General features: G+C 40.0%; 8 protein-coding genes across 15 annotated transcripts in view; 4 read left to right on the top strand and 4 right to left on the bottom strand.

Annotated features, from left to right (window-relative positions):
- The first annotated feature begins 13,859 nt into the window (after positions 1-13,859).
- On the top strand, positions 13,860-15,009 carry LOC123767522 (ctenidin-1-like). Its single transcript, XM_045757209.2, has 3 exons — positions 13,860-13,979; positions 14,142-14,490; positions 14,999-15,009. The coding sequence occupies exons 1-3, from the start codon at positions 13,860-13,862 to the stop codon at positions 15,007-15,009; spliced, it is 480 nt and encodes a 159-aa protein (XP_045613165.2).
- A 16,921-nt stretch (positions 15,010-31,930) lies between these two features.
- imd (immune deficiency) lies at positions 31,931-35,029 on the top strand. Its single transcript, XM_045757534.2, has 3 exons — positions 31,931-33,234; positions 34,185-34,321; positions 34,616-35,029. Exons 1-3 carry the CDS (start codon positions 33,145-33,147, stop codon positions 34,878-34,880), a joined length of 492 nt encoding a protein of 163 aa, XP_045613490.1. The 5' UTR covers positions 31,931-33,144; the 3' UTR covers positions 34,881-35,029.
- Positions 35,030-35,573: 544 nt separating this feature from the next.
- Positions 35,574-49,880, top strand: LOC123767670 (ataxin-2 homolog). 3 transcript variants are annotated; one of them, XM_045757529.2, is made up of 3 exons: positions 41,329-42,389; positions 42,606-44,162; positions 45,337-49,880. In XM_045757529.2, the coding sequence occupies exons 2-3, from the start codon at positions 43,577-43,579 to the stop codon at positions 46,482-46,484; spliced, it is 1,734 nt and encodes a 577-aa protein (XP_045613485.2). In that variant the 5' UTR covers positions 41,329-42,389; positions 42,606-43,576; the 3' UTR covers positions 46,485-49,880. The 3 variants fall into 3 exon arrangements, 2 of the variants coding, with proteins under 2 accessions (XP_045613485.2, XP_069166573.1); XR_006773995.2 differs by lacking the exons at positions 41,329-42,389; positions 42,606-44,162 and adding an exon at positions 35,574-38,411 and having other exon boundaries at positions 45,337-45,474; XM_069310472.1 differs by having other exon boundaries at positions 41,329-44,162.
- Positions 48,882-65,017, bottom strand: LOC123767671 (dehydrogenase/reductase SDR family member 11). Of its 5 annotated transcripts, none has more exons than XM_069310474.1 (8): positions 64,880-65,017; positions 61,843-61,907; positions 60,510-60,658; positions 56,771-56,939; positions 56,390-56,519; positions 53,565-53,694; positions 53,152-53,295; positions 48,882-50,098 (listed from the first exon to the last, which is right to left on the bottom strand). In XM_069310474.1, the coding sequence occupies exons 3-8, from the start codon at positions 60,639-60,641 to the stop codon at positions 50,057-50,059; spliced, it is 747 nt and encodes a 248-aa protein (XP_069166575.1). In that variant the 5' UTR covers positions 60,642-60,658; positions 61,843-61,907; positions 64,880-65,017; the 3' UTR covers positions 48,882-50,056. The 5 variants fall into 5 exon arrangements, with proteins under 5 accessions (XP_069166575.1, XP_045613486.1, XP_069166576.1 ...); XM_045757530.2 differs by having other exon boundaries at positions 60,510-60,642; XM_069310475.1 differs by lacking the exon at positions 64,880-65,017 and adding an exon at positions 64,534-64,696.
- Positions 65,018-66,678: 1,661 nt separating this feature from the next.
- LOC123767674 (dehydrogenase/reductase SDR family member 11) lies at positions 66,679-74,204 on the bottom strand. The gene is made up of 6 exons (XM_069310473.1): positions 74,071-74,204; positions 73,395-73,563; positions 72,993-73,122; positions 72,369-72,498; positions 69,705-69,860; positions 66,679-68,629 (listed from the first exon to the last, which is right to left on the bottom strand). Exons 1-6 carry the CDS (start codon positions 74,200-74,202, stop codon positions 68,591-68,593), a joined length of 756 nt encoding a protein of 251 aa, XP_069166574.1. The 5' UTR covers positions 74,203-74,204; the 3' UTR covers positions 66,679-68,590.
- Positions 74,205-79,155: 4,951 nt separating this feature from the next.
- Positions 79,156-88,206, bottom strand: LOC123767673 (dehydrogenase/reductase SDR family member 11). Its single transcript, XM_045757537.2, has 7 exons — positions 88,043-88,206; positions 85,826-85,977; positions 84,640-84,808; positions 84,238-84,367; positions 83,457-83,586; positions 80,855-81,010; positions 79,156-80,001 (listed from the first exon to the last, which is right to left on the bottom strand). Exons 2-7 carry the CDS (start codon positions 85,955-85,957, stop codon positions 79,960-79,962), a joined length of 759 nt encoding a protein of 252 aa, XP_045613493.1. The 5' UTR covers positions 85,958-85,977; positions 88,043-88,206; the 3' UTR covers positions 79,156-79,959.
- A 2,956-nt stretch (positions 88,207-91,162) lies between these two features.
- LOC123767675 (dehydrogenase/reductase SDR family member 11) lies at positions 91,163-104,293 on the bottom strand. The gene is made up of 7 exons (XM_045757544.2): positions 104,074-104,293; positions 101,216-101,367; positions 99,747-99,915; positions 99,349-99,478; positions 98,145-98,274; positions 94,337-94,492; positions 91,163-93,727 (listed from the first exon to the last, which is right to left on the bottom strand). Exons 2-7 carry the CDS (start codon positions 101,345-101,347, stop codon positions 93,686-93,688), a joined length of 759 nt encoding a protein of 252 aa, XP_045613500.1. The 5' UTR covers positions 101,348-101,367; positions 104,074-104,293; the 3' UTR covers positions 91,163-93,685.
- A 1,254-nt stretch (positions 104,294-105,547) lies between these two features.
- The window catches only part of mRpS21 (mitochondrial ribosomal protein S21), an 11,220-nt gene continuing 8,027 nt past the window's right edge, over positions 105,548-108,740 (top strand). The window contains exons 1-2 of one of the 2 annotated variants that reach the window (XM_045757545.2): positions 105,548-105,874; positions 107,549-107,615. In XM_045757545.2, coding sequence (XP_045613501.2) covers positions 105,783-105,874; positions 107,549-107,615 — 159 coding nt within the window. In that variant the 5' untranslated portion in view covers positions 105,548-105,782. The remainder of the gene's footprint in view (positions 105,875-107,548; positions 107,616-108,740) is intronic. The other variant, XM_045757546.2, reaches the window with a different exon arrangement.

Below are 108,740 nucleotides of genomic sequence, written 5' to 3'. Positions count from 1 at the left end.
CGGGCATATATCTACGTTAATTTTTACTCCAATAAAAAAAAATTTAACTTATACATAAGGAAATGGGTAGATTTATCATTTCATAAGAAAAAAATTAGAGAAAATATATTAATTCGGGAAAACTTGGCTTATTAGGCACATCGGGCCTTGCATAGTAGGCTGAGAAGTGCGTTCTGGCTACTAGGTACGACATATATATATATATATATATATATATATATATATATATATATATATATATATATATATATATATATATATATATATATTATATATATATACATATGACTGAAAACTCACACCCCAGAAGAGACTCGAACCCATACTCCCAGGAGCAACGCAACTGGTAACTACAGGGCGCCTTAATCCGCTTGACCATCACGGCCGGACAAAAGGAAGTGGTAGCCGAAGCTATTTGAACCACTTCCCCGCCGGCAACTCGGATGGTAATCTTGGGCATAGCATTTCACCAAATTACCTCATTCTTTGGGGCACACGTGAGGAACACAAATGCAAACAAGCCTGAATGGTCCCCAGGACTATATGCGACTGAAAACTCACACCCCAGAAGTGACTCGAACCCATACTCCCAGGAGCAACGCAACTGGTAACTACAGGGCGCCTTAATCCGCTTGACCATCACGGCCGGACAAAAGGAAGTGGTAGCCGAAGCTATTTGAACCACTTCCCCGCCGGCAACTCGGATGGTAATCTTGGGCATAGCATTTCACCAAATCACCTCATTCTTTGGGGCACACGTGAGGAACACAAATGCAAACAAGCCTGAATGGTCCCCAGGACTATATGCGACTGAAAACTCACACCCCAGAAGTGACTCGAACCCATACTCCCAGGAGCAACGCAACTGGTAACTACAGGGCGCCTTAATCCGCTCGACCCTCACGGCCGGACAAAAGGAAGTGGTAGCCGAAGCTATTTGAACCACTTCCCCGCCGGCAACTCGGATGGTAATCTTGGGCATAGCATTTCACCAAATCACCTCATTCTTTGGGGCACACGTGAGGAACACAAATGCAAACAAGCCTGAATGGTCCCCAGGACTATATGCGACTGAAAACTCATATACAAACAAACTCATATACAAACATATGAAAACTCACAAACTCATTTGAGTCGCATATAGTCCTGGAGACCATTCAGGCTTGTTTGCATTTGTGTTCCTCACGTGTGCCCCATAGAATGAGGTGATTTGGTGAAATGCTATGCCCAAGATTACCATCCGAGTTGCCGGCGGGGAAGTGGTTCAAATAGCTTCGGCTACCACTTCCTTTTGTCCGGCCGTGATGGTCAAGCGGATTAAGGCGCCCTGTAGTTACCAGTTGCGTTGCTCCTGGGAGTATGGGTTCGAGTCACTTCTGGGGTGTGAGTTTTCAGTCGCATATAGTCCTGGGGACCATTCAGGCTTGTTTGCATTTGTGTTCCTCACGTGTGCCCCAAAGAATGAGGTGATTTGGTGAAATGCTATGCCCAAGATTACCATCCGAGTTGCCGGCGGGGAAGTGGTTCAAATAGCTTCGGCTACCACTTCCTTTTGTCCGGCCGTGATGGTCAAGCGGATTAAGGCGCCCTGTAGTTACCAGTTGCATTGCTCCTGGGAGTATGGGTTCGAGTCACTTCTGGGGTGTGAGTTTTCAGTCGCATATAGTCCTGGGGACCATTCAGGCTTGTTTGCATATATACATATATACATATATATATATATATATATATATATATATATATATATATATATATATATATATATATATATATATATATACATATATATATAAGTCAACACTTTGCACTTAAAAAACTGCAGGACAAGAGAGCAGATGCATAACTTGTATTAAAACTCACTAGTAATGTTGGTTTGGTGTCACTACATTAGATGACTAGCAATTGGGAAGGCAGGGTCTAAGATCTGAATCCACACACACAGAGGATGTATAGATAGCTGAGGGAAGGTACTTGACACTACAGTAATACTCAAACTACTGAGTTGTCATCATGTATAGTCGAGCTCCGTAGACGGCTCACAAGACTTACATATACACATACAGCCAATCGGAGAACCTGGTGCCTATGGGAGAACCTGGTGACTGTGGGAGAACTGTGATAGTTGTAGATGGTGTTATACTGAAAATTGTCCTCGAAACTGAAATGCGGAAGGGTATACTACACCTGTATACTGGACTTTGTACTGAGAGAGACTGTGGTGTGTACGTTCCAGTTTAAAAGTATGTTGAAGGCTTTTGTTGGGACGTCAAGTGAAGGCTGCTTCCAGGCCGCTTTCCAGATGACTTGAAGAATCCTTCTGTGTGATATCCTGAAGCACCTTGTAGACTAACGCTCCCTTGAGCTCCCTGCGCTGGCAAACTCTTGTTGCAGACGTCTGTGAAGACAACTATCAACGGAAACGACATGCAACTCCTTGCAATCCTCGCGTCACTACTGGCAACAGTTCATTCACTCAGTAAATTCACAGTTCATTCACAGTTCCTGCTGTCTCGGCTTTATTGTTCTGTAGTAATAAAACATCTTCAGAAATTCTGTATTTAGATTCTAAATATTTATTTAGATTTAACGCATGGACAGTATAATTTAAAATAATATGTAGCGAAAGATATAGAGAAAAAAAGTGGAAGTATGGGTGAGGGGCGGGATGAGAGGTGAGAGAGAGAGAGAGAGAGAGAGAGAGAGTAAAATGACCGGTGAAAGAGAGAAGGGGGGAAGTTACAGCCCCGCTCCTGTGCCAGGTAAGTCCACTATGGGCTCACCATAGCCCGTGCTACTTGGAACTTTTTGTTCCCAGTAGCTGAATGTTAAACAACAACAAGGAGAGAAGGGGTTACGGGCTCACCATAGCCCGTGCTACATGGAAGTTTTTTTCCGAGTAGCTGAATCTAAAATAAATTTAGTTTTATTATGTGCTTTGTTAATAACTTTTTGTTCAATAGATTACTTGATGTTTTATTTAAGGTTTGAGAGTTCTGTAATTCCTACAACAACAAAGAGGAGAAGGGGGAACTATCAGGAGATAGCGCCAATTAAACCATTACGACTATATAGCACTTGGAAGGGGTCAGGATAAGGATCTAGGATAGGTCTGGGTGAAAGAATGGTGCCCAACCCCTTAAACAGTCGGGGATTGAACGCAAAGTTCCAGTACGTTTATTGAGAAAATAAAATACATCTCAAAAGGATAGAGACTGAACGCCGACCTGCATGAAGCGAGACCGTCACTCTACCGTCCAGCCCACACAGTGAGCTGGACGGTAGAGAGAAGACAAGGGTGTCTGAGAGTGAAGAAAAGTTTGTCTGAGAGTGAAAAGAAGGGTGTCTGTGAGTGAAGAGAAAGGTAAACAAAAATCACAAGTTCTTCGCCTTTAACATTCCTCACAGAATACGCCATCGAGGTCGTCAAGCAAGACTTCAACTTGACCAGGTACTTCTTCAGCATGTACCGCGGCTGGTTCCTCCCTCAAGATGCCCAGACCCAGCTCCTCCTCCAGTTTATCATGCAAGGAGGAAACATTTCCTGGACAGTGTTCTCCCCCATCCTTTCCAAACCCTTTGGACATCAAAGCTAAAGGACAGTGACTCAGAGGCTGACCTCGGCAAGTGGAGACGGCTGGAGGTGACCAAGGTATGTATGTGGGAGTCCTCCTTCAACCTTGTCGACGAGCGGACGTCTGGACACCTGCTTTACCTACGGGGCCGCCGGAACACAACGTTAATTTACTCTTTGGTTCGCCATTTTTTCCGTCAGGCATTCCCCTTCAACGGCCCAGATGGATAAGACGCTTAGCGCACCTGTCGCCTGGAGTCACAGCGATGTTGGAAGATATACCGTAGATGGGAGTGCCCCGTTCACATCAGGGCACTCCCTGATGTGCTCTCTGGGCGTGGTGGGCTCCTGATGTGCCCTCAGAACGTGGTGGGCTCCTGATGTGCCCTCAGGGCGTAGTGGACGGCTAGCTGGCTCCTGCTCAGCCAGAAGTCTCTGGAAGACATGTTTTTGCTCGACTGGATTCTAGTTCAAGAGGTGCCATCGCGATTCTTCAGATCGACTGCGACTTTGCACGACAATCCAGAGTTTAAAGAATGCCTGACACCTTATCGTCTGGCGTCTCTTGGTGTCGACAGTCTTTCTCTTGGTTTCTTATGGGGTTTGTTTCCGGCGCTTGCCTTCCCGGGGGACCTCAGGGGTCACAAGTATCGGCCTAACGGTGCGTTTCTGCTGCAAGATACACTTGTTTTCCATAGACAGGCGGATATAGCCACAAGGTTTTTGCGTGTTTTCCTCCACTGGAGCGCCGGGGCACATTCGGCTCTTGTGGCGTCGTGGCCCCCCCCAAAGTCAACAACAATGAGTGTTTATGTGTAAGTCATGGAAGTATACTAGGAATATAAATGTCGTATATGTACTTCATTTATATATATATATATATATATATATATATATATATATATATATATATATATATATATATATATATATATATATATATATATATATATATATATTAGTTAAGTAGTATGAAGAAAATACATTACTTTTTAAATCTATGTATTTTTTTTGTGTGACAGCCCCTTTATAGCTTGCATTTTGTTTCCTGTTAAGACGATACATTTTAATCAATCTAGCTATTATAATTATATAAGTAAAAAATGTGTACAATTTTCGTTTGCTTAATATATATTATTAACACTCTTTTTTCCTGTACCCTTTACTTAGAGTAGATCGAATAGCCCACAGTCGATTTACAACAAATTCGTTCCGGTTTTGAGTCCCAGACTGGTCGAAACGTTTGGGCATATTAGCTGAACTTAACAACAAGTAGTGAACCCTCATATATGACACGAGTGACGACGTTTCGGTCCATCCTAGAACCCTATCAGGCCACTGCTTGATAAGGGTCCAAAACGGATCGAAACATCGACACTCAGCATTATATATGTGGGTGGTTTATAAGACATCGCTGAGGCCAGAGGAACGTTCCACACGCACAATAATATTGAGTATTACTACGCTTGCTAGTCCCTCGTCTCAGTGCGTTGAGCCTTGCGTAACGCAGAGCCGTGGTTACGCAGCAGGCCACCTTCACCCTAGCGCAAGACAGGGAGCGTAGCGCCAGCCACAATGAGGTATAACTCATTCCATGTAGATCGTTGCCACAGACTCCCGACCTGCGCTAAGTGAAACGCAGGCACGTCACTTTGACTTACAGACAACACACAATCGCTGGGGGGTCACCCGTGCGTGACACGGCCCGGGTGAGGCCTCCCGGGACCTCTGAAGCCCCCCTAGAGTCAACCCTCAAGTGACCTAACCACCTTGAACGTTCTAAGCCACCTCAGGAGGTCAACCCTCACCTATAGGCTGACCCATGGGGGGTCAACGCGCCTCAAACCCTTTGTTTGAAGACCGGGTATGTTAAACAGAATTGTCCCATGACCCAACTCCAATCTACGCCCTCCCCACCCCCTCACTGTGTTAGGATTCTCCCACTCTTGTGTCACTGCCTCACCTATTTCCCCCCCCCCCCCATCCCCCCGTGTCACCTGTGTAACGCATGTGTAACCAACCCCCCCCCCGGGTCCCCTGTCACTGTCACTTGGAAGTGAGAGGTATATATATAAGTGGCGAATGACCAGACCTGACATGCATTGCCTCTCTGGCTCCTTCCCAGGCAACATGGCACTCCCGGTGGTAAGTTTATTCTCTCCGTTGCCCCTCACCTACAAGTTGCCCTCATCTCACATTTTTTGAGCATTTGTACTAGTTTTGTTCATCTATTATGCACCCTATACCCATCCCGTGGGTGATGGTGAACACTATACCCATCCCGTGGGTGATGGTGAACACTATACCCATCCCGTGGGTGATGGTGAACCCTATACCCATCCCGTGGGTGATGGTGAACACTATACCCATCCAGTGGGCGGGGGGAATGGAAAACGTGACAGAGGTACACAATGGGTTCAGAAACTGAGCCCCAAAGCATATTTAGCTTTGTATCTTATGAAACTAGTTAAACAATTTATATATATTGTGACGAGACTCTGGAATAGAGCAGTGGTTATTCTGGCAGGTCTTGTGCCTATCGCGCATTAATAAAAAAATTAAAACAAAGAAAAAACTGCTTATGTCCTCTACATTGTGAGAGCTGCAGGTAAAAATCAAAGAGAATAAAAACTCCAAACATTTAATATAACAAAAATGACATTAATAACACACAAAATAAAATAATAGGTAATAATTAATGAAAAACAAAACCCCTTAGACACTTGGCTTTACGTTAGATCAAAAAACAGAAATATATACAAGTGAAATTTACGTTAATATCAAGGGTGCAAGTAATTCTTTATACAAAACTGCACACGTCTACCGTCACCCAAGGGAGCGAGAGTAGATGTTACAGCTGAGAGCATGAAGGGTAATCTAATGTCTGGACGCCGGCGAGCCCTATTTATATGGGGCATGACGTCAGAGCTGGCACAAATTCTATAGGTAACTATCGGCCGGTTGAAGAACGGTCATTAGCGGGTGGCGTCTGGTCTCGTGCCGAGACAGCAGGTGTGGCAGTATCTTGGATTCTGGAGGGTGGAGGTGTGTCTAGACATTGCTTGTGGGCACGTATTGTTGTTGTCGTTGATGTTGAATTTTGCAGATACGTTGGTAAATAGGTTGTAAAGGGAATATGCGGGAAAAGGAGCAGGCAATCTCTACTGCTAGGCAGGAGATTGCTGTAACAATATTCAATATATTATATATATATATGTCGTACCTAGTAGCCAGAACGCACTTCTCGGCCTACTATACAAGGCCTGATTTGCCTAATAAGCCAAGTTTTCCTGAATTAACATATTTTCTCTAATTTTTTTCTTATGAAATGATAAAGCTACCCATTTCATTATGTATGAGGTCAATTTTTTGTTATTGGAGTTAAAATTAACGTAGATATATGACCGAACCTAACCAACCCTACCTAACCTAACCTAACCTATATTTATAGGTAAGGTTAGGTTAGGTAGCCAAAAAAAGCTAGGTTAGGTTAGGTTAGGTAGGTTAGGTAGACGAAAAAACATTAATTCATGAAAACTTGGCTTATTAGGCAAATCGGGCCTTGAATAGTAGGCTGAGAAGTGCGTTCTGGCTATTAGGTACGACATATATATATATATATATATATATATATATATATATATATATATATATATATATGTCGTACCTAGTAGCCAGAACTCACTTCTCAGCCTACTATTCAAGGCCCGATTTGCCTAATAAGCCAAGTTTTCCTGAATTAATATATTTACTATAATTTTTTTCTTATGAAATGATAAAGCAACCCTTTTCTCTATGTATGAGGTTAATTTTTTTTATTGGAATTAAAATTAACGTAGATATATGACTGAACCTAACCAACCCTACCTAACCTAACCTAACCTATATTTATAGGTAAGGTTAGGTTAGGTAGCCAAAAAAAGCTAGGTTAGGTTAGGTTAGGTAGGTTAGGTAGACGAAAAAACATTAATTCATGAAAACTTGGCTTTTTAGGCAAATTGGGCCTTTAATAGTAGGCTGAGAAGTGCGTTCTGGCTATTAGGTACGACATATATATATATATATATATATATATATATATATATATATATATATATGTCGTACCTAGTAGCCAGAACGCACTTCTCAGCCTACTATTCAAGGCCCGATTTGCCTAATAAGCTAAGTTTTCCTGAATTAATATATTTTCTCTAATTTTTTTCTTATGAAATGATAAAGCTACCCATTTCATTATGTATAAGGTTAATTTTTTTTTATTTTAGTTAAAATTAACGTAGATATATGACCGAACCTAACCAACCCTACCTAACCTAACCTAACCTATCTTTATAGGTTAGGTTAGGTTAGGTAGCCGAAAAAGTTAGGTTAGGTTAGGTTAGGTAGGTTAGGTAGTCGAAAAACAATTAATTCATGAAAACTTGGCTTATTAGGCAAATCGGGCCTTGCATAGTAGGCTGAGAAGTGAGTTCTGGCTATTAGGTACGACATATATATATATATATATATATATATATATATATATATATATATATATATATATATATATATATATATATATATATATATATATATATATGTGCGGTGAGCGAGCCACATACCCATCTAATGGGTGACACCTGTAGAAAATTGTGCCATATGCTTGCACTACCTTACTTACCTGTTGATGAACGCCTATGTTAACTTACCTGTTGATGAACGCCTATGTTAACTTACCTGTTGATGAACGCCTATGTTAACTAACCTGTTAATGAACACTTGTGTTATGACTGTTACTAACTGCTTCCTCCATCTCCCTACAGCGTGTGGCCCTCCTGGCACTGTTGGTGATGTTCGTGGTGACCCTGGCACTCTGTGCCCCTGAGCCAGAGGGTGGCAAGGGCCATGGTGGCGGGGGCGGCCACGGTGGCGGCTATGGCCATAGTGGTGGCGGCTATGGCCATGGTGGCGGTGGAGGTGGCGGCTACGGCAAGGGTGGTGGCGGCTATGGCCATGGCGGCGGGGGCGGCCATGGTGGAGGTGGCGGCTATGGCCACGGCGGTGGTGGTGGAGGAGGCTACGGCAAGGGTGGTGGCGGTTATGGCCATAGTGGTGGCGGCTATGGCCATGGTGGTGGTGGTGGCGGCGGTTACGGCAAGGGTGGTGGCGGCTATGGCCATGGCGGCGGGGGCGGCCATGGTGGAGGTGGCGGCTATGGCCACGGCGGTGGTGGTGGCGGAGGCTACGGCAAGGGTGGTGGCGGTTATGGCCATAGTGGTGGCGGCTATGGCCATGGTGGTGGTGGCTACGGCAAAGGTGGTGGTGGCGGCTATGGCCATGGTGGTGGTGGCTACGGCAAAGGTGGTGGTGGCGGCTATGGCCACGGCGGTGGTGGTGGTGGCGGCTATGGCCACGGCGGTGGTGGTGGTGGCGGCTATGGCCATGGTGGTGGTGGCTACGGCAAGGGTGGTGGCGGCTATGGCCATGGTGGTGGTGGCTACGGCAAGGGTGGTGGCGGCTATGGCCACGGCGGTGGTGGTGGCGGCTATGGCGGAGGTGGCGGCTACGGCAAAGGTGGAGGCGGTTATGGCCATAGTGGTGGCGGCTATGGCCATGGAGGTGGCGGCTATGGCGGTGGAGGTGGCGGCTACGGCAAGGGTGGAGGCGGTTATGGATATGGTAAGGAAGCCACAGTTACTAAAGTAATCTGTTTATGAAATATATACACCATCAGCTGTAGTAATTACTGATAACAATTTGTTGAATAATACTGTGATCCACTGTGAGTGACTGTCATGTTCTCAGTGGTGTACTCCCGACCCACTGTGACTGTTAATGTATCTACAATTTTCTGTTTTTCTTTTTGTATTCACAGGTTACCACTGATCTCCAGACGCAGCATTTACACTGTTACATTGTAAATAAACGTTTTCTATGGATATTACATTTTTTTTAAATTCCTTATATCATGGTACGAACAATATACGCTAATTTAGGCATATATGTTGTGCCATTAAAAGTCTATTTGCTAATGAGAAAATCATTTTAGGGTAATGGGGTGACTTGTTTATACTGTACATATTTGACTAAAGGAAATGCGTGCTGTATCTTGGGCACGCACCCAACCTCCGAAGAACTGGATGAGGTCTACGAACAGTGATTGTTATATATATATATATATATATATATATATATATATATATATATATATATATATATATATATGTTGTACCTAGTAGCCAGAACGCACTTCTCAGCCTACTATGCAAGGCCCGATTTGCCTAATAAGCCAAGTTTTCATGAATTAATTGTTTTTCGGCAACCTAACCTACCTAACCTAACCTAACCTAACTTTTTCGGCTACCTAACCTAACCTAACCTATAAAGATAGGTTAGGTTAGGTTAGGTAGGGTTGATTAGGTTCGGTCTTATGTCTACGTTAATTTTAACTCCAATAAAATAAAATTGAAATCATACGTAATGAAATGGGTAGCTTTATCATTTCATAAGAAAAAAATTAGAGAAAATATATTAATTCAGGAAAACTTGGCTTATTAGGCAAATCGGGCCTTGCATAGTAGGCCGAGAAGTGCTTTCTGGCTACTAGGTACAACATATATATATATATATATATATATATATATATATATATATATATATATATATATATATATATATATATATATATATATATATTGGCTCTACCTTGTCCTTTACCCGCCCGTAATTATATTTACTTAAACTTAATTCCAAGGGACCCCAAAGCTAACTCTAGCAGAGTCCCACGTCACGTGGCCTTAGCCGCTCGATCGGCTAAGATTCTACAGTCCCCGTGACGTCGTACTAGACTTCTAGCAAACTCAAGGATCTCTTTCTGCTGTCACCACCAGACCATTAACCAAAAACGTCAATTAATCGGGGTCTGGACCAATTAATCAATCATTAACCTTGTGGCTTAATCCCCAAATTACTTGGAAAAGGAGGGATGAATCTACGTTAAGTGTGGGAATTACAGAAAACAAGGGGATATATATAGTTCTTAACTTTGCTAGGCTTGTAACCCAAATAAACTCAGACTCGTGGAGACCACATGACAAGGACATGCAAAAACATTCATGGAAATAATAAAATACAGAGAACAATCTAATCATTTATTTATGCAAAATCTAAACAACAACTAATAAATATCACTCCCAGACTGAACACTCCCTAACATGACTTTCTAAAACTTTTAATATTCCCCATTGAGGCACGAAATGAACTGTTTACCTATAACAACTCTCAGCAACTTTACCTTGTTTATTAAACCAGCTGATGGAATGCTGATCTCGAGAGAGGTGAGAGTGGATCGACCTCTCCAGTTGCTGACCGAGCCCGCACTCTGTCCCGCCTAGCCCTCCTCACAGCTAGTGAGAGCTAGGGAGTATCATTCCGCCAGGTATACTAAGTTTACTAAGCAGGGTTTAAATTGAACAACTAATCTCTGTTGTACTGAACAACCCAGATGACATGGTGACGTGGTCTCTCGATGTAATGTCAAGGATGCATCTCAGGTTCCGCATGTGAAAGGTATTGAGCAATCTCTCCTGGCGAGAGCGCAAGGTTCAGGATTCCGAGGCGAAAAGAAGAGTACTCACCACACATGCATGTAGATCTGTGCCTTGGTGTGTACTGTCAGTTTGACATGTTCCCAAATGCGCTTTGTAAGCCTGGCCAGTGTTGTTGCGGCCTTCCCGATACGCCTGTTGAGCTCAGTGTCCAGGGAGAGTGTCTGAGATTGTGGAGCCCAGGTACACAAACTTGTAGACCGCCTCCAGCACGCAGTCTGTGATGTTTATACAGGGGGTAACTCATTGATGTCTTATCCCATCACCAGTGTCTTCTTTAGGCTGATTGTCAAGCCGAGTACGAAATAGGCTGCGGCAAAGCGGTTGAGTAGCTGCTGCAGGCCTTCTGCTGTGTATATGGTGATCGCTGAGTCGTCAGCGAAGAGGAAGTCCCTGAGGATTCTCATCTGTACTTTCGTCTTTGCTCGGAGTCTGGATAGATTGAAGAGCTTTCCATCAGATCTTGTACGGAGATTGATGCCCTCTGTGGTTGTTCCAAAGGTATGTTTGACGAGGATCGCAAAGCGGCCGAACGGGGTTGGAGCAAGGATCCATCCCTGTTTAACACCACTGTTGATGGTGAAGGGTTCAGACGTTGAGCCATCGTGTGCGACGGCTCAAGTTGCCCTTGCTCTCCATGCCCTCGTGGAACGATTATATCATGCTGAGTAGGTTGGGTAGACAGCCAATTTTGGCCAAGATCTTAAAGAATTCGTCCCTGTTCACGAGGTTGAAAGCCTTTGTAAGATCAATGAAGACGATGTTCAGGGCTTTTCTCTGCTCCCTGCACTTTTCTTGAAGCTGTCTTAGGGAGAACACCATGTCAGTAATCGACCTTTCGGCTCTGAAACCGCACTGTGACTCTGGGTACACTTTCAGTAAGAATCTGGAGCCTGACCAAGACGACCCTGGCGAAGAGTTTTCCAGCGACGCTAAGAAGGGAGATGCCGCGATAGTTGTTGTAACCGCTTCTCTCACCTTTATTTTTGTAGAGTGATGATGTTCGCATCTCTCATGTTTTGTGGCACCGAGCCCTACCTCCAGCACTGGTACAAAAGTTCATGAAGCTCCGTTTTAAGTGTTCCTCGAGCGCACTTGAAAACTTCAGGCGGAATCGCGGCGTCTCCTGGGGCCTTCTCTGAGGCCCCAGGAGACGAATCCAGTGCTTTCTGAGGTGAATCCAGTGCTTTCTCAACTTCTTTCACATTCTGTTCAATGACAAGTTCTTCCATGATGGGCAGGCACTCGATTGCATCCAAGGCCTCTACGCTGACCAAGTTCTCTCTGGAGTAGAGTTTGGAGTAATGTTCCACTCGGCGATTCATCTGTTGATCACAGTCTTCAATGATCTCTCTGGTGGCTGACATCAGAGGAGCTGTCGTGTTTTGTGTAGGGCCAGTTGCCTGTTTGATCCCTTCGTACATGCCTCTTATGTTTCTAACTGCGACCCAACGAGGGGCGGTAGCGTGGTGGTTAGCGCAGTCGGATCGCACTCAAACACTTCTGGGTTCTTTTCCCGGACTGGGCGAGGGAATTTGGGGCACTGTTTTGTTGTTTATCTAGAAGTATATTGGTACCCGGGAAATAAAGGCAACTGTTTGCATCCTGGGGAAGGGTCAACTTAAGTCTCAGTCAGTCTATCTTACGGAGGTGTCTCTGCAAATGCACAAATGCGTTTTGCAGAGAAGTGTTGGAGGTGGAACTCCTTGACTATGACCAGAGAGCATGTGCGAGTGGGGAGGGGGCATTGTGTGAGACCATGTTTAGGCTTCAGTTGGAAGCCTCAGGACCCCCCCCTAGAGGATAAAGCGATTTATCTGCACATTGTTACTGATTGAATCATTGAAACACAGAGCTCTTTCCTGTCGGCAGGAAACTGTGGTTGAGAGGATGGTGGCGCCGGCCGAGCGGTGGGGCTGAGGGAGACAGACCGCTGCGCACGCCTTCTGACTGATGAGTGATATGCTTGTCAATATTTACATAGTTCGTCTCTGCTGCCGTAGCGGCATAAACATCATTCCCCAATCCTGTGGCCATATAAGAGCCGCCAGAGACACTGTGAGCACCAGTTCCTCGCTGGCGGTCCTGAGAACCACATGGCTTCCAATATGGTGAGTCCGCCGCCCTTCCTTACTTTTCCCAGATGCTGGTTGACAGTGATGGCCGAGAACTGCCTGCAGGTGTGGCACTGCTCGCCCTCTGGGACGGTGATGCCTGCAGGTGTGGCACTGCTCGCCCTCTGGGACGGTCATGCCTGCAGGTGTGGCACTGCTCGCCCTCTGGGACGGTGATGCCTGCTGGAATGTTACTGCTCGCCTTCTGAGATGGTGAGACCTGCAGGTGTGGCACTGCTCGCCCTCTGGAACCCTGACGCCTTCTGGTGTGGCACTGCTCGCCCTCTGGAACGGTGATGCCTGCAGGTGTGGCACTGCTCGCCCTTTGGGACGGTGATGCCTGCAGGTGTGGCACTGCTCGCCCACTGGGACGATGATAACTGCAGGTGTGGCACTGCTCGCCCTCTGGGACGGTGATGGTTATCTTGAGGTTATCGTGATGCCTGCAGGTGTGGCACTGCTCGCCCTCTGGGACGGCGATGCCTGCAGGTGTGGCACTGCTCGCCCTCTGGGACGGTGATGTCTGCAGTTGTGGCACTGCTCGCCCGTCAGTGACAGCGACAGAAATACCACTGGACGGGATCTATAATCATGTTCAAAACAGACACACCTATAACAGGGCCGGAGTTAGAAGCCTTACACATGATCTATGATGATCTTGGTGACATACGCAACAGTTTAATGTTATCTCATAACTCAGACATTTTAGCGGTCTGTTTACTTAAAAACACTAGACAAATACTACCGTCTGAGTGTGAGAGTGTTGAACTAGCCAGGCAATCCTTATAGTTCCTTGGACTAGTTCCAGCTAGCCAGTAATTATATTCTTCATTTGCTAGCTCTAATTAGTATACTTATCTTCCCCCTCCACAGAGACTCATACTAGCAGTCGCCACAGTGCTGCTGTTGCTAGTGGTGGTGCTAGTTGATGGAGAGCCTTACCCCTTCTTTATCGAGGAGCTTGGTGGATATGGAGGCGGATATGGCGGCGGATATGGAAAGGGTAAAGGCAAAGGTAAAGGCAAGGGAAAAGGCAAAGGAAAGGGCCATGGTGGATGCGTATGTGGATATGGTGGTGGACACGGCGGCGGATATGGCGGTGGATATGGTGGCGGCCACGGTGGCGGCTATGGCGGTGGATATGGTGGCGGCCACGGCGGTGGATATGGTGGCGGCGGCTACGAGAGCGGATATGGTGGATACGGCGGTGGTGAAAGCTATGGTGAGGAGCCCAATCTGGACACCCATATCCATAATGTATATATATATATATATATATATATATATATATATATATATATATATATATATATATATATATATATATATATATATATATATATATATATATATATATATATATATATATATATATATATATATTAATGCTTCAAATACTTGCTATTCTCCCATAATGTGCTCCGTCTAGAGATGCTACTTTCCTATAATTATCAGTTGCTTGAAATATTGATGTCATTAGTATAGTAATCATTCATGCCAACTACTACTACTACCTTTACTATTACTACTGCTGTTACTGCTTCTACTACAACCATATCTACTACTATTGCTACTACTACTACTACTACGACCATATTTGGTACGATTACTACAACTATTGTTACAAATATTACTACTAGTAATAATAATTGTTGTAATCGCAGAACTATTACCACTTCTGCTGTAACCACCATTACTGTTTTGATCAACTTAACTATTTTGATTTACAGGTTACCACTAGCTGCAGGATGTAGCCTCATAGAATATTTCTTTAATAAAACGTTAAGATTACAACTTTGTTTACTTCCCTGACTAAAATAACAAGTATCATGTTATCGCCCCGAGTTGATTCCCAAACACACGAACGTGCAGCACGTGTGTGTGTGTGTGTGTGTGTGTGTGTGTGTGTGTGTGTGTGTGTGTGTGTGTGTGTGTGTGTAATGGTCTGTTTCACAGACCAAGCTTCTCTCCTTCCCCTCATTCGTCTTCCCCTTACTTCTTTCTCCCCCCCCCTTTCCCTCCATTGCCTCAGCTTTCCTTCTCCCTCCCCGTCTTGCCCCCTGCCCCTCACCAGTCATAAAACTCCAGTCAAGAGTCCTTAGGCAAGGCACACTGCCCTTCCGTCGCCGGCCAATCCTATTCCCTAATCCTCCTCCCAATCCTCTTTCCCCAATACTCCTTCCAATCCTCCTTCCCAACTATTTCCCCTCTCTCTCCAGTCTCCTCTATAGCTGTTGACAAATTGAGGGGCAATAAACTCAGCCAGTGCCATATACCTCCTGCTCTGGTTTCCTGGATGAAGCGCGGGAACGGGCGAGTACTCTGTCGAGGGAAACAGACCCTTCAGGACATGCCTACAACCTAGCCTGGAACTGATTGGTGGAAGCCAAGGAGGCCCAGGGGGCAGGGCTAAGTTCTGGCACTAGTTGGCTGGACCAAGGCCTAGAGCCGGACCTATGAAATCATTGCCTCTAGACTTGAAGAGGCGGGGTTTATTGGGCCTAAGAATCTAGAGTGGGCGAAGTTTCCTTGACTAGTTAGCTTGTGAATAAAATTTGAGTCAGTGTGTCCTGAGAGTGTTTTGGGTAGGAACTCGGTCAGGCATCAAGGGCCTGAGGGAGAGAGCCATTCAACATCTGTGGCCGGTGATTGCAGGAGTAAGGTAATGTGAGTCTGAGTTTTGGTACATCATATTTGTACTCCGTTTATATTCCCTCTTAGGGATATATTTACAGCTAGGATATAAATAAATGTGCCTTTTGTTAAATAAAGTGAATATTGACTTAGTGGTATTTAGTTAACCCCTTTTATTATGCTGAGTTGTTTTTATATGTTATGTTCATGTACTGAATTGGAAGTCCCTGTCTTCTCAATAGGTAAAGATTTCTATAAATAATTCCTAAGCAATTATCAAGATTCCTATGCCTCTGAGTTCATGATTATCGATTTCTGTCCTTCCTGGGAGATCAGTAATACAGGCACATTCATATTTCAGGAATTTGGTGGCAGCCGTAAAGTTTAAGTTCTTATTAATTATAATAAATTCTTAACCCTTCATATGTAGCTTCCTCCCTCATTTAATGGTTCAGTTTAACAGTTAGCTGGGAGATCAGTGAGGGTCACAGGGAGCTTGCAAGCATAGTTAATCTGGGGTTTTAAGTGAGAAGGTGGAGTAGCAATGTGGAGGTGTTACATGTGTATGTGTGTGTAATTACCTAAGTGTTGTTACACGATGAGAGCTACGCTCGTGGTGTCCCGTCTTCCCAGTACTCTTTGTCGTATAACACTTTGAAACTACTGACGGTTTTGGCCTCCACCATCACCTTCTCACTTAGTTTGTTCCATAGGTCTATCATTCTGTTTACAAAAGAACATTTTCTAATATTTTGTCAACACCTTTGTTTCCTTAGCTTGAATATGTGTCCTCTTGTTCGTGAAGTTGATGGTTTCAGGAATTCCTCTTTGTCAAATTGGTCTATCCCTGTTAATATTTTGTAAGTGATCATATCACCTCTCTTCTATCTTCTAGTTTAATGCTTCTAATCTCTCATGGTAACTCTTGCTTTTCAGTTCTGGAAGTCATTTTCTAGCATGCCGTTGCACCTTTTCCAGTTTATTTATGTGTTCCTTGAGATTTGGGCCCATAGGCCCAATTTCAGGCCCAACGACCTGAAATTGGAATATGCACACAACTGCTGCATATTCCAAATTTGGATTCACTAAAATCATGAACAGTTTCTTTAGTATTTCACCATCTATATAATTAAAAGTAAGTCTGAAGTTGGAAAGCGACGCATAAGCTCCTCTCACAATGTTCTTTATATGTTCCTCTGGCGACAGCTTACTATCCAAAACCACCCGTAGGTCTCTTTCCTTAGTAGAGTTCTGTAATTCCATTCCACATAATTTGTAAGTTGCGTGTGTGGTCTATTTTTCTCCACTCCACATTCCATAACTCATTCCATAACATGGCATCATTCTGTACTACATCTAAGCCTAAACAATTACAAGGCCCAGATGTAGTATAGAATGATGCCATGCACATCATCCTGGGTTGTACTAGAACTGTCAGAATTGTTAACATGAGAAAAAAACTAAAATTACCTTCCATTTACGAAAGAATAGTTCTACTTAGTATTATGTTTTGCGCTAAAACATTAAAAAATAATGGTCCCCCAGCTCTATTCAAATTAAATTGAGATCCATTCTAAAAAATTCTGACTGTTCCCTCAATCCGCCGCAAAAAGCTCCTTACAGTGTGTGGCTCAGTTGTTGTGCCTATAATCTTATGAAACTGATTGTGTCTCTTAATCCTGATAAAACTGTTCACTATATTCCCCCTTGGAAAGATGTGCAGATCTCTTTACATTATATCCCCATCAGTGTAAAACACTGAAACTATGAGATGTATAACATTAGAAGCTATTGAGTCATCTTCAAAATCTCAAACCAACTGAATCCTATGCCTTTACTGATGGCTCTGTGCAGTTAGGCACTGGTAGAAGAGGTTGTGCATGTGCAGTATATAAAGGGAATGAAATGATAATGTCTAGTACACAGAGATTGAACAACTAGGCAAGCACGACAAAGACTGAGCTCTTGGGTATTTATCTAGCCACTGATTACCTTAAGCTCAATGGTGGTGGAGTGACTAAAATTATTTCAGTGACTAAAAGTGCTCAGCAGTCCTTAATAACCCATCACAGTGTGTCTGAAGTAGATCGTAATATTAAATGGAATGTAATTTTTGCCTCTGATAATAACTATTGTATAAAATTCGAGTGGATCCCATCCCATGTTGGAGTTGGAAAACATGACTTTGTAGATCGATTGGCCAACGAGGTTTGCAGGAAAAAAAACACTGATTATGACTTTGGACTATCTAATGCAATTATTAGAGATATACAAATTAAAGAAATTAATTCAGATTTAGATGAAATAAAAATGCCCAAAAACTTGAAAGCTGGAGTAATGAAAGTTATGACAACTTTTGTAATAATAGGTATTTGTATGGTTAGCACAGTAACCGGACCAGGCAACGTGATGTAGTCATTGCGCGAATTCGCCTTGGCTATAGACACATCTGGCAGGTTAGTGAGGCTGAGCCACTACCAGAATATTCAAATTGTAAACTCTGTGATAAATCTTTAATGCATTCACTGGAAGACTATATTGTTGAATGTGAAAACGTAAAGATTTTAGACCTCCTGGCCTAGTGTACCACCAACTGTGTAACTATTTCATTCACTCAGGTGTTCTGGACGACATCCTAACAATTTATCCAAACTCTGCGTGTCCATTTTAAAGAATGAAAAACAATTTTATTTATATTAATTCTAAGCTGCATCACTTATGAACCAATCCCTGCCCTGGTGTGGCAATGCACAATAGAAAGTTGTTTTTACATTTTCATACATTAAAACATTGATTGTAACCATGATATATATGTGCTTCCACCTACTGTTTAGACTTATTGTCTTGTGTATAACCCTCTGTCCTGGGTGACAGTAAATACCAGCATTATCCTCACTTTAATAAGACTTAATTGAAATCCTCAGATTAGACAAAATTATCATTAATTTTCTCAATAAAGATGTTAATAATAAAAATAATAAACATCATTCCCCATTCCGGTGGCCATATAAGAGGCGCCAGAGACACTGCGAGCACCAGTCCCTCGCAGGCGGTTCTGAGAATCACATGGCTTCCAATATGGTGAGTCCGCCGCCCTCCTTTACTTTCCCCTGATGCTGGTTGAGAGTGATGGCCGAGAACTGCCTGCAGGTGTGGCACTGCTCGTCCTCTAGGATGGTGATACCTGCAGGTGTGGCACTGCTCGCCCGTCAGAGACAGCGACAGGAATGCCAGTGGACGGGATCTATAATCATGTTCAAAACAGACACACTTATAACAGGGCCGGAGTTAGAAGCCTTACACATGATCTATGATGATCTTGGTAACATACGCAACAGTTTAATGTTATCTCATAACTCAGATATTTTAGCGGTCTGTTTACTTAAAAACACTAGACAAATACTACCGTCTGAGTGTGAGAGTGTTGAACTAGCCAGGCAATCCTTATAGTTTCAGCTTGGACTAGCTCCAGCTAGCCAGTAGTTATATTCTTCATTTGCTAGCTCGAATTAGTATACTTATCTTCCCCTCCGCAGAGACTCATACTAGCAGTCGCCACAGTGCTGCTGTTGCTAGTGGTGGTGCTAGTTGATGGAGAGCCTTACCCCTTCTTTATCGAGACGCTTGGTGGATATGGAGGCGGATATGGCGGTGGATATGGAAAGGGTAAAGGCAAAGGTAAAGGCAAGGGTAAAGGCAAAGGAAAGGGCCATGGTGGATGCGTATGTGGATATGGTGGTGGACACGGCGGCGGATATGGCGGTGGATATGGTGGCGGCCACGGCGGCGGCTATGGCGGTGGATATGGTGGCGGCCACAGCGGCGGATATGGTGGCGGCCACAGCGGCGGATATGGTGGCAGCGGCTACGAGAGCGGATATGGTGGCGGCCACGGCGGCAGCTACGAGAGCGGATATGGTGGCGGCGGCTACGATAGCGGATATGGTGGATACGGCGGTGGTGAAAGCTATGGTGAGGAGCCCAATCTGGACACCCATATCCATAATGTATATATATATATATATATATATTAATGCTTCAAATACTTGCTATTCTCCCATAATGTGCTCCGTCTAAAGATGCTACTTTCCTATAATTATCAGTTGCTTGAAATATTGTTGAAATATTGATGTAATTAGTATAGTAATCATTCATACCAGCTACTACTACTACCTTTACTATTACTACTGTTGTTACTGCTTCTACTACAACCATATGTACTACTATTGCTACTACTACTACTACTACTACCATATTTAGTACGATTACTACAACTATTGTTACAAATATTACTACTAGTAATAATAATTGTTGTAATTGCAGAACTATTACCACTTCTGCTGTAACCACCATTACTGTTTTGATTAACTTAACTATTTTGATTTGCAGGTTACCACTAGCCGGAGGATGTAGCCTCATAGGTGTTTTTCTTTAATAAAACGTTGAGATTACAACTTTGTTTACTTCCCTGACTAATATAACAAGTATCATGTTATCGCCCCGAGTTGATTCCCAAACACACGAACATGCAGCACATGTGTGTGTGTGTGTGTGTGTGTAATGGTCTGTTTCACAGACCAAGCTTCTCTCCTTCCCCTCATTCGTCTTCCCCTTACTTCTTTCACCCCCCCCCCCTACCCCTCCCTCCGTTGCCTCAGCTTTCCTTTTCCCTCCCCTTCCAACCTGTTCTCTCACTTTCTTACAGTCAATATTGACTTATTAAATAAGTGCATATGTGACATACTATTTTTTGTGAATATTTTAGTTTACCTTGAAAAGATTCATAGAAAACACCGACCTTAACCTATACCTATAATAGGTTAAGTAATAATTGTAATTACGAAGCAATAAGATGCTTATCTTAACATACTAAGAAGGTTAGGTAAGGTCGGTGTTTTCTATGAAGCTTTTCAAGGTAAACTAAAATATTCGCAATAAATTAGTATGTCACATATGCACGTATTTAATAAGTCAATATTGACTATACGAAAGTGCGAGAACGGGTTACCCCTTCAGACCGCCGGCCCTCACCGGTCATAAAACTCGAGTCAAGAGTCCTTAGGCAAGGTACACTGCCCTTCCGTCGCCGGCCAATCCTATTCCCTAATCCTCCTCCCAATCCTCTTTCCCCAATTCTCCTTCCAATCCTCTTACCCAACCATTCCTCTCTCTCTCTCTCTCCAGTCTCCTCTATAGCCTTTGACAAATTGAGGGGCAATAACCTCAGTCGGTGCCATATACCTCCTGCTCTGGTTTCCTGGATGTAGCATGGGAACGGGCGAGTACTCTGTCGAGGGAAACAGACCCTTCAGGACATGCCTACAACCTAGCCTGGAACTGATTGGTGGAAGCCAAGGAGGCCTAGGAGGTGGGGCTAAGTTCTGGCACTGGTTGGCTGGACCAAGGCCTAGAGCCGAACCTTTGAAATCATTGCCTCTAGACTTGAAGAGGCGGGGTTTATTGGGCCTAAGAATCTAGAGTGGGCGAAGTTTCCTTGACTAGTTAGCTTGTGAGTAAAATTTGAGTCAGTGTGTCCTGGGAGTGTTTTGGGTTAGGAACTCGGTCAGGCATCAAGGGCCTGAGGGAGAGAGCCATTCAACATCTGTGGCCGGTGATTGCAGGAGTAAGGTAATGTGAGTCTGAGTTTTGGTACATCATATTTGTACTCCGTTTATATTCCCTCTTAGGGATATATTTACAGCTAGGATATAAATAAATGTGCCTTTTGTTAAATAAAGTGAATATTGACTTAGTGGTATTTAGTTAACCCCTTTTATTATGCTGAGTTGTTTTTATATGTTATGTTCATGTACTGAATTGGAAGTCCCTGTCTTCTCAATAGGTAAAGATTTCTATAAATAATTCCTAAGCAATTATCAAGATTCCTATGCCTCTGAGTTCATGATTATCGATTTCTGTCCTTCCTGGGAGATCAGTAATACAGGCACATTCATATTTCAGGAATTTGGTGGCAGCCGTAAAGTTTAAGTTCTTATTAATTATAATAAATTCTTAACCCTTCATATGTAGCTTCCTCCCTCATTTAATGGTTCAGTTTAACAGTTAGCTGAGAGTTCAGTGAGGGTCACAGGGAGCTTGCAAGCATAGTTAATCTGGGGTTTTAAGTGAGAAGGTGGAGTAGCAATGTGGAGGTGTTACATGTGTATGTGTGTGTAACTACCTAAGTGTTGTTACACGATGAGAGCTACGCTCTTGGTGTCCCGTCTTCCCAGTACTCTTTGTTGTATAACACTTTGAAACTACTGACGGTTTTGGCCTCCACCATCACCTTCTCACTTAGTTTAGTTCCAACCGTCTCCCACTCTGTTTGCAAAAGAACATTTTCTAATATTTTGTCTGCACCTTTGTTTCCTTAGCTTGAATATGTGTCCTCTTGTTCGTGAAGTTGCTGGTTTCAAGAATTCCCCTTTGTCAATTTGGTCTATCCCTGTTAATATTTTGTAAGTGGTGATCATATCACCTCCCTTCTATCTTCTAGTTTAATGCCTCTAATCTCTCATGGTAACTCTTGCTTTTCAGTTCTGGAAGTCATTTTTTAGCATGACGTTGCACCTTTTCCAGTTTATTTATGTGCTTCTTGAAATTTGGGCCCATAGGCCCAATTTCAGGCCCAACGACCTGAAATTGGAATATGCACACAACTGATACATATTCCAATTTTTGATTCGCTAAAATCATGAACAGTTTCTTTAGCATTTCATCATCTATATAATTAAAAGAAAGTCTGAAGTTGGAAAGCGACGCATAAGCTCCTCTCACAATGTTCTTTATGTGTTCCTCTGGCGACAGCTTACTATCCAAAACCACCCGTAGGTCTCGTTCCTTGGTAGAGTTCTGTAATTCCATTCCACATAATTTGTAAGTTGCGTGTGTGGTCTATTTTCCTCCACTCCACATTCCATAACTCATTCCATAACATGGCATCATTCTGTACTACATCTAGGCCTAAACAATTACAAGGCCCAGATGTAGTATAGAATGATGCCATCCACATCATCCTGGGTTGTACTAGAACTGTCAGAATTGTTAACATGAGAAAAAAACTAAAATTACCTTCCATTTACGAAAGAATAGTTCTACTTAGTATTATGTTTTGCGCTAAAACATTAAAAAATAATGGTCCCCCAGCTCTATTCAAATTAAATTGAGATCCATTCTAAAAATTCTGACTGTTCCCTCAATCCACCGCAAAAAGCTCCTTACAGTGTGTGGCTCAGTTGTTGTGCCTATAATCTTATGAAACTGATTGTGTCTCTTAATCCTGATAAAACTGTTCACTATATTCCCCCTTGGAAAGATGTGCAGATCTCTTTACATTATACCCCCATCAGTGTAAAACAAATGTATAACACTGAAACTATAAGATGTATAACATTAGAAGCTACTGACAGTCATCTTCAAAGTCTCAAACCAAATGAATCCTATGCCTTTATTAATGACTCAGTGCAATTAGGCACTGATAGAACAGGTTGTGCATGTGCAGTATATAAAGAGAATGAAATGATAATGTCTAGTACACAGAGATTGAACAACTAGGCAAGCACGACAAAGACTGAGCTCTTGGGTATTTATCTAGCCACTGATTACCTTAAGCTCAATGGTGGTGGAGTGACTAAAAATTATTTCAGTGACTAAAAGTGCTCAGCAGTCCTTAATAACCCATCACAGTGTATGTCTGAAGTAGATCGTAATATTAAATGGAATGTAATTTTTGCCTCTGATAATAACTATTGTATAAAATTCGAGTGGATCCCATCCCATGTTGGAGTTGGAAAACATGACTTTGTAGATCGATTGGCCAACGAGGTTTGCAAGAAAGAAAACACTGATTATGACTTTGGACTATCTAATGCACTTATTAGATATATACAAATTAAAGAAATGAATTAAGATTTAGAAGAACTAAGAAATGTCCAGAGACCCGAAAGCTGCAGTAATAAAAGCTATGACAACTTTCGTAATAGTAATTATTTGTATGGTTAGCACAGTAACCGGACCAGGCAATGTGATGTAGTCATTGCGCGAATTCCCCTTGGCTATAGACACATCTGGCAGGTTAGTGAGGCTGAGCCACTACCAGAATATTCATATTGTAAATTCTGTGATAAACCTTTAATGCATTCACTAGAACACTATATTGATGAATGTGAAAACGTAAAGATTTTAGACCTCCTGGTCTCTTGTACCACCAACTGTGTAACTATTTCATTGACTGAGGTGTTCTGGACGACATCCTAACAATTTATCCAAAATTTGCTTGTCCATTTTAAAGAATGAAAAACAATTTTATTTATATTAATTCTAAGCTGCATCACTTGTGAACCCATCTCTGCCCTTGTGCGGCAGTGTACAATTGAAAGTTGTTATTACATTTTTATAGAATAAACAATGAATGTAACCATAATATATATGTGCTTCCGCCTACAGTTTAGACATATTGTCTTATGTATGACCCTCTGTCCTGCGTGACAGTGAATACCAGCATTATCCTCACTTTAATAAGACTTAATTGAAATCCTCAGATTAGGCAAAATTGTAATTAATTTTGTCAATAAAGATGTTAATAATAATCATCATTCCCCATTCCTGTGGCCATATAAGAGGCGCCAGAGACACTCCGAGCACCAGTCCCTCGCTGGCGGTCCTGAGAACCACATGGCTTCCAATATGGTGAGTCCGCCGCCCTCCCTTACTTTCCCCTGATGCTGGTTGACAGTGATGGCCGAGAACTGCCTGCAGGTGTGCCACTGCTCGCCCTCTGGGACGGTGATGCCTGCAGGTGTGGCACTGCTCGCCCTCTGGGACGGTGTTGCCTGCAGGTGTGGCACTGCTCGCCCTCTGGGACGATGATGCCTGCAGGTGTGGCACTTCTCGCCCTCCGGGACGGTGATGCCTGCAGGTGTGGCACTGTTCGCCCTCTGGGACGGTGAAGCCTGCAGGTGTGGCACTGCTCGCCCTCTGGAACGGTGATGCCTGCAGGTGTGGCACTGCTTTCCCGTCAGAGACAGCAACAGGAATGCCAGTGGACGGGATCTATAATCATGTTCAAAACAGACACACTTATAACAGGGCCGGAGTTAGAAGCCTTACACATGATCTATGATGATCTTGGTAGCATACGCAACAGTTTAATGGTATCTCATAACTCAGATATTTTAGCGGTCTGTTTACTTAAAAACACTAGACAAATACTACCGTCTGAGTGTGAGAGTGTTGAACTAGCCAGGCAATCCTTATAGTTTCAGCTTGGACTAGCTCCAGCTAGCCAGTAGTTATATTCTTCATTTGCTAGCTCGAATTAGTATACTTATCTTCCCCTCCGCAGAGACTCATACTAGCAGTCGCCACAGTGCTGCTGTTGCTAGTGGTGGTGCTAGTTGATGGAGAGCCTTACCCCTTCTTTATCGAGACGCTTGGTGGATATGGAGGCGGATATGGCGGTGGATATGGAAAGGGTAAAGGCAAAGGTAAAGGCAAGGGTAAAGGCAAAGGAAAGGGCCATGGTGGATGCGTATGTGGATATGGTGGTGGACACGGCGGCGGATATGGCGGTGGATATGGTGGTGGACACGGCGGCGGATATGGTGGAGGCCACAGCGGTGGATATGGTGGCGGCCACGGCGGGGGATATGGTGGCGGCCACAGCGGTGGATATGGTGGCGGCAGCTTCGAAAGCGGATATGGTGGATACGGCGGTGGTGAAAGCTACGGTGAGGCGCCCAATCTGAACACCCATATCCATAACATATATATATATATATATATATATATATATATATATATATATATATATATATATATATATATATATATATATATATATATATATATTAATGCTTCAAATACTTGCTATTCTCCCATAATGTGCTCCGTCTAAAGATGCTACTTTCCTATAATTATCAGTTGCTTGAAATATTGTTGAAATATTGATGTAATTAGTATAGTAATCATTCATACCAGCTACTATTACTACCTTTACTATTACTACTGCTGTTACTGCTTCTACTACAACCATATCTACTACTATTGCTACTACTACTACTACTACTACCATATTTAGTACGATTACTACAACTATTGTTACAAATATTACTACTAGTAATAATAATTGTTGTAATCGCAGAACTATTACCACTTCTGCTGTAACCACCATTACTGTTTTGATCAACTTAACTATTTTGATTTACAGGTTACCACTAGCTGCAGGATGTAGCCTCATAGAATATTTCTTTAATAAAACGTTGAGATTACAACTTTGTTTACTTCCCTGACTAATATAACAAGTATCATGTTATCGCCCTAAGTTGATTCCCAAACACACGAACGTGCAGCACGTGTGTGTGTGTGTGTGTGTACTTAGCTAGTTGTGCTTGCGGGGGTTATGTTCTGACTCTTTGGTCCCGCCTTTCAACAGTCAACCAACTGGTGTACAGGTTCCTGAGCCTATTGGGCTCTATCATATCTACACTTGAAACTGTGTATGGAGTCAGCCTCCACCACATCACTGCCTAATGCATTCCATTTGTCTACTACTCGACACTGAAAAAAAAATCTTTCTAACGTCTCTATGGCTCATTTGTGCACTCAATTTCCACCTGTGTGTGTGTGTAAAATAGAATGTCTTTGTACGTGTGTCTGTCAGGGGTAGGACAAACACCTAGGGCTAGCCGCACCCAATTATGCATAGTGGGAAAAGGGGGGGGGGAATAGGTGGTGCCCAGCATGGGTCAGATTCTTCCCATTAAGAAGCGGCCGCCACCCATAGCGAACCCCATGAAATTAGTGGCGAGTCTAAAACCAGGTCGACCATCTCAAAAATAATAATTCAATAAATTATTTTTCTTACTATATAGGAAAACTTCGTGCAATGATGCTGTAAAATTGTGATAAAATTCTATTCATCATAGCTTGCCTATAATTTACCAAAGATCCCTTCAAACGTGTGCTCGCGAGGAAGCTATGAAATGGATCCTGGACCCAATGCAGAAGTCCTTTGTATTTTCCAAGCTGAATGGGAAAAAATAGATATTGATAGCACCAATAAAAAATATTCACTCTAGGAGATAAGAGAGTACCTAAGCAACGGAAGGCAGAGAGTCATAGAGAGAGACTTCAGAAATTTTTTTACCAGCGGTGACCCAACATCTCGGCACAAGGTTATAACTTATTCTTTGTAAATGATCTCCTAGAAGAGATGCCCTTTAAATGTTTCCTGATATTGAGGACAAGTATGTCGGACGATTGTAAGAAATTGCAAGATAACCTGAAGAAACTGAAAGGTTGGCCCAATGTGTGTTTACTAGAGCTAATAATCACGCAAGTTCAAAGTATCAACTGGATGAGGCAACCCTCCTGAAATCAGATATCGAAAAAAGACCTGAAGGTCGATATCACACCAATTTTGTCCCACAAAGCCCACATCAAACAGATATCATCATCTGCAGAGACAAGGTTGACCAACACTTGAACTGCATTTAGAAATCTGAAAATATTTATATATTCATGGTCATGTATACCACACATGTCTGACCAAGTCTGAAAGTATGCAACCCCAGCGTGGAGTCCTTACGTTGCTAAACACAAAACGAGACTTCACGAAAAGAAAGGAATACCATAAAACTAACACCAGTGTTAAGATGTCTAAGTTAAGATGGAAGGAGAGTTAAAGGGAGACATTATTACAACAAATAATATTCCCATGGGGGAATAGACAGGGGTAGACGAGGAACATTACTTCTAATGGATATTACACTAGCAAGGGGATACAGGTGGAAACTAAGTTCTAAATTAAGCCACAGAGATATTTGTGAAGGAAAGGAACACACCAAAATGTGAAAATGTAGATAGAGGTTGAGAGGCTGCAGGACACTACCCACTCACACATACACCACCCCCTCCCCCCTAAGCACACCCACATACACCCCCACAAACATACAATCCCACACACACATACACCCTCCAACACACACACACACACACACACACACACACACACACACACAGGAAGACCAAGATACGCTTATCAGGCTCTCTGGGGCCGACTATGGGGACCATATACAAGTACCGGAGATTAGAGAGGCAACATATGAACACAGTCTCAGAGAACTAAATGATATCGTTCAAGATATTGAGGTAAATAAACTAAATGTTGAAGCAGTCATGTTCAGGTGAGGACCGAGAGGTCGAGTAAGGGCTGGTGGAAGCTGGAGAAACAGATTAGATAGAAAAAATATTAGTAAATACTAGTATACAGTGAGACTGGTAAAGAATCGGAGTGAATTTGAACAACAGGCGGTTCAATGACCATAGCTTCAAGAACCAGAGGTGGTGGAAGCGACCACCTGCCACAGTTCCTAGAGCACCTATAATGACACCAGTGCGTCGGGCGGCACAAATGCACAAATTTCAACAGCTAGGAGGCGGGGCTCTAGAGCTAGATATCACTATCTTATCACAACAATATAATATAAACATTAAATCAAATTAAAAAATTATTTGACTCATTAGTACAAAATCTCATCCTTTACGTTAAATATCGTGAACTAATTAAAAATATATTATATTAATCGATGTTTTCCCTTATGACTGCACGGTTGAACAAGAAGCAAACATGAGAATTTCACCCAATGGTTTCCCCCTAACCTGTTGATCTCCTTCTCAAATGGCCTGCTGCGAGTCCTAATAATACATTATCATGCATCGTTACCCATGCAGCTAGGCTGTCTGCTTGCTCGCTCGACGATGCCTAGCCGACCAACTTATGTGTTCAGAGAGAGAATGTAATATGTACACATCTCATTATTCTGTGGTCAGTGGCTACAGATTAAACAACAAACAACAAACACACACACACACACACACACACACACACACACACACACACACACACACACACACACACACACACACACACTCACACTCTCTCACGTGGAGTGTCAGCACGAGGACCTGTGATATACCTGGCATATGTGAATGATTTAAAGGAGGAATTCACACCAATGTCGCGGATTTTGCAGAGAAAGTCAAAAGATGCAAGATGATTTGGATAAGCATTAAAGATGGACAAGAAAATGGCTTCTAGACTTTAACCAACATAAAGGCAAGATAATAAGAAATAACGATTAATAACGATTCTTCGCGGCAGGGGATCGTATTCCAGGGACCATAGGATTAAGGACTTGCCCGAAACGCTACGCGTACTAGTGGCTGTACAAGAATGTAACAACTCTTGTATATATCTCAAAAAAAAAAAAAAAAAAAAGAAAGGTGGTAGGGAACAAGAAGCTGACTAGTGACAAGTCGTCAGCTTCCTGTCCCTTGCCAAGGCTGCCGAAGATGGTGACCCCTCAAGTAAATTCTGGTATTTATGACCACGTGAGCTTGCATATTCTGTACAGTAACTGTGGCAGTGGATGATATGCGCGGAACTCACCACCATTGGGCCTGGCCAGTATGTGGATGGGTGACTAGACAACAATAGAATATGTAATGCCCGAAACGCTTTGCGTAATAGTGGCTTTAGGCATTGTATGTACTAGCTCTACCTATAAGTCAACCAATCTTTGTAAAAATTTCTTGTATGTATGTACCTTACCTAAATAAACATTTATTTATTATTTATTTAATGTTCATTTAAATATTATTAGATATGCCTACCATTTCGTTTTCTATGAAGAATTATTATTGAAGAAAATTTTAATCCATCAGAATATAATGGGTAACTTTAATATTTTATAACTAATTATTTAATTCAAATCAAATCTAAGCAGGAGTTATTATGCATTCCATACTCATCCTGTGATAGATTATTTTGCAACCCATACTTCTTCTGAGAGTATTAGTCTATTTGCACCACATTAATGCAGTTACTGACAACTGGCGTATGTAATTTAAGTGATATAATATGTGTCGAGGAGTATTAATCAAATTTAAAAGACAGATGTAAAAAATAATTGATACTGTATATTTATGAACTCCACCAATTAATGTACCACTTAATCACCAACAAATGTACTTTCACTGTACTTTTTTGTATATATATAAATAAATAAAATATATTATATTACACACACATATATATATATATATATATATATATATATATATATATATATATATATATATATATATATATATATATATATATATATAACAAAACATACAAAAAAATAATAGGGATGGTAGGAGAGGAAAAAAGATTAAAGTTTTCAGTGAGAATCCACAAAGTCTTCTCTGAATGCTTTTTGTTTTCTTCTTCGAGGATGTGGGTCCCTGCAATTGCACCAGAGGTGGTACCCCTTATTTTATATTATATATATATATATATATATATATATATATATATATATATATATATATATATATATATATATATATATATATATATATATAAATATATATATAAATATATATATATATATATATATATATATATATATATATATATATATATATATATATATATATATATATATATATATACATGTGTAGTACCACCTCTGGTACTCCCAGAGGTGGTACTCTGAACAGAGATGTCTGTTCATCTGAGGAAGGAAGCCAGACGTTTGGGGGCTTGCCTCTCTCAACTTGGTAGGGGTTGGATAGGAGGACTGTCATAGACAAATCGGGATTCGCCCCATTGACCTCCTTTAGAAGAGGTCGGATCCCATTGCAACCTCCAGTTTTTCTACAGGCTTTTCGTGTTGTTTATAAAGACATGGCAGATTTTCATTAACAAATGTTGCATAGTATATGATGATCTTGGATGGTTTTGTATGTGCATGTGCCTTGGAAGAGATGGCATCGTGCTCAATGATCTCAATATATAGGTAAGATTTAACACATCCAATAGGGGTAATGATATCACTATGTGATGTGCACCGTTTACATTAATTTCTTGCTTAGATTTCTGATGTTTCATTTTCAGAATTTGCCAGCATTACATGTACCACTTACTTTCTCTGTACGGGAGAAAGGTCTGCATGGTGTGGTGGCCGGCCTTACTTCCGTGCGGTGTTCTGGTGCTGGCAGCCTCACCCGGCCACAGCGGCCACTGCCGCCATCATCAACTTTCTCCCATCCTCGTGACCTTGCATTTATTTGGGCCAAACTTCAGGTACAGTTATTTGCAATCATGTATATTTTAATGTTTTACTTCATAAATAATTTAGATCACCTACAGATAACGACAAGGAAGGAATTAGGCTGTATAGCAGTCGTTCAAGGTTATCAAGAGAAGGATGGGGTGTCTCGGTTGGGTTCCTTCTCTACTCACAATCATCGGAAATCATTGGTTTGAATCCCGGTCTTAACAGAAATGTTGGGCACGTTTTCTTTCAACTAATGCATCTGCTCAGCTAGCAGTAAATAGGTACCTGGGATTTAATCAACTTTGGAGGACTCAGTTTGCAATTTCGCCTTCCCGTCCTGCAGGCATCGTATCCCTCCCTCTCAGGTGTGGGTCAGGTGTGGCTTGTTCCACTGGTGTAGCCTCGGGAGAGTTTCTCTCCCATGACATGAAGTCCAACCACCACTTGTACGCTCCTCATACCTGTCATCCCTATCAACCTCAGTCATCGTCTACCCTTGTCTGAGTCCATCTTCTTTTTCTGTCACAGTCCAGGCGGTCTAGTAATCTATGCATTCCTAACGGTTTATAAGTTATATGTATTTATATAATGGTCCCCTTCTCTAGTTTAATGGTGTATGAATATGTATTCACCTAGTTATGCTTGCGGGGGGTTGAGCTTTGACAGTTGAGAGGCGGGCCGAAAGAGCAATCTATTGTTACTAACTACTAACTAATTTTTGTTTTTCCACACACACCCAGAAAGCAGCCCGTAACAACTGTCTAACTCCCAGGTACCTATTTACTACTAGGTAACAGGGGCATCAGGGGTGAAAGAAACTCTGCCTATTGTTTCTCGCCGGCGCCGGGAATCGAACCCCGGACCACAGGATTACGTATCCAGTGTACACTATGTGTGGTAGTGTACGTATGTGGACGGCCGCCTCTAGTGCCCTTCCCTCGCCTGAGGTGACAACACCTAGTGCTGTCAGTGCCCGTTTTGCCGCCTCCTCCACCTCCAGTCTCACAGTTTGGCGTCGTTGTTGCCTACCCTGGCGTGCGTGTGTAGTGAGCGGGTGTTATGGCGCACATGCCTGGCGCCACGGCACTCAGTAAACATCACCAAGACAAGTGTAGAGGCAGGAATCATGATTGTTTATATTCAGAGTAAATCGTAATCTTGCCCCGTGCTCTATGATGCCCAATATCAACGCGTGCCTAGGGATTTCCTGTACCAATTTTAAGTATTAAAGCCATTATTTTAACACTGAATATAAAGCGTTAGAAATTATACGCATATATATATATATATATGTATATGTATGTAATATAGGAATAGCGTGTGATTATATTGGCAACATGGCAACATTGAATCCGGATATGACACAGTTGCCAGTTTGTAAATTGCAAACACTTACATTACAGCGATATATTGCATTGTCTCGTGTTAGAACGTTGACCCCCCACACTTAAATATCTGAAGTGAAAAATATAAGATAAACATAATAACATAAAAGTACTTGGAACAAATAAAAAGACTTAGGTGTAATATGGGCCTAAGCAACAGGTGCATTGAGTAAGAAGGTCTTCATACCTGTGTACATGCGAGAGGGGGAGGAAGCCTATTAGACTTAATTTATTTTATTTAATATTACTATTGTTAGTTAATACTACGATTGGCTGTATATAGACAGATATGCTAGAGTCTCCAAGGGTATACATATATCAGACTGTGAACGGCTGCAAATGCCTATAAAAAGTATACAAGATATGAACGCTGGTCACCGCCTGACCTTGGCCACCCGAGGGGCAACTCTCCTATAACGTTCCCATCCGGACACGCTGTACACAACTAGGTCATGTTGAAGCAACAGTACGATAGTAGACCCCCTAACAACCCGTGTTTTCTTTACCTTCCAGGTTACTTAATGATACAAGTCATATTGCACCTAAGACAACGGATTTTGAAACCTTTTACCCATCTTAATCTAACAATATATACGGTTTTAAAAAAACAGAAAACGAGCTCTGTCGAATCGTCTTGGTTACGATTTGAGCATACTCCGTTATACAGCACTCTGCGGATAAAGTCTTTATCGTAACACCTCCACTGCTTACCGGTATTACACGGACGACGCCCTCACACACTACACTATGGGGGACCTGACCACCGATGCTGTTCCCATGGGCAGCCAACCCAATCATAGATCCGATGAACTGAGAGGAAGTAGAAACCTGCAACGGGTGAGTGTAGTTCATTGATTCAGTGCTCATGAGAGGTGTGCTTCACTGGTTTAGTGGATCATGAGTGGGGTTCACTGGTTCAGTAGTCATGACGGGTGGGGTTCACTGGTTCAGTAGTTATGAGAGGTGGGGTTCACTGGTTAATTGTATCATTCACCAGCACGTCCTTTAAACAAAGACCCAAAGTCCATTCCATGCACCCGCCAACCCCCCCCCCCCCCTCATTTATGGATGAAAAACGGTTTACACACGACTCACAACTAATGAGGTCCGAACAATTCCGGAACAAGTGCTTCACTGACGAATTTTGTTCGAACCACAACGCTGTAAATGCTTCACCCACGTACTACAAATAAAAATAATCGCCAACAGAACTTAAACACCTAACCTAACCTGTGCCTATATATGCACAATATGCAAATATATTATTATATTAAATAATATTTGAGAAAATTCCCGTTTTGAATGAACAGCATGTAAAAATTTATGAATGCGTCTGTGGGGTCGACCGCTGGATGCAATGGACTTGAGTCGAGGACGGGTTGCCTGAATCGCAACTTTCACCCACTTATTAAAATCACAAGTACTCGCAAAAAAAACTTAAAACACCTAACCTAACTCTACCTACGCCCAACTATACATAGAACGATAATATATATATATATATATATATATATATATATATATATATATATATATATATATATATATATATATATATATATATATATATAATATGTGTGTGTGTGTCATTGCAGTCTATGAGGAAGGTAAGTCACGTAAATATTCTCATTGTGTAAATCACGTGAATATCCTCAATGTGTAAATCACATAACTGCACATTCATAGTATAAATCCTGTGAATAGCATAATGTAAATGTAACTGCTCATTCATAGTGTAAATGATATTACTATGACTGGGTTGAGTGGTAAATGATAGCCTCATTCAGGAGCCGCTGGTGTACAACATCACCGGTAGCACGGGTGTCCACATTGGCCCCGTCATCCACCACACCGTGTCCCAGCAGCGTCCCCGGCTCAGCCCTCAGGACATGCCTCTACAGAAAGACGTGGACGCCCTACGGAGGTAAGCCGTTGTGGTGCTCTCGTAGACGAATGTGTGGTTTATTGCCTATGTTCTGATTTAAACGTAACAGTACTTTCATTCATTTTAAAAGTGTTCATCAACTTTGTCGCAGTATACCCTAAAGCCCATTTTTCTTAATTTGCTTCCTGAGTTCAACACACGATGCAGACGATCTCTTATTACTTCTATGTAAACGCTGTTTCTTTATCCTATTCTGATTCTTCATTTTGACGAAGGATGTGCTCCTGCTGGAGTTGTCTTCATGTGTGTGACAGCGTGTGGTGTGTACCCCAGGTGCAGGCGGGAGATCGAGGAGCGCGACAAGTTTGTGGTTAGCGAACACCTAGGATCGACCTGGAAGTCCCTGGGCCGCTTGATGGGGTTCTCCCCGGGTCAGATCGACAACCTCGAGGCTGACAACACCCGCAGCGTCGACCGTGCCTACGAGCTCCTCAACTCCTGGCATGACAGAGAGGCTCAGGACGCCACATTAGACAAGTTGACCAACCTTCTCCTCGTCGTCAAGGCCTACCCTGTTGTCAAGAGGCTCAAGCCTTGATGCACAAGCCCAACCTAGTCGGACGATAATAGACCAATAGACTTAAGGGAGGAATACACACTGTTAACACTTTTTAAGTTTCCAATATACTTCAACCGTAAAGCCCCACATTAGTGCTAAAACGGTCATATGTCATATATATATATATATATATATATATATATATATATATATATATATGTCGTACCTAATAGCCAGAACGCACTTCTATGCCTACTATTCAAGGCCCGATTTGCCTAATAAGCCAAGTTTTCATGAATTAATTGTTTTTCGACTACCTAACCTACCTAACGTAACCTAACCTAACTTTTTCGGCTACCTAACCTAACCTAACCTATAAAGATAGGTTAGGTTAGGTTAGGTAGGGTTGGTTAGGTTCGGTCATATATCTACGTTATTTTTAACTCCAATAAAAAAAAATTGACCTCATACATAATGAAATGGGTAGCTTTATCATTTCATAAGAAAAAAATTAGAGAAAATATATTAATTCATGAAAACTTGGCTTATTAGGCAAATCGGGCCTTGAATAGTAGGCATAGAAGTGCGTTCTGGCTATTAGGTACGACATATATATATATATATATATATATATATATATATATATATATATATATATATATATATATATATATATAATAGAACCTAGTAGCCAGAACGCACTTCTCGGCCTACTATGCAAGGCCCGATTTGCCTAATAGGCCGAGTGATTTTTACTTTCAACAAAATGTTTCCAATTGGTTTATTTGAATTATTATTATTATATTATATTAAGAACATAAATTATTGACTTAGTTATGTTAGTTGAGGTTAGGTTAAGATAGGTTAGGTTAGGTAGGGTTGGTTAGGTTCGGTCATATATCTACGTTAGCTTAACGCAAATTTTAAAAAATAAAAGTCATACATAATGAAATGAAAAGCTTTATCATTCATAAGAAAAAAATAGAAAAATATATAAATTATGTAAAATCTGGCTTATTAGACAAATCGGGCCTTGCATAGTAGGCCGAGTACTGCGTTCTGGCTACTAGGTACAATATATATATATATATATATATATATATATATATAACTTTAGAACACTTTCCCACCAGGAGACTCGAACCCTAGCCAGCACAGAAGCCTTCCAGCAACTGGCATAACAGGTACGCCTTAACCCTCTCCACCACCTGCTCAGACCCTTAAAAGAGATGGTAATTTTGGAGTATTTAAATACACCAAAGCTCACCACCTCCCAAGAGCACTAGAGCAAGTGAGGGGTCATTTAGACGTTAATTTCATCAAGTCCCTGTTAATATGGGAAGACACAGTGTCTATGCTTAAGGCACAACTCTCCTAAACACGAGAGTGAAGTATACAACTTTAGAACACTTTCCCACCAGGAGACTCGAACCCTAGCCAGCACAGAAGCCTTCCAGCAACTGGCATAACAGGTACGCCTTAACCCTCTCCACCACCTGCTCAGACCCTTAAAAGAGATGGTAATTTTGGAGTATTTAAATACACCAAAGCTCACCACCTCCCAAGAGCACTAGAGCAAGTGAGGGGTCATTTAGACGTTAATTTCATCAAGTCCCTGTTAATATGGGAAGACACAGTGTCTATGCTTAAGGCACAACTCTCCTAAACACGAGAGTGAAGTATACAACTTTAGAACACTTTCCCACCAGGAGACTCGAACCCTAGCCAGCACAGAAGCCTTCCAGCAACTGGCATAACAGGTACGCCTTAACCCTCTCCACCACCTGCTCAGACCCTTAAAAGAGATGGTAATTTTGGAGTATTTAAATACACCAAAGCTCACCACCTCCCAAGAGCACTAGAGCAAGTGAGGGGTCATTTAGACGTTAATTTCATCAAGTCCCTGTTAATATGGGAAATATATATATATATATATATATATATATATATATATATATATATATATATATATATATATATATATATATATATATATATATAATGTGTGTGTGTGTGTGTAAATCATGAAAATTAACACGTGATGAAAAATGTGACAGTGTCAGACCACGGAGGAAGAATTGAAACAGGAATTTCTTTAAGTACTTTCGTATATTAATACATCTTCAGAAGGAATATATATATATATCAGACGGGTATTCGAGCACACGGTTGAATACAGTGAGACGGTACAAATATGCTGATTTTGGTGTCGGTCACTCCAGCGTCGGGAGGTGATGGTGTAGTGACCGTGAAGTTCGAGGTGGAGGTGGGGAACATGATTGGGATGGACGGATCAGCTGGAGGTCTGATTGGACGCTTCACAGCTGAAGGCGAAGGCCGAGGTGTCGTTGGAATAACAATCTTCTCTGAGCCAGAAATTAAAGGCTTCTGAGGGTATACGATGTTGGTTTTGGAGGATTTTATCTTTGTCCGGACAGGTGCAACAGGTTTGCCAGGGTATAGTATGGCCCCTGAACTGTACAGATTCGTCAGAAGGCATGAAGGACTCTAAGAACACTGGAGACAATGAAGACTTCTCCATCTGTGTCTCCTGTACTACTTCCAGTTCATCCGGTTGTGCCTGCAATGTGTCCTGTGCCTCCTGATGTGCTTCCTCCAATGTTTTCCATGGTAAGCCCTGCAGTCGCTCCAACGATGCTTGACGTGGTACTTCTAGGAGTTTCTTCTGCAGTGACCCCTGCATGGCCTCCTGCGTGATGCTGAAGGACGAACTGGCCGAGGACTGAAGTTTCTGAGGCGCGAGGTCAACGAGAGGTTGGATTCCTTGAGTCATGTGATTCGCCGGAAGTTTATCACGAAGGAAAAGGTAATGGGAAGAACTGGGAACAGCTGTTAGTTCTTCCTGCATATCATCAACATTAAGCGGAGCCCAGGAAGAAGCGGGAATTGTTTGTGGTTGAAGTAATGCATGCTGAAAAGTGGACGTGGGAGAGAGCAGTGTAGAGCTTGGCAGAGGGAAGCCCACACTGGCGTAGGGAAGTGGAACCTGTGACATGTACAGGTTGGCGTGCCAGGTGTGTATAACCTGACCTGGCACTTGACTCTGCGAGGTGTGTGGGGGCGGCGCGGACCACTCAGATGACCTCCGTGCGCCTGGGTTGACGATGAGAGTGTTGCTGCCACCTGTGGAGAAAAAGAGGTCCCAGAGTTACTATAACGAAGGTAATTTTTGCACATATGCAGGATTTTTCATATATGTGTTTATTAACTACAATATACGGAAACACCTGCAAAGTCTTTCAAGGCAGACGATAATTCCGAGATAGACAATATAACAGAAAATATTTACAACCCACATTATCTACAGAGATCGCGCCGAAGCATTCAAATTGTACTCTCTGGAAAATACTGGAAAATCAGGTTTCAAACCTGCACAATAATATTACAACATACTAGAAGATATGTTATGACAAGTCGAGGTGTCATAAGCACAATTAGAGAATACTGCATAACAGACGAGGCCAGTTCGTCTTCAACCTCCCGCCAGCAAATATAAGAAACATCACTGAAACAACATGTAGGAGTGACGTGGTCAACCGGATTTACCAGGTAAGCAACATAGAAAACGAGCCTCAGGCTCAGATAAAATGTTTCTGCATCACGTGGCCATTTTTTTATGTGCGTGTGGGGTGGCCGAGCAGTTCTGGCCCGGACCCAAGAATCCAGTGGTCTCAGAGTTTACCTGAGCGTCATCGAACCTTTCTAACGATGTTATAATCAGTCTGTGGAGTACCCCTATATCCCCCGCTGGCTTGGCATGAGGACTCCACTGCTCACAAATAGCCAGTCATGTTATGGATATATATACTTTCCTGTCTCCTTCGGTCTGGAGTACTGACTCAAGACCCAAGAAATGGTCCATTCACACGTATATGCTGGTCTTTGTTGGGACCAATAAGAATGGGCACCGTTGTCCTCGTTAGGACCAAGAAGAGTAAGCAGTTGTTATGCAATTTTATGCTTACTTGTGGAGTTTCTAGGGACAGGCTTCAAATGAGCTGATGTAGCAGCACTTAGGTTGCAATTTCATGAAGAACTGTAGCACAATTCCTAATGAACCCTAGCCAGTTAAAAAAATGAGCTAATAAAAACGATGCACACATGCTTGTGAAGTATATTTTTTGTCTTTGAGTCTGTCTACTTAAATGTATACACGTGTTCATGTATTTATATATATTTAGAAGCAACGCCACGGTCGTCAGTGCCTGGAGGTGATGGTGCTCTGCCACCGACCAGGTGCTCTGCCACCGACCAGGTGCTCTGCCACCGACCAGGTGCTCTGCCACCGACCAGGTGCTCTGCCACCAACCAGGTGCTCTGCCACCGACCAGGTGCACCTGTAAGCAGAAGCAGCAACAAGGTGCCCGGTAAACTGCTTTAATTTGAGATTTGCTGCTTGAAGTTACAGTCACATCTCTTGATTAACAGGTCCAAATGTCGACTAAAAACGACATGTCCCAAGAATAACTAGGTTATGTCGTCAAATTAATGCCTTGTATTACTTGGGGATATATATCTAGATTAGCTATAGTATCATTTATTTGTTTTTAATTAGGGTTAATTTGATTAAAATAATGTATTAACATGAACAAAATTGGTCTGCCCGGTGTACTGATTCAGATTATGATACAATGTCCATTTCGGTTCTGAAAAAAAACGTAATCGTGTCTTTTAACAAGACCAAGTCCCAAGGTTACCAATGTAATTTTCCTCAATTAATAATTAACATTTACCTGAATTTACAATGTAATTTCCGAGAAATAACGATGTAATTTCCCTACATAAACAATTAAAACTTCCCTAAATTAGCAGGATCGGGTCCCACGTCAAGACAAAATAGTTCAAACACTATACTCTCACTTTTCTATCATTCTCACCTGTCGTGCCGTCCTGATGGTCGTTGTGGCCATCATCGAGGTGTAGCGACGTTCCTGAGGAGAATGACAGACCGCCTTTCTGTTCAACCTGGAGGCCTGCAGCAGCAGCGGCGGTGTCCCCCTCGGGTCCTTGCTCGTCCTGGAGGCCTGCAGCAGCAGCGGCGGTGTCCCCCTCGGGTCCTTGCTCGTCCTGGAGGCCTGCAGCAGCAGCGACGGTGTCCCCCTCGGGTCCTTGCTCGTCCTGGAGGCCTGTAGCAGCAGCGGCGGTGTCCCCCTCGGGTCCTTGCTCGTCCTGGAGGCCTGCAGCAGCAGCGGCGGTGTTTCCCTCGGGTCCTTGCTCGTCCTGGAGGCCTGTAGCAGCAGCGGCGGTGTTTCCGTCGGGTCCTTGCTCGTCCTGGAGGCCTGCAGCAGCAGCGGCGGTGTCCCCCTCGGGGCCGTGAAGTAGGACCAACAGCACGATGGTGATTAGTTCGGACCTCATCGTTTCACGCGTCAAGATACAAGTTTATGAGATGATGGCCGGATCAGACTCTAGTTCTCCTTCTACTTGAGTTCATCTCTATATATGTTTTCTTCTTATAGACCTGCACACAGTCTTAAGAGTGAATAACTTACTTTACATACACTTGTAGATTATATTATTTGGAGAATATCAATGTATATACGCATACTTAAAAGCAAGGAGACGTGTGTAGTCCATATCCTTTTGTTGTCGTTATGGGAAATCACATCACAAGGTGTAACAGAACACTGTCGATAAACCCCACGAGAATTGTATCAACAGTAGAGACCCCTGCTGTTGTTGTTTTAGATTCAGCTACTCAGAACATGAAGTTCCAAGTAGCACGGGCTATGGTGAACCCGTCAGAGACTTCCTGTTGTTGTTGTTATAGATTTAGCTACTCAGAACGAAATGCCCATGTAGCACGGGGCTATGGTGAGCCCGGAATTCCTGTGACTTCCGTTGTTGTTGTTGTTGTTCTAGATTCAGCTACTGGGAACAAAAAGTTCCAAGTAGCACGGGCTATGGTGAGCCCGTAGTGGACTTACCTGGCACAGGAACGGGGGCTGTAACTGCTGTGACTTCCTGTGTGCTGAGCTTTTATATAACTGAAGGGAGATGTCGGAGGCGTGCGGGGAGCTTGTTCCTCTGATGCAGTCCCTCGCCTGACCAGGTGACCCAGGTGCGTGAGTTTCTCTGGACCCGGAAAAGGAGAGAAATTTTGTCTAGCTCCCCAATAATATTTGGGTCTCTTAAGACTCTACACGTGCTGTTTCGCTGCCATTGTTGAGGGTCACTCTTTAATGTGAGAATTGAAGGTCTTAAAGCACGGAGTTTACATTTGATATTGTTATTGTCTTGTATAGGTTGGAAATTATGCTTAATAATGTATATGGAACATTTCAAATCAATTCTACACTTGTATATCAGCTAGCATATTTATTCCCCCCCCCCTCTCTCTCTCTCTCTCTCTCTCTCTCTCTCTCTCTCTCTCTCTCTCTCTCTCTCTCTCTCTCTCTCTCTCTCTCTCTCTCTCTCTCTCTCTCTCTCTCTCTCTACCTCTTTCTCTATCTCTTTATCTATCTCTTTCTCTCTCTCTCTCTCTCTATCTCTTTCTCTATCTCTTTGTCTCTCTATCTCTTTGTCTCTCTATCTCTTTCTCTCTCTATCTCTTTCTCTCTCTATCTCTTTCTCTCTCTCTCTCTCTCTCTCTCTCTCTCTCTCTCTCTCTCTCTCTCTCTCTCTCTCTCTCTCTCTCTCTCTCTCAGTAGCAGCAGCAGCAGAGAGCCGACACCCTGGAGGTGTCAGTTTGACCCTGTGCTTTCTCAAGAGCAACTAGTCAGTCAGGTTCACGGTTATGTTATCTTCGTGTTGGTTGGTGTGCTTGCGCATGTTTCCGTACACTGAATACAAATTTAAGAAACTAAATCTGCAATATTCGAGATTATTTAAGTTTATGAATAACAACTTTCTTTGAATTTAACTTTATTTTGTTTTAATGGTGAAATGATTCTTATTGAACAGAATAAAATTCGGCGCAATCCTCATATTCATATATCATAGAATCTTCCAGTGGATATCATCTGTTTTTCCTGCCTTCGTTGTCATGTGTTCGATTTCCCTGTACTACAAGGAGCCCTGTGTAAGCTCGAGTTCAGCTGAAAGAGAGTGAGTGAGAGGGAGAAGAGAGTGGAGAGGGATAGGATAGGGAGAGAGGCGTGGCTGGTCAGAGAGGGCATGGTTGATCTTAAGAGAGAGGTAATATCAAATTTATATGTTATATAATAAATAACTCCTATGTTATGTAACATATAATTATGTTATATAACATTATTTAAGTTTGTGAAAATATACGAGCATCCTGAGTGAAATAATTTATCCATATGCACACATGTTTATCTTAGTCATTCACCCACTTCAAACATATTTGTGCAATATAATATTAATAATAATAATAATAATAATAATAATAATTTTATTTAGGTAAGGTACATACATAAAGAGATTTTACAAAGTTTGTTGGCTTTATAGATAGAGCTAGTACATACAATGCCTAAAGCCACTATTACGCAAAGCGTTTCGGGCAGTACAATACAGTACATTGTTGTGTCTGTAGTAAGAGCCAAGATATATATTAAGTCAGAACTTGTATATTGCCGGAACAACCGTGGACATCTTCAAGAGGAAACTAGATTTATTCCTGCAAAGAGTGCCGGACCAACCGGGCTGTGGTGGGTATGTGGGCCTGCGGGCCGCTCCAAGCAACAGCCTAGTGGACCAAACTCTCATAAGTCAAGCCTGGCCTCGGGCCGGGCTTGGGGAGTAGAAGAACTCCCAGAACCCCATCAACCAGGTATCAACCAGGTATACTTCCTCTCCCAGATACGTTGAACACTGCCGAGGCAGACAGGGAGGGCGGGACGAGCCCAGGCCACTTGTCACGGGTTGATCCTGTGAACACAGTGGCAAGCAAACATGTCCAAAGGCAGAAGGTTAAGCTAAACACACAGTCAGACGAACAGGCGTAATTTAAAGTATTCGTTCAAGGACAACAGCTGCTCCTTTTGTCAAAACCGAGACAAATACTTTTTTTTTAGAATTGGACGTATTTGTTTCATATTTATACTTTTCGAATCTTTTTCTAGCATGTTGCTAGAAAATGCTGTGCTCGGATGGTCCGCATGAGGTCATTCCAGTGACCATAATATTCAGAGAAGACATTGCAACCACATGCTGGGGACGTCGACCTTCCCTGCTTCAGTGGACAGAGCTCGCCAGTCGTCCCTTCCAACTCCTACCGTTCACCTTACTCCTGAGGGGACTCTTCTGGATCCAATATGCCGTAGAGGATCTCGCAACTGTGCGGTTAGATACTACTCAACTGTAGTATACGACACTAAGAACGGCTTCCCATTTTCAATCTAACAAAATTCTGGCTTCGAGTGAGAGCTGATTTCTCAAAACGACAACAAAAGTACTTACTAGGCAACAAACGTGTCACTTCTGTTACGTGTGCATTAATAAAATACACACTTAAATGCCCAGATAAAATAATCCACAAGTCTACGTGAAAAATAAGTTATTCGCTCTAATAATGTGACCAGGTCTTTGTGGGAAAAAAAAAAGTAGAAGTGAAAGTAGAAGTACTAAATGGAGAACTAGGGTCTGATCTGGCATAATCACAGGCCCTCGGCCTGCGGGCCGTTCCAAGCAACAGTCTGGTGAACCAAACTCTCACAAGTCAAGCCTGGCCTTGGGCCGGGCTTGGGGAGTAGAAGAACTCCCAGAGGCCCATCAAGCAGGTATCTCATAAACTTGTATCGACGCGTGAAATTATGCGGCCCGATCGACTGATCACCATTGTTTTGTTGGTCTTACTTCACGGCCCCGAAGGGGACACCGCCGCTGCTACTGCAGGCCTCCATGATGAGCGAGGCCCCAAGAGGGACACCGTCGCTGCTGCTGCAGGCCTCCAGGACGAGGAAGGCCCCGAGGGGGACACCGCCGCTGCTACTGCAGGCCTCCAGGATGAGCGAGGCCCCAAGGGAAGCACAGTCGCTGCTGCTGCAGGCCTCCAGGACGAGGAAGGCTCCAAGAGGGACACCGTCGCTGCTGCTGCAGGCCTCCAGGACGAGGAAGGCCCCGAGGGGGACACCGCCGCTGCTGCTGCAGGCCTCCAGGATGAGCGAGGCCCCAAGGGAAGCACAGTCGCTGCTGCTGCAGGCCTCCAGGACGAGGAAGGCTCCAAGAGGGACACCGTCGCTGCTGCTGCAGACCTCCAGGACGAGCAAGGCCCCAAGGGGGGCACCGTCGCTGCTGCTGCAGGCCTCCAGGATGAACAGAAAGGCGGTCTGTCATTCTCCTCGGGAACGTCGCTACACCTCGATGATGGCCACAACGACCAGCAGGACGGTACGACAGGTGAGAATCACGGGAAAATGAGAGTATAGTGACTGGACTATTTTGTCTTGACGTGGGACCCGACCCTGCTAATTCAGCGAAAATTTTCATTATTTATTTAAGGAACTTACATTGTTAATTCTGAAAAAAATATTGTTTATTTAAGAAAATTGCATTGTTAATTCACGAAAATTACACTGATACTTTTGGGATGTGGTCTTGTAAACACAAAAACACGACTTTCGTGTTTTCGGAACCAAGATGGGCATCAATCTGGATCAGTTCAACGGACGATTCGATTTTGTTCAGGTCAACGCATAATCAAGTTTATCCTAATTAATAAATATATGTAGCTAAATATACGCCCCAAGTAACACAAGTTATTAATTTAAGGATATGTCCTAGTTATTCTTGTGACGTATCGTTTATAATCGACTTATGGAAGTGTTAATCCAGCAGCCCGTTCTCGCAAACCTTCCCATCATCAAGAAACTGTCGTACTAAAGTGCCTTATCCTAATCTACCAGAAACCCCCCCCCCCCCCGAACAGAAAGTTAGTTTAGTTCATTTATTATGCACCCCATACCCATCTTGTGGGCGGTAGTGGAAAGGGTTACAGAGGTACATAATGGGCTCAGGGACTGAACCCCACAATTCATTTAGCTAAGCAAGTTAAATCTTGATGAGCTAATTACAAAATTCAATACACATCGTTACATTATCCCACTGGATGGGGGGCGGTGTGCAAGAGAAACATATCAATTGTGACATTAGCTCTCAACATATGTCAGTTGCTTAATTTAGAAACTGTACTTGTGATCGATCTCGAACCGAATAAAAACTGGGGCCGTTATGTCAATTTCGTGAGCCGCTACCATTTTCTAGTACGACAGTTTTTGGCCTTGGGCAAAGTATACGTCAAAATACGTCAAAATACGACGTGATAATTCCAAATGAAGGCAGTTTACCGGACACTTTGTTGCTGCCTCTGCTAACAGGAGCACCTGAAGCACTCACACCCCCTGAGGATCAATTCTATAAAGGGGAAGATAACTTGACAAGTACCCACGAAAAAAATTGCATATATTACCTACCATATATTGTAGTTAATAAACAAATATTACTGATGAATGCATGCAAAATTATTTTCATTATAGTAACTCTGAGAATGACTGTCTTCTCTCTCTCTCCACAGTCGCCAGCAACACTCTTGCCCACAGCTTAGACAATCAGAGGACACCCACGTGGTCCGCACCATTCCCACACACCTCGCAAAGCCAAGTAACAGTGCAGCCTATACACATTTGGAACAACAACTTATATGTGTCGCAGATTCCGCTTCCCTATGCCAGTTTTCTACTCCCTCACGCAAGCACTTCACTGTTCTTTACAACGTCCAATCTTCCCCATGCATCACTTCAACCACAGACAATTCCCACTACTTCCTCATCCCTGCTTAATGTTGATGGTATGCAGAGGAAGCTAATTCTCATTCCAGATTCTTTCCGCTCCCCTTTCTTTCATGAACAACGTCCACTGCAAGACAACTCTCAAGGAAACCAACCTCTTGTAGGCCTCGTGCCTCAGAGACTTCAGTCCTCAGGTGAATCAAAGGTGGCCAAATCATCCTTCAGCATCACGAAGGAGGCTCTGTCAGGGGCAATGAAGAATAAACTGCAGAAGGCACCACATGAAGTATCATTGATGGAGCTGCAAGATGTACCACAGGAAGCACAAGAATCACAACAAGAGGCACTGCAAGAGTCACAACAAGAGGCACTGCAAGAGTCGCAACAAGAGGCACTGCAAGAGTCACAACAAGAGGCACTGCAAGAGTCACAAGAGGCACTGCAAGAGTCACAACAAGAGGCACTGCAAGAGTCACAAGAGGCACTGCAAGAGTCACAACAAAAAGCACTGCAAGAGTCACACCAAGAGGCACTGCAAGAGTCACACCAAGAGGCACTGCAAGAGTCACAACAAGAGGCACTGCAAGAGTCACAACAGAAAGCACCGGACACACAACAGGAGGCACTGGAGGTATTACAGGAGACACAGGAGGAGGTTTCATTGTTGCCTGCAATCTTGGAGTCATTTGAACCAATTGACAACCCTGGACTGCTCAAGACTATACTATTTCCCGGCAGACCTACTGAACCTGCAAGGTTCAGCAGTTCTACTTCTGGTTTAGAGGCAATTATTTTTCCTTCAGCAATTCCACCTGCAGCTGAAAAGGCTCCAACAACACCTTATTTATTTATTTATTTATTTATTTATTTATGCATATACAAGAATGTACATAAGGAATGTGAGGATACAATTATGGTAATTACAGTCTTGTAAAGCCACTAGCACGCGCAGCGTTTCGGGCAGGTCCTTAATCTAAGACAATTTTAAGGAGGTAAATACTTGCAAAATTTATAGACAAAAAAATGATAACAGATTACATGGAATGAAAAAAGAAAAAAGATGAGAGAAAATTATAGGTACAGTATATTAAAGCACATAGGTAGCTATGATTGATTGCAATGACAGCTTAAAATGGTAGTTGACAACAAATTGGTAGGCACAATACAGCAGAAACAATATAAGATTGATTGCAATGACAGCTTGAATGGTAGTTGACAAAAATTGGTAGTCACAAAACAGCATATGGCTAGCACATAAAAGAAGACAGCAATGAACACAATGATAAGGTTGTTTGATATTACATAAAAATTATGAGATTGGGTACCACTAGGTACAGAGCAAATTTAAAGCTCAGTGTAGGAAACTAAATAGATGAAGTTAGGTACTTTTTGGTTTTGCTTTTAAATAAGGCAAAAGTTTTACAGTTTTTCAATTCACTAGGGAGTGAGTTCCATAGACTAGGTCCCTTAATTTGCATAGAGTGTTTACACAGATTAAGTTTGACCCTGGGGATATCAAAGAGATATTTATTTCTGGTGTGGTGATAATGGGTCCTATTACATCTGTCCAGGGAGAGTTTCAGAGCATGGTTTGCATTTAAGAACAGGGTTTTGTAAATGTAGTTGACACAAGAGAATGTGTGGAGGGAGTTAATATTTAGCAAGTTTAGGGATTTAAACAAGGGAGCTGAGTGTTGTCTGAAAGCAGAGTTAGTTATTATTCTGATAGCAGATTTTTGCTGTGTGATGATGGGCTTAAGGTGGTTTGCAGTGGTAGACCCCCATGCACAGATACCATAATTAAGATAGGGGTAGATTAGTGCATAATATAGTGAGAGGAGAGCAGAGTTAGGAACATAATATCTGATTTTGGAGAGTATACCAACTGTCTTAGAGACTTTCTTAGTTATGTGTTGAATGTGGGTGCTGAAGTTGAGTCTCTTGTCTAGGAATAGGCCAAGAAACTTGCCATCATTTTTATTACAGATGTTAATGTTGTCTATCTGTAGCTGAATTGCATTTGATGATTTGCTTCCAAATAAGATGTAGTAAGTCTTTTCGATGTTTAATGTTAGTTTGTTCGTTGACATCCATAAGTGGACTTTTTTTAATTCATTATTCACAACATTATTTAGTGTATGTGGGTTGAGGTTTGAGTAGATAAGGGTAGTATCGTCAGCAAACAATATAGGTTTGAGAATATTAGAGACATTAGGCAGATCGTTTATATATATAAGAAATAGAAGAGGTCCTAAGATGCTGCCCTGTGGCACTCCAACGGTAATTGGTAGAGTGGAAGAAGTTGTATCATTGATGGTTACATATTGGTGTCTGTCACTAACTGTCTGTCACTCACTGTCACCTTCAGCTACCTCGACACTTCCCATCGTGTACCCCACCTCTACCCCACACTCCACTGTCACAATAGCTTCACCTCCCGATGCTGGAGTAACAGACATCAAAATCAGCATATTTATACCGCGATTTCCCTGTACTACAAGGAGCCCTGTGTAAACTCGAGTTCAGCTGAAAGAGAGAGTGGGAGGGAGAAGAGAGTGGAGAGGGATAAGGAGGGAGAGATTGAAAATTGAGTTTTCTACTCAAGCTTCTTTAACTAGAAGTTGTTGTGCTTTTGTGCAATTTATACTAGACATTTTGACCTTTTAAAGAAGTGATGTCTAGATGCCTTCTAATTTGTTTAGTATTTTAAAGGCTTCAATGAGATCAAGCCAGTTGTGGTATGTTTGTAGTTGCTTGTCCTAGAGCCCTTAACCAAGATTATTTTTGCCACTGCAAAGAACATTTTCCAGTGTGGTTGTATTTTTTTCCAGATATCTCTATACTTTTATGCAGTAGTCCAGGTGAGAGCACATAATAATAATAATAATAATAATAATAATAATAATAATAATAATAATAATAATAATTGAGAAGAAGTATAGGTCAAGAATTGTCTCTACAGAATTTTCAAAGATTTACTCATCAATGCTGTCTAAAATACACAATTTATTAAAAAAAAAATTAAATTAAATTTTTTTTTTAATTAATTAAAATTAATTTTAATTAATTAATTAAAATTAATTTTAATTCATTACAATTAAAAAAACATAATTTATTCCAATGGATACCCACTTTTATTTCCTAGAAAGCAATGGTTGGTTGCTTTATTCCTAAGCCACTCTCACTCTCGAGCTTAATTGCCATTAGAGGAAGTCCAGGTGGAAGTGATTCAGAGAAAAAATTTCCAAGTGCTCAAATTATGATGAACATTATCAATCAGTTTAAAAGTGTTTCAATAAGATAAGGATAATCTCTAGAAAAACAAATACAGTAGTGTTTATTATATTTTTATTTTTAAATTTCAATTAATTGTTTAGCTGTGTAAAATAAATAGATTAAGATATATTCTATCCTTTGTGCTAAGAAAACACCCAAATAATTTGTGATAAATGGCAAAGAAACTGAAAAATCCTTGACAGAATAGAACAACAATATCGGGAATATTTCCAGTCATCAGTTAATCCAGTCTATCAGGGTTACACTGTAAACCGTACATGATATGTTTTTACTATCTTTCCACTGAGCAATCTCGAAGAGGATGTCTCTTAAAGTCATTTGAGTTCATCACATATAGCTTGTAAGTTTATACCTGATGAATGATCTACCTGCTTTGTAAATGCAAAGTGATTAAAGTGATTAAATCATTTTAAAGTTCAAGCAAGTGTATAACAGAATGAATATTTAGGCATTGTTAATTTGTACTGTCACTGAGCAGAAATAGCTGTACTGTACTTGAACCAAGCTCATAATAGGTGTAGAGGTAGAAATTTTTAAAGTCATGTTTTGGTAAGTAAATTATAGAATTCCTTTTAAACATCCTTCTCCAATGTTAAGGGATAAGGTTTCAAGCACCCTAAATAAACACTTTATTAATGTACTATGTATGTGGCATGTGTCTTGCTGCTAGCTATGATCTCAATAAATAGGCATGCAATACACCAATTATAAATTCAATGGTATTTCTATCACAAATCATACCTTACAAGCAAAAAATCTGACATTCAACTGTCTATCAAAGCAAAAAACAAAAAATAGTGTTTTCACGACAAGTTAAGAAATTGTTAACGATTATAAAAAAAAAAAAGAGATTAGCAGAAAAGAAAAAGACTAATCATATTAGTGTTTATAAATTCAATGCTAGTTACTGTATATCACAAATCATACCTCATAATTAAACAATCTGACTTTCAACCATATATCCAAGCAGAAAACATAGGAACAAAATTTTGAATTCCTTTATTACTGTATTGTCATTAAAAGTACAAATATGTTTTTCTTTTTTACACAATCCTGAATTACCCGGTACAGTATATGACAAAAGTTTTTAATGTTCCGCCCAACAGTTTCATGTTTTCATAGGTTATGAATATTCCAAAAGTCATCTTGAGAGTTTGTGGAAAAAACAGTACCGTAAGTACTATGGTCACAGTCTGTGTCACATGCAACTTATAACACCTGGTCAGTTGGCCGAATGAGGATGTCATGAATCTGTGGGAAAAAAAAGGTCATCAATACATACAAACATAAATGCATATAAACCTTTCTAAATGCAAGCATTCAAGAATGCATTTATTATCTATTGATAGTTGTGGAAGTAGAGGATAACCTCATGGTGTCCTGTCTGTTTGTAATTACCTCTGTAGTCAAACAAATAATGCTGTGCTTATCATTTCCTATTTTTCCTTGTATATTTTATCAAATATATGTAAAATTACAAGTGGTCTTGTAAATACAATACCTTCTGAAGTTTATTCCAGCAAACTGCCACTATTTGTCAAGAAAAGTTTCTATGCCATTTTTCTGAACCATATTGTTTTCTTGTGTCATCTCACGTTGTTGATGTACAGCTTCATAAACCCTCCTTTGTCTGTCTTCTCATGTACTTAAACAGACTTGCAGGTAGTTATCATGTCTCCCTTTTATTTTGTTGTCCTCCATTGGTGATATCCAGCAACAGTTATATTGGTTATATTATAGCAATGAAATTCATTTCAAGTCTATGGACCTTTTCTATGTATCTTTTATGTTTCTTCAAGTGTAAGTACCATAACCCAGCTGCACATTCCAGTTTAGGTCTGATGTATGTGCAGCAAATAACTTATAAACATTTTTCAAAAGTAAGTAATTATCAAAAGAAGGCACCAAGCTGGGAAGACTTACATAAAATGCAAAGATATAATTCACCAGCATTGAACAGTCATACTTAACAGCATGTAAGTGATCTTCTAGTTATAAATATGACATACAATAACTTCCAGGGATAGTATCTTTATCAAAAACTTATTAAAACATCCTTCCCACATGTCGGTTCAAATTACAGTACTAGTACTATAAAAGTATTTTCCTGATCAAGACTTCCATAGGCAGTGAAGATGAAATATTATATGATGGCTTTTTGTGAAAAAAGTAAAGATAAATAAGTAGTCGAGAGCAAAAAAGTGTAATGTGCAAAAGTGCATCCTGGTCAAGACGACTCTTTCTGATATTTTAAAGGCTAGATTAAAGATCTTTATTATGAGCATATTTCAATTTGTGTAAACAATATAATTACCTGCAGATTTTATACTTATTTTGCAACAATTTCAATATTCCTGAAGACCTTAACAGAAACAGACATTAGTAAATTTTCAGAAAAATCTATGTTCATATACTATGACCATTGGCAATATTCAAATGAACAACTGTAAAAACTTGAATGCAATTATGTACAAATGCCTGGTGGCTACATTGCTAAATCCTGTTCATCCCATGCTGTCACCATCCACTCTATCACAAATACACCTCATTATGATTAAAATTTACACTATTTTGATTAGTGCTTAGCTTTTGATCATGCTTAGCATGATTAGTAAACCTGCTTTATTGGTAAAACATTAAGATTAATATTTTACTGTATTTACCTTTTACCTGAATTTACCCAAAGGGGCACCATCTCTCAATAGGGACAGGAAACTGGCAGCTTGTCAAAGATCTCCCCTACCCTGCTGTGTTAGAGGATTTTTTCCAACTGGATTTTAAATTGAAATAATGTCTTGTCATTTATGGCTTCAGTGGGTAAATGGGTTCCATAAGTTTATAACACAATGGGTGAAAATCGTACACTACAGCTTGTTGAGGTTTAAAGCTATTGCCCCTTGTATGTGCTACATCTGCCCAAGTATTATGGCTAGTTGGGCCATTTTTTTCTATTATAAAATAATAGACACAACAAATTTGGTATAATATGGTGATCCTAATGCTTAAAATTATTATTTCTTCTGTTATCTCAATTCATAAGAAAAGAGCAAGAATAGGGTAATAAAATTCATATGCAGGAGTTAGTCAACGGTTGTTTATTGAATCCTGGAGAATGGCGAATCATTGGCTAGGAGAATCTCAATAAGCCTAAAGCTCCATGTCCACAACAGCAAAATACAATACTCTTGTTGCCAGTGTTCATTTATGCAACTGTTATAAATGACAGATTTCCAAGAAAGTCTTGGAAAACTAACCAGATATGCCATATCTTCTTTGTGACGGCATTGTGCTTGCACACGAATGCATGATAGAGCTGATAAGTTAGCCAAAGAATCTGCCTTTAAAAGAGACGTTGAGTGTAACCTTGGATTGTCAATGAGCAATCTGAGAGCAGCAGTACACCAAGAACTTCAATAAAATCTTGTAGATCTGAGGCAAAAGTGAAATCGACACCAGTAATTCCCTCTATCATCATACTATCATGCAAGAGGAGCCACACATCTATGGTTCATCCAATAAAATCAGCAGATTTCTAGATGTTACTACTGCTCGGCTTAGACTCAGTTACAGGTATTTCTGGGAATTCTCATTATCTGCTGATGTAGACCTGACTAAATGTAAACTTTGTCAACAAAATTATTCTCACACCCTCCATCACTATGTGATGGAGTGCGAAAAGATACGTGAATTCAGAGACAATTCTATAACCAATGTTCCAGCAATGTGTAAATATTTCATTCAAAATGATCTGCTACCAGAAATTTTAGCCAAATATCCTCAGTTTGCAAACTGTAGGTAGTAACTAAATGACTGTAACCTATCCACTACTGCCCACTGGATGGGAGAGGTGTGCAGGACAAACATATCAATTGTGACACTAGCTCTCCACATATGTCAGCTGCTTAATTTAGAAACTGTACTTGTGGTTGATCTCAAACCCATTTATGATGTGACGACGTATACTGAATTTTGTAACTAGCTCATCAAGATTGTAACTTGCTTAGCTAAATGAATTGTGGGGTTCAGTCCCTGAGCCCAATATGTGCCTCTGTAACCCTTTCCACTACCGCCCACAAGATGGGTATTGGGTGCATAATAAATGAACTAAATTAAAAACACAGTCATGTTAAATACATGCATACTAAAATAAGTCACATGTAGTATGTTTCTTATTTTTGACAATGTAAAAAATTAAAAGGTATGAATTTTGACAAATTGAGTTATTTTAAACCAAGTAAAATTATCAATCCCGGTACAGTATGTCTGAACACACAATAAATATTTTGAACACACAATAAACTTACTTGGACATGTGGTGGAGCAGACAAGACATGAATCACCGAAGCAGCAACATCATCTGCATTCAGGGACTTCATGTTCATTTTCTTTACCTCGTCCTCATACAGTCTCAAGGATTTTTCGGTCTCCACAAGACCAGGGCTAACAGCCTATAAATGAATATACTGTACAGATTCTGTATAAATGTCTCCTGTACAATTGTTCTACTATTTTCATATTTTTCAACACTCCATCAATGTTACCATATCTTATATATATAACATTTAAGTACTACCCCTTAACACATGTTCATTTTCTCCTTTTCTTTTTTAAGTTATGCCCTCCTTAAACAACTTATCAAATAATCACTTTTAACTGAAGCATCAAACCCATCAAGCATTAAATTACATTATCAGTTATGGTTCTAGTAAATCCTTACCGCAATTCGAATGTGTGACTTTAAATCTCGGAGTTCCAGCCTCATCCCTTCAAGAAGGGCTCTCACAGCAAACTTGGTGGCAGAGTAGAAGTGGACTGCAGAATTGGATATGACACGATGACCCGACATACTGCCAGAGTTTGAAGAAATAATAAGCTTTCAGTAGTCAAATTCTGCTGAGAAATCTTTAGGGTTTGTAGCATGTAATGTTTTGTCTTCATTACTATAAATTTGTTCAACTTGGAGCAAACTGTCAAGTTCTTCTCTAGTATAGACCAAGATAAAAACCACAATTTTAAATGCCACCCCATTTTCAATGTCCTAATCCTCTCTTATACCTTAGTTTTGATTTATTTATTTATATATACAAGAGTTCTTACATTCTTGAACAGCCACTAGCACGCTTAACCATTCGGGCAAGTCCTTAATCCCGATTTTTCCCAGAATTCAACCCGCCAAATAATTTAACAACCAGGTACCCATTCACTGCTGGGTGAACAGAGGCTATAGTTAAGGATTGGCACCTGGTCAATCCTTCCCGGCCAGGATACGAACTCAGACCAAAGCACTTGCAAAGAGCCGGGTGAGAGTTTTACCACTGCACCACAGTGACTTAGTGTAAAATATAAATATGGAAGAAACCTTTGTGATCTGACTTTGCTTACACTACCATTCACCCTTTATAATTTATTATCATATTCCTTTTTTAAAATGTCTTGTTTTTGATGAAGGTTTTTCATACCATAAGGGAGATGAAATTGTGAGTTTTTACTTTATTTTTGGCATGTTAAGAAGAGAGATATTTATAATTAGTTAGGAAGTGAGCTATTTATAGCTTCTTAAGAAGAAAGTTATTTATGGCTTAAGAAGATAGCTATTTGTGACTTATTAATAAGAAAGCTATATGACTTGCTAAGAGTAAAACTATTTATGCCTCATTAGGAAGAAAACTGTTTATAGCTTGTTAAGAAGTAATTTATGTTTCTTATTAAGACAACTATGTATGGCTAGTTAAGAATAAAACACCTGTATATTTAGACTACAGACTTAAGTTGTCTAAACTCTTTTACATACAGCTGTCAATGTAGCTGTCAATGTAATCAATCAGAGCTTTAATATAACAATGTGCTTTAATATACTTACTAAGCTCTCTCATCTCATTTTTCTCTTGCAATGTATCTTTATCATTTATCAATTCTGATAGAAATTACCTACTTAAAATTATCTGCTAGATTAAGGACCTGCCCGAAACGCTGCGCGTACTAGTGGCTTTACAAGAATGTAAATACTGTACTATCCAATGTATTCTCACAAACCCAATGTACCCTCTTGTATATATATATAAATAAATAAATAAATAAATACCCCCAACAGGTTAAACAGTAAGAATACAATATGGTAGATAGATACATATTTGATGTAAATGGTTACAATGGTGGTTGTTATATGATATGACAGTAATGTGACAGGGCAAGTTGTAAGGTGGAATTATAGAGTGCAGATGGCAGCACAGATGGTGACAGCTGCTCCACCTATGACAGTTGCTTAATTTAGAAACTGTACTTGTGGTCGATCTCGAACCCATTGTTGATGTGACGATGTGTATTGACTTTTGTAACCAGCTCATCAAGATTGTAACTTGCTTAGTTAAATGAATTGTGGGGTTCAGTCCCTGAGCCCATTATGTGCATCTGTAACCCTTTCCACTACAGCCCACAAGATGGGTATGGGGTGCATAATAAAAGAACTAAACTAACTGGTGGCTGTAACTAAGTCCATTTGTGGGATGACTAGGTTGAGGCAGATCAGAGGTGGTATTGCTATTTGAGTTGTGGTGAGAATGCTCCCAATGCTGTGGTCAGGTGGCCTTATATCGCCCCATACATAAATAGATAAATACTCAGATTAACGTCTGCCCTACATAAACAATGTTCAATGAGTCTTTTTACATAATGTCATTAATTTCACCTTTGTAAATGCACATTAATGACATTATGTAAAAAAGAAACATTGAACACTGTTTACGTAGGGCAAACTTAAATCTGTGTATTTTATTTATTTATTTATTTATTTATTTATTTATTTATTTATTTATTTATTTATGTAGGTTAGATTAGCATTTTATAAGCACTACAATCACCTTTTATGGTTGATTGCTCAATAAATCGCTGAACTATATGTCTAACAGATCCCTAACCTTGTCCATGGAGGACAGAACAAAACGTATATGTGCTGGTTAGCATTGTAAATGTGTGGCCACGTCTGTGGTAGAAAATAATAATAATAATAATAATAATAATAATAATAATAATAATAATAAATCCCCCATCCACCTGACTTAGTTTGAACTAATACTGCTTGTTGATTGGTTGAGAAGAAACTGCTTGATCCATAGAAATATGTGGATGCCATTTGTAACTGCTACTGAATTCTGATTTAGTTGCTACAGATCTTTACCCTCATCTCTAGTACACGTATTATGCAAACTTTCTCAGGCACATTCTTTTAATTATATATATACTGTGCCTGTATTGAATTTTTCTTGCTTATAAATTCTTCCAAATTCCTTCAATGATTACTCAATCTTTTCTATACTGTACACTGTATTACATACTTTTGATTTATGTTCACTAAGAAAATTGAGGATACAAATGAATGGGACGAAAAAAAAGTTACATTGTGACTTGAACTAAATCTTAAGCCATCAGGGTTAAAGGTATTAGACATGAAAAAATATATACATAAATACTCCATAGCCTTATTTGATTTATTCTACCGAGCTATGTTCATGTTGCAAATATTTAAGCATTAAAATATATTTTTACCTGTTGATATGAATGATTTGGCCATCGTTGACATTACGTTCACGCATGGATGACACAGCCTCACGTGTGCACAAAGAGAGGCCCACAACATTGATATTCAGCATCTCACGCCAGTCCTCTGGTGATCCTTCTGTTGACAAAAGAGGAAATAATGTTTCTATGCAAGTAATATCAAATACAGGCTTATCATAATCATAACTTTCTTAAATGATTATTTAATCAATTAAATCAAGAAAAGGCCTTCTTCATCACTATGGCAACTGTGGGACCAACAATGGGAGAAAGGGCACTCCCTTCACTTCTTCCACAGTTGTATTTTTCATGAATTAGGCCAATATCAGTACAAAAGGAAAAATATATTTTGCTATATGAAATACAGACCCAAAAGAGAACGGTTGTGAGACATGCCAGCATTGTTGATGCACACATCAACACCTCCAAATTCCTTCTTAATGATGGAAAATACATTGAGAACTTCATCATCATCGGTGATATCACATTTCATTGTGATCAATTCCCCTGAGCTGTCAGCCAATTTACTTTGAAGAGCCTGCAAAAGAATATACGTACTGCAAAGACCTTGCACACATATCAAGTCAAATGCAGATTAAAGATATTTTTTAATTCAAGCATAACACCTTGCCGGAAATGCTGTGCATATTAGTGGCTTTGGGCATAGTATATACAGTACTAGCTCTATCTAGAAATCCAACATTCTGTTTGTAACTCATTTTGTATGTGTGTACTTTTACCTGAATACAAATTATTAGTATTATTATATAACATATCTTTACAATATTCTTCCATTTATTTAATATTTTTAATTGTGTTGTTCAAAACTATTTGTAATATCATATTAGCATGTAAAGAAATAAGTATTAAAAACATTAGTTATTTATAAATTTACTTGTCAGGGTATGATAAATACATTAGTACAGTATGTATATCTTATCTAAGGCCTAGCATGCACGGATATGTAATAACCATCACTTTTAAAATTGCAGAACGAAGCCTTGAGGATAATCCTTGGGTGCTCTCGTACCACAAAGATACTTTATATGAGAAAGGAACTTAATTTTCTGAGCGTTGTTGATCGTGTTACTGAAATTAACTGTCAAATTGGTATAAAAATGCTTAGGCTAACTCATCCTAATCCTTGCACAGAAGCCCTCCAGAATTTCTTTATTGAAGATCAGCATTGTTCCAAATGGATAACAAAAACTGGAACTCAACTCAGAATGTATCAGGTTCATGATTTGTACCAAGAGAAACAACAACGGCACTTTCCTGCACCGTGGGAGGTTACACCCTTTCCAGTTTTAATCCCTCCCTTTCCACCCAAGAAGCAAATTAGAGATCAGCCCAAGCTTCGTCTTGAAGCAAAGCTCAACGCCTTAAGCCATATTGATGCTCTGTCCACAGAGCATTCTTTCTCTCAAATCATATATACTGATGGTTCCCTACACCGCACCATGGGTGCAGCTGGAAGTACAGTTGTTCTGACAATGGGCGATGGCTTGTATTTTGAGTGGGGAGTTCGTATAAACAACTGGGCCTCTACCCTTCAGACCGAACTATTTGCCTTGATCCTTGCACTGAAATGTGTACAAGTCTCCAAACTTGATACATTAATTGTAAGTGACTCCTTATCATCCTTAAATGCTCTCAACTCTTTAAGACATAACTGTAACATGCTCGTGTCCGAAGCTAGACACAAATACAACAAAATTATTAAGGATGGTAACAGAGTCCATTTCATGTGGTCTCCATCTCATGTTGGCCTCCGAATGCATGATAGAGCTGATAAGTTAGCCAAAGAATCTGCCTTTAAAGGAGCCGTTGAGAGTAACCTTGGATTGTCAATGAGCAATCTGAGAGCAACAGTACACCGAGAACTTCAACAAGATCTTGTAGATCTGAGGCAAAGTGAAATTGACACCAGTAATTCCATCTATCATCATACTATCATGCAAGAGGAGCCATACATCTATGGATCATCCAATAAAATTAGCAGACTTCTAGATGTTACTACTGCTCGGCTTAGACTCGGTTACAAGTATCTCTGGGAATTCTCATTATCTGCTGATGTAGACCTGATCAAATGTAAACTGTGTCAACAAAATTATTTGCACACCCTCCGTCACTATGTGATGGAGTGCAAAAAGATACGTGAATTTAGAGACAATTCTATAACCAATGTTCCAGCGATGTGTAAATATTTCATTCAAAATGATCTGCTACCAGAAATTTTAGCCAAATATCCCCAGTTTGCTAACTGTTGGTAGTAACTGAGTGATTGTAACCTATCCACCGCTGCCCACTGGATGGGGGGTGGTGTGCAGGACAAGCATATAAATTTTGACACTAGCTATTCGCATATGTCAGTTGCTTAATTTAGAACCTGTACTTGAGGTCGATCTCGAACCCATTGTTGATGTGACGACTTATATTGAATTTTGTAACTAGCTCATCAAGATTGTAACTTGCTTAGCTAAATGAATTGTGGGGTTCAGTCCCTGAGCCCATTATGTGCCTCTGTAACCCTTTCCACTACCGCCCACAAGATGGGTATGGGGTGCATAATAAATGAACTAAACTAACTAACTAACTTTAACACATATGTTACTGCATCAGGTAAATCCTTTCAAGCTATTTTCTTATAAACAAGAAATAAAAGAAATGCAAAGTATATCATACAAAAACAATAAATATAGGGATATTTTAAAAGCTAAACCAAAAATGAGAAACTAACTCAAAATTCTTTAAATGCCTTGAATAATCCATTAATAACACTTTTCAAAAACAGTTCTTTATATCATTTCTAAAATTCTATGTGCAATCTTCTGTTTATTGTCTTGGACCATAATAATACAGTAATAATAATTTTTTTTCAAGAAGGTACAATGGTTTGGTGAGATTACATAAGACAGGTATTTTTACATTCATGCAAAGCCACTAACACGGATAGTATTTCAGGCAGGTCCTTAATCTAAACATATCAGGTAAAATGAGAGGGTACATTATAGCAAGGTTTTTATATCAACAAATAACTACAACATAAGTTGACAGAGGTGATTACACTGGTAAGGATATACAGTATGTCTTAAGTACTAATATTGGGGGAAGTGGGTAGTACAAGATACAGTGTGAGTTTGAAACGTAAGGTAAGAAACTATGAGGATGAAATTAGATATCTTTTGATTTTACTTTTGAACAGGACATTGGTTAGACAATTTTTTTAATTCATCAGGGAGTGAGTTCCAAAGACTGGGCCCTTCTATTTGCATGGAGTGTTTGCACAGATTTAGTATGACTGGGGATATCAAAGAGATAATTTATTTCTGGTGTGGTGCTCATGGGTTCTATTACATCTATCAAGGAAAAGTTTCAGATCAAGATTAGCATTTAGGAACAAGGTTTTGTACATATAGATAGCGCATGCGAATGTGTGGAGTGAGTGTATGATTAGCATGATAAGGGACTTAAATAGAGGAGTTGCGTGTTGTTTAAAGACAGAGTTTGTTATAGTTCTGATAGCAGATTTTTGCTGAGTGATGATACACTTGAGGTAATTTGCAATGGTTGAGCCCCATGTACAGATACTGTATGTAAGAAAGGGATAGATTTGTGTGAAGTTTAATGAGAGGAGAGCAGAGTGGGGAATATAATATTTGATTTTAGAAAGTGTACCGACCGTTTTTGAGACTTTTTTGGCTATGTGATGTATGTGGGTGCTGAAATTCAGTCTCTTGTCTATGTATAGGCCAAGGAACTTCCCCTCATTTTTATTGGTAATGTTAACATTGCTTATCTGAAGTTGAATCTGATTTGATGATTTACAACCAAATAAAATCTAGAAAGTCTTTTCTATGTTTAGAGCAACTTTGTTGGTTAACATCCACAAGTGTGCTTTTTTTTTAATTCACCGTTGACAATATTATTTAGTGTGTGGGGGTTGGGGTCAGAATAGACAAAGGTAGTATCGTCTGCAAATAGTAACCATAATTTCAATCAAATGTACATTAAATAAAATTGATTTACTATACAAAAACCTGTACAGGTATTTAAGAGGCATAGTGAGTACCCAAAGTTAAATAATCACATTAATTAATCAACATACCAAAAGCTTCTCCTCATTTCGTGCAGCTGCAACAACTTTCATGTCCGCCTCAACAAGCCTCTTGCAGACAGCTGCCCCAATACCCGAGCTTGCTCCTGTCACCAGAGCAACACGACCAGCCCAACGTTCCATACTGCAAAATAATAGGACTAGACTGAATATATTAAACCCGTAAGTCACAACTTGTTCAAACTGTATATAGTATATCCTCACAAATTCATGTACACATATACTGCACACTCTTCATATGATGTAGCTCTGATATGGAACCTTACCCATAAAGCTAGATAAATATATTTCCATTTATGATTGCAGGTGAGGAATTAACACGAAAAAATACAAAGATTAAATTCACTTTGCATATTAGTGGCCTTATTAAGTATACGTACTTGTATCAATTATTAAACCACTGTATTCAGTATTACTTTTTTGTATATTTTTGTAATAAAAATTATTTTTATTATTACATAGAAATTATACTAGTGATAGTGAAATAGAAGCTTATATGGCACAAATACTGGTAAATACAAGATGAATGTACAACAGATTTCTATTAAAATCCTGCATTTTAAAGCATTTAAACTGCCATAATTAATATTTGTGATAACAAGTGTGTATATTATCCCACATAATATGTTATATTATAATATGTGTATGATCTTCTGTTTATCTCTAATCTATAGCAAGTCACTGATATACAGGCAATCAGTTATTTAATACTTTGTCTGAAAGAGATAAAAGTACCGTTTTAGTCTTAATGTAAATTTTGCATTGCATATCTAGGTGGGAATAGTTTGTACTAGGTATCATTATATTTAAATCTATGCTGAAAAATTTTAATCCTTTTGCACTACTGCTCATGGAGTGAAGATGGGGTGCACAATAAATTAGCTGCCATTAGCAGCTAATTTATTGTGCACCAGTATCAAATCATTATGCTGGATAGTGTTGGGGAGACCAAGGGGCTATTTTAGACTTGCACGGTTGGTCTATGAAGTGCTAGAGGCCACGATGATCTCAGACCAATGAACAGGAGATACAACTAATAACATACTTCAGCTATATTAATTGTTTTCATGACAGGCAATGCTTCTCCAACTTACTCCTGAAAGAAACTAACCTATGTAAATGTAATCGAACACAATGTAACCTTATTTAGCCTTACTAGTCTTGGTAGTTTAGAAAAGCATTGCTAGTGGCAAGAAGGAAGTTAGAAATAGGGAAATTTGTTCTAGTACTGTAGTGCAATCAGATTTTGACAATAAGTACAGTACACTGTTGTAAATACAATAACCACTTTTACTGTGTTATGCTTGATGCTTATGCTTGATACCTGATTTCTTTCTGCAGAGAACTTAGTTGCAGTCACTTCGGTAAGGTTACGTTGATTTAGAAAATCTGCAATAAAAATTAGAAACATTATAGCTGAATTGAGAACTCAGTAATACATATACTGTACACAACACTGTACTCACCTAACTACTGTATACTTCATTACAGTGAGAGCTCTACTTCTTGCAAGGTCAGCATTTGATCTTTTATGATCCAAGAGGGTGGGAACCATTCCTTCATTCCATCCTCAATATACCAGCACTTGCCCTGTCCTTACATCCTTTTCATGTGCTATATAGTATTATAAAGTCATACAGTACTGGCGTAAAGCTTTTTCCTGAGAATTATTAATTATGTGTACTATATAATTTACTGTGTCGGGGGACAGAAAGCCAGAGTGTATTCATACAAATTAGGCTTTTATCGAGGGTCCCCCCCCCAAGGCCGAATTACTGACCCTACCCAGGATGCAGCCTCACAACACGCTGTCTAACTCTTTGAGTACCTACTTGCTGCTAGGTGAACAGATGCATTAGGTGAAAGGAAATGTGCCCAACCGTTTCTGTCCTGCCCGGGATTCGAACCCGAAATTCTCAATTGTGCATCGAGAACGAACCCGAGTGTACTACCGGAACCCTTTATAGGTACTAAATTAATTATATATTAAATGGGTACTGTATAATAATAATAATAATAATAATAATAATAATAATAATAATAATAATAATAATAATATTAATAATACTAATAATACCATATTAATAATAATAATAATAATAATATTAATAATACTAATAATACCATATTAATAATAATAATAATAATAATAATAATAATAATAATAATAAATATTATAATTATTAATTTTATTTATAAAATATACATAAGAACATATGTTACAATGGTTAATTAATAGATACAGAAATTGCATACAGTATTATATAAAGTCACTAATATGCAAAGTATTTTGGCCATAACCTGAGATAATTTAGTTAATTTATTTATGAATTTAATGGGGTAACACAATACTGTACGAAATGTAAAGTATGCTAAAGAATATGAATTGTTCAAGAAATTTAGCAAATTATATAAAATTTGCAATGCTTAATGATAAAAGGAATAAACTAATTTATTCTAGAATCTGTAACTTTAGCAATGACACAGATACACAATAGTATTTAATATTTACAATAGCAGTAAAATACAAATTAAATTATTTAGGATAAGGAAATGTAAGTGAAATTTGTTAGATGATGTTAATTAGGTATTTCTTAGTTTCTCTTCTAAACTGGTTTAGAGAAGAACATCTTTTAATCTTCCTTGAGAGGTCATGCGCAATTTAGATTCATTTATTTGCATGGTATTTCTGCTTTGGTTATGTTGCAGTCAACCAAATATCTGTATGATATCCAAATATCACAGATATTTGGATACTATTACAAGAAATATGTTAGGCTCAACAAAGTCATCCTAGCCAGGGGCTAGACTGTTATCACCCATCCAGCTAATGCACAAGCTTTACCTAATTGATATAGAGCATGCATTGTACAAAAAAAAAAAATACTTTTAAATTTAGGTTTTAGAGTGTCACTGGCAAGACAATAATTTATGAAACAGTCACTGTAAATGAAGATTTTTCATGGGCCCAGAGTTAAATTAACCCCATCAGCTTTTTCAGAAACTCTCTGGACCAAGGAATAGTTCCCCTAGATTGGAAATATGCAAATGTCACCCATATTTAAAAAAAAAGGCAGAAAAATGTTAGCAGGAAACTACCATCCAGTCAGCTTGACTTCACACATCTGCCTGCAAGCTCATGGAGAGAATTGTAAGGGAGGGAATCATTCCCCATCTCACAGTGAACAATCTATTAAAATCAATGTACCATGGGAAAGAATGGGGTCGTCCTTAACGAAAATAAATCTGACATGGAGAAATATGGTGAGTGGGGTACTGCATGGGTCCATTTTGAGGCCAACCCTTTTTGTCATATACTGTACATCAATGACAGATGAGAATATAACAAACCACATCATCAAATTTGCAGATAACAAAGATTTATAGTAAAGATGAAAGTGAAAATGAGCTTGAGGCCTTACAAAGAGATCTACATGAACTCCACAAATGGCCGCAAGACTAGCAAATGCTTTTTAATATAGAAAAATGCAAGCCACTGTTTGTGGGGGACGTACTAATCTTCCTCACAACTAATAAATTAGCAACATTACCTTACAGCACAGTAAGGAAGGAAAAAGAAATTTGATTCAGAATTCACTATTCACTGAAAGTTGCACAGTATATGGGAGCTGCAGTAAAAAAAACGTCTAACCAGACCCTAGGAATAATAAAGATAACATTCCTATCTTATCTTTATTCTAAAAGAGCAAAGTCACCCTTAGCTTGGGCAACCGCCCTATTTTAGAATAGGATAGGATAAAATAAGATAGGTTAGGTTAGGATACGATAGGATAGGATTGGTTAGGTTTGATTTGTTTAAAGTGTAGCAATGATAGAGACTGATTTCTGGACCTACAGTAATGTAAGCTGCATAAGGCCTATTACTGGCATCAGCCTCGTGTCAGGTATTCTATCCCCCAAAAATGGGAACCGCATTATATAGCATCACAGATCATGCACTATATGAGCAAGGCTGTTATAACTGTTTGACCTGCATCCAAATAACCCAACACACCATAGGTCTAATGTAGTTAGCTGGGTATTACGGTGCCTGGGCACTCCAGTAGGCAGTATGAGATCAATGAGCCCTGCTGCAGTAGTTTGAGAACTATCCGAAGTAAAGCCTTCTATGTCATCGCTACATCATACTACTACTACTTAATGATACTAATTTATTCGTCTGAAATAATGAGAACCAGATTACAGTGATTACTTAGAATAGGTATATCATTTGTATATTTTTATCAATACATTACTTACGCACAGCCGTTTGGATGGATATGTATTAACATATAATGACCTCAAGGTAATGAATATAATGAGTTTGACATTGTTAGCGTAATAATACTCTTTAAACCAACCTGTTAAGCGAGGGGAGAGCTGAGCACGGCAGCCCGAGGGGACGTGAGGCGCGCGAGTGACCCGACCTAGCTGACCTCCGGCCGGGGACCAGGAGCTAGGACCCGGCCCCGGCCTAGCAGTCTTATACATATTGTGACTATGGGTAAATTAGGTCTATTTATTCCTTTCCCCTTTACTAATCTTGTTGTATCTGCTTTGATATTTAACTATCTTGAAATTCGAAATGTTTGTCGTGTCTGGCCTTAAAATTACGGACGGAACGGCTGTCAAATTCAAATTCAAAATTCAAATCTTTATTCAGGTAAAAGTACATACATAGAAGATGAATTACAAACATATTGTTGGATTTATAGATAGAGCTAGTACATACAATACCTAAAGCCACTAACATAGCGTTTCGGGCAAGGTGTAGGAAAAAACACTTAGACTTAAACTTAATACTAATTGAGATTAAAGTATAAATTGTGTTGAAAGAGAGGCGCGATGACATGCCAGAAATCAGCAATTTATTTATTTATTTATTTATTTATAGACAAGAAGGTACATTGGGTTTGTGAGGATACATAGCATAGTAATTACATTCTTGTAAAGCCACTAGTACCCGCAGCGTTTCGGGCAGGTCCTAATTAATTAAATTAATTAAAATTAAATTAATTAAATTAATTAAATTAGTTAAACAAGTTGGTCAACAAACAGTATTGTTTGAAAATAGCAAGACATGGGTTGACATCTAGTCCTACCCATCGTGACTCCGGGTAAGTTAGGTCTATTTATTCCTCCCCTTTACTAATTTTGTTTATATTATATATATAGCAATAATGTCAATGTGTAATATTGTATAGTTTAGCGTGAGGGACCATTTTCTGTAGTGTAAGATGTGGTGCGGCCGCCTGGTGGCAGCACCAGGGAGAGCGTCACAACACAGTGGTCCGAGTGTCGGCTCTGGCTCTTCACTCCTCCACACCACAACAAACTTTGCGGCGGGAAGTCTGTATATCTGGCACTGGCTTGGCTTAGAGTTGGCGGATCATTACTGGGTCCTAGTGTGACTTTGGGAAGGTCTGGCTCCTGCCCCGCCAGAGGTTACTGGAAGTCAGACGAGTTTGCCGTTTGGGTAAGATATATATTATTGTTTAGGTAATCATTAGCTCACAACATTTCCAATATACTGGGCCGACCAAAGAGCCAAAGCTCAACCCCCGCAAGCACAATTAGGTGAGTACTGGGGTCACTGGATAGCATTAGTCTTCCAGCCCCTTCTCTGATGTGTGACTGGGGGGGGGGGCACACGAGGGGTTGGCAGGCATTTGCCTAACAGTGTGCTAAATTTGATTTGGTTAATGTTTGGTTCACCAAAGTGACTGATACATCTTGGCCATCAACATTTGACCTCTTAAAGACCGAGCCTTAATTTGTTTCCAGATTTGCTTAGTACAGTATTTTAAAATTCTCATTTAGTTCAGCCATATCAGTGTCTTGTTTGTAGAGTTGCTAGCCCCTAGGACTTTAACCTTCCCTGGTATAAAAGTCAACTTAGTTTTGGGATAATTTTCATCACTGCAATAAACCTATTCTGGTGCAGTTGTATGTACAGTATTCATATTCATCAGTGAAGTCTTGTGCCTGGATGCAGGAGCCCAGATGAAGGCACACATCTGTCATTTGTTCTGATAGATGACTACTTACCTTTTTTCTAGATTTTATTCCCACAATTGAGTTAATTACATAAATTAAAATTAAGTAAATTAAATTGATCACTTTAGGTGATTTACCAAGATAAGGATAATCTCTAGAAAGGTGACAAAGTATTTTTTATTGTTTATATTGAAAATGCATTTACAGTATTTTGTAATGTGATGTAAATGGAAGCACTTGTATACAGTAATGGAAAAGGAGGGAAATTAGTTTTATGATATTAATTAATTTTGTTAGGGACAGGTAGTTTGTGTATATTTATATCAGACCTATATCGAGGGCCCCTCTAAGGTCAAACTACTGACCCTCCTCCAGATTCAACACCACAACAAGCTGACTAACTCCTGGGTACCTATTTACTGCTAGGTGAACAGGACATTAGGTGGATAGGAAACATGCTCAACCATATCTGTCCTGCCCAGAATTTCCGAATGAGCCAAAAACAAACCCAAATGTACTACAGAGACCCATGGGGTAGGGATTCAAATAATGATGCAATAAATTTAGTAGATTCAATTAAAATAAATAATATTCAATACACAGGAAAAACTGACACACAAAATAAAAATGTTAACCATTAGACTACACAATCATTTTGAAATGAGGATACAAACTACAGTTTTAAGGATGTGTATTACATACTTTTTTTTTAATGTATGAGAGAAAACAATAATGCCAGAATAGGTACATTTATCACTTGCCTAAAATTATTACCAACTAGAGAACTAAACCACTCACCAGAAAATGAGGAGACGACGATGTTTCGGCCATCCTGGATCATTATAAGTCGATTATGGACCATTATCACAATCGACTCGATAATGGTCCAAGACTGACCGAAACATCATCATCTCTTTATCCTCTGGTGTGTGATTTAGTTCTCATATCTTCAAGTCACATTATTGTGACTCATCATCTACTTATTGCTGACTTCTGTGGTAAGAAGAGAAAACTGAGGTAAATGCCACACAACTGAGTTGGGCTCTCCCCTCACTAGCACCATCCACACTACTACTTTCAGCAACTAGGCCAGTTCCACATATTGGAGAGCGAAGGTAACACAAGGGGAGGACTATAGTTCAGTTCTGTATCTTACTAGTATAATATTGTAAACTTGTGCTGGTCACAGCAGCACTTACTCTCTCTCTCTAATGCACATCTTGAAGCACACAGTCATAAATTTAGAACACTGTACTGTACTTGAAAGTGTATATCTTACCAGAATGAATATTTTAGAATTTAAAATTTTTAAGTCGTTGAACAGTGTTATATTTGAGCTAATCCCGTAATGGCATAAAGATTAAATTGTTTGAAATTTGCTTTTTGATCAAGAAAATAAAGAACATTTTAAAGAAACTTCTAATGTTAAATGGAAAAGTTTCAAGAATCGTAAATGCACAATTTATTAGTACAGTATGTGGCATGTACATTCCAGCTAGCTATGTATCAAATAATTAGGTATATTTATTGGTATATACCAGGTAATTAGGTATTATGTATATAGGTACCCAAATTTTTCTACTGCTATCAACTTTTGCTTTACAATCATATAGGAATTGATAATTGTACAAAACAATATAAGAAATGATAAAGCCCCCTTTTGCAAGTGCTCATAAATTCAATACTACAGTATTTCCATCACAAATCATAACTGACAATTTGACAATTTAACAAGTTTAAAATTATTTTTATTGTTGTCATTTAAAAATGTATATTCTGTATGACTTCAGTTTTAAATCCTGAATATTATAACTTTCTAATTGTTCTACCCAACAGTTTTATGTGCCTTGTGTACAAGATGAGCTTTATTCAGGTAAACCCTGTACAGAATAATATACAATATAAGTGCAGACTAGCTTGAGAGCTACAAAATGTATAAAAGTTATGATTGAGTATAAGAATCTATATTTCCAAATTGGCCAATTTTGCTTGACTGGCTCCCAAAAGTCATTTTGAGAGCTTGTGAAAAAAATACAGTGGGTGCTGTGTTCACAGTTTGAATCTCACAAGACTTGCTAAACCTGTTCCGTTGGCTGGATAAGGATGTCATGAATCTGGAGAAAAATTAAACATGCAGTGTTAGCCAACTGCTTGTTAGCCTGAATGCAAAAATTCAAAAATGCTCTAATTGTCTATTGATAGTTGTGCGAGTTGAGCTGTACTCATATTCTGTATGTACATGTGATTTCCTCTGTAGCTAAAAGAATAGTGCTATGCTTATGCTCCATTTTATATATATATACTGTGTATATATATATATATATATATATATATATATATATATATATATATATATATATATATATATATATATATATATATACAGTATTATCAAATATTTATAAAGCTTATATTTATATAAGCAGCTTAAGCCTTACAATACCTAAAGTTTATTCCAAGCCCCTTTTTATTTTCTTATCCTCCAATTTATTCACACATTCAACACATTATCTTTCCTAGCAACTCTTAATATCAATGTATATATATATATATGATGCAGTGCCATACTGACTCAATAGTGGCAGGGCCAGTGCCAGCCAGCTGTCACAATCTCCACTCTTCCTTCATTTTTTACACACATGACATAATTTTGCTATATGACAGCTGAGTGGACAGCGCTTTGGACTCGTAGTCCTGAGGTTCCGGGTTCGATCCCCGGTGGAGGCAGAGACAAATGGGCAAAATGTTTCTTTCACCCTGATGCCCCTGTTATCTAGTAGTAAATAGGTACCTGGGAGTTACAGCTGCTACGGGCTGCTTCTTGGGGAGTGTGTAACAAAAAGGAAGCCTGGTCGAGGACTGGGCCGCAGGGACGCTAAGCCCCGAAATCATCTCGAGATAACCTCAAGATTAGAATTTTCACACCCTCAAATTGTATATATGGTGCCCACTGATCACATTTGTACATCGCTAAATTACAGCAACTCACAAAGTTACCAAATATTATCTCCATGACTACATTGTACTTACACAAGGCCATATTAAATATCTTCACATTAAACAGTCAATGTACTCTATTTTCTCTTTTAGAAATGTAAAGCATTGATAAGTATGAGTTATGACAATTATAATTTAATCTTATTTTGATTAAGTTATGAATAAAGGTATGTTTAAACACACAAAACTTACTTGGACATGTGGTGGAGCAGACAACACATGAATCACTGAGGAAGCAATGTCGTCTGCTTTTAGGCACATACGGTTCATGTAAATTTTCTTTCCTGCTTCCTCACTCTTAAGCATTCTTGGGGCAAATTCAGTCTCCACAATGCCCGGGCTAATGGCCTAAAAAATTAAGAGTACTGTACAGTATATACTTTGCAATAAAAATTATTCAATATACTGTATATAAATATAAAAGGTTTTTGTTTAATAAGAACATAAGAAGGGAACTGCAGAAGGCCTATTGTCCCATATGAGGCATATGTTTCTGACCACCCATGGCCATTCATATGTGCATATGTCTAAAATATGCTTGAAACAATCCATCGGTCACCTATCTATCATGTGACCTAGGAATTTGTTCCATAATTCAACAACCTTGTTTCCAAAATATGCACAGAATCGGGCTTCTGTGTTATATGAAAGTGGCTGTGCCCTTAAGACATGAGCATACATTGTCAGGCAGGTCAACATGTTGCCACAAAAAACTTTTAAATTTGTGTGTGCATGGTGACAACCTGTCCTCAGGCTAGGCTCGTCCAGCCAGTGGTCGACCCCAAAGATGCAATTATTAATTTTAACATACAGCATATTCAAAATATATATTTTCTCTGTTAATATTATTACTATATAACACAATAGTTAGGCCTAACTTTAGTGACTGGGCTCTGATGGCAATTATTGGTATATGCAGTGCACAGATGAAGCATTTAGAGGTGTGATTCAAGCTGAGAATACTAATAAAGTACTATCAAGAAAATTATGTCATCAGTTGTCATTTGTAAAGTATTTTTCATTCATAAACAGGGTTTGGTGGGTGTATTAATGAGCATTTGTGAATAATGAGCTGCGGCATCACCTGAGCATAAACCAATCCAGCCCAGAATGACAAGTTGAGGGTCATTCATAAAACTCAAAGCCATACAGAACCTTGGACATCACACCAGGTAATATTTTTCCATATGAAGTCTGTTAAGATATCATTCTGCCTGACTGTGCATGATCCTTTTGGAAAGTTCCAAAGAACCACCAAGCCAGTCTCATTGACGGCTTGGTGGTTCTTTGGCTCAGGCCAAAATGTATATGATAACTCGGGAAACAAGACGTCTGTCTCTTAAAAAACTACCAAAGTACTAGTAAAGAAAATGGAAGTGATTTTGAACCTGTGGCATGAACACACAGGACAAGAGACCTAGCAAAACTCTAGTCACTTTGTTACTCGACAATAGCTACCAAGAATGGATCACTAAACAATGTTTTTCAAGACAGATAAGGATGGTCATCAGTCTGTAAATGCCACTTAGTAGGATATTGCAGGTTGTGTGTACTTCACTGTACAGTATATGCCAAATACCAAGGCACATTGTAAGATTTACAAGACTTGTGCCAGATCATCTGGTCTGCAGTGCCTTAATATAGTGTGAGGAAGAAGCCTAATACACTTATGGCTCAAGAGCCTAAAGATACCCTAACTAAATCATGTCAGCACACACAGAGATCACACTAACGTGATGCATCAAATGAACAAATCCACAAGGGCAGTGACGAGGATTCGAACCTGCATCTGGGAGCATCCCAGACGTAGCTTAGTCGATTAAGGCAGTGTCTGGGATGCTCCCAGACGCAGGTTCGAATCCTCGTCACTGCCCTTGTGGATTTGTTAAATCATGTCAGCCTATGGATAGGAAATGACCAGTGACCTACAGTAAACAAAAATATCCAACTTTACCAAGGCTTAATCTGTATAGTATTGATGAAAGAAAAGAGTAGGAGGAAAATCAAGGACATACAATAACCTGGAAATAAACACTAGGTATCATTTTTAAGCTTAGCACTGAGAAAAATATTCAAAGATCCAGAATAGTGAAAAGTTTCCTAAATTGTTTGCTACTGATACAGTGCCCTTCAATATCAAATGAGTTGCAGCATTGTCTGTATGTACTTACCTATTGCCACACTATCACGTTCTCACCATTACAGATGCATCTGTCCAGGTACCGTATACCATACCAATCCCTAGCACCATTTGTCCACACCACAGAAGCTCTAGCAAGGCAGAGAAGCTGTGATGCCAAATGAAAATCAACAAAATGCATTAAATTTGTTAGGAACAGTTCTGACAGTTCTTGCAATGGTGCTGGAATTAATCATATTGGTGTTTGCCGTTCTATTTGAGATTTTCGGGCTGTGGAGAGGTTGGCACCGGCTGCATGGGTGTCAGCTTCCACCCTGTATTAACCTACCCTGGCTTTGTGCCATGGAGAGGCCACTCACCAGACCGACAACCAGAATGCAACTCATAGTCGCCTGAGACTGATGGATGCCTACTACTAGGATAAAAAAAATGCATAAAATTTAAAAGTTCAAGCTTAGTTCGACTGAACATACAACCACCATTCATATGTCAGATTTTGTCACTTTTGATAACTGTACAGAGAATTTGATAGTAAATTAGGAGGTAGATGTGAAACTAAACCTAAATCTAAAAAAAAAAAAAAATATGCTTGAGGAGCTAAAATGTCAACCCTGCTGAGAAGTACACAAAGAAAGACAATTATCAGACAAGTCTGGACTTGCCTGGTGCATGTTTGGTGCAAGAAGTGTTTACTACACACTTTTACTGTAACTTACCGCAATTCGAATGTGAGACTTTGCATCTCTGAGCTCCTGCCGCATTCCTTCAAGAAGGGCTGTCACAGCAAACTTGGTGGCAGTGTAGAAGTGATTTCCTGGATTTGATGAGACACGATGACCCAATATACTGTCAGGAGTTTGATGAAATAATGAGAATTTAGTTTATAAATTCTTTTAAGCAAACATTTGGATTTGTTGCAGGTAATAGAAGCTCTATGCCTATACAGTATATAAATATAGACTCCTATTATCACTGCTACAGCCAAGAAGAAAGAAGATAATATTTTTCATCTACCTGTTTATCAGCTTGTTTCTATTTGATTATATTCTTTCAGATTTCTTTGACAGTTACTTAATCTTATCTGAATAATGTATACATGACTAAACATTTGTAGCTAATTTTAATTTACACATGAACTGGATGAAAAGAACAGTAGTTGTTACACTGTGATTTACCCTGTGCTAAAGATAAAGGAAAACAGAAGACAGGTAATATATATGATACAAAAATAATTTAATTAGTTAAAAAAAATTGAATACACTACAGTGTTACATTATTTGTTAACTATACAGACTTGTATTCATATTTCAAATCTTTCCAAATTAAAAAATATTTTTGACCTGCTGATATGAATGATTTGACCATCATCAACCTGGCGTGCACGCATGGATGCCACAGATTCACGTGTACACAGACACAAGCCCACCACATTGATATCCAGCATCTCTCGCCACTCCTCTGTTGTTCCTTCTGTGGACAACAGTGAAATCACAGGTTTTTTAAGGAAATATAAAATAATAGGCTGAACATAATCAGAACTTTAAGTATTTAATGGACTGTAAAAAAGAAATAATGTAAAGCTGAAGAGACCATTTTTCATCACTATGGCCACAGTGTGATTAACATAAGGAGAAATGGCACATCTTTTTTAATTTGTCCCAGTTGTTTTTTCATGATATGCCAATTTGAAAAATATATGAAGTGTGAAGTATATACATATACTGGTTATTTGAAATACAAACCCAAAAGAGAGTGGTTGTGAGACATGCCGGCATTGTTGATGCACACATCAACACCTCCAAATTTCTGCTTAATGGTGGCAAATAGACTGAGAACATCATCATCTTTGGAGATATCACATTTCACTGGGGTGAAGGACCCGGGTTTGTTGGCCAGTTCTCTTGCAAGGGCCTGGAAAAGGATACAATAAGAAGAGACTTTCTACATGTATCAAGTCAAATGGGTACTGGGTGTATGTATTTAAGATTTTGTATTTTTTCAAAATGTATATTGCACTGTTTCCACCAAGCTGACCTATCATGACATATCTTTACAAATGCTCTTTTTATTGTCCAATATGTTTTTTGTGTTACAGTATATAATTTTGCAAATAAATCATGTTAAATAAGTATATGAAGAAGTGCTATAAACCATTTGTGAATTATTTACTTGGCAGGGCAAGACAAATACATGATTATGTATGACATCTAAGATCTAGCATTCATGGATATGTGGAAATAATCTCATTTGCATATATTATATAAATCCTTAAAAGCTTTCTTAAAATAAGAGAAATGCAAAGTTATCATACAAAAGCAATAAATGGCGGGCAGTTTTAAGTGCTATGTTGCAATGTCTGCCTTTAATATACAGAATAATCTGTATTTAAAGGTACAGCACATTAAGGTATTGACACACCTGAAGCCTCTCCTCATTTCGTGCAGCTCCAACAACTTTCATGCCAGCCTCCACAAGCCTCCTGCTGATGGCTGCTCCAATACCTGCACTGGCTCCCGTCACAAGGACAACGCGACCAATCCAACGTTCCATATTGCAACAGTAGGGCTATGATGTATATAATATACCTGTAAGTACAGTATTACTTTGAAATTATTAAGCAGATCCCCTCTTATTTTTGGAAATATGTAATTATTGGCCATTCCATTCAGCTAACCAACTTGAACCTTTCCTACTGCCAAAAAAAAAAACAATTTTAACTTTATATTCTAAACCAATGATTTATAATACAATAAAGCATATGGTGAAAATGTTTTCTTTGAAGAATTTGGTTTTCTATAAATGGAATTCTTGGGTACACTAAAATAGTTTTAAATTTCATATTTCACATTATCATTAATACACCATATTAACATAACCTAACCTACCCCTAACAATGGATAGAGTTGATAATAGCACTAATTATGTAGTCCTTCCCAATTTATTCCCTTCAGCTGATCTCTTCCTTGGGGATTGGTTATGTATCCCTGGGAATAATCAAGTATACCTTTACCTTCAAGGAAAATAAAGTAGTCGTTCAATTGTGTAAGTCTCTGGTGTGCCACCACCCTGAATTATTGTATCCAGGCATGGAAACCTCATCTTCAGAAAGACATAGCTACTCTGGAGAAGGTGCAACACCGGACAACAAAAATCATACCAGAGCTTAGTCATCTCTCGTATCAGGGATGGTTGAGGGCCACTGGGCTCACAACACTGCAAACCAGGCATGACAGGGCAGATCTCATCGAAACCTTCAAAATACTGAACAATTTGGAGGATGTCGATCTGGTCAATTTCTTCAAAAGGTCAAATATAACACGAACGGGTTCAAGCTCAACAAACCACAATGTAGGACAGAAAACAGGAGATGCTTTTTCACCGATAGAGTTGTAAACCCCTAGAACCACCTACCCGCCAAAGCCGTAAATGCCAAAAAAACTGCTGGGTTTTAAAATTCAGCTGGAAAAGATCGTCAGGACAAATGGGGAGAGGGGGGGCATTTGACAAGCCGCCGGCATCCTGTCCTAATCGAGGCCACTAGTATTGGTCACCCTCGGGTAAATTAAGGTATCGTGTCAGGTTAAACCAATAAAAGGCGCGTTGTGGAGGTATACTGTGCGGCAAACATCCACCCAACAAACTTTAAAACAGTTTAGGCACAATAAATGTGAGGGCCCCAAATCTGTTTTCTTTGACAACTGCTTTTGTGTTTATCAGTTTTTTTGTTCTTGCCGCCCACGGCTATCACATTAGCCCAAATGTTGACATACATGTATGCGTTGTTATATATATATATATATATATATATATATATATATATATATATATATATATATATATATATAATATAATTTATAATATATTCACATACCACCTATTTGCTAAGCAATATGTTTGCATCTTACATTTACAAGCTGTTAATGACACACACTAGTGATTATAAAACACTTCCCACCGTAGTAACACGAAGGTTAAGGTGACACGACTTACAATAGTTTCAACTAGAGACCGCGCAAGTAAGGAAATATGGTGCCGCCTGGTAGGAAATCTCCCAGTGACTGGCACCCACGACTCTGGGTGTTCAGATACCACCCTGGTACCGGTGTTCGGATATAGCCTGGGCTACGACCACATACTGCAATTTCCTTAATATATAATATGTATTATATATTATATTATATATAATATATGCGAACGAATGAGGTGATTTGATAAAATACCATGCCCAAGATTACCATCAGAGTGCCGGCGGGATGATGGGGAATTAGTCTCGGCTACCATCATCTTTTGTCCGGTCGTGACAGTCGAGTGGTTAAGGGGTCCTGTACACCAGTTACAGAGTGCTCCTGGCAGTATGGGTTCGAGTCACTTCTAGGGTGTGAGTTTTCAGTTATATTGTGCTCATATTGAGGTCACCTCCAAGGTCAAACTACTGACCCTCCCCCAGGATGCCACCCCTCAACAAGATGACTAACTCCTGGGTATCTATTTACTGCTAGTTGAGTAGCATGAGGTCAATCAGGTGCTAGAAAACGGCACCCAACCATTTCTGTCTCTCTCGGGATTCGAAGCCGGAATTCCAGATTGCGACTCTTAGAACAAACCCGACTGTACTTGCTGTACTACAGACCTTGCATGGTTAGTTTGGCGTAGTGGGCTGAAGTCCGTGCCTTGTAATCCCTATACTGGGTGCTCTGTGACGTTAGAGTTCAGATATATAACTCTATATGATGTGGCTTTTTGGATTTATGACGACGTGAATTATGGGTGGTTGGGGTCGTTATCGACTTTCAATCGGGAATCCCGGGTGGGACAGTTGAATGGTTGGGCAGGTTTCCTTTCACCTAATTCCTCTGTTCAAATTGGTACTCGGGAGCTAGTCAACTGTTGAGAGGTTGTATCCTGGGAAAGGTCAGAAGTTCGATACCTTTGGGGGATCCTCGAACTGCAATAAGAATTGCGAAATGAAAATAATGTTGGCTTTATTTTCAACTTTAGTTTTGGGATAATTGTCGTCACTGCACTGAACCTATTCCGGTGCAGTTGTATGTATTCATCAGTGAAGTCTCGTGCCTGGATGCAGAAGTCCAGATGAAGTGGCACACCTGTCATTTGTTCTGATGGATGACCTACTTCTAGACGTAAACGGTTTGTTTATTGGCACTCTTTAGTTCATTGCCATAAAACGAAGTTCTGGTGGCAAAGATTTATAGAAAAAATGCTGAGGTGCTCAAATTATATAGACTTTGTTGTAAAAAGCAACTGATAGAATACATTATTTGTAATAAAACACCCACACATTTTGTATTGAATAGAAAATAAACTAAAACCCTTGACAGAACAGTACACAAAAAAGTATGGGATCGATCTGGTCCCAGCGAGTCCAGTCTTAACAAGTTTACACTGTATACCTTTCACAAATGCCGCAGCACCGACTGATGTCTTGGTGAACTTGGAGGTGTATATTCGTACTGCTTTTGCTCTGAAGACCTCTGTTGTTGCTGTCCTTTTTGACCTGGAAAACACACTACACTACTTGGAGATACCATATTCTGTCCCAACTCCGTTCTTTTGGCCTTCGTGGCCTCCTCCCACTCTTCCTACAAAACTTCCTCTCTAGTCGTTCCTTTAGAGTGAGACTTGGTACCACTTTCTGCCTCTTTCCGGCAATACGAAGGTGTACCCCAAGGTAGTGTTCTGAGCACTACTCTTTTCCTTGTTATTCCTCAATGTCTTCTTTCCTCCCTTCTGGCATCTTCTCAGCTCTCTCTGTCGACGATCTTACCCTTTGCTGTCGAGGTGATGATTCGCCTCCCCTTCAACAGTGGCTTTAACTTGCGATTGATCGTGTCGTCTTGGGCCACCAATCATGGCTTCATGTTATCTACAACTAAAACTTGTGCTATGACTTTTACTCGGAAGCAAGTCGTTCGTTCTCCCTTGTTGCTCTTGGTCATCCATCTTTTGTACAAAGATTCTGCTAAGCTTTTCGGATTAATTTGAACCCCTTATCTCTTACCGCCGAGTAGAATGCTCTAAGGCCCTGAACGTACTTAAGGTCTTATCCCTTACTTCTTGGGGAGCTGATAGACGCATGCTCCTCTCATTACATTCCTCTCTCGTACTGTCTAAACTCGCTTATCGCTCTCCTGCTTACTCGTCTGCCTCTCCTACTCTTCGCCGTCTTGATGCTCTGCACCATACTGGGTTAAGCCTCAGCTCAGGTGCCTTTCGTTTGACTACTACCCTAAGCCTGTATGTTGAAACTGGTGACCTGTCTACGGGATCGCCGTGATCGCTATTGTCTTTGATACCTGGTGCGGTGCTTACAACACCCTCACTCTCGCTTATATCATACTTTGAACTTTATCCTTCCTGTGGTCCCTGTCCTTCCTGTGGTCCCTGTTTCCCTTCACCTTCCCCTCTCCATACGGTTGTCTTGCTTGCAAGGTTCTCTCTCTGTTAGCTTTACCAATGTTTCTCCTCGTGTCGGTCCGTTCTTGCCTTCGTGGAAGGTCCTCCTTCCTAAGTTTTGTAAAACCTTGACCCACGTGACTACAGCTTTTCACCCGTCTACAGTTCTGAAACGCTTTTTCCTTGAACACTTTTCTTCACACTCCCGCTCCATTTCAGCCTTCACCGATGGGTGTAAGTATGCAGACGGTGTAGGCTACTCTGTTGTTTTTCCCTGATCACACCTATATGTGTCGCCTGCCTCCGGAGAATGACATCTTCACGGCAGAACTTTAATCCCCCCTCATATAGTCTAGGGTAGCTGCACAAATGCAGATGTACCTAAATGTGTTAATAAAAAAAATGTTATTTTGTATGCCCTTCGTCAACTGCTTTCTCATTGTCAATCCTCCTTTGTTGTTGTAGTTCGCAGTGCCCTCGTGGCTCTGGAGTCCTTTAATCCAGTACATCCTATGGTAGTCGAAATTCAACATTGGTCGTTTCTTATCTATAGCAGATTTAATACAGTAGATTTTTGCTGGGTTCCCAGCCATATTGATGTGTCAAATAAGCGTATGGACGCTGTGGCTAAGGAGGCTATCCGCACTTATCCCATCTCCCGTAAAGGTGAGATGGGATAAGTATCCCTCCCTTATTACTACTACTACCCAAATGTTCATTCCTCAATCCTTACTCATTGGCAGGGTCATTGATGTTCTGTTACTGGTAACAAACTGCGTGCTCTTAGGGGTAGTGTCACCCCATAGCCTTCTACCACCGTAACCCGCGATGGGGAAACTGCTCTGGTAAGGTTTCGTATTGGTAATACACATTTAACTCCCGGGCACTTAATCTAGCGCCGCCCAGCTTCTTATTGTCCAAACTGCATTGTCCCTCTACGGTCGTGCATATCCTTGTTGAATGTCCTGACTTCTAGGACGAGATAGCCGTCCCGGCTTGGTGCCTTCTTTTGATAATTACTTACACTGTATACATGATAAATTTTTACCAGCATTCAATTATAAACAGGACAATTAAACTGACACCGTCTCATTTTGGAGAAGTCTCTTCTAAATCATTTAAGTTGATTACATGTAGTTCTCAAATTTCTAAATTAGGAATGATCTGCATCACAAATCTTGAGAAAAATACATGCAAGTGTATAACAATGAGATATTTTGTTATTTTTACAGTCGTTGGGCAATGTATTATATTCGAGTTAATCCCGTAATAGCATTAAGATCAATTTTTATTTTAATTCGGGTTTTGTTCTGGAAAATAAAATTCCTTTTACGTAACCTGCTAATGTTAAATGAAAATATTTAAAGCATCTTAAATGAACGGTTTATTAATGTAATACGGAAGTGGTATGCACCTTGCAGCTATGACATAATAATAGCTATATAAAAAAATTGTATGCACATAATTTTAACTCGACACGTTCATAAAGAAATTGATTATTGTGCAAAGACCACTTTTATGGGTTCATAAATTCAATACTAATTCAATCAAATTATATCTGACAATTTAATAAGCTTCAAATTACTTTTATTATCTTAACAGTCAGTATGTTTTTTATTTTAATTCGGAATAAAGAAAACTTTAAATATTCCACCAACAGATTTGTCCACCTCTTATACAAGATGAGCGTTAAGCCATACACAATAATATATAGGTATCAATGCAGACAAGTTTAAGATCACAAAGTGGTGTATAAAAGTTCATGAATCTGGTACAGTAAGAATCTTAATTTGCAAATTTGGCAGTTTTCCTTCTTGACTGGTTCCCAAAAAGTCATCTTGAGTCTTGGGACAAATACAGTAGATGTTATGCTCACAATTTTTCTCACACGACTTAGGAAACCTGCTCTGTTGGCCTGATGAGGATGTCATGAATCTGGGGAAGACAAAAATGAGTAACTACTGTATGTTGGCCTGTCCAAATGCAATTAATCACGAATATATCTTATTTACTACTGATTGTGTACGTGTATATATATAATTATATATTGTACTTAGGTTTAGGGCATGATAAGCATAGCACTATTCTTTGTAGGTCACCCATGTAAGTGGCTAAATATGAAATACAATTTTTTATTGCCGTGGTTGCATTGCGCTTAAAGGCCACGTTCAATACCCTCACACTAAACAAAATCGTTTTCTGGAAAATGTAAAGAAATATGAAGTATAAATTTTGGCACTGTAATTGTATCTTATTTGGTTATAGTAATATAAGAATAAATCATTGTGTCGAGGGACAGGCAGCCATTGCATATATATATAAACATGTTAGACTTGTATCGAGGTCCTCCCAAGGTCGAATTACTGACCCTTCCCAGGATGCAACCCGTCCTCAACTCAGTCCATTTTGATTCCATGCACCCGTCAAACCCCCCGTTTATGAATGAAAAGCTGTTTACACACGACTCGCAATTGATTTCGTTCGAACACTTCCAGAACAAGTGCTTCACTGACAAATTTTGTTGGAACCACAACGCTATAAATGCTTCACCCACGTACTACAAATACAAATAATCACCAACAGAACCTAAACACCTAACCTAACCTATGCCTATATATATGCACAATATGCTAATATATTAATTTATATTTGAGAAAATTCTCGTTTTGAATGAACAGCATACAAACAAAATTATGAATGCGTCTGTGGGGTCGACCGCTGGATGTAATGGACTTGAGTCGAGGACAGGTTGGGAATACAGGTATGTTTGAACAGAGAATAAGCTTACCTGGACATGTTGTGGAGCAGACAACACATGAATTACTGAGGAAGCAATATCATCTGCTTGCAGGCCCTGTAAGTTCGAGAACGCTTTCTTTGCTTCTTCCTTGTCCTTAAACATTCTTGAAGCAAATTCAGTTTCCACAAAACCAGGGCTTATGCCCTAAAACAAAATAATTATTAAATTCATAAACATGAAAGATTATAATGTTCACAGCTGTTTGGAAAATCAGGCTTCAAGTTATATAGAAAGTGCTTGTGCCCTAAGGACATGATTATGAACAACAGGAAGGACACCATACGACTTAGTCAAAAGAAACTTTAATCTATACTTGCATGGTGAATCGTTTGCTAGGGAGCTAGGACGTCATTTGAAACAAAGTCTAGCCCAGAATGACCAGTGAGGATCATTTATAAAACTCAAAGCCACACACAACCTCTCATACATTCCCACATACCGTCCCATATACTTCATGAACAGCCCAATTCTCAGCATAGGGGAGAAGAGGCAGAAATAGTGGGATTAAGTGCTCCACTCAGAAAAGCAATTTTCATACACTGGGTGCATTTCTAAACCAGATTTCTAAGCTCTCATTCTGTTGTTCCCTAAGGTAATTTTCCAATACAAAAGAATCTTCCAAAAAAGAAATCAGTAGACTTGCTAAGAGACAAAGCAAGATCTAGTAAATCCTACAGCATTTATGCTGCCCTAAGCAGTTTAACAGATCTCCAGGGGGCTTAGCCCTACTTGCCAAGCACTGGGATGCAAAACAAGGTGGGAAAGACTAAAGAAAAGTAACAAGGATATCAATTCATGATAGTTCTTGACAATCTCTTAATGTCAACTGACCAATTTGTCCCCCTCTAATAATTTTGGCATCAGTATCCCCAACGGACAAGATGTGTATTATAAATCATAGCAGCTCACACACGACTACGTTTTCTGTGCGTGGGTCCATCAGTTAGGTTAGGTTTGGGCAATTTAGTACATAATTTGTGGCGTGACAACTGGAGAGGATAGGCTGAACTAACACACAGGTTACAGATGCCTATGACAATATAAACAAAAGGGCTCACAAATGAATCCAGAGCATAACAAACATTGTTGTTTTCATCTGACGCTACAAAGAACTTGAGTTCAATTCTGTAGTCAAGCTGGAAGCTCTAATCCACTTAAGAGTACTATCATCACTGAACCTTTGAATGAAGCAGAGTGCAGAAAGATTTTGGGAAATACAAAAACGTCTCTAAATACTCAAATTGCAGCTTCATGAACTGGACCATAAGCACAGGAGACAAATATCCGGAACAGTGGTAACAGGTTCAACATAACTGGAGAGGTTTTTGAAAGGCTAAGAGTTCTTGAATTATCTTTTGTTAATTATCTTGAGCTGCAGTGAACATTCTCCAGTAATCCTTTGGCACCATAGAGAATGGCGAATTGTGTGCAAGGACTTTGCAAACCTTACAAGAAATACTTGAAAAGTTCCATTTAAAGTCCGTGCCAGAGTATCATCCTGCCTAATTGTCCTTTGGACACTAATGATCAAGGAAATTTCCCCTGAACCACTATTAAGTCGCCTCGTCGCAATATCAAGTCTAATCTAATGTGATAAGCCTCGGTAAGACGAGGTGGGAGTTGCCAAAGCAATAGTAAAGAAAACTCCAGTGACCCCTCAACCAGTGGGCCAAATAACGCAAGGCAAGCGACCTAGCACGTATTGAAAAGTCACCTTGTTATTCCACTAGAACTACCAAGAATGCGTTACCTTACAAGGTTTTCAAGGCCTATAAGGATGTCCATCAGTCTATAAATGCTATACGGCAGGATTTTGCAGGTCGTGTATGATTCATTATATATGCATAATGCGAGGTTTACAAGACTTATGACGGATCACTTGGTCGGCAACATCTTGCCACAGTTTGAATTAGGAGTTTAGTTCACCCATGACTCAAGATCTTCAAGAGACGTATTAAACTATATCAGCTTGTAGACAGGGAAAGGCAAGTGGCACACATTAATAACAAAATCCAACTTGACCAAAGGCTTAATCTGTATGACAATCACGAGAGAATGAAGAGTAACAACAAATAATTATGGACATACAAAAATTATTTCAGGTTATTTTATCACTTTCAAGCTTAACCACTAAAAAACAAATCCAAAACTAAAAACAATGGACACAAAAGATAAGGTAGCGCGTTGCTACTGCCTGATACTGCTCAATGTGTGTATGTTGGTCATTCTGGGATGGAGTACTGTATTACTGTACATTACACTGTATGGAGTACATTACTGTATTCTCAATCGACTCAGCCTTTTAATGGCCCTACGGGAAAGTTTCGTAAGTTCGGTGTGGCATTGGTGGCAGAATATCCTGCCTAACTGTACATGATTTTGGTCTTTTAACACATGGTGGATGCTTATGATAGGGGGACAAACTAATGTGATGTCTGAAAACAAAAACAATTAGGTGACCATAGGTAATTATACACATTGTCTGTACACATCAAACTCTCCTAAACTACAAATCAAATAGTCTTTTTCATTCAAATCCATCAAAGCATTACATTACTCTACTACAGTTACAATTTCAGTAACTTCTTACCGCAATTCGAATGTGTGACTTTGCACCTCTGAGTTCCTGCCTCAACCCTTCAAGAAGGGCTGTCACAGCAAACTTGGTGGCAGTGTAGAAATGACCTGCTGGAAGTGGCGTCACACGATGACCCGACATACTGTGTTTGAAGAAACAATTAGGTTTCAGTATACAGATTTTTATGAGCAAACGTTAAGGTTTGTCACAATTAACAGAGGCTCTGTGCCTATACAGCATATAATTCCCATCGTTGGGTATAGGAAGCTTGTACTTGGGCATATCGAGGTACCCCAGGATCATCTACTGATAATCGGTAGGAGGCAACCCACAATTGCTTAACTGTACGGGTTCCTATTTACTGCTAGGTGAACAGATGTATCAGGTGAAAGGAAATGTGCCAAGCCATTACTGTCCTGCCTGCAGATTAGACCCTGAATCCTACTACAACCAAGAAGAAAAATAATACTCTATCTACCTAGGCTTGTTTATCTTGTTTGAAAACAGCCATCAAAATGCACATTCACCCTGTGAGTACCCCAAAACATCTATCTCAACGCCAGACTGGTGTTGACAACTGGCCTTGATCGGCCGAAACATTCATCTCCCATTCTCATTTCTCTTTCTCTGTTGATTTTCCGCATAGAAATGATCAGTGTTTCGCGATCGTCAATTGCATATGTTATATATATATTATATATACAGTATAAACTACAATATTCATTGCCTCATTTGATAATTCTACAGAACTATATTCACGTTACAAATACTCAAGTATTAAAAATATTTTGACCTGCTGATATGAATGATTTGGCCATCGTCAACGTTGCGTGCACGCATGGATGCCACAGCTTCACGTGTACACAGACACAAGCCCACCACATTAATATCCAGCATCTCCCGCCACTCCTCTGTTGTTCCCTCTGTGGACAACAGTGAAACGATAATATTTGTATATGCAAATATAAAATATAGGCTTAAAATAATCAGAAACTTCTTTAAGTTAATTAATTTTTTTAATCCATTAAAAATTATGTTAATCCTAAGAGGTAATTATTTATTACTAGCCACAGTAAACCAACATTAAGCAAAAGAACACGCACTTCGCTTGTTATAGTCGCCCCCCCCCCCTACAATGACGGGCCAATTTGTGTAAATATGAAATGTGAAACGTACTGTTATTGGAAATACAAACCCAAAAGAGAATGGCCATGAGACATGCCAGCATTGTTGATGCACACATCAACACCTCCAAATTCTTTCTTAATGGTGGCAAACAGACTGAGAATATCATCATCTTTGGAGATATCACATTTCACTGGGGTGAAGGACCCGGGTTTGTTGGCCAGCTCTCTCTTAAGGGCCTGAAATAGTATATATACTATATTGTCATGAAATGACCTACACACAGCCAGTCAAATGTGGATTTCAAAATATCTTTGGATTACATACGCTGCACCTGTTATCGCCACTTCCATAAGCTAGCCTATTATCACATACCCTTTAAATTAAATTTTTTCCAATATGTTTTGTATAATATAATTTTGCAAATAAATAATGTTAAATAAGTATACGAAGGAACAAGTCCTAAAAATCATTAATGACATTCATGCCTGAGCAGTGATGTATCACTTCCCTATATAACAGTGATTATATAAATGACATATACACACACAAAAAGGTACATTAGGTTTATGAGAGTACATAGCATTTGATGTTTTAACAATCTTTTAAAGCCATTACCACGCATAGCGTTTCGGGCAGGTCCTTAATCTAACAGATGATTTTAAGTAGGTAATTTCTAGCAATAATAATAAAAAAGTTATCAGGTACACTAAGAAAATTTGACAAACTTTAGTAGGTACATTAAAGTAAAATTTGAGGGTTATCAACACGTACATTGTAGCATAATTTGAGGATTATTTCAAGGTATAATACAGTAAAATATGCGTTCAATATATCAACCATGATATAAGATGATTACAATGGTAAAGTTGAATGGCTTAGGTACATAATATGCAGGGACATACTGTATACTATTACTTTTACTTGATAGAGTAAGATATATGTGTATCTAGGTTTTTCTTATAAAGAGTATAAGAAACAAAGTAAGCAGTGCAAAAATAAATATAGGGCAATTTTTAAATTAAAAGAAAAATGAGAAACTAAGAAAATTCTTAAGTCCCTTGGATGAATCTTCTGAAAAAAAGCATACGACCTTTATACCCTTTCTTATTTCCTATGTGGAAACATCCTTGTTTTGGATCATAATTTCAGCCTGATGTACATTGAATAATATAAAATAAGATGTAAATGTTAAGTATTTAAAGGCCATGTTGAATACGTAAAGTTAGGTACAGCACATTAAGGTATTGACTCACCTGAAGCCTCTCCTCATTTCGTGCAGCTCCGACAACTTTCATGCCGGCCTCCACAAGCCTCCTGCTGATGCCTGCCCCAATACCTGTGCTCGCTCCCGTCACCAAGGCAACGCGACCAATCCAACGTTCCATATTGCAACAGTAGGGCTATGCTGTATATAATAAAAGTGTAATAATTCAGTGTCGGGGAACAGGTAGTCAGTTTATACATATAGTATATGTTTGGCTTATGTCGAGATCCGCCCCCTCCCCCAGGATGTAACTGATTGCGCGTCGAGAACGAACTCTACTATTACCGGGACCCTCACATAACCACCATATATTGTATCTCAGATACTCAATATAACTCATAAGACTAGACAAGACTTTCTATTTAAGAATACAGTTAAAGAAATTACAAGTTAAATACTCCTGTAAAAGTTACATTAGTGATAGTGAAATACAACCTTATATGGAATTAATATAGGTAAATATATACTGTACTTGAAACAAATTCATATTCTGTATTTTTATTAACTTTTTTAAGCTCTTGAGAATAAACTCCAATCTTTTCATTCAAACTATATGACAACTGGCTGTGAAATTCAACTTTTCTGTTGCCATTAAATTTCTTCATTTAGCCTTATACTAAGCAAAAATCTTGTTCAAAGTTTAAAGCTATGACCTTTTCTCCATAGTGGCATAGTACCCTGAATCAGTGCTTCAGAACGTGTACAGTGTCAGGTAGTTATGACCTCTGCTTATCTTTAATCTATATAAAATTGTTGATATGCAGGCAGTTGGTTATTAATAGTTTGGGAGAGAGATAAATGTATCAGTCAATGTAAGTTGTGCTTTGCTATCCTGCTGGGTACAAGGTTCAGAGTTATTGAGGAAAATTAACATACAAATTAAGCAATAATCTAGTGTTAGTAATGTGTTGTGAGCATTGATAATTATATACCTCGAGGAGCCTCACTATGCCATATTAGTCCTGTTGTACAGTGGCCTACGTTGTCGATTCGCAATGGAGGGTCCCGTGCAGGACGGAAATGGTTGGGCACGTTTCCTTTCACTTGATGCCTTTGTTCATTTAACAGCATAATTAAGCGGAACAGGTTTAGGCTGTGAAGTTCTCACCAATATACTAAGTATAACCAATAGACTATACTGTATACGTGTGATTATTGGCTTTATATAAAATATTTATACCCACCTCTAGATCTCCTTTATAGTTGTATCACCTGTAATTTTTAATACTATTTACTCTTAAAATAAACTAATCTAACCTTAAAAGCTCTCGGTCGATGGAGTTTCGGCCTGACAGGCGTGAGGTCCGCAGTTCAAGTCTCCTAGAGCCCAAGTGAATGTAACCTAACTTTACATCTACAAGATCATTACTATCCCGATATCCAGGAGTGGCGTTGTTTTGATGTTGAATGAACGTTGCCAACGTTAATTCGGCTTTGATCGACAACTTTAATTCAGCTTGGCTCGACAACGTTGATTCTGCATTGAACTGTCGTCGCTCTTTGATGTTCTATCCACTGGGTAGTGGGAAGAAGTGTCAGAAATAGGCGAGTTTTCCCAATACATTACTACACTAAAGAGAATTCTGACAATACAGTATACTCCTTTAAATACAACACTTACTCGTACATTGTTGTGTCTGATCGCTTGACACTTTTATTTGGCAGACCAGTTGGAGCAATACACGTAAATGTTAAAAATTTAAATTAGAAACTTTAAAAGCTGGACAGCAGGCTCAATAATTAATGTACTTATATGAATGCTTGATTGTGCTGTGGTCAGTACAGCAACATTCCTAGGAAAATCTTGGTAAATGGCAATGTAGCAACCTCCCAGGCAGTTCTAAAAATTCTGCAATTCTGATCTACCCAGGTTACAACCCACATTAACTTAACAGTGGCCTAATTTGTGCCCATATCCCATTTAGCGGCCACAATATCCAATAGTAACTAACTATAATTATAGTAACTCAAACTGAACGCCTTATCTACGTCGAGCCAAACCCCTTGTGGATATTGTGCTCGCTGTGTTGCTGCCAGGTAAACAGAGGCACTGTAGGTGGTGCCCAACCATTTCTGTCACTCGGAAGTTGAACCCAGGATCCAGAGGCTTATTATATAAGTAATATTTAAATAAGTGATATTTACATCTTGCACTAGAAAGCTATCAATAACACACATAATATAATGACTAACAAACACGTCCAACCTTAGTGACACGAAGTTGTTGTTGACACGAGGGTTAACTTTGTAATATATTATCAGAGACGACGTGTGGTGCTGGTGAGAGAATAAGTAGGTACTGGTTCTCGGGAGTCACTGTGACTGGCAGCCGGCCGTGCGGCTCCGGGTGGTCGGGTAATCACGTTGGTGCATGCGTTCGGATATAGCCTGGGCTACGACCATGCACATACTGAAAGTGATCTGTACGTCACATGCCAGCCCGTTCTCTCCTGTTGTCACGTCACAAAAATTATGTACTAAATTACCCAAACCTAACCTACCCATAGAGCCATGCACAGAAAACTTATAGATGTTTGTGAGCCTCTGTATGATTTATAGTGCTTCATATTTTGTCCGTAAAGTATTTTAGAGCCAAATGCAATGTATTATTCGAGACGACAGGTTCAACAACAATCACTCATGCATAGTTTAATTTGGTGCTAGGCTGAATTAAGGCCTTATATGCTGCAATCCCTACCTTGATTTTAATATTACTGACTATAGTTTAGTTATAAGACTACAGTTGCGGGGGTGGGGGTAGAAATAGCCTAAGCTACTCTATCCCTTTGAGATGTATTTCTTTCTTATCTCAATAAACATACTTGAACTTGAATTTGAACTACAGTTGCAGGTGCATGGGTTAATTTATATCCCAATGGTTTAGTGATTATAGCACCCTCATACACTCGTTAGCATAATTGCGAACCAGTAGAAGCCTCGCAGAAGGGAATAACGAGCACTAATAAAAACTTGCCGTTTGACTCAAAATACGTATGAGTATTTACTACTACCACGCCTTTGTTATTATTATTGCTGTACACTTTATTTTACAAGAATTCACGGTTACATAGCTGATTGAATTCATAATATGGATATTAAAAGGAAATAAAGGGAAGTTTGTTTCCAAGAGGCTGTATATTTCTTGGAACTCCTCCGATGCCGGGCAGGAACCGAGGATGCAGTGGGCATTCCCCCTTTGGATCGCTACATTGAGGCGCTGGAATACGAAGCTCGCCGTTCTATGGTCTCTTAATTGTTGTTTAAAATAGCCTGAAACCGAGATCCTTAAGGAACTTCTTTGCACTTAAAGACACTTAACATTAAATAAACTAAACGCAATGTAGAATAATATAAAACTGGAAAATTTGTTCATATATATATAATAGTCCGAAACGCTATGCGTGTTAGTGGCTTTGAAGAATGTGAAAATATCACTCTAATATAATCTCACCAACCCATTTTACCGTCTTGTAAATAAAATATTATTATTGTTATTATTATTTTTATTTATTATTATAGTAATGCCAACGTGCAATAGTGTGGTTTAGCGTGAGGGACCATTTTCTGTAGTGTAAGATGTGGTGCGGCCGCCAGGTGGCAGCACCAGGGAGAGCGTCACAACACAGTGGTCCGAGTGTCGGCTCTGGCTCTTCTTCCACGTTCAAGTTTACGGAAACAATAAAATACAGGGATAGAGAAGCTTAGGCTATTTCTACCCTCACAACACAACAACCTGCTCCAGGACCACAGCCAAGCCGTGATTTGGCGGGTCTCGGTGTGTTCTGATGTGCCACTGGGGCATGACAGTAATTTTTCATCATCCGTTTCGTAATTTCGCTTCACCCCACACACACTAAGACCGCCTCGCTGCCACCATCATCCATGGTGCAGCGACGTGTAGGGTCGTGACCTTCAGCTTCAGTGCTTCAGACAAGTGGCATGAATGTTGGAAGTGTTAATGTGTTGAGCCCGGTCTAGTAAGAGTAAGTACCCTGTTTTGTTTTGGTGAATATTCTCAGAAACTGGCTTCGATGCCAGGGATCCGTCATTGCAACTGTTCATGAACACCTGTGAGGTGAGTGGAAATGCTGACACGTGAGATCACCAGGATTAATGTCATTTACAAGTCAAGGGAAGGACCCGACTGTGTGGGTGACAGGAGGTAAATTTGTTTGTTTTTAATTAGTGCAATTTTCATGATATTTGTATCTTGAGACACGTGTTAACCTAAAATTGATAGGTAGTTACTTGTGTTGTCATTTAACCTCCTAGTCGTTACCATCTCAGTGCCGGGGGCTGCACGAGTTGTCCTAGCAAGTTGTGATTATAGATTTATGTTGCAGAGGGCTGCGAATAATATTGATTGCACTGTTGCATCGTCAGTGAGCTCTCCGAATTGTTCAAGTTAGTTCAGTTCAGCCTTGCGGCAATTGACAGACGTCGTTGCTATACTTGGTTGTTAATTAGCTTTATTTGACGTGCCATTGAGAGACATTAACGCAACGTAAAATCGTTGAAGTACTTTAGTCTCTGTTTTAATAAACTTGTTGATTGTTGAGAACGGTCATTGTCAACCCTACAACATTATTGCTCCCACATTTATTACTGCAACTGTTCATGTGAATTTCATCTGAAGGCCTGCTTCTGGATTCTAACCCGATTCATAGCGCCACACATCAATAAAATATTGAAGTGAGAACCTGTGGGTTACCCTTACTAGTGCTACGGCATATAAGGAGCCTGACTACTCAGTGGATAGAGACGTCAACATCTTTGAGGTCCTGGTGATTGTTCCCACCTGTCTATGGTCTTTCACCTAAAGTAAAAGCTGCTCTTAAGTGGTCCTTTCTGCTTGAGGCCAACCTTCCCAAGAGAGAGAAGGTAAATATAGAAAAATCTCACATTGTGTCTTGTTAACCCTTAGGATTTCAACCTTTCCTGGTATAAGTCAACTTAGTTTTGGGATAATTTTCGTCACTGCACTGAACCTATTCCAGTGCAGTTGTATGTATTCATCAGTGAAGTCTCGTGCCTGGAGATGTTCATCAGTGACGTCTCGTGCCTGGAGATGTTCATCAGTGACGTCTCGTGCCTGGAGATGTTCATCAGTGACGTCTCGTGCCTGGAGATGTTCATCAGTGACGTCTCGTGCCTGGAGATGTTCATCAGTGACGTCTCGTGCCTGGAGATGTTCAAATGAAGGCACACACTTGTCATTTGTTTTGATGGATGACCACTTCTTCTAGAGAAACGACTTGTTTATTGGCACTCTTTAGTTCATTACCATAAAACAAAGTTCTGGTGGCAAAGATTTATAGAAAGATGCTCATGTGCTCAAATTATATTGATTTTTTTTGTGTAAAATGCAGCATGATACAATACATAATTTGTAATAATAAAACGCCCACACAATTTGTATTAAATAGAAAATAAACTAAAACCTTGACAGAACAGTACACAAAAAAGTATGGGATCGATCTGGTCCCAGCGAGTCTAGTCTTAACAAGTTTACACTATACCTTTCACAATTGCCGACAACGGTAACTCGATTACCGTTGTCCTACTTACTCGATCTGCCTCTCCCTCTACTCTTCGCCGTCTTGACGTTCTGCACCATACTGGGTTAGGCTTCAGCTCAGGTGCCTTTCGTTTGACTCCTACCCTAAGCCTGTATGTTGAAACTGGCGTCTTGTCTCTATAGGATCTGTCTTCGCTACCTTGAGCGGTCCTTACAACACCCTCACTCCCGCTTATGTCGTACTTTGATCTTTACCCTTTCTATGGTCCCTGTTCCCCTTCACCACCTTGACCCTCTCCGTATGGTTGTCTTGCAAGGTTCTCTCTCTCGTTTAGTGTTACCAATGTTTCTCGTGTCGTTCCGTTCTTGCCTTCGTGAAAGGTCTTCCTTCCTAAGATTTGTAAAACCTTGACCCACGTGACTAAAGCTTTTCACCCGTCTACAGTTCTGAAACGCTTTTTCCTTGAGCACTTTTCCTCACACTCTCGCTCCATTTCCGTCCTCACGGATGGGTCTGAGTATGCAGACGGTGTAGGCTATTCTGTTGTTTTCCCTGACCACACCTATATGTGTCGCCCGCCTCCGGAGACTAGCATTTTCACAGCAGAATTTTATGCTATTTTGTACGCTCTTCATAAACTGCTCTCTCACTGTCAAACCTCCTTTGTTGTTGTAGTCGACTATCGCAGTGCCCTCGTGGCTCTGGAGTCCTTTAATTCAGTACATCCTGTGGTAGTAGAAAGTAAACATTGGTCGTTTCTTATCTCCAGCAGATTTAAGACAGTGGAGATTTTCTGGGTTTCCAGCCATATTGCTGTGTCAAATGAGAGTGCAGACTCTTCCACTAAGGAGGCTATCCGCACTTGCACCACATCCCATAAAAGTGTTCCGACTTCTACTCGGTTATTCATTCCTCAATCCTTGCCCATTGGCAGAGGTCCTTGGTGTTCTGTTACTAGTAACAAACTGCGTGCTCTTAAGGTTAGCGTGTACCCATGGCCTTCCTCCTACCACTGTAACCGGCGGTGGCAAATGGCTCTGGCAAGGTTACATATTGACCATACATGTTTAACTCACGGGAACTTAATGGAGCGCCGACCTGCTCCTCATTGTCCCGCTTACTGTCGTGCATATCCTTGTTGAATGTCCTGACTTCCAGGACGAGGGTGTGTCTTGCTTTCCTACCGCCCCTCGCGGTCACTTGTCTCTCGATAGAATTCTTGGTGAATCAGATACTTTTGATATCATTCGCCTTATGCATTTCTGTTCTCATATTGGCAGCCTTGGTGATATTTAGCGCCCTCTAATTATCCCTCACATTTGATGGTGCTACATTGCCTTCCCGGCTTGGTGCCTTCTATTGGTAATTACTTACAATGTATACATGATAAATCTGTACCAGCATTCAATCGTAAGCAGGACATTTAAACTGACACAGTCTCATTTTAGAGATGTCTCTTTTAAATTATTTAAGTTGATTACATATAGTTCTCAAGTTTATAAATTATGAATGATATGCTTCACAAATCTTGAGAAAAATACAGGCAAGGGTATAACAATGAATGAGTTATTTTGCTATTTATACAGTTGTTGGGCAATGTGTTATATTCGAGCTAATACTGTAATAGCATAAAGATCAATTTTTGTTTGAATTCGGGTTTTGATCAGGGAACTAAAATTCCTTTTACAGAACCTACTAATGTTAAATGAAAATGTTAAGAGGAACTTAAATGAACGGTTTCTTAATGCAGTATTTGGTGCCTTCTTTTGATAATTACTTAATTCAGTATGTAAGTAGCATGCACCTTGCAGCTATGACATAATTAGGTACTTACCAATTTTTTTTCACCTATTAACTTTAGCTCTACACAATCATAAAGGAATTGTTAATTGTACAAAATGAGAATAGGGGAAACGACAAAGACCACTTTTATGAGTTCGTAAATTCAATACTAATTCAATCAAATTATACCTGACAATTTAATAATAATAAAAGTAATTTGAAGCTTATCTTTCAAAACATATACTGTTATTATTATTTTAATCCGGAATAAAGACAACTTTCTAAATATTCCACCCAACAGTTTTGTGCACCTCTTGTACAAGAGGAACTCTATCCAGGCTTAAGCCATACAATAATATATATGTACCAAGGCAGACAAGTTTAAGATCACCAACTGGTACAGTATATAAAAGTTCATGAATGTAATACAGTATAAGAATCATAATTTGCAAATTTGACAGTTTTGCTTGACTGGCTTCCTAAAAGTCATCTTGAGAGTCTTGGGACAAATACAGTAGGTGTTATGTTCACAGTTTTTCTCACACGACTTACGAAATCTGTTCTGTTGGCCGGACAATGATGTCATGAATCTGGGGAAGAAAAAAAATTAACTACGTTGGCCTGTCCGAATGCAACCAATCAAGATTGTATCTTATTGTCTACTAATTGTGTGATATATAACACATATATATATGTATATTATATTTCCCATGATAAGCATAGCACTATTCTTGTAGGTCACCCCTGTAAATGGCTAAACATACAATAAAAAAATCATTGCTACTATCTCCGTGGCTGCAATGTGCTTAAACATGGCCACGTTCAATACCTTCACACTAAACTAAATAATTTTCTGGAAAATGTAAAGAATTATGAAGTATAAATTTTGGCAATGTAATTTAATCTTATTTGGTTAAAGTGATATAATAAATTATTGTGTCGGGGAGACAGGCAGCCAGTGCATATATATAAACATGTTAGACTTGTATCGAGGTTCTCCCAATGTCCTCCCAAGGTCGAATTACTGACCCCAGGATACAACCCCACAACAAGCTGACTAACTCTTGGGTATCTGTTTACTGCCGCACCCAACTGTGTCTGTCCCGCCCAGGATTCGAACCCAGAATTCCCGATTGTGAGTCGAGAACGAACCCGACTGTACGTTAATACAGGTATGTTTGAACACACAATAAGCTTACCTGGACATGTGGTGGAGCAGACAACACATGAATTACTGAGGAAGCAACGTCATCTGCTTGCAGGCCCTTTATGCTTGAGAACACTTTCTTTGCTTCTGCATCATCCTTAAACAGTCTTGAAGCAAATTCAGTTTCCACCAAGCCAGGGCTAATGCCCTAAGAACATAAAGATAATTATTAAATGCATAAAAATTCAAGATTTTAATATGCACAGCTGTTTAAAAAATCAGACTTCAAGTTATATAGAAAGTAATTATCAAAAGAAGGCACCAAACCGGGAAGGCTATGTAGCACCATCAAATGTGCGGAATAACCAGAGGGTGCTAAATATCACCAAGGATGCCAGTACGAGAACAGAAACGCATAGGGCGAACGATATCAAAAGTATCTGATTCGCCAAGAATTCCATCAAGGGACAAGCGACCGCGGGGGACAGTTGGAAAACAAGACATACGCTCGTCCTGGAAGTCAGGACATTCAATAAGGATATGCACGACCGTAAGAGGGACAATGCAATTTGGAAAATAAGAAGTGGGGCGGCGCTCCGTTAAGTGACCATGAGTTAAGCGTTTATGGCTAATATGCAACCTCGCCCGAGCCGTTTCCCATCGCCGGTTACGGTGGTAGGAGGACGGCCATGGGGACACACAACTCTTTAAGAGTACGCAGTTTGTTACCAGTAACAGAAGATCAAAAAGCCTGCCAACGGGTAAGGATGGAGGAATGAATGACTGGGTAAAAGTCGGAATAAGGAATACTGTTACGAGAGATGGGACAAGAGCAGACAGCTTCCGTTTCAGAACCGTAGGAGGGGTAAAAGCTTTAGTGATGCGGGTTAAGGATGTACAAAACTGCGGAAGGTGGACTCTCCGCGGGGGCAAAGAAGGAACAACATGAGGAGAAATATTAGAAATACGAACTGAAAGAGAATCCTGTAAATGAGATAACCGGACAGAAAGAGGGAGGTGGTGAAGAGGAACAGGAACCACAGGAGGGGTAAAAGTTAAAGCACGACAGAGGCGAGGGGAAGGCTGTTGCATGGACCGCACAAGAGAGTGAAGACAGTAGCAATCACGGCGGTCCATGAGAGATAGGAAGCCAGTGTCAACATACAAGCTGAGGACGGGAGTCGAACGAAAGGCACCAGAACTGAGGCATAACTCAGTATGGTGCAAAGCATCAAGACGGTGAAGAGTAGGAGGAGAAGCAGACTAGTAAGCAGGGCAACCATAATCGAGTTTTAGACAGGACGAGAAAGGAATGTAAAGTGAGAAGAGTGCGCCTATTCGCTCCCCCAAGAAGTATGGGACAACACCTGAAGGAGGGTAAGGGCCTTAGAGCATTCAACTCGGAGGTAAGAGATATGGGGCGACCAAAACAAACGAGTGTTAAAAATCAACCCCAAAAGCTTAGCGGAATCCTTGTACACAATGGGGGTGACCATAAAGTGACAAAGAAGGACGAAGAACGACACGCTTCTGAGTAAAAGTCATAGCACAAGCCTTAGACAAAGAACCTGAAGCCATGATTGGTGGCCCAAGACGACACGGCATCAATCGCAAGTTGAAGCCGCCGTTGAAGGAGAGGCGGATCATCCCCCCAAAAGCAAAGGGTACGATCGTCGACATAGAGAGCGGAGAAGACGCCAGAATGAAGAGAGGAAAAAAGACCATTGAGGGCAACCAGAAAAAGAGTAGTGCTCTGAACACTACCTTGGGGCACACCTTCGTATTGCTGAAAAGAGGCAGAGAGCAGCACCAAGCCTCACCTGAAAGGAACGACGAGAGAGGAAGCTTTGGAGAGAGAGAGAGAGAGAGAGAGATTACCACTAAGGCCAAAAGTATGAAGTTGGGACAGAATATGATATCGCCAAGTGGTCTCGTAAACTTTTTCCGGGTTAAAAAGGACAGTAACAACGGAGGTCTTCGAAGCAAAAGCAGTACAAATATAGACCTCTAAGTTCACCAAGACATCTGTTGTGCTGCATCACTTGCATAAACCAAATTGAGATGGGGAGAGGTGGTGATAGTGTTCTAAGAATCACATCAGACGATCGTTAACCATACATTCAAAGAGTTTGCAGACACAACTCGTGAGGGCGAAAGTCCTTAGGGGAAGTCCCCAGACCCTCGTTTTCGAACAGGGAGGAGAACAGCATCGAGCCAGTCCTCAGGGACTGACGACGACTCTCAGATCCGATTATACAGACTCGGTACTTACTGAGACGTGCACGAAGGGAGATGGCGAAGCATCTCATAATGAATGCCATCGGAGCCCGCCGCCGTAGAACCGCAGAGGGCCAGGGCAGATCAAAGTTCAGAGAGAGAGAAGGGATTGTTATAGGGAAGTCGGAGATGAGTGCAGAAATCTAAAGGACGAGATTCAAGGACAGGTTTACGAAGAAGGAAAGATTGAGGAAGATGAGAACCAGAGCTAACAGAAGAAAAGTGGGAACCCAGTTCGGTAGCGATCTGCAACGGGTCTGCCACAAGAGTACCAAGGAGGTGAAGGACCGGCGAGACATCGGGAACGAACTTACCCACATCTTGCGGATAAGCTTCCAGATCTGCGGCAGAGGAGTTTCGGACGTAATGGTGGAGACATAAGACATCCAACATATACGTTAAGCCATACGGATGGCATTACTGGTCACCGCACTCGCCTTCCGAAACAAAAGAAAAGAATCGGCCGTCTGCCGGCGGCGGTGTCTCTTCCAGGCTGCACGCTTACAGCGGACAGCCCGAGCACAGTCTGCATACCACCAGGGAACACACTTCCGTGGTCCCCGAGAGGAAGAGCGAGGAATAGAGCAAAGGGCAGCGTCGAAGATGGTGTCATGAAAAAGGAGGGGAAAGCGAGGGAGAGGCAGAAGGGAGAGGTCTGAGAGAGCAGCAGTGAGGGTAAATAGGTTCCAGTCTGTCTTAGCAAACTGCCACCTAGGGAAGGAGAGGGGAGGGTGAAAAGAGGAATAGGTAACAAGAATGGGGAAATGGTCACTGCCATGGAGGTCATCAAGAACTCGCCACATGAAATCCAAGTAAAGAGACGACGAGCAGAGAGAAAGATCAAGACAGGAAAGGGGTGCGAGTCCGAGAGTCCAAATGAGTGGGCTCACCAGAATTCAGAAGAGACAGGGAAGAAGAGAGGATAAACGGTTCAAGCAGGCGACCCTGGGTGTTTGTCAGAACATCACCCCAAAGGGTTGTAGATTGATAGGCCAGTGGCACACATTGAAAACAAAATCCAACTTGACCAAAGGCAATCTGTGTGGTAATCAGGAAAGAATGGAGAGTAACAGAAAAATAATCATGGACATAAAATAACCTGAAATAATTACTAGGTATCACTTTCAAGCTTAACCACTAGAAAAAGATGAACAAATCCAAAACTGAAAACAATGGACACAAAGGATGTAAAGTAGTGCGTTGCTACTGCCTGATACTGCTCAATGCATCTCTGTTGGTCATTCTGGGCTGGAGTAGTGTACTGTATTCTCCATTGACTAGCCTTTTAATGGCCCTACGGGGAAGTTTCGCAAGTTCGGTGTGGCATTAGTGCCAGAATATCCTGCCTAACTGTACATGATTTTGGTCTTATAACACACATAGTGGATGCTTATCGTAGGGGGACAAACTAATGTGATGTCTGAAAAAAAAATAACAATTAGGTGATCGTAGGTAGTTATACACATTGTCTGTACTCGTCAAACGCTCCTAAACTACAAATCAAATAGTCACATTACCGAAGCATCAAATCCATCAAAGCATTACATTACTCTACCACAGTTACAATTTCAGTAACTTCTTACCGCAATTCGAATGTGTGACTTTGCATCTCTGAGTTCCTGCCTCAACCCTTCAAGAAGGGCTGTCACAGCAAACTTGGTGCCAGCGTAGAAATGACCTGCTGGAACTTGCGCCACACGATGACCCGACGTACTGTCAGTGTTTGAAAAAACAATAAGATTTCAGTATACAGATTTTTCTGAACAAACATAAAAGTTTGTCACAAGTAACAGAGGCTCTGTGCCTATACAGCATATAATTCCCATCGTTGGGGATAGGAAACTTATACATAAGCATATCGAAGTACCCCTGAATCAACTACTGATATTCCATAGGAAGCAGTCCACAATTTGCCAATCTCTACGGGTTCCTATTTACTGCAAGGTGAACAGATGTATCAGGTGAAACCAAACCATTACAGTCCTGCCTGGAGGTTAGACCCTGGATCCTACTACAATCACAAATAAAAAATTCATCTATCTGCCTAAGCTTGTTTATCCTGTTTGAAAACAGCCATCAAAATGTACATTTGCCCTGCGAGTACCCCAAAACATCTACTTACTAAGTTGGATGAACTAACGTGATAATGATACAAATACAGTTTAAACCACTGTACTGCAACGCAAGTTTCCAATGTTGCCTAGCATGCCGCTAAATAAAACAAATACATATATTTTCCTTGAAGACCCTGGAAAATATCTTATTTGGTATTGGGAACTTGTTTGCCTTTTGCATCTCCATTTGTTTACTAACTCCTTCACAAATTATTACTTAGCTTTTTGTTTACACTTCTAAATTCATTCAACTTGGGCAAATTATCAGGTTCGTATTTGGTAAAGACCAATATCTATTTAAAATGTGTGTATATATAGGACCTGACAGCTAAGTGGACAGCGCTTCGGATTCGTAGTCCTGAGGTTCTGGATTCGATCCCCGGTGGAGGCAGAAACAAATGGGCAAAATTTCTTTCACCCTAAAGCCCGTTATCTAGCAGTAAATAGGTACCTGGGAGTTAGACAGCTGCTACAATCTGCTTCCTGGGGGAAGGGGCGGTAACAAAAAGAAGGCCTGGTCGAGGACCGGGCCGCGGGGACGATTAGGTCCAAAATAATCTCAAGATAACCTCAAGATTATATATATATGACTGCAATAATCATTGCCTAATTTGATAATTCTACAGAACTATAGTCACGTTACAAATACTTCAGTATTAAACAATATTTTGACCTGATGATATGAATGATTTGGCCATCGTCAACGTTGCGTGCACGCATGGATGCCACAGCTTCACGTGTACACAGACACAAGCCCACCACATTGATATCCAGCATCTCCCGCCACTCCTCTGTTGTTCCCTCTGTGGACAACAGTAAAACGATAATATTTGTATATGGAAATATAAGATATAGGCGTAACATAATCAGAAACTTCATTAATTTTTTTAATCCATTAAAAATTCACTTATGTTAATCTTAATAGGTAATTATTTATTACTAGCCACAGTAAACCAACATTAAGCGAAAGAACACGCACTTCGCTTGTCAGTCTTTTTTATTTGTTTCCATTTTGGGCTAATTTGTGTAAATATAAAATGTGAAACGTACTCTGTTATTGGAAATACGAACCCAAAAGAGAATGGCCGTGAGTCATGCCAGCATTGTTGATGCACACATCAACACCTCCAAATTTCTGCTTAATGGTGGCAAACAGATTAAGAACATCATCATCTTTGGAGATATCACATTTCACTGGGGTAAAGGACCCGGGTTTGTTGGCCAGCTCTCTCTCAAGGGCCTGGAAAAGTAGAGAGTAAAATGAAATGACCTTGCACACACAGATAGTCAAATGTGGATTTAAGAGATCTTTGTATTACATACTAGCTGTACCCGTCCATGCGTTGCTGGGTGCAAGCAATCCTCCCCACCATTCCTTACTTCCCCGTCCCCTCATCTTCCCCACCATTTCCTCGTCCCCTCGTCCTCCCAACCATTCCCCACTGCCCCCGTCCCCTCATCTTCTCCACCATTTTCCAGTCCCCTAGTCCTCCCCACCATTTCCCCCTCCCCCGTCCCCTCGTCCTCCCCACCATTTCCCCCTCCCCCATCCCCCCCACCATTCCCTCATGAAAAACACAGTTAAAAAAAAAACATGGTTTTACCTGTCACAGGTTTGACATCTATATAGTAGGTATATAAAACACATGCGTATTCAAATGCAAAGGTGTGTCAAAATTTCAGAACAATCAGTGAAGAACTTTCGGAGATTTCCCTCACGTGAAAAACACACAGCATGTGTTGCTTTTATGTCCAACAGATGGCACTGATTAAAAAAAATGTTTTTACCTGTCACAGGTGAGGCATCTATGTAGTAGATATATATAAAAACACGCGTTTATTAGGATGGAACGTTGTGTCAACATTTCAAAGCAATCGTTGAAAAACTTTTGGAGATTAGCGATTTTGAACAAAACGAACATTTACATTTTTATTTATATAAATATTGCACCTGTTATGGCCACCTATCCCACAAGCTGGCCTATCATAACATTTTTCAATTTCATTTTTTCAATATGTTTTGTATAATTTAATTTTGCAAATAAATAATGTTAAATAAGTACAAAGGAACAAGTCTTGAAAATCATTAGTGACATTCATGGCAGGCCAGTGACATTCATGCCAAGGCAGTGACATTAAATACGTGATTATGCAAATAACATCCCAGACTTAATATGTAGGGACACCGTATACTATTAGTTATACATATATCTTACTGTATCAAGTAAATTCTTCAAGTTTTTTCTTATAAAGAGTATATGAAACAAAGTAAGCCGTGCAAAAACAAATATAGGGCAATTTTAAGTTAAAAGAAATATGAGAAACTAAAAAAATAAAAATTAAATACCTTGGACAACTCTGAAAAACATGCGACCTTTATATCCTTTCTTATTTCCTATATGGAAACATCTTTGTTGTCTTGCCTCATAATTTCATCCTGATGTATATTGAATAATATAAAATAAGAAGTAAATGTTAAGTATTTAAAGGCCATGTTGAATACGTAAAGTTAAGTACAGCACATTAAGGTATTGACTCACCTGAAGCCTCTCCTCATTTCGTGCAGCTCCGACAACTTTCATGCCGGCCTCCACAAGCCTCCTGCTGATGCCTGCCCCAATACCTGTGCTCGCTCCCGTCACCAAGGCAACGCGACCAGTCCAACGTTCCATATTGCAACAGTAGCGCTATGCTGTATATAATAAAAGTAATAATAATTCAGTGTCGGGAGACAGATAGCCAGTTTATACATATAGTATATAACTATGTTAGGCATATGTCGAGATTCTCCCCTCCCCCCTCCCGATTGTGAGTCGAGAACGAACCCGACTATTACCGGGACCCTCACATAACCACCATATATTGTATCTCACATACTCAATCTAACTCATAAGACTAGACAGGACTCTTTCTATTTAAGAATACAGTTAAAGAAATTACAAGTTAAATACTCCTGTAAAAGTTACATTAGTGATAGTGAAATAGAGCATTATAGGGTATTAATATAGGTTAATATATACTGTATGTGAAAAAAATCATATTCTGTATTTGTATTAACTTTTTAAGCTCTTGAGATGAAACGCCAAATCTTTTCATTCAAACTATATGACAACTGGCTGTGAGATTCACCTTTTCTGTTGCCATTAAATTTCTGCATTTAGCCTTATACTATAGTACAAATCTTGTTCAAAGTTTAAAACTATGACCTCTTCTCCATAGTGGCATAGTACCCTGAATTAGTGCTTCAGAACGTGTAGTTATGTTATGTAGTAGGTAGTTATGACCACTGCTTATCTTTAATCTATATAAAATTGTTGATATGCAGGCAGTTGGTTATTAATAGTTTGGGAGAGAGATAAATGCATCAGTCAATGTAAGTTGTGCTTTGCTATCCTGCTGGGTACAAGATTCAGAGTTATTGAGGAAAATTAACATACAAATAAAGCAATAATCTAGTGTTAGTAATGTGTTGTGAGCATTGATAATTATGTACCTCATGGAGCCTCACTATGCCATATTAGTCCTGTTGTACAGTGACCTACGTTGTCGATTCGCAAAGGAGGGTCCCGTGCAGGACGGAAATGGTTGGGCACGTTTCCTTTCACTTGATGCCTTTGTTCACCTAACAGTAAATAGGTACTCGGGAGTCAGACAATTGTTGTGTGTTGCATCCTGGGAATGGTCAGTACCGTAGTTGGCATAGGGTGAACCTCGATATAATTCAAAGTACAAAATGGCAGGTCTTCATCTACGGATTCTAAAGTTGTATCCTCAGTATTTTTGTTTTGTAAGACTTACGGATGCTGTTAAGGTTGCTTCACCACGTGAAAACGTCATACTTTTTACAAAAGGTTGAATGATGTCTGAATAATTGGGGATCCATTTGGCATATTAAGCGAACATTCCCAGTGCCCTCAAAACTCCTTCATTCATATATAGGTGGTGGTAATTCTTGAAACGGGCACATCCTCTGTGTCAGGGTTTATAGTACAACTCCCTATACAATAGCCGAGAACGTTAATCGAATGGACTAATTTTACAGATTTGGATTCATTGAGCGTCAGGTTACTGCTCTCAGCTTACGTACTGAACTTCCTTTCCCCGACAACGGGAAAACTTGGTGGAGTTTGGACTGAAATGAGGCTCGGGTTTCTGAATTCTTTTGATACTTGGAATGAGATGGGCTGCAATACATAAGGTGAATTACTTTTCCCAGTACTTTTTCAGTGTCTTTCAGACAACAATTAACATACTAAATGAGATAGTAGTTATATAGCTGCCTGATTTCTAATTATATTTTTGGATCACGTAATTGCTCTTCTAAACAAGTCCTGTATAAGTGTTATATTATAAAAGTTAAACATTTAATAAATGCTAGCATTGCCTTCCTCTGCAAGATTCCAACCCTGTATCACATGTTTGCTAGCCTGGTACTATGACCACTTGACCCAGCCCGTCCTCCTAAGGTTTTCCAACGTCAAGAAAAGGTCTTGACCAACATGTCCGCGGTTCAAGTCAACCGCGTGAGGTCCGCGGTTCAAGTCAACTAGAGCCCAGGTGAGTGTAACCTAACTTTACATCTAGAAAAGCATTACTATTCCGATATCCAGGAGTGGCGTTGGTTCGATGTTGAATGAACATTGCCAACGTTAATTCAGCTTGGATCGACAACGTTGATTCGGCATTGAACTGTCGTCGCTCTTTGATGTTGTGTCCACTGGGTAGTGGGAAGAAGTGTCAAATGGGGCGACTTTTCCCAATACATTACCACATTAAAGAGATTCTGACAATACAGTATACTCCTTTAAATACAACACTTACTCGTACATTGTTGTGTCTGATCGCTTGACACTTTATTTGGCAGACCAGTTGGAGCAATACACGTGAATGTTAATAATTTAAAATTAGAAACTTTAAAAGCTGGACAGCAGGCTCAATAATTAATGTTCATATATGAATGCTGGATTGGGCTGTGGTCAGTACAGTAACATCCTTAGGAAAATCTTGGTAAATGCAGGCAAGAGCAACCACCCAAGCAATTCTAAAAATTCTGCAATTCCCCAGGTTACAACCCACATTAACTTAACAGTGGCCTAATTTGTGCCCATATCCCACTTAGCGGCCACAATATCCAATAGTAACCAACTATAATTATAATAACTCAAACTGAACACTGTATCAACGTCGCGCCAAACCCTTTGTGGATATTGTGCTCGCTGTGTTGCTGTCAGGTAAACAGAGGCACTAGGTGGTGCCCAATTATTTCTGTCACCCGGAAATCGAACCCATGATACAGAGGATTATTATATAGATAATATTTAAATAAGTATTATTTACATCTTGCACTAGAAAGCTATCAGTAACACACACAATAAAGTGACTAACAAACACGTCGAACCTTAGTGACACGAAGTTGTTGTTGTTGACACGAGGGTTAACTTTGTAATATAATATCAGAGGCGACGTGTGGTGCTTGTGAGAGAATAAGCAGGTACTTGTTCTCAGGAGTCACTGTGACTGGTAGCCGGCCGTGCGGGTTCTCGGGAGTCACTGTGACTGGCAGCCGGCCGTGTGGCTCCGGGTGGTCGGGTATATAATCACATTGGTGCATGCGTTCGGATATAGCCTGGGCTACGACCATGCACATACTGCAAGTGGTTTCCTATACGTCACATGCCAGCCCGTCCTCTCCAGTTATTACGTCACAAAAATTATGTATTAAATTGCCTTAGCCTAAAAAATAGAGCCATGCACAGAAAACTTATAGTTGTTTGTGAGCCTCTGTATGATTTATAGTACTTCATATTTTGTCCGTAAGGTGTTTTAGAGCCAAATGCAATGTATTATTCGAGACGACAGGTTCAACAACAATCACTCATGCATAGTTGATTTTGGTGCTAGGCTGAATTAAGGCCTTATATGTTGTAATCCTTTCCTTGATTTTAATTTTACTGACTATAGTTTAGATATAATACTATAGTTGTAGGTGTTTTGGGTTAATTTATATCCCTATGGTTTAGTGATTATAGCACCCTCATACACTCGCTAGCATAATTGCGAATAAGTAGAGACCCTTAGCCTCGGAGAAGGGAATAAAGAACACTGATAAAAACTTGCCGTTTCACTCTAAATACGTATGAGTATTTACTGCTACCAACCCCTTTTATGTTATTATTGTTGTTGTACACTTTATTTTACAAGGATACACAGTTACATAGTTGAGTACAAAATGTGGATATTAAGTGGAAATAAAGGGAAGCTTATTTCCAAGAGGCTGTAGATTTCTTGGAACTCCTCCGACGCCGGGCAGGAACCAAGAAAGCAGGGGGCATTTCCCCTCTGGATCGCTACACTGAGATGCTGGAATACAAAGCTCGCCGTTCAATGGTCTCTTAATTGTTGTTTAGAATAGCTTGGTACCGAGATCCTTAAGATACTTACTTTTACTGTAAGACACTTAACATTAAATAACCTAAACACAATGTAGAATAATATGAAACAGTATAGTTTATTCATATACATATATATAGTAGTCTGAAACGCTATGCATGTTAGTGGCTTTGGCAAAAATGTAAAAATATCTCTCTAATATCAAATTCAATTTAAATTCAAATATAATCTCACCAGCCCATTGTACCTTCTTATAAATAATAATAATAATTATTATTATTATTATTACTATTATTATTAGGTTCGAACCCTTATCACGGCCGTTATGGATTTGTTCATTTGATGCATACGCTATTGTGATGCATCAAATTGTGATTGTGATTTCACAGAAATTGTGATTTCTGTGTATAACGCCAACGTGTAATATTGTATAGTTTAGCGTGAGGGACCATTTTCTGTAGTGTAAGATGTGGTGCGGCCGCCTGGTGGCAGCACCAGGGAGAGCGTCACAACACAGTGGTCCGAGTGTCGGCTCTGGCTCCTCACTCCTCCACACCACAACAAACTGCTCCAGCAGGTCCGGCTTGAAGCAGACAAACGTTTATGTATCGCAGGAAAGGGTCGTGTATGCGACTGTGAGTGTTCGTGTAGTCGTTGGGAGAAGACTTCACGCAAACTTTGTGTATCGTAAAGGAGAGGAGGAAAAACGTCGCCGACATGCCTATGGGACACAAACATATTCAGTTCGTGGCCAGGACAGTGCTGTTGAAGAATAATAATGTAGACGAAGGAATGAAAGTAATAAACAGGTACATTTGTTTTTATTTTTTAATTGGTTAGGTTCACTAAAGTGTGTAATGCATCTTGGCTCGTCAGGTCACCGTACTAAACACAGCTTTTATGTAGACAGCCTAACCTGACCTATTTTATACATAATGTGTGAAGCATATTGTGTATAGTTGTGTTCACCTACTTGGCGAAGCTGTAAAGTCAGAATATTTGTTTTTTAATCGGCTGGGAAAAAATCCTCCAAATTGATAAACTTTTCACAAGCTGCTTACATGGACTTACGAATCAAAATGGTTTTGGCAGGTAGGCGGGTCAATGGGTCATTTGGTGGGTTATATATTATAAACATTTGTAATGCTTTTCTCCAATTATATATGCTTTAAAATACAGTAGTTGCTTACTATGTACCAACACTCATTAATGTGGTTGATTCTCCCAGTACTCTCATGGTCTATGAATCTCTTCTCATCCTTGAATGGTCAAGATCAAACATTGGGTATACCACATCTTGAGTGGATTTAACAGTCGAGTTTTATTGGGTTCCCAGCCGTGCTGATAGTGCCCAATGATCTTGCAAACACTACTGCTATGGAAACCATTTGTGCTTATTTCATCTCTTAAATTCCTTAAATTGTTACCATCATTCATAATTGGATTGGTAGCTGTTGGAGAGAGAGAGATGGTTAGGTATTCTTAATAACAAAATATGTGCAATTGTATCAAGTGGTGACCTATTCCCATGGCCTTACCTGTCAATTCTGAGGACCAAAGTCCCTGCAGCTGGTCTTAGGCTTCCTGGTTGGTGGTCTGGTCAGCCAGGCTGTTGTATGAAGCTGCTCACAGCCTGTCACTGTAACAAGAGTGATTACGTATTATCTAAATGTGATTAACTCATGGGCACTTAATGGGACTGAGACTTGCATCTTGCCATCAAGACTGCACAATTTTTCTAACTCTCACTTATCTCTTCATAGAATGTGCTGATGTTCAGAATTACTGGAAAATTGCTTTCTCGGTTTTCCTTTGAAAACCTGGCTTTAACACTCATTGACAACACCCATGGGCCACCTCTGGGTTTTCCCCAGGAGGGACAGGTGGTACAATGGGTAGGACTGCATGTTCCAGTCTCTGTCCTTTAGACACTTGTGTAATGTATTCATCACTTGAAGGGAGTTCTGATAATCCTCTAATATTCATGAAGAGTAAGTTGACCATGTATTAGTTCAGACAATTAAATAAAAAGAGGAAGGATCTAACACTGATGTCTCCTAGCACTTGCCAACACACTCATGGTACCAGGCAGGATTACAATAAGTTTGCTCAAAGACTTTATTTGGGTTCAAGTACACCGTCGCCGAAATATGTACTTACATCAAAATAAGAGGTAATGACTATAATATGATGATGGTATTCATCCTATTACAATCATTATTCATCTCTGTTCTCCACCACAGAGAACACACTAATCCATAATCTCAGATTCTGCTTTTCATTTTTGAGAGAGAAACGATCAAACTCCCAGATGGTCCCACATGGATCCTTTGTTCTTGAAATATGACCCCTACCGCAGATTGTTCAGCCCCCCCTCAGATATTCATTAATATTAATATAGGCCAAACCTTCCCTTCTGTTACAGTACAGCATATAACTGTCACCAAAGCAGTCACTAAGTACTGCATAATTTTGCTTTTCAGGATCATGGGCAAAGAAGGTCTTTTTGAACGTTATAGGCTGACAAGGTATTATGAAAAACCATTTCAGGTAAGTTGAATGCTGTATTACAGTTGTCATTGTTCAGTGTTCTATAAAAATTGCTGCTTTAGTTGGTTATCTTGCTATAAAAGCTTGCATTTAAATTTTCAATATAATTAAAAATTATCATTATTCAGCTTGACTTTTATATAAACGTGTAAATTACAGTGTCATTGATCTATCACTGATGATCTCCACATTAAGGTGGGAATGGGGTAATGATAATGAATGAATGTTAATTTATTCTAAATTATTATAATGCTATTTACTCAAAATCATAAAAGTTACATGTACACATGTAATAGAAAAATTTAGCAAGGAACATAATTTATACTATATTTTGTGGTATAGCTACATAATAGACAATGGAAATGGCTTTGGCTAGGTTGCATGTTGGTCACACCTACTTATTTAGGTGGTTGTTTATTTATTTGGCTTATTTATTTATGTTCTCTTGTGAACATTTGATGGGACAACATTCAGCTCCTTTTGCTCGGCATTGTCCCACTTAGTCATGCACCTCCTTGTGGAGTGTCCCAATTTACAGAATATCATTCCGGGTCACTTGTCCCTAAAGAGAAACCTTGGTGAATCAGAAACCCTTGATGTCGCTTACCTTTTGTCACCTTGTTCTTATAATGGTATCCTGAGTGATGTTTAATACCTTTTAAATATCCCACAACACACAGTTTTACATGGTCTTCATGGTTTGGCTCAGTAAAGATGTCGTCAATATGAGGAAATGGCAACCTCTCTGTCAAGTTCTCCCCTCCCACCGAGAGTCCCACAATTTCAAGCAATGCCTTACCCAATGTTTAATTGTCCCTTTCCCCTTATTCCTACCTTATTCTCTTATTTCTTACTGTATGTTTGATTGTCCCCATAATCCTTCGACCCTTCACCTCACCCCACACAACTTCACCCCATCCACATGTGTGTTTAACCCAAAACTGCACCTAATGTACTCATTCTTTATCTGAAGATGTTCTAGAGTGGAACGAAATGTCGTAGAAAGTAAATCCTTCAATAATACTAGTTTCTTGGCCATGAATTTTTAGTAACTTGATTGCTTTTCTTAATACTGACACTAAGAAAATAGAAGCATAGAAAGCTTATACTATAAGTTCAGCAATA

This window comes from Procambarus clarkii, chromosome 67 (assembly GCF_040958095.1).
Source record: "Procambarus clarkii isolate CNS0578487 chromosome 67, FALCON_Pclarkii_2.0, whole genome shotgun sequence".
NCBI lineage: Eukaryota > Metazoa > Arthropoda > Malacostraca > Decapoda > Cambaridae > Procambarus > Procambarus clarkii.
This window is presented reverse-complemented; position numbering and strand designations above follow the sequence as displayed.

Bases quoted from the DNA above. Each gene is read 5' to 3' on its own strand.
- LOC123767675 (XM_045757544.2), bottom strand. From the start codon at position 101,347: ATGGAACGTTGGACTGGTCGCGTTGCCTTGGTGACGGGAGCGAGCACA. The intron at 99,916-101,215 runs GTGAGTCAATAC...CTACTTTTCCAG, and splicing joins GAAATGAGGAGAGGCTTCAG to GCCCTTGAGAGAGAGCTGGC. The intron at 93,728-94,336 runs GTAAGCTTATTG...TTTCTTCCCCAG, and splicing joins CTGCTCCACCACATGTCCAG to ATTCATGACATCATTGTCCG.
- LOC123767670 (XM_045757529.2), top strand. From the start codon at position 43,577: ATGCGGCCCGATCGACTGATCACCATTGTTTTGTTGGTCTTACTTCAC. The intron at 44,163-45,336 runs GTGAGAATCACG...CTCTCTCCACAG, and splicing joins CCAGCAGGACGGTACGACAG to TCGCCAGCAACACTCTTGCC.
- LOC123767673 (XM_045757537.2), bottom strand. From the start codon at position 85,957: ATGGAACGTTGGATTGGTCGCGTTGCCTTGGTGACGGGAGCGAGCACA. The intron at 84,809-85,825 runs GTGAGTCAATAC...ATACTATTTCAG, and splicing joins GAAATGAGGAGAGGCTTCAG to GCCCTTAAGAGAGAGCTGGC. The intron at 80,002-80,854 runs GTAAGCTTATTC...TGTCTTCCCCAG, and splicing joins CTGCTCCACAACATGTCCAG to ATTCATGACATCCTCATCAG.
- LOC123767671 (XM_069310474.1), bottom strand. From the start codon at position 60,641: ATGGAACGTTGGGCTGGTCGTGTTGCTCTGGTGACAGGAGCAAGCTCG. The intron at 56,520-56,770 runs GTCTGTATTTCA...TTTTGTCAACAG, and splicing joins TCACAACCGTTCTCTTTTGG to AAGGATCACCAGAGGACTGG. The intron at 53,695-56,389 runs GTAAAAATATAT...AAACTCTGGCAG, and splicing joins CAAATCATTCATATCAACAG to TATGTCGGGTCATCGTGTCA.
- LOC123767674 (XM_069310473.1), bottom strand. From the start codon at position 74,202: ATGGAACGTTGGATTGGTCGCGTTGTCCTTGTGACGGGAGCCAGTGCA. The intron at 73,564-74,070 runs GTGTGTCAATAC...ATCCTTTTCCAG, and splicing joins GAAATGAGGAGAGGCTTCAG to GCCCTTGCAAGAGAACTGGC. The intron at 72,499-72,992 runs GTCAAAAATATT...AACTCCTGACAG, and splicing joins CAAATCATTCATATCAGCAG to TATATTGGGTCATCGTGTCT.
- imd (XM_045757534.2), top strand. From the start codon at position 33,145: ATGGGGGACCTGACCACCGATGCTGTTCCCATGGGCAGCCAACCCAAT. The intron at 33,235-34,184 runs GTGAGTGTAGTT...AGCCTCATTCAG, and splicing joins GAAGTAGAAACCTGCAACGG to GAGCCGCTGGTGTACAACAT. The intron at 34,322-34,615 runs GTAAGCCGTTGT...TGTGTACCCCAG, and splicing joins GACGTGGACGCCCTACGGAG to GTGCAGGCGGGAGATCGAGG.
- LOC123767522 (XM_045757209.2), top strand. From the start codon at position 13,860: ATGTTCAAAACAGACACACCTATAACAGGGCCGGAGTTAGAAGCCTTA. The intron at 13,980-14,141 runs GTCTGTTTACTT...CCCCCTCCACAG, and splicing joins ATAACTCAGACATTTTAGCG to AGACTCATACTAGCAGTCGC.